Consider the following 144179-nt stretch of genomic DNA (forward strand, 5'->3'; position numbering starts at 1 on the left):
CAGGACTCTGAGAAAAGTCCTAGACTGGGCTGCGACAGCTTGTCAATGGTAGTGGTGAGCAAGTATGCTAAAGCATGCCAGCCATAAAGAATGTGCTTTGAGAAGGTAGAATAATAAAGACATTGGGGTGCTGAGCATCCTGGAAAGCCCTGCTGAGCCACAGAAATGGCAATGCCCAGACTTTGAATATGTGACCCAGTTGTTTTCAATGGTTTCAGGCAGCCACCCTGGTGCCCAACAGCTTCCATTCCCGATGTCAATGCACAGCGAAGTTTAATATTGACAGAGTTGATGACTGCCAAGGAACCCTAATGGTTGCAAGATACTCCTCTCATTCACATGCACTAAGCATGCCTTTTAAATGAAAACATCCCAGGAAACTTTTCTGGCAAGCACTGAAGCTTCCGCTCTTCTTGTTTCCGACCACATAGGGCTCATGGGTGTTCATTCACGTTGGGATTCTCTTTCAGTGTTTCCCAGATCACAAACCCACGCCCAAATCAAGGGGCCTACTTAATGTTTAAATAAAACTATCTGCTTCAATGAAAAGATGTCACCTGTTTTTCTTTCTTTACTACAATGTTATTTACATGGAATGTGAGTTTTATGTTCAAGTGAGAGTTATACAGATGCAGAGATGAATTAATTGAAAGTCTCTTATAAATCTGAATTTAATAACCACTAATATTATTGATATAAGAACATTTTGGTAATGTCATTTCATTTGCTTTTTCAAATCGTTTTGACAGAGATGAGTAATGTCAAGAGAATATAATTAGCTTAAATCCTTTCAGAGTTTATTTACTATTTAATTCTTTCTTAAGATTGTATATACTCACAATAAGTTAATAAAATTTTTTAAGCTGAATGGAATGTACCTTCAATTTAGCACACCATTTTCTTTTCATCATTCATCACTATCCTGCTGCATTATCGAGACAAGTTGAAAGTCCCTACCTTCCACTGTGTTAAATACAGATTAATGTTGCGATGTCAGGTAAAGAGTTAAAGATGACAGCTTTGAATATCAGCAAGGACAGCTATTCAGGAGCAGGGGAAAAATTCCTGTGACATCTAAAATGCTAAAAAAAGTGTTCAAGAATCAAAAAGAAACCAATATAAACAAAACAGGTTGGCAACTTTGACACATTCATAATATTAGACTCCATTTAATTTTATTGGCTTCTTGTTTAATAATTAACTGCATCTGTGTTTGGGAGAAAGAGATGGCAGGTGTACTGAAAAGCTGTTAAAGAAAGAGGATCTTATTCCCCAGAAAAATTCATGGGCAGGTACGGCAATAGATTTCCACAGGCCGAGGGTTTTCAGATTCAGCCCTTTCACATTTCACTGTCACTGCTTCTAGCTGAGAGCATTTACTTGGCATACATTTATGCCTATGGGTATGTCTTCAGGGAAAGTTTTATTTATCCTCAGAAAAGGTTTACATTTTTTTTTTGTAAAATCATAATGGATAAGGTTATATATTGCTGAAGTTGGCTGATTCTGGGGATCACTATAGATGACAAAGATCATGATCCAACAGGGTCTGTATCTTATCTATGTCAGATAAATATAACTGAAATGACTCTTATAAGGGTAGAATTTTGCTCCAAAGCAGAAATTCAATACTAAAAGACCCAAAGTGTCAGAGTAAGATGGTAGCTGACTGAAGGGAAAAAAGATAACCCTAAGCCCAATTCACATTAATCAATATATCATTAGTTCCTCTTAACAAAGCTGTCGCCCTGCTAGAAATCTCTTTCATGAAAAGGCCCTGTCTTTCTGAACCTTCCATTTATCTCCTGGGCTGTATTCATAAAGAAGGAACACATTTTTCATTATGACTGAAGGAAAACAAAGTGGTGTCCTTCATCTGCTATAGTGGGGGGCTTCCTGTGAAACTAAGGCAAAAGATTAACTGGCCGTAGGACCCCTCCTAAGAGAACTCATAACATAGTCATGCCCTATCCGGTTTGGCTCAGTGGACAGAGCGTCAGCTTGTGGACTGAAAGGTCCCAAGTTCGATTCCAGTCAAGGGCATGTACCTTGGTTGCAGGCACATCCCCAGTGTGGGGTGTACAGGAGGCAGCTGATCGATGTTTCTCTCTCATCAATGTTTCTCACTCTCTATCCCTCACCCTTCCTCTCTGTAAAAATTCAATAAAATATATTTTTTTAAAAAGTCATGAACCCCAACAAATAGGCAAAAAATTGAGAAAATCCCTGAAAACAAAAATAAAAGCAGATAACTTACTTGCTAAAGTCTCAGGCAGGGGTAGGATAGCAGTTTGTACTACTTGCACCTTCAATGGAGATAGATTCATTAATCCATTTTTAAATCTAACTCACTTGTCCAGTTCTGAAGGACATGGACCAAACATGTTGCCTACCTGCTAAAGGAGGGAAATACAGTACTGATAGCTGACTTCTAGTTCCTAACCAAGGTCACCACTGCTCAAGAAGAAGACTGCTATTCCTCAACTCCATGCAATTTATATTCTGAATCAGCCAGGTTCTGAGCCATTCCTCCTTCACATTGTTTTCATTAACCCTGCTCTTCCTATAGCCATTTAGAAACTACAACAGAATTTGAAGATTGGAAAAGCACAGCAGAACAGTGTTCTGAAGTCATGAATATAAAGCTAACTGCTGAATATTCTGTTGCTCATTTAGACCAATGCTTCTCAAATTATCTTTTGTAAAGGACCAGTTTATTCACTTTTTGAAATTTCCAATCTGTTGTATATAAACTTTTTTAAAAATCACAATAAATGACCCATCATATAAAATATAAGATTTTTAACTATTAGATTCAATAGACATAAAATTACCCTATTATTTTATTTAAAAAAAAAGTTTCCAAAGCTTTATGTTCAATTTCTTTACTTATTTTTTGTGGACCAGTAGCAAATGTTTTGCATACTCGCACCAGTCTGTGAATCACACTTGGAGAAGCACTGGGTTAGAGCATTCACTACTGAGCCCAGAAAAGTCCATGTCAACCCAGCTTTTTGAAATAAAGTGACTGGTTGACAGGTGATATAAGCGAAATTTGGTAATTACCAAGAAATTTGATGTCAGAAATCCACCAAAACTCTTCAGATAATTACCAAGAAATTTGATGTCAGAAGACCACCAAAAACAAAACAAAACAAAAAACAAACAAAAAACACCCCACAATTTTAGAATCAAGAACAGACACAAAAAAGAATATGAGATGTAAACAGAAATTCAGCAATCCCACTTAGTAGAAAAGAATGAAATCTTTTGATTTATTATCCATTAAAGTTAGTAAAAAAAAGAATGACATTGACAGGAATATCATTTCTGTTGTACTGAGGATAAACTTGAATGTAATTCCAAAGGAAATAACAAAGAGGTGAAAATGAGGGAGGAGGAAGATGTAGAGAACAGGAAACTCAGATCCAGTCTAAGATTTCCAGATTTCCTTAAGGAAACAATAAAACAGAAGCTTATAGATCCAAAGGGCTCACTAGGTTTCAGTAAGTTTTCAGAGTAAGTAGTCAATAAATATTGGATTAATCCATAAATGATTGGCAAGAGAACAATTCTACTAGTGACTTAGTTTAATCAAGTTCAAGCAACAATTTAGAAATTCTCTGTATTGAATTAAAATAAAAGCAAAAAGGTAAATAACATCTAGTAGTGTACTTGATGCACATCCTTTTCCCTCACTTACTGTTAGTGTGTGTGGGGGGGAGAAGGGGGTGACCTCAGGAAGAGAAATATGTAAACACATACAGGCTCAATAGGAATAGCCCTCATGTGATACCAAAGTACACAATGTCCACTAGCTGTGTCATTTTGTTTTGTTTAACCATTTTGTTACTTCCAGTGGCTGAAATCAGTGTGTAAGTCAATAGAGAAAAACTCTAGGATTTCATCAAGGAGCAGCTTAAGAGCATCCATGTGAGCATTTTTAGATAAATTTGAGATAACCTGTGGAAGAAGGACTAATGGAGTTTCTTGCGGGTGTGTTCTTTACCTCTGTAAGAGCTGTTCTTTGGCACTGTCACTGGAGATAAGAGAGAGAGAGAAATATATTAACCCTTTGCGGTCGTATTAAATTTGGACATGGGTGTCGTACTGGTCAGAATTAATTTCCATTGAAAGAGCAGTGATACATAACATGCAAGATTATGAAGGATAAACAAGATTTATTAATTCTTTTTTGGAACTACGTTGCTACTAGTAGAATCACTACAAACGTTATCACTTTCTACGTCAGAGTCAGTATTCAAGGTGCCAGAATAAAACTCTTCATCGTTACTTTCAGATTCGCAGTACACTTCTTTCGGTAACTTTCTTTTTGCCATTTTGGAGTATTATTTTGAAATATCTTAACAAGCGAGAATGCCTAATTACAGTTAAACATAATTTGTAAAGCTTTATTTGAAATTCTGCGAAGTATCTCCGAAGCTTGTCGATTTCTTCACTCTCAAAAGGCGATTGACTCGCCATGGTGTTTTGCATGGTGAGTGTGGAACGACCGCGTTTGTTTATATTGAGTTTCGGTATCTCCGATTTGTCGGGGCAATGTTTTGGTTCGTGACAAGGTCGCTTAGACACTTAAGAGCTTTCAGAGAAATTATGAACTGGTACATGAATGAATACAGTTAAGATTCGTACGGTTCCTTGCTGTGGTGGCTGAGAGCAGACATAGGACCGGAACGGTAAAAAAGCTTTGGTGGCTGAGAGTAGACAAATGACCGCAAAGGGTTAACACATCTGTTTGTCCCTGTGGGCCATCCTCCCTGTCACTGACATACTCAGGCCCTAGTTTCCCCCAGTTTTTACATGGTTTTTATTTATTACTGTGATTTCTCTAAACGCTATCCATCGAGTTATACTTTAAGAAAGGTGTTTCTGATGGCTGTCACCCAGTATGGGACATTCCTCTAGCTATTCTTTTTCATAAAAAGTACACATTATAAGAAAAAAAGTAAAAACAAACAAAGAAAATAAAACTAAAGCATGTTTATAGGAGGTCATTACATGGGCTTTTTTGGAAAAGTGTGCGTGTGTGTGTTCACGGCGTGGGTAATACCGAATTGCCCATCGAATATTGCTCCCTGGGACTAATAACATACCAACCTGGGAAAGTCGGAATAAGGGCAAACCTGTGGACTGACAATGATGTTTTCTGCATGGAGATAACTGGCCCATGACTTTTACTTCATCACCACTGTTTTTGGTCCCTTGTACCTTGCATTGTGAGTATGGTAAAAAAGAGAGAAGATAGTAGACGGTCTAAATGGGAAGAAGAAATTTGTGGGAAGAAAACATTTTAAAGATACAAAATTAGGAGTGAAGCAATTTCTAGAAATGTATTTCCATTTACATAAGACTATTTGTTTTAAAAAGGAAAAAAGTGAAACTCAAACAAAATGTTTGAGTGAGAGTAAATCATGATGAAATGAGATTCACTGAAAAAAAAAAAAAGAGAGACTAAGAGCTATTCAAAATAAGTTATAGGGATGGGGTGAAGGGATCCCAAGTTTTAGCAGTATCTAATATCATCCTTTGATAAATAGTCTAAAATTAAGATCTTTGTGGAAAAATCTAAAGAAATTTAGCCATTTGGGTTCTAAATGTTAACTATGATGAAAGGTCAAAACAAAAATATCTAATATAAATAGAATTACAAAGTCTCCATGAGAAATGATAAAAGCTAGATCAAAATGCTCTTTTGCAAAAATTGGGAAATTATCAAAAATATGAAATAACTAAAAATGTTAAGATTAATAGTAGCAGAAAATGCAAGACAACAATAAATAGAGGAAATAAAAATGAGCAAAGATAAACTCGTGCAAATGAAAGAATTTACCTATCTGACAAACAGTGCTGGGAGAAGGCAGATGTTTAAAGAACAGGAAAACAAAGACTTCTGTATTGGTCATGTATTTGCAACTAATTGAATCATTTGGAATAAAAGTAAGAAAATGACAAATGCAAATATCTAAAGTTTGCTAGTATCTAGAGGAAAAGAAAGTTAACATTATCAATAAAAATACTTAAAACAACATATTATAAAAATTGTTTGATAAGATTTGATTGCGTAAAACATACATGAAGAAATTTAAAGACGTTCATGCTCTGAGCCAAAGACAGCTTTAGAAAACTTTCAATGTTCCTTCCACAACAAAAACCATTCATTGTACATAACTATATTAATGAGGAGTCAATCTCTTTTAAAGGGTATTTGATGTCTAAGTAAGCATCTTATTCACTACCTTAAAAAGCATGTTATTCACTACCTTAAAAGGTAAAACCTTTACCATTAGAGATTATAGGATCAAGTTCCAAAGAGAAGAACTTAATAAGTAGCAGGAAGTCCTTTCATTGTTAAACTGAATAGCAGAAGAAAGTGTCTGAGTACACTACCAGTCCAACTACTTTAAAGTCAGGTTTTCCTGCCCTTTTTTTTTTTTTTTTTTTTTTTTTTTTGCTGCTACGTATAAGGATGTTAAATACACAATAGACCCCAACCAATTAACATATCAAAATGACTGGAAACAAATGCTTAACCAATGAAATCAAATAAAACCATTACTTTGTGGTCTAACCAACCATTTGATGCTCATCTTATAAACTAGTAACCTAAATAATAATGTTTAAGATTCTTTTATTAAATAATAAAAACAAATAACATTATGTTGAGAAAAAATGGAGAATGAAGCCATTTGTGTGCTCAGTTTAAAACAAACAAATAAATAAATATAAGCAACCATGTATAAAATTTAGAAAAGGAGATGAGAAGAGGGGAAACAGTAAGATGTCAGGAATTTAATATAACCTAGCCTAAACTTTAAGAATATCTGAAAGATAAGTGATGATGACAGTGAGGGGATGATGATAATAATCATGAATTCAAATAGAGAAAGATAAGGTTTTAAAGGGGAATCATATTTAAATAGCTGTCTTCGAGTAACCATCATCCTCAACTCTAATTCACACACTATAAGAAAATTAAAATGACTCCATGATGAAGACAAAAGTTAAGACTATATCTTTAGTACCAAGTAGATTTCAATGGCTTTAAGTAATTTGAGTGAGTTGCAGCTGCAGAAATTTTTAAAAATAGTGTATTGTTGTCAATAGAAAGGCAGTTCATAACTTACAGAGCAAGTATATCAAAAGAAAGGTTAGTTTATAGAATACAGAATAAAAAGGCAGTAGACAAGAGGAGAAAAATTAATCTAATGAACAGGAAAGACCTACATTTGTATGGGCAGAGACTAAAGAGGTAAGAGATACAAATACATATAGTGTCAAATGAATAACCCTTAAGAAAAGCAAACATATTTAAAAATTCATAGATATTTAAAAATTTTCAAACATTTTCACATCAAAGCCTAAAAGAAGGTTCATAAATTTAAGAGATCAAACTAAAAAGATATAATACATGTAAAAAAAAAAAGACCTAGTGGATGTTATATGATTACTGATATTAAAATATCCTATATAATAAAAGCCTAATATGCTAAGTGTCCAGTTGTCCATTCAACCAATGAAAGTGTAATATGCTAATGATAAGCTAAGGCTGCTCAACTGCTCACTATGACATGCACTGACCACCAAGGGGTAGACAGTCATCCAGTCGACCAGTTGCTACAATGTCCACTGACCACAAGGGAGCCGACGCTCCGACCTGTAAGTTAGCTTGCTGCTGGGGCCTGGCTGATTGAGACTGAGCGAGATGTGCTGGACATGCTCCGGAGCCCTTCCATGGTCCCTTCCTGGCTGGCCAACCTCCCGCGTCCCAATCATGCACCAGTGGGGTCCCTTGGCCTGGCCTGTGCCCTCTCGCAGTCCAGGACCCCTCAGGGGATGTTGGAGAGCTGGTTTCAGCCCAATCTCACAGACCAGGCTGAGGGACCTCACTGGTGCACGAATTCATGCACCGGGCCTCTAGTTAATTATAAGCCCTTGGAAAAAACCATGTTTTCTTATATTTTCACAAGTAGCTTTCATATTGAATAGGTGGTACAGTTGTGACAAAGTTAAATATAAGTAAGCAAAATTTTATGATAGACAAAAGTGACATTATTTGGCAAAATGAGACTCTGTGGAGCAAAAATGGAAGAGTTTAAAAAAAAAATTATGCTCTGAGCCACACTTCAAGGAGTGGCAGGTTTAGTTACTTATTTATTTAAATATTGAAAGAAATATTATGATTTTACTTTCTAGATAAGCATCAAATATCTGCAGTCCAGTTGTAAGATCTTTTTCCATACCTATATTAATAGTCTTCTGTTCTTCCCATGACTTAAATTTTGCAATCTCTGGAAAAGATTGGATAAAGCCAGGACTTAAATTTTGAGATTATCCATGGGATCTACAAAAGAAACAATACTAAACTGAGCAGGAGACAGGACAAAGTTAATCAGAATTCATACAAAAAGAATAAAATGTTTAAATCTCAGAAAATTTTATGTCTTTTTATAACTTTATATATTTTGAGTTATGATTCCATAGGGCCACTGAATTTAACATTTTGATAAAAGTCCGGCACCCATCTGTCTCCCTATAAAAAAGTTGTTTCTGGTGAGGTCACTTTGGGCTTTTGCTCTAAATAGCCATGAGTGAATTAAAGAGGCGGTCGCTTAATCCAGAGTTCAGGGCAAAGCAATCAAACTAATTGATAGAGAAAGCTACAGGGGTGCAAAATTAGACTAATAGAATAGTGAGATTAGGATTAAAGGATAAACGAGAGAGGGAAAAAAACTAAACAAAACAAGTAGGACCCAGAGGAGAGATTCCAAAGGAACAGTGGTGAATAATAGATAACTTGCTCGGGCAGGCATCTGGATACTTTAATTTCCTTGCAGTTCATACAATCCTTGTAGCTAATCCCCTGTGATCACTTTAACCACTGCTAATTAAGCCATCCTGCATCCTCAGTCAGCTTTAATATTCAGTGGAATATAGATGCCTATAGAGATATTCTTCTCTGTGATAACAACAATTCAGAAGTAATCCTACATTTCTCACTTCTAAGTAAACTTAAACTGAAGTTCAACACTAGTACAGAGCATTCATACCACCATGCAGAGTAGGCCAAACTGGACCCTCCCAACCATGAGAAGGCACTGATATTCTCCAAAGATCAGCTCAGCTCCAAAACATTGAGTTCTAGTCAATTCAAGCAATGGGACAGATGAGCTACAGCTCAACTGAGAATCCAGACAAATCTGAAAATGCTAAGAAACATGGCAACTACAGGGTAATTCCTTTGCTAAAATCCCATTTGAATGGAATTTTTAATTGTCTTTCTGTGGACTATTTCAAAATCATCCAACACTTCTAATCTATTGCATCTTAGAAAGTGCCTCTAACATCTTCACCCATTACCAGGCCAGCCTAATTTTCAGCTCAGATAATTTTATTTAATAATAATTAATATTTATAGCATTTGGGTGCCTATTAAAAGACTTCTAAACCTTAGTGTTTATCATCTACAAATAACAAACAATTTCTTTTGTTATGAAAGCTATGCTTAAGCACTGCCTTGCAACTGCAGAGTTGGGAAACAAATTCTTATTCACTAATTCTTATTTAGAAGAACATTTATCCTCTAAATAAAATTGCAAAATATGCTTTGGGGGGCTCTAGTGTATTTAAATGGAAGAGCAGAAGTGGATTTATTGTAAGTATATCCTCTTTGTACCTTTAGCACTTGGTTCAGAGTCTGGAATATAGAAAGAGTGTGATATGGTACCTTTCTCAGATAATTTCCTATATATATTTAACATTACTGTTTTGAAATATTAAAATATTATTATAATGAAAAAAATTTATAGTTCTATTCTAGCTATAAACATCATACAAGAGGAAATAATTCCTAAAAAGAATATAATAGGACTAGAGGTCCAGGGCACGAAATTTATGCACAGGGGAGAGGGGTTCCCTCAGCCCAGCCTGCATCCTCTCACAATCTGGGACCCCTTGGAGGATGTCAGGCCTACACCAGCAGTCAGACATCCCTCTTGCAATCTGGGATGCTGCATGTACCAGTGACCATACTTTTCATACAGGTGAAAAGCATCTTGCTGTTGCAATGGGCAGCTACATTTTTTTGCCCTGATTATAAAAAGTAGCACATGACATGATCCTTCTGAGGCAGTAGTACCATTTTCCCCATCTTATGGGTGGAAAAACTGAAGCAGAGAGAAGTTAAGTAACTGGCTTTGTCACACAGTTATAAGTGTCAGAATCAGGCTGACCACAAAATGTGCAAGCCAGAGTCCATGCATGTCATCACCGCATCATCCTGTTTTTTTTCAGTTTTAGAGTAGCCTTGCCAGGTTTGAATTTTTAAATCTAAGAGACTATTCCCAATATACAGGGTAGGGTCCCTAGGCCTGGCCAGTGATCAGGGCCAATCTGTGGGGCAACCGGCAGGCAGGGCAATTGGGGGGCCCCTGCTGGCACCCACATTGGTTTGCAGCCTGGCACCACCTGCTGGCTAGTCCTGGCCCCCAATCGCCGCTGCCAGTCGCCTCCTAGTGGTCAGTGCATGTCATAGCAACGGGTCGTTTCACCCGTCGGTCAATTTGCATATTAGGGTTTTATTATATAGATAGCTATACCATGTAACTTTCTATTCTTGTACAGAGAGATCATGAAATGGCTTAACTGTATTAAACATGGTTTAAATTTCTAATATATAATGTGTTATATATTTTTAATTATAAAAGATGTATCCTCGATACATGAATCTTAGAAATGTACAGAAAAGTACAAAGAGAAGAAAACCCCTTATGACCTCACCATCCAGAGAGAACTACATTACCAGCTGAATGTGTACGTTAAGGTTTTCATTCTACAATTATATTACGTGTCTATTTAAAATGCTATCAATAATGGAAAATAACATCTTCAGGTTTTTTTCCTCATCACTGCAATCTTCTAACTGGTATGAGGCAGACAGAGAGCTGGGAGGTGGTAGCACTTAATGAATAAAGCAAGTCACAAGCTTTGGCATCAGCTAGACTAGAGTCACACTCTAGATCTGTCACTTTACTGTTGGTTTGCTCTGAGTAGATCAGTTAAGTCTCCCTGTCCTCATCTTTCCACAAAGATGATAAACCTACATGATAGGATAGCTATAAGGATTCAATGAAATGGAGTATATAATAGGGCTGCAAGCTGTGCCAGGCACATAGTAAGTCATGAAAAACCCATGACTCAGCCAACCTTAACTCCCTCTCCTGTTCTTCCTAGACTAGTACCACTGAAGAGAAGATGGTGATCCAGCATTAGGCAAAGACCTTCAGTCCCAAAGATTTTAAATTGAAGCGCACATCTAGGAGGCTAGGAATAGATTGGGATGGATATGAGGAAGCAGGGCCCAAGGTGCAATTGGGAAGCCCTCTCATAATAATTTTTTGCTTGTGTACTCCTCCAAAAACATAGAGCATCTTAATAATAAGTGAATGAAGATCTATTAAATTGTGAACTTTTACATAATTAGCCTCTAGCATCCCACCTGTGCTCAGAGAAGATAAAAGTCTGCTGTACTCTACGCAGCATTCAGTACATGCTATGGCTTAAATTCCATCCCTGAAAAGGCTAACTTTAAAAAAGAAATGGAAATTAAACATTGGTGTCTGAGCACACAGTGGAACAAATTCCTCACTTCCTCTGCTGCTTTACAAAACTCATCTGGGACTAGAGCTCAAACTTCACACCGGATTAGGCCTTTAGCCTGAAAGGACAAGGTGAGAACTTGGCCCATTAAACATAATGGAGTAAGTCAAGTAGCCAAGAGTTCTGTAGAAACCCCAAGCATCTCCAGAATGTTTTTAGATTTTTTTCATTAAAGGCTTTTGAGGTTTGATTCCGAAGCAGGGCTCTGAGCTGTGAGTTCATGCTGTCACATTAGGAAAACGGCAGGCGAATGCCATTCTGTGCAAACAAAGCCTTCCTGCTTCCCATTAGGGCTCAGTGGCGCCTGTTCTCACATTTCTATGGTTAACCTTGGGTTAAAGAACATTAGGATAATAATGGCATAAACTTTTCACAGTTCATGTAAAACTTTATAAGGGTTGGTTCTTTGTAGAGGAGAGTGCATTAATCTATAAAACAAGCATGCTGTTTAGTTTAGCTATTTGGCCATGTGTTTTCAGGGTCACTATTCCAGCAAAATGTAGGGAATTTCAATGTGTGTTGTTTTAATAAAGTGAGAGAATGCAAACCTTTACAGTTCACTAGAATAAACTGCATGACTTACATTCCATGTATTAAAAGCGATTATTATGCTGTTGCCAGACAGTATGGGGTATATTACCAGAGCTACCATCATTAGGCATGTCTCAGCATAGCTCTTAAAGGATCCAGATGGTGGTTTTCAACTTCATCTCCATGGTGTCCCCTCAGAAGTATGTGTTATAGTCGGTCCCCTTCTCCCTTCAAAGTTTTACAGAGCAGAGCCAACAGGACAAGGGTCTTCCTGCTGTTACTGGTAGGCTGGAACTGCACTAGCCATTACCCGCAGCAACCATCAAAATGACCTGTGCCAGAGAATGCTCCTTATCCACAAGGCAAATTTATGGCCCCAGGGCAACAACTGGTACTTAATGGAATTTCGCAGCCCAAGACAGACCTTCCTCTTTTTTTTTAATTACACTTTTATCTTGCAAATGTATTTTGTCATTGCAATGAAAATGGAGGTGGGGGAAAGGAATTATGATTTGATTTTTCATAAAAATTATTTCTAATCCGGTTTCATTACAATAAACAAAAGAATACTCAAGAAGCATAAGAATGATAAAATGAAGTAAATCAACTGTAGATCAAACTCTAGTTATCTTCAGGGATAGAGTTAAGCTGGGAACATCACCTGTGTATCAAAAAAAAATAGGGGTTTTATACATTAAGTATAACTTCCTAAGTGGAATAACATGGTACAATGGTTGCAGCTTGCTGAAAATCATGGTGGAATCTGTCTGTTATGCTGTGATGCTTTAACTGTTTATATACTTAACTTTACATTAAGAGTCTATATAAGTTTGAGCATTGCACAGTTTTAGTATTGACTTCTCTAATAATTTAAATGTGCTCACTCAACATAAATTTCTGTCAGTGAACCCATAGAATATTTCATTAGAGTTTTAAAAATATGACATTGTTGAATTAACAATATCTATCAAAATTTAAAATGCACATCCTTTAACTCCAAATTTCTCTTCTAATAATTCATCCTATAAGTGTGCTTTCACTTGTACAGATAAATAGCTAGGAATAAAAGATGGTGGTTCTATTCTTAATTTTTTTAAGGAAAGTTCATATGGTAGTTCTACTTTTATTTTTTTAAAGAGTTTTCATACTGGTTTTGATTGTGACTGTACCAGTTTACATTCCCATTCCTATTCATTTTGACAAGTGTCTGACATGTATCCACCATTACTTTTCACCAGGTCTATTCATTTTTTAACCCACTGTCACTATCTAATCAGGACTGACCTTGAAGCAAAAGACTAAAGTGGGTAAGATATTAAATATATTTTTCTCCTCACTTTCTGCCTGAAGCTTCACAGCCACAAGCTCTGCAGTCATAGGTAACATCAATTTTGATTCATGAACAAAAGGAAATTTGTCAGTTATAGCATCCTTATATGTCTCTCTTCTAAGGCTGGTCTGCATTAGAAACTGTAGTCTGGAGAGTTGACCATGGAAGCCCAAAGACATGAACTTTTTATGCCATACTTATAGTATCTGAATTTAAAGACAGGCAGGACCCAGCAATGAAGGCTCAACTACAATAAGACTATATGTACAGCCTACACAGGCATACCTAGAGTGCCCAAGAGAACCCAAAGAGGCCCACACCAAGACACATCATAATGAAAATGTCAAAGATTAAAGGCAAAGAGAGAATCTTAAAAGCAGCAAGAGAAAAGCAGTAAGAAGAAAAAAAAAGATCACAAGTGTGAACAATAAAAAGGCAACAAATATATATTTGTCAACAATTGAACCTAAAAATCAAAATAAACAAACACTGAATCTAAAGAACAAAATAATCTCATGCATAAAATAGCACCAGAGGCATGAAAACATGGAACAGATTGAGGAATCTCAAAGGGAAGGGGGTTGAGGGGAGTAGAAAGAAATTAATCAATGATCTTATATGCATACTAGCAGCCCAGTGCACAAAAATTCATGCACTCAGGAGGGTCCCTCAGCCTGGCATGTGCCCTCCTGTAGTCCGGGACCCCTCAGGAGATGTCCAACTGCAAGCTTAGGCCCACTTCCTGGGGGATCGGGCCTACACTGGCAGTCAGACATCCCTTTGGCAGCCTGAGAGCCCTTGGGGGATGTCCTACTGATGGCTTAGGCCCACTCCTCTGGGGATCAGGTCTAAGCTGGCAGTTAGACATCCCTCCGGCAGCCTGAGAGCCCTTGGGGGATGTCCTACTGATGGCTTAGGCCCGTGTAGGCCTAAGCCATCAGTCGGACATCCTTAGCACTGCCAAGGAGGCGGGAGAGGATTCCAGCACCCCTGCTGCGCTTGGAGCCCTCAGCCCAGCTTGTGGCTGAGCGGACCTCCCCTGTGGGAGTGCACTGACCACCGGGTAGCAGCTCCTGCATTGAGCGTCTGCCCCTGGTGGTCAGTGTGCATCACAGTGACCAGTCGTTCCCATTCATTCCCCAGTTAGAGTCAATTTGCATATTACCCTTTCATTATATAGGGTATGCATTACCTATGGACACAGATAATAGGGTGGTGAAGACTTGGGGTGGGGCAGGAACCGGGTAGACAAGGGCAATGAGGTAAAAAGGGGGACAGCTGTAAATATAAATATTAATAATATAAATATCATTACTATTCTCAATGATAAAGATTTAAAAAAATAAAATAAAGGCAGGCAGGCCCTTGGATTCAGATTTGCAAAGTACAGCACTTTATCTATGAGCACACACCAGTTGTAAACTGTCTATTTCAGATGTTGACTCTTCTAAAAATAGGTTTAAAAAACACATAGAATCACTTTTCCATCAATAGAGATTTATCTGGGTTCCAGTTGCATTTTCATCCACCAGTTTTCATTTATGGGGTTAGTCTATTGTGTGACAATGGAAGGGTTATGTTTTCTTTAACCATTTATTGTCTGATCATATTTAAATGTTATGTTAAAATAAGATAAATTATAAACTCAAAACATGTGGCATGGTATATAGTTATATATGCTTCAGGTTTACCAAACACATATGTGTCAGGTAAAAAGAGATAGATAGATAGATAGATAGATAGATAGATAGATAGATAGATAGATGATGGATGATAGGTGATAGGTAGATAGATAAACAAATTTTATCCTTTACCTAAAAATAATATAAAACCCACCCTGCATTATAATTGAAAAAAATTCTAATTCCTAAAGTGAACCAGGTTTAGTATTTTTAAAACAAAAATAGGACAAAAGAAAAATTAAACTTTGACCTGAGTTACACCCCAGTCATCAGGTTAAGGCAAAAAATATGGTACACAGTAGAATATATATCGTAGTCTTCGATAAAAATAAAATCTTGACTCAACACCTGTGATTTAAACACAATGACTTTTTATAATATAATTCATATGATTCAACATTCTCTACAAGCTTAGAATGTTGTCAAGATGTACCACCTTTTGCCATTAAAATTTTAATTTGACAGCCTACTGGGTTAAGCTATACATTTTTTGAAGGATGCTATTTAAGAAAAATGGCTAATTCTTGTTTGGCTAATCAAACAGTGGGAAGTACTGTAATGGATAATTGGGTTACCCAGTTCATCATTATAATTTGACATTTACAAAGATCTTTATATTTTCTAAATGTTCTACAACCATTTTTCTTGGATCCATCAATATTACCTTGAGAGGTAAATTAATTCTTCAATTCTCTTTTTACAAAGGAGCACAGAGAAGCAAAGTGAGATCCAGCAAGTCAGATGCAAAACTACGATAAGAAATTCTTGCCCTAGCAAGCCTAAGCCACTGCTTTTTATCCCTAGAGGAACCTTAAACCTTTCTATTTAAAAATTTCCAAAGAGAATTAAGCTGTCAAAGACAAATTAACACCCAAGGCCCCTCACATTTCTAGTCCAGGTGGCCCAATTACAGACCTAACCTAAAGTAAGTTCAGAGATAAAATAATGCGGCACGTTGCAGTTACTGTAGCCTTAACAAGCCTGTACTTGAAAACTACAATGTTTAAAACTAACATGCCTTTACTCGTGTACAATTTTCTTTCCTACCTCCCCCGCATCATTCTTCTTCTGCTCTCACTAGAACAATAGAATTACTGTGCAGGTCCCGTTTGCAACACCCCAGGAAGTTCTCTGGGTCTGCCCCAATATTACAAAGAAGAACTGAAAACCATAAAAATAGCACATAAATGTGGCAAATAATAAGGCCATTATCTGGCAGTTCATGGAGAAACTTGATCAAAGCAAAATTTACATATCTTGACCCAAATGCCCCTATGTACTTTCCTTTCTTTCTCTTCATTTCTTGGCTCCACACCACCCCATAACCGTCACCACCTCCCACCACCCCTGCCCACAATGGACTTGCACACAGAGCTACCTTTCAGGGTGGCAGTGTACTCTTTGTGCTACCCTGTAAAGAAGCCACTTCAGCTCAGGCGGTAAGGATGTCAATGTACTAAATGCTCATTTTTTAAGTCCAGCTGGATGATAATAGAGTTTTTCAGCTTTGAAATGATCCTAAAAGAATTCAGATGCTTAAAGTAGAATACTTGAACTTTTTAGGAACTTCAGTTGGACTAAAGGAACAATTTATTGAGGGATAATTGCCTTGCAAAGCATCTAGATTCAGATGATCTGGATCAAATCCCAACCCCACAAAATTAACTTGGTCAATGTGGAGGATTAGACTTCATGGCTATAATATGCATGATGAGGAACTTTAAACCAAATTAATTAAAAGAGCAGACTCAATTTCTTAATCCTGCCATAAATACTTCTATTCTTGGTGGGTGGCATTTTATGTGAAGAGTTCAGAGAGTTAACAAGGCCTATTGGGGGCAAGAATAGATAAAATTATTTAAGAAAAATAAAAAATAAATTTATCATCCTTAGAAACACCTATTCCTTCAAGTACAGGATTAGAAATTTGTTTCCATATAAAATAAATCTACTTAAAAATATAGTTTATATGTTTTAAATTCCACTAAATAAAGTGGTTCAGTAAGCTATGGTGATATTTGGCAGTACATATTTGTGTGTGTATGCACAATCTGTTAGAGTTAGCTCTTAGGAAATGAACAATAGATAGATGCCCAAAAAGTAGAAGCCAAAACCAAAACAAACAAAATAAGTGATTGCGCATGATGAGATTTGAGAAAAACACTTTCTTAAAGTTTCACATATTCTCTGTTTCTGAAAAATAATAATTATGGCTATAACATCGACACTGTAGGTATCCTACACGTGTTTGTAAAATAAAGTTACATATATAAATGTAATGTATTGTCACCTAAAATAAACAGAAATAGTCATAATTAACTGTGAAACATAACATTGTTGTGAACAAGAGTCCCAGATGTCAAACCAAGAGTTTCATTCATTCTTTATCTATCTGTTCATTCATACCTGGCATTGTAGTTTAATAATTATTTCTTACCATTTTTATTGATAATTAACAATAGAATTTAAAAGAAATAATAATCATTTTGATATCTAATTGCTCTGATTTTGTTATTCATATCTTAAGGATCACATAAATTTTATTTTATAGTTCAGTTCTCCATTAAAAAATAAATAAAAACTACAGCTTTCAGAACTGTGGTACATTTCCTTGCTCACTAAACTGATTAGAAATTGTTCTATTCCATCTCTCCCTATCATTTTGAAATCAATGAATTATCCATGAACCGTGTTTGAGTGGTAAAGTTGTGTTCAGGAGTGGAGAGACACTCAGCTCCCAGTCAGGCAATGAAGCTTGTATTTTATGGAGGAAAGATTGATTTTTACTAGCCTTTCCTAAGTACATTAACAGTATAAGTTATACTTTTAAGGCATCTATAAATTATAAAATGATGTAGATACAACAGTGTGTGTCTATACCTATATGCCTAAAAGTCCTAAGAACATACTGATACTCTCTATCCCTACAGAAAAGCCAAAAGGATGCCCTTGATATTCATTTTAACTTCTCCAGATTTACCTATACTACAAATCAGGAATGAAAATCAATGGCTATTTATTTTATATGCACAAAGCAGCATGCAATTACTAGGGTAATATAAAATGATTATTGATTTGTCATTTTCTCTCTTTTTTACTGTATGTTCTTTTGAAATCACTTACATAATATATCAAAGAAATGAGAAACTAGTAACTGTATAAACATTTAGAATTAAATGTTCCTAAAGTGTAACACTGATACACAGAAACTGGTGTATTTACAGTGAATTCTACCACAAATTCTACTGGGTCTCTTTACCAGTACACACCCCACACCAAGAGGGTGACTCCAGTTCCAGATCCCAGCTGTCATGCAAGCCATAGCTTCAGATATGAAAGGAATAAAATATTCTATATTCTAATTTCTCCCAGAGCATTCCTTACTATATCACATCCAGCACTTCCACAAGCTCTAAACTGCACTGCTGTTATTGCCAATGATGCTGCATTGTTCATTTTGAAACAGTTTTTGCCACACTTTCTTTAATATATAAAAATAACACTCAAGTCATAAAAGTCCATAATCACAGAACGATAGTGTTGAAAGAGACCTTAGAAAACATTATGTCTAAAGTGATGTTACTCCATCATTTTCCCCATATCACTCCCCAAGGAGATGTTTTAGGCACTTATTTCCAAGTTTCCCCATTATGAAATTTTAATATCATAGGTATTCTGTATATCAGTTTATGTGTTTTATGTATCTCCATGATTTATAAATAAAAGAGTAGGATTATTGTCCCTTAAAAACAATTTTTCTCCCTTGAGGCACTATCACCTTTGTGTTGAATGTATTTTTCAGTGAAGAAAATGTGATCGAAATAGAGCTAGTAAAATGAAAATAATATACTCCTACCACATTTGTATTAATAGTCAATTAAAGTGAGACAAAAGTTGTACTACCTACCTTTGATCACCATTAAAGAGATACTGAAATACTTTAACGCTGGAAGAGAATCTAAGAAAAAATGATACTACTGTACTATTAATTATATATCCCTATCTAATGTTTCCCTTTAGTTCTCTTGCATTAATCATATGGACACCATTCCCTTTTGTCATGCTGGTAACACTAAAAGAACATGAAACCTCTTTTTCTCAAAACAATTATGACTTCTTTTCCATTCAATTTTCCCCTCTATTTATCACAAAAGCACCCTTTCATGGCATATTCCATTAATTAAAAATCAGCTTAAAAATGCTTGAAAACAGTATAAAATATGTGCACACATGTAAAATATATACATAAATACATGCACACATATCATTGTAGAGAAAAGAGCACACATGACACCATACGTTCTGCACTGCTGAGAACCTGAGCTCACTGTGTGATATGACAGATTGTACAGGTCATTCATGATGACATTAAACATTTCAGTTTGCATCTAATCATGACAAATTTTAGACTAATGCAGCTCCTTTCAGTGCAGCATAAATCACTGCATGGAAATAAACCACTTAATATTACAATATTTGACAACATAACAGTGAATAGCTCAGAAGCATAATCAATAAAAATAGATCCAGACTGGGGCAAAAGCTAATCAAGTAGATTCAGAAGAAGGTGACTGACTCAACTCCTTTCCAATTAATCAAATGAATCATTCAAAACCTTATGGAAATAATGGCTAAGGAGAACCTCAGAAATTCTTACTAGACAAAGTGGTTTTCTATGATGTATTGGTCTTTGTTGTTCATGAAAAAGGACAATCTTAGCAGGACTGAATTTCATGGTTCAAGTTGTGTAGCTTGCATCATAGTGAGTGTGTGAGTGAGTGTGTGTGTGTGTGTGTGTGTGTGTGTGTGTGTGTGTGTGTGTTTTCAAGAATGTGGAGCTAGAACAGGATTTGGGTCTTGTCCTGGTTTTAATCCTTACTGCTTCTCTTTTGCAGTAAGAGAAACTTTTCAGAATTGGGAAAGTTCCTTAATTTCTCAGAGTCACTCTTGTCTTAGGCATAGGTGAAATGATCATCAGGAGTTATGCTAGGCTGCTAGGTATTTACAAAAGTAAGGAGGTACAATGCCATCATTATTGATATCCAGTAGTCAATGTTTCTAATCCAAATACATATCAAGCAAGATTTTGTTTTGCATTCACTTTCAATAGAACAATCTACTTATATAAAAACCATGGGTGGTGTTCATCACGACCACAACCACCGCGACGAAACCGAAGGAATTCAGTCCTGCAGGGGTTGTCTTGGCAATGGCTGTGACCTCTCCCAAGCTGTTTCCTGGAGCTATTTCCTGTAAGGGCAGGGTTTGAGGCAGGAACCCACCCTGGGAGCGAGGAGGCATATCTTTCTAAAGTGTGCGGGGGTGGCTGAAAGGCTTAGAAAAGACAGACAAGAGAATGAAAGCCAGGTCTTGGTGGGACGCTGCTTCTCTGAGGGACAGCGACCACACCCACAGCCATGCCTTTATTTTTTAGCAGATGCTACCAGGCAAAGTAAGGTTGTGACCAAGATGTTTAGAACATTCTCCTGGGTTTAAGTCCTACTCAACTACATGCACCTGAACTCTATCAAGCCTACATCAATCAGGCATGTGGGGCCATGTGTTCGGACCATATGTTCAAGCTTACAACTACAGCTGTTGCCTATAATTGTGCTGGGAGGGCCCTGCCCTCCAAGCTGGGACTTGCAAGTGGCAATGAGAGGACTGTGCCCTCTCATCAGTCCAAGGCTTGAACCTGTCCAAAACACTGTAGAGGCTCCCCACAATAAAGTTTTAATTCTGTTTCTTTGTTACTGATGTTGTGGCCCCACCCCATAACAAAGAAACAATTTCCAGAGGATGAGGCCCGAGAATCAGGATTTTAAAAAGACTCCCAGGTGATTCTAATGTGCAGCCAAGGTTGAGAACCACTGCTATAGATAATTTTAAAAATATATCTAAACGTGCAATTCTTTGTCCAAAAAATGAGTATGTTCAAAAATTAAATGAAGAAAATTTGGATATACTCGATGGAGATTTTCACACATATTTGAGTGATGATTCCATTGATTCCACAGATGATACTAAAAAGGAAAATTTTCCCATCAAATTTCTTAATAGTATTACTCCTTCGGGAATGCCGTGTCATAAATTAAAATTGAAAGTGGGTGCAATCATCATGCTATTGAGAAATCTCAATAGTAAATGGGGTCTTTGTAATGGTACCAGATTTATTATCAAAAGATTACGACCTAACATTATGGAAGCTGAACTATTAACAGGATCTGCAGAGGAAGAAGAGGCTGTTCTGATTCCAAGAATTAATTTGTCCCCATATGACACTGGCCTCCCATTTAAATTGATTTGACGATGGTTTCCCGTGATGCCAGCATTTATAATGACTATTGATAAATCACAAGGACAAACTGAACTCGTTTTGCACATGGTCAGTTATATGTTGCTTTCTTTTGAGTTTGAAGAGCATGTGCTGTTACAGTTAAAGTTCTAAGTACTTCATCACAAGGGAAAATTAGTCAAGCACTCTGAAAGTGTTTTCACTCTTTATGTGGTGTACAGGGAGATATTAGATTAAGTTTAATCACTTTATCAGTATTGTTTGCATCACTGTTGTTTTTATATCATGTTTTTGTTGTTTTCATATCATGTTTTTGTCATTTTTATATCACACCTCTGTTGTTATATCCTTTTGTTACTGTTTATTTATTAATAAATTTATACATTATTTTCATATACATTTTACTAATTTCCTTTCATCTCTCACACTTCTATTATAGAGAAAGGGCAAATAGCAATATTAAAATATCTCCGCTAATTAATTTCCTTTTAAAAAAATATATATATTATTGATTTTTTATAGAGAGGAAGGGAGAGGGATAGAGAGTTAGAAACATCGATGAGAGAAACATTGATCACCTGCCTCCTGCACATTCCCCACTGGGGATGTGCCCGCAACCAAGGTACATGCCCTTGACCAGAATTGAACCTGGGACCCTTGAGTCCGCAGGTGGATGCTCTATCCACTGAGCCAAACCAGTTAGGGCAATTAATTCCCTTTTAATGTGCACGGATTTTGTGCACTGGGCTATTAGTATTAAATAATTAACAAAATATGATTCTGGGAGCATCGCCATAAACCTTAATGTCTTGATGACTGGTGCTATAATTTGCAGACACTGAATAGTCACTTCCATAAAACGAATTCTTAGACCCTGTCTCTTCCCTGCTCCTTAGCACAGTTGTCAGGCTTTCCCTTATATATTCTGGGCCTCAGAGTCTTGTTATGCTTCACTGAGAAATCATTGAGTGTTCTACCTGGTTCCAAACACTGAGACGGGGCAAGTGAGTGTAATAAGGAACTGACCATTAGAGGTTCAAGCTAGTGAAAGGACACTGTATACAGTGGGATAGGGACAAGTGTAATTTCCATTTTAAAAAAAAATGAGAAATAGGGTTTATACAACCCAGCATGTGTTGGTATACTTGTGATTTCTGTTAAATGTTAGATATGGATTGTTCTTATTTCCCTAGTTCCATGAAAGAGGATGTGTCTGAAATTGGTACAACAGACTTGAAGTTTAAGTAAAGAAGTACAGCATATTCACCATCTGCTCAGTGAAGCTGCCCCAGATACTCCTGTGGCCAGAACTAGCAAGCACAGAAGAAATGCTATCCCTTTAAAAAAAAAATTAAGTTGCTTGGAGTTACAGTGGTTAATGAAATGATATAGGTTTAAAGTGTACAATTCTATGATACATCATCTGTATATTGCTTTGTGTGCCTGCCATCCAAAGTCAAATCTTCCATTACCATATATTCGATTCCCTTTATATTTTACTACCCCACCATCCCTTCCTTCTGGTAACCACCATACTGTTGTCTGTGTCTATGAGGTTTTATTTGTTTGTTTTATTAATTTGCTGCTTTTAGTTTTATATCCCACATGATTGGAAAAAGATTATGGTTCTTAAATTTTTTTGTCTTACTTACTTCACTTAGCATGATATTCTCAAGATCTATCCATGTTGTCACAAATGGCAGTATTTCATCCTTTCTTATGGCTGATTAGTATTCCACTGTGTATATGTACCATATCTTCTGTGTCCAATCATCTAACAAAGGATACTTTGGTTGTTTCCATGTCTTGGCTATCATAAATAATGCTGCAGTGAACACAGGGACGCATATATCTTTGCAAATAAATGTTTTCCAATTTTTTGGGTAGATACCCAGAGGAGAGGTTGCTGTGTCTTATGTTAACTCTACTTTAAATTTTTGAGAAACCTCCATAGTCTTTTCCATAGTGGTTGGGCCAGTTTACCAGCAGTGACTGAGGGTTCCTTTTTCTCTACAACTTCTTCAACAATTATTACCTGTCTTGTTGATAATAGCCATTCTAACAGGTGTGAGGCAGTATATCATTGTATTTTCAGTATGCATTTTCCTAGTAGCTAGTCAAGTCAAACATCTTTTCATATATCTGTTGACCATTTGTATATCTTCTTGTCTCCGTTCTGATCCTCTGACCATTTATCATTGGATTATTTGAGTTATATCAGTTCTTTATCTATTTTTAATATTAACCTAATTTTGGGAGGGAGAAGCAGTTTCCTTTGTTGTGTAGAAGCTTTTGAGTTTGATATACTTTCAATCATTTGTTTTTGCCTTTACTTCCCTTGCCTTTGGGTCAAATTCATAAAAAGCTCTCCAAGACCAAGACCCATAAGTTTAGTCTATGTAATTTATAGTTTCGGGCCTTATATTTAGGTCAATGATCCATTTTGAGAGAATTTTTTGTATGTGGGGACACACAGAAGATTAGTTCCATATCCCTTTCAAACTTCCTTAGAACTCATGTCACATTCCACCATGTGCTAAAGCTCTTGTGGGTATATCTGACATCTCTCTCCACGCCCCCCACTACACTGGAAGCTCCTTGAGATTAGAGTTCACATGAATCATTTTCTGTCCTGAAAATGACAGAAATGACTGAAGTGTATGGTGGACACTCAACAGATGTTTGCTAAGTTAAAATGAACACGGAGAAGACACACAGTGAAGTTAAAATATTCATGCTTTTTTTAGCATTAACCCTCTGTGAACATATGACATCATTTTTACATTTATAATATATCTTTAACATTTCTTTATGCACTGGTATAAAATATAGTCTAAGTTCAAAAAAAAAGAAAATGAGGAAAAATAGAGGGCTTTAAAATATGGTTCTAACTAAAAAGGAAATAAAACAGTAAATTATTAGAAAGCCCATTAGAATTTATCACGATAAACTCTACTCCTAATCTTGACCTCTGCCGCCCATCTGTAATGTTACTGATCTCTGAGCAGCTTGTTTTGACACATGCTTCTAAAGATTAAATTAGACTTAACAAGGGAGTGTCTACTTTTTAAGATGACAAACTACACACCTGCTCTTTGAGGTGAGTTCAAAGAGAGATTCTGATGAAAATATGAACACAATTATTATTTGCCTTCTCTTTTTGCTGACCAAGACTTTCTACCTCATCCAAATTTGGTTCAATGTTCATTTCGCTTTTAGTTTATATATTAATTACTGTTCATTTATTTCTTACTTTTTCACTTGTTGTAATTTCTTAATTGCTAGTAGGCAAAGGACTTCTGTGTCACCAAGTGTGTTTCACATTGAGAAGCTAAAGGTGAGGAGGTCCCATCCCTGTAAGTAATGCTGTTCTTCACTTGTCAACGAGCTTCTGATCAATACACTTAAGAGTTATTTCTCATGACTCTGAGCAGAACTGAAAGTTGGAAGCTCTGTTGGCTAAGAGCACCCAGCATTAGTTCGTGTACTGTAAACACAGTCTGTCCAGTTGTCTCATGCTTCAGCAGTTTACAGGGAGTACAGATGATTAGAATAGAGTCAGGCTCCATTTCTGCTTATGCTTCTGTCATGGTTTGTTGCTATTGATTTTTTAGAAGGCACAGATACTGTGTCTGTCCACCCAAGGGATGGTTTAGTCCAGGGGTTGGCAAACTTTTTTGACTTGAGGGCCACAATGGGTTCTTAAACTGGACCGGAGGGCCAGAACAAAAGCATGGATGGAGTGTTTGTGTGAACTAATATAAATTCAAAGTAAACATCATTACATAAAAGGGTACGGTCTTTATTTATTTATTTATTTTTTAGTTTTATTCATTTCAAATGGGCCGGATCCAGCCCGCGGGCCGTAGTTTGCCCACGGCTGGTTTTGTCGCATGGTTGAGCTCTATAAAGAAATAGTCTTGTTTGACCAATTTTTATTTAAAGTATGTTTTATATAACATTAATGATACCCCACATAATTTTATTTGGTAGATGATAAACAATGTTATCATCTATGTTTAGTGTTGTTGTTATGCACTCATTTTAATGTGTATTAAAATATATATAAGCAAGCACATTAGACCCATGATTTCTTATGTTATTGCTCAAGATAAGGCAAATAATAATATTTAGAAATGGAAAAACTATGTCTGTTATGCAAAAATAACAAATTTTAAACACTACTTTTACCAAAATTTGATTCCTTAAGGATAGAAAGTAGATAAGCCACTTAGATTGAGTAGTTTATCATTTTAACCTATCATTCTGTTTTCTGATATAATAAATCAAAGTATCACAGGACATTCAGCTCTAGATCAAGGTAAGTTCATATGAAATCTTCAGAAAAGTTTCAAGGTGTTAATCAGCTGAAGTGACTTGTGGATTTAAATTCAGCAAAAGGTCAAATCGTTTCCCCTAAAACATATGGCATGCAATAAAAAATAAATGTGACATAGTTAACCTATATCCAGCTGTAAATTTTATTCCCAGGCCACAGCAGCTTACAGAAGTAAAATAGTCTTAGTCTAGTTTGACAAAAAATATGAATACAGTTCCAGGAGCATTTTTCTAAATCTGACTCAAATGAGTGGGTATATTCCTGAACAAGTAACTATATTATAATTTCTAAGGCCTCATCATCTATTTATTTTTCTTCTCCAATGGCTTTCTGCTGCCCTTGAATAAAGCTGACCTCCATTCAATGGAATATAAAGTTCTTCATGATCTAGCCTCTGCCTGTGTTCCAAGTTCATCCTTGTCCATCTTCTTCCTTTTTCACTGTAACTTGGATACCTGATCTTTTTGCAATTCTGGACTAAAAGAGCTCTTTCCCAGGATCTTTTTCACATACTATTCCCTCTGCCAGAAACATGATTTTCCCAACTCTTTGCATATAATTTCCTTCTCATCTGGAGTATCAGCTTAAAGTCACCTTCTCAAAGAGCCTTTTATACCATGCTATGCCAGAGGATTCCTTTATTCTGTATCACCTTCTCTCTGCATTTTGTTCATTCCTTTCCTAAGAAATAGTAAATGGCTATTATTTCTTTAATTGCTTTGTGTATGTGTGTATTTCACTCTCTTTGCCTGGAATGGAAAGTCCATTAGGACAGGAACTGTTACTGTCTTGTTCATCAGTTTTTTCCTTTAGCAGTGCACACAGTAGGTCCTTATTAAATATTTTTGAATAGTTTAATGAGATCATATCTTACTAGTGATTCTTTTAATTAATTTGAATATTCCAATCATTACCAAAATTCTCTGAAAAAATTCAGTTTTCATCATAAAATAGTTAAAAATAGAACAAGTTAAGCCAGTGATGGTGAACCTTTTGAGCTCAGCGTGTCAGCATTTTGATAAACCCTAACTTAATTCTGGTGCCGTGTCACATATAGAATTTTTTTGATATTTGCAACCATAGTAAAACAAAGACATATTTTTGATATTTATTTTATATATTTAAATGTCATTTAACTAAGAAAAATCAACCAAAAAAGTGAGTTCGCGTGTTACCTCTGACACACACGTCATAGATTTGCCATCACTGAGTTAAGCTTTGACTCTTTTAAAATGACTTCCATAAAACTAAACTCGAGGTATGATTTTCAGCACTTGGGTTCTATACCTTAGTATTGCTTTGGAAAAGTATGATGAATCTCTCACTTAAAAACGAAGTCATAACAATTTAAAACCCTAAACTCCAGGTGTTAGGAGCCATCCTGCTCTTTATAGTCTTAGCAGTGCAGTTCTTCCTTCTGCAATATGTTCTTTGATTAATTTTCCAACCAGTAACTAATCAGTTCTTTCTTCAGTTTTCTTTGTTGAAATCTATTTTTCTCTTTGACATTTAAGTTTTTCTATCTGCCTCGTGTCATTTTTCTATTATTTTGTCTTTCATTTTTCCCAAATAAGTGAGTCTTGAAGACTACCTTTTACCCTTATCTTCCACCACATATGAAGGAAAATGTGTAATATTTCAACCTGCTTGTTACATTCATCTTTAAGTTACAATTATGTGTTCTGAATTACAAGTTGTGCATTTTTAGATGAAAATGTTTTTTCTTCACAAAGCTATACGATATAGCATTTTAACTATGCAGTGTTGAATACACAACTCTACACATGTGATAAAATTACAAAGAATTGCCGAAACCGGTTTGGCTCAGTGGATAGAGCGTCGGCCTGCGGACTGAAAGGTCCCAGGTTCGATTCTGGTCAAGGGCATGTACCTGGGTTGCGGGCATATCCCCAGTAGGAGATGTGCAGGAGGCAGCTGATCGATGTTTCTCTCTCATTGATGTTTCTAACTCTTTGTCTCTCTCCCTTCCTCTCTGTAAAAAATCAATAAAATATATTTTTAAAAAAATTACAGAGAATTAAACACATACAGACTCATATAAAGTAAAATGGTGGAATCTGAATTTGTTTTATTTGCATGTATTATATCTATGTTGATATCATGATTGTGAAATAACACCAAAGTTTAACAAAATATTTTCACTGGAGTAAACCCAGTGAGCTATGTATGACAACTCTGTGTTTTTTCTTACAACTGTGTGTGAACCTATAATTACCTCAATAAAAATATTTAGTTAAAAAATAAAAACAGCCCTAGCCGATTTAGCTCAATGGATAGAGTGTTGGCTTGTGGACTGAAGGGTCCTGGTTTGATTCCAGTAAAGGGCACATGCATGGGTTATAGGCTCAATCCCCAGTAGGGGGCGTGCTGGAGGCAGAGGATCAATGATTCTCTCTCATCATTGATGTTTCTATTTCTCTCTCCCTCCCCCTTCTCTGAAATCAATAAAAATATATTTTTTAAAAAAATAAAAATAAATAAAAAATAAAAACAGAAAGCTACAACAAAAACATTCAGAAGCAAGAAAAATATCATGAAATTACAAATGTGATATCAAAATTTAAAACAAACAAACAAAAAAATCAAAAGAAAAGTTGAAGTTAAAAAATAGGGGGGGAAATAAAAGGATTAACAGTCTGTCCAAGAGGTCAAACATTAAAATAAAGTGAGTGCAGAAAAGAGTGAACAGAAAAAAACAAGGGAGGAAATTATTAGAAATAAAACAGCAACAAAGGCCTCAGTTTCCAGAATAAATGTGATACATAAATTCACAGAACAATGAGTAAAAACTACCAGTGTTTTCAGAAACACTAAGAATAAAGCCAGAATTCTACAAGTTTACTGTGAGAAAAATTAGGTCACATATAAGAGACTAGGAATCAAAACACCCTAATTCTCATCCAGAAGTGAAAAAACAATTAATAGCTACAAAATTCCAAGAGGAAATGACCTTTAGTCTAGAATACTATATCTAGCTAGACAATTAAGTAGAAGTAGAATACTATATCTAGCTAGACAATTTGCAATAAAGGCAAATTTAGACATTTGAGGTCTCAAAAAGTTTAACCTGTAGTGCGACTTATTTTTAGGAAACTACCAGAGAATGTGCTCTACTGAAACAGGCAATAAACAAAAAGTAGTCAAAAGATCCAAAAAATAGGACCCATTACAAAAAAAAAAAAAAATGGGGGAGGAAGTAAAGGGGTAAAGGGAAATCACAGGATGCTCAGAGCCCATGGAAGAGGAAAGATTCCAGACCAGACTAGAGCAGGAAAATGAAAGACTCTGGAAAAAAAACTCTCCAAGACCAAAAAAAAAAAGTGAACTGAGTTTAACTGATGTGTTTGACCAGTGAGAAGCTTATTGCTCTAACAGCATTCAGGGGTTAATCAGTGATTAAGTAAAGATAGGTATAAGCAAATGATGACTAATACATTCTGGTATATGACTGAGTATCTTATATCATAAAAGGGTAATATGCAAATTGACCCTGACAGCAGAACGACCAGGAATGACCTGTCGCTATGACGTGCACTGACCACCAGGGGGCAGACGCTCAACGCAGGAGCTTCCCCCTGATGGTCAGTGCATTCCAACAGGAGGAGTTCTGCTCAGACACAAGCCAGGCTGACAGCTGTGAGTGCAGTGGCGGTGGGGGCAGCCTCTCCCACCTCCTAGGCAGCACTAGGATGTCCAACTGCAGCTTAGGCCCGCTCCATGGGCCTGTTAGACATCCCCCAAGGGCTCCCAGGCTGCCAGAGGGATGTGTGACTGCCAGCTTAGGCTTGATCCCCCGAGGAGCAGGCCTAAGCTGGCAGGTGGACATCCCCTGCGGGGTCCTTGACTGTCAGAGGGTGCAGGCTGGACTGAGGGAATCCCCCGATTACATGAATTTTCATGCATCGGGCCTCTAGTTGACTAATATAGATGAAATCATAATAATGTAATCCCTGCATGTTATCTAAACAAAACAAACAAAACACCTATCTGTATTGGGAGGTTAGAGGGAGGGAAAGTGTGAGAAGGTGAGAGTATGGGGGTAGGGGTGCAGGTCATGGTAATAATGCCGAAACCGCATCTTTCAAATTTAATAATCAGCAGAAAATAGCTGCAACTAACAAATGTTTAAACAGCAGTATAAATATGTTTTCATGTTTTAAATGTGGATATAAATAGGATAAACAGCTGGAAGTGTTAGAAATGAAGGCCTCTGGGATACAATTTGGAGTGAGGCGGGGTGGAGTAGAGACTACTATTTTTAATTATCAGCCCTTTAATATCATCTAAATTAGTAACCATTTCTATGTCTTGCTTTAATATCAAAATGAGTTAAAAATAAACATAAAGCAATAAATTTTTAAATTTACAAAACAAAAGAAAACTACCCCTATAATCCTCCAACTGGGAGGGCACCACAGCTAAAATATAGGTCTATTTTCTAAAATGATGGAGTAAATCTAGAAAAAGGAAATAGCTGATTCAAACAAACACAAAACATTCAATTATAGAATCTAAAATCCTCCTTTGGAAAACAGTTGTAATTTTCAAGGGTTCTTATGAAAACACTAACATTACCATTGACATTGCCATTGACACTGGGGAAATCTTAGCAGAAATGGAATTGAGTAGCTTGGAAAGGAATCACCACAGCTGTCTCTGCCTATATGTATCCAAATTTGACCATTAAACATGAGAAAAACAGAGGACTCACTAATTGAGAATGATAATCAACAATCTACCTTAGGGTCACATTTGTGGAAGTTAATTCAGTTAGATTAAGCCTCCAAACCATCAGTGGTAAGCTTGAAGCAATATTTCACATGCCTGCTCTTTCTCGCTAATGGATTAGCTTATGATTTATGCTCTTTACTCTTTTCAATTCAAAAATGTTGCATATATAGATCTATAACCAGTTACTTTTACATCGTAACTTTACAATGTTCCAATTTACTGCGAAATTACTGTACGCTAATATACCATCTACACAAATAACAGGTCTAGCTATGGAAATCTAATCCTATTTTGCAAGTCATTTATAAAGATACTGGCTGCACTTTTGTTCAGATGATCATTGATTTAAAGTGCAGTTAAAATATCCCATTCATTTTCCTTTAACGGAATTTTGTCACATCCTTGCCATTAGTTAAAGAATAACCTAACTTCTCTGCTAGCCTTGGGTTTAAGATGTTAATTTCCACACTTAATGTTCCCATCAATGACCCTTAATGTGGAAACTATTTTATCCCTAACAGTGCAGGTATTTCCATTTAGGAAAGGCAACTTTATTAAGGACTTTTGGGCTCTGAGACCATTTCTAAAAATCTCCCATAGTCTTCAGAGTGAAATGTGGTTTTAGCAATACAAACTCAACAGAATGTGGAAAAATTAAGAGTAGCAACATTTCTCTACTTGTTAGATTTGTGTTTGATTGATGCCTGAGGCTATTGTATGAATTTCCATAATTTATGCAAACAATGCTAAGTAAATCACACAACAAAAACAATCATATTAATGATACCATAAATTATCTTGAACACTGGGGACTTGACACCAAATTTTTTTTCATAACTAGAGATACTGCATTTGCACAGTTACAGATAAGTATATAAGCATACATAGATTAATACTTTCTATTCTTAGAAATATACTGTATCACCCCAGAATTTATATCTTTTGATAAAATTGTAAACTATTGGCCTCATGAGATTGACAATAGGGACTGGGATTGGGAAGTTGGTAAGTATATCTACCCACAAACTATTCCACTTAGCAGAGACATGGTATAAAAATTGCACCTAGAAGGACATTAATCAGAAAGAAGAATTTTATCACTACAAAATTCCTATATATACAATACTGGGTGGCACAAAAGTAGGTTTACAGTTGTTCCTATGGAAAACAATATAATTAATAAATAAAAGTACAAGAATAAACTTTGTGCTTCGCATAATCACAGCTGTAAACCTACTTTTGCCCCTATCTGTATTTGTATTAGTGTCTATCATAAACCAATTTTTATCACAATTTTTTGTTAATCCTCACCTGACAATATTCTCTGCATTGATTTTTTAGAGAGTGGAGGGAGGGAGGGAAGAAGCATAGAGGAAGAGAGAGAAGGGAAGAAACATTAACTGGTTGCCTTCTGCACATGCCCAGACCTGGCCTGGGATTGAACCTGGAACCCAGTTATGTGCCCTTGACTGGGAATCGAACGTGTGACCCTTCAGTGTGCGGGCTGATGCACTAACCACAATCAACACCAACCAGGCATTGATCACAATTTGAATATATAAGATTCTTCCCAGTTTGAGAGGTCTAGATGTAACATTTCAAGTTTGTGGTCTGGGATATTTGCAGCACACAGGGGATCATATAATGTCTATATTCACCTTTTTGCCCTTGTAGTGCCATCTGTGTTTTTCCTAGCCAAAAACACAGATGCTACTACAAGGCTGAAGCAAAGAATATTTCCACTCAAGGGCTCTTGACTATTAAAGTCCACAAACAACCTTCACAGAGGTTTCTCATACACCCTGCAAGCGTAGTCAAGAAATATACTCTCTGGTCTTTTCTGATGTTTTTGTTCATTCTCAAAAAAATTTAATTGGCTTAAAACTGCCATGTTTATAACGATAAATGTCTCTCTTCTTGGCTCCAGACCAACATAATGAGCTGCTGATTCAATACTCACTTCAAACTCAACATACCCCTCAAATTAACTCATGAGATAGCTCACCAATCCTGACCATCTCCCTGTGTCCACCATCTTGGTAAATGACAGCCTCTGAAGTGCAAACCTGGGAGCCATTGTGATTTCTTCATTTTCCAAAACACCCATATCTAATTAAATCCATGTACTACGCCATGTTCTTGCTCATTACCCAAGTCCAGGTCACCTCTCTGCCTCAGGTGGAAAACTGCAATAGGCTTCTAACTATACCTTTTTCTTGAAAGCCTTCAATGGTTTCTCATTGTTGCTAAGAAAAAGTTCTAAACACTAATAAAAACTAATAGCCTTGCTGTTGCAAAGGTAATGCTGTCTTCTTTTTTTACAGCCAAGTAGTATTCCACTGTGTAAATATACCACAGTTTGTTTGTTTGCTTTTTCCATATATTCATCTACTGATGGGAGTGGGGGGGGGGGTGCTGGGTGGGAAAAAAACAGTGAAGAGATTGAGCAAAAACTATATACATATATATGTATGTGTTTTTTTACATATATATGGTGATAGCTAGAGGGAAAGAGAGGTGGGGGGATGTGGAAGAGGGCAAGGGGGCATACATGGGGATCGAAGGAGACTTTACTTTGGGCAATGGGCACAAGATGCAGTATGAAGATGATGTTTGTTGTGTTGTGCCCTTGAAACCTGTATCGTTTTGCTAACCAATGTCACTCCAATAAACTCAATAAAAACAAACAACTAATAGACTTTGTGTGATCTGGCCCTTGCCTACCTCTCCAGTCTCATTTTGTACCACTCAACTGGTTCTATTCCAGTCTCAGGATCCTCCTTTCTATTCTTGTATTGTGTCAAGCTTACCCTGTCCACAGGCTGACGCTTTGCCCCAAATGTTATAGTGAACCTCTCTCCCTCCCTCCCCTAACTTGTGAGTTAGTCTTATACATTCTTAAGTGCCCATTAAACCAAATGCCATTGCCATGTCCCCTCAGACAAGACATACCTCCCATGTTTATGCTCTGAGACACTCTACTCTCCCTTCTCAGAGACTCTACTTAATTGAAGTTTTGCATTTGTCTAAGAGGGCTTTGTCTTCTGTTAGATCATTTCTATAAAGGACTGGAGAGTAAATAAATTGGGCTTTTTACTGAACATACAGCCTCTGTTACAACTGTTCAGCTTTGTCCTTGTAGTGAGAAAGCATCCATAAGTGATAGGTAAACAAATGGGAGTGGTTGTACTGCACAATCATTTTGGCCATAGTTTGCCCATCCTTTCATTAAATGGTATAAACTCCAAGCAGGCACTGGGCATGCTTTGCATTGTTCACTGCTATATCTCAGTACCCATTTCAATCCCTGGCATACAATAAGCATTTAGTATGTATTTATTGAATGAATAAAATTTTAAATTAACATTAATCAGTTATGAGGGTATAAGTATAATTGCACTTATGCTTTTATTCTACAAGGTGAGAATTAAAGAGTCATTTTAATATTGTAATAACTACATATGCTGTGTGATGATTACTAGACTTATTGAGTTGATCACTTCATAAATTATATAATAATCCCTATGTTGTACACCAGAGACATACATATAATATTGTATGACAATTATAAATGAAAAAGGGAAGAAAATTCCGATATATGCTACAACAAAATGCATGAACCTTGATGACACTAAGCCAAGGGAAATGAACCATTCACAAAAGGACACATCCTGAATAATCTCACTTATTTGGCATCCCTAACACAGTTATATTCACAGGAATGGACAGGAGAATGGCGGTTGCCAGAAGATGGGAGGGGAAGCGAATGGGAAGTTAGCATTTCAGTTTTGCAAGATGAAAAGAATGCTGGAGATGGATGGTAGAGATAGCTGTACATCAGTGTGTGACAAGCAACTTCTTTTATGCACACTGGCTAAAGTCAACCTCTCCCAACATTTTTTTGCATTTCAAGATAGAAATAAACTTTGTGTTAGACCCCTACTGGCTGAAGGAGAAGATATTTGAGAGCAAAGAACTTCCTTAGGTTCTTCTGTTCTGCAGGTATGTTTTGGATGCCTCTTTGGTGGCTGATATTTAGGTGTTATTTTAGGAGGGGGGTGGGAACCTTGTCATTATATTTTAAATTACTTATGCCAAACTGGATATGGAAATAGAAGCCTTACTAAAATTCTAGTATAATTGCTGAAGATCTCTCTCTCTATCTCTGGAATTTAGGATAAAAACCTAATTAAGAAAAACTTATAAATAGTGTATAGTTATAAGTGTAACATACAGCCACAAGAACACTAGGGATAGATGTTTTTCATAAACGTGTGGCAGGAAAAGCTCTAAAAAATACCCTTAAAGGCCACAAACAAAAAGACTGATGACTCAACTAAATAAAACTTCTAAATTTCTGAAGAATAAATCTACTTTTGCCCAAGCCTGTACGAAGTATATGTTTATATGGTATGTTTATAAATTAATTAAAATGATTAATGTCCTAGCAGTTTTCCTCAATGGTTAGAACGTTTGCCTGTGGACTGAAGGGTTGTGGGTTCAATTCTAGTCAAAGGCACATACCTTGGTTGCAGGCTCCATCCCCAGCCCTGGTCAGTCGGGGCTCATGCAGGAGTTAACCAATCTGTGTGTCTCTATCACATTGATGTTTCTCTTTCTGTCTATCCCATTCCCTTCCGTTCTCTCTCTCTTAAAAAAAAAGGGGGGGGGGAAATATCCTCAGGTGAGGATTTTAAAAAAATGATTTGGTAATATATATACATATATTAGTAATTGTTGTCTCTAAGGAGTTAAGTTATGAGGCTATGAAGAGAATTTAATTTTATGTCACATACTCTTGTGTTTTTTAAATATATTTTTATCAATTGCAGAGAGGAAGAAAAGAGAGAGATAGAAACATCAAGGACGAGAGAGAATCATTCAGCCCCCTCCTATATGCCCCCTACTGGGGATTGAGCCTGCAACCCAGGCATGTGCCCTTGACCAGAATAGAACCTGGGGCCCTTCTGTCCAAAGGCTGATGCTCTATCCACTGAGCCAAATCAGCTAGGGCTCATACACCTATTTTCTCAGACCTTTTATATCAAGCCTTTTATACTTTTAACTTTTCAAGTATATCTCCATTTTTAAAAATATTGTTAGCAAGAGAGGACAAAAGGCAGATGACCTAAATGAGAAACTGAATCCAGGAACTATTAAAAGCTCACTTATCATTCTCACTTCATGGATGTCACCTAAATATCAGAATCTATTTCCCCTATGTCTTCTCATTAACATCCAACAAGCCTTTGTTTCCTGAGACTCCTGAATGATCTCCCTTTGTTTCTCACTACCTGTCAATCTCCCACCCTCTCTCCCTGTGCTGAGAAGAGCTGTCATCAGCACAGCAGGACAGCAGCTGCACAGTGATTCAGACAGAAACAAACAGAGCTCCCCCCCGCCCCCCCTCCAGGTAGCAAACACCAGGGGCATGTCCTCTGTGCCCAGGAGGGAGTGGCTACGCCTCCTGCAGTGTAGAAGTACTCAGGCAGGAGGGATGGATGGGCCTGTCCATAGTTCTCTGTCCACTTAAAGTTAGGCTGGATTCCTTGGAACAATGAGGTCATATAGTCTTTGCAAGGTAAATTCTAATCATTTCTGAGCACACATGACATATCCCTTATATCATCTAATAAATAGGGGGGGAAAATGGACTATATCTTTTGGTGGTGTCTTTTTTTCTTAGAGGCTCATTTTTTTGGTTTATGTTATATTTCTAACCCCTCTTCCTATACTATATGCTATAGTTAGGCTTTTCTTGCAAAATTATAGCCTGAAAGTTGCTTACAAATGTATTTCTATTCTTTTCACTTCAGAGAAACAATCCTTTGAGAGTAAGCTAAAGAGTTATGTTTTTAGCTTTCACTGCACTTTAGTATAGAAGTCTGACATAAACCCTTCAGTCAGATATGCAGAAACACAAGGTATAATGAGCCTTGGGAAATTTGGCTACTGTTATGAGATTAGAGAGAGCTACCCTTCACAGGCAATTTTTTAAAACTGGCTGGCTATAATTTGGGCACAGCAAGCATACTTCAAAGTAAATATATGTATAAAAATACACCAGGATACAATTACACACTTTCAGATTAATGAAAACGTAGACAGGGACGGCTCTAATTACATTTCAACCTACACATTTCTGTAAATCCCAACCCAATTATATTTACTTTACTCCTCAGAGAAAGCAGGTCAATACGCACACTTCCTAGAGATGGCATTAGCATTAGATAATGTTAGGATCCCGTGGGTTAGTACATTCCCTTGTCTGCAGAATACTTACTGTGTTTGGCTTAGTTTTAAGAGATTTTGCAACACTTATTTGCCCTATCTTTGGTAACTCTTAGTAAAATAAAATAAACTCAGAAGATTTAAAGTTCTGCTAAGAGGAGGCCGACAATCTCAACTCAAAGGAAAAGAGAGATAATTTAAAACATACATGCAAACCGAAAGTAGTGAAAAAGTAACAAATGTCTTCCATGCATATGGGATAAATCATTCAATAGTGAGGATGATTCTTAAGAACAGCAAGAAAAGCCTGGGACATGTGTGGAGCACTGTGCTTGTGCAATCAATAATGACAATATTGACCTAGCCTCCCAACTGTTTCTTTCTTCTACATCTGCCCCAAACTTTAGTCTCATTCTAAACACAGCAATAGAGCAATCCTATTAAAACACAAGAACCATATCAGTTCCCCTACTCAAAAATGTCCAGTACCTGCTTTTCTCATTCAAACATGTAATAATCTGTTCCCATTTGTCCATCTTGCCCCATCTAGTACTCCTCTTCCTCTGGCTCAAGCTGCTCCATCAGCAACACTGGTCTCCTTGCTATTCCAAGAATTCATTAGGTACATTTCCAGTTTCATGCTTTGCACATATTTCCTTTCGTTGGACCAATTTCCCTACTTGCACCCTCATATGCACGCATGAGCACGCGCGCACACACACACAGCTTGTACCCTTACCAGCTTTAAGTCTTTCTTCTGATAGCACCTTTTCAATGAGTACTTCCTTCTTCCCCCTCTAACTCAGTGTACCTTCTTCCATTCCTGCTTTAGGCTTGTCCACAGCGCTTACTAGGCATATGGTAAACCATGTATGTCTACTCATCTATTTATTTTATCCTTCCTTCCATTTGAAGTAAGTTCCCTGAGGGTGAGATCTCATCCATTATGTTTAGTCTTGGGCATCTAGCACACAGTAGATACTCAATAAATATTTGTTAAAGAAATGAGTAAATGTTTGCTGAATTAATTAACTAATGAAGAACAAATGATGAGTCAACCATGAAGAAATGTGATTTGTGAATTGGATTTCATGAGTATAACTATGAGGCAACGATCCATTTGGGTGCCTATTGGCTCCATGTTAATTTAAGAGAAGGCGAGGTTCCCTGGAACAGCAGGTCACACAGGAAAGATGAAAGAAGAGCAGAGATCATCTAGGGCAGTGGTCGGAAAACTCATTAGTCAACAGAGCCAAATATCAAAGTACAACGATTGAAATTTCTTTTGAGAGCCAAATTTTTTAAACTTAAACTATATAGGTAGGTACATTGTTATTAACTTAATTAAGGTACTCCTAAGCTGGCCTTTGCTAAAAACATCCTCAATCTGATTCAGGTACCTACGCTGAGGTCTACCCCTCCCAACTCTCCCATCCACACTCGTCTTGTATACTTGTTCCGTCTCTCTCCTTTCGTTCATCCTCTCTAGATGTACAAACCATCTCAACATACCTTTCTCAATCCTCGACACTACATCTTCTTTCACTCCACAACATTCCCTAAAATTAACTTAATAAACTTTACTTAAAGTTTTTTTTTAATATATTTTATTGATTTTCTACAGAGAGGAAGGGAGAGAGATAGAGAGTTAGAAACATCGATGAGAGAGAAACATCGATCAGCTGCCTCCTGCACATCTCCCACCGGGGATGTGCCTGCAACCCAGGTACATGCCCTTGACCGAAATCGAACCCGGGACCCTTCAGTCCGCAGGCCAACGCTCTATCCACTGAGCCAAACCGGTTCCGGCTAAAGTTTTAAGTCTTACTTAAACTATAGGTACGTTGACTAAAACTTGATATCATACTTAATAACAATATTATTTATGGATAAAATTAAATACCTGTAGGATTTGCAGCTGGTTGGAAAAACACAGGTAACTATGCTTCGAGTAGGTACTTTTGTCACCCGCACGCTATTTGTGGATGCGACTAGCACTGACCACTGCACAATGAGACTGCTGACTGACTGGCTCACTCAACTCGTGCATGAATCACGCGCGCCTCCCCTGTGCTGCTTATCCCGCGGCCCGACCGACCGACACCCCCCAGTTCTTCTAACGCCACTTCTTCAAAATAGATTCGTCCAGGCTAAAAACCGACTTCTGCACATGGGCCACGAAGTTTCAATTGCACTGTACGTGCGCACCCGCACGTGGTCTTTTGTGGAAGAGCCACACTCAAGGGGCCAAAGAGCCACATGTGACTCTCGCGAGCCGTGGTTTGCCAACCACTGATCTAGGGGATACTCACCAGACTAAATGGATTTTCAAAGCAGACAAATCTAATCTAATATGTATTTTTAAAGCCTGAAATGTATTTACTCAAGAATAACAATATCTGAAAATACTCAGCTTGAAAATATTGCGCTGAAAATTCTCAAGCTATCTTCAATGCCACTCTCTCTACCCCACTCCCAGTCTGCCAACAAATCCAACTACTTCGTCCCAACTCTACCATTATCCCACCATCCAGCCCACTATCATCTCCAGCTAAGATCTGCCTTAGCCTCCTAAATATAGTCTCTTCTTCGACATTTCCATATATCTATCTATCTATCTATCTATCTATCTATCTATCTCCTATCTAAAAAAACAGAAACATGGTAACTAGCCATATGTCCGCTATCCTTCCCATTGGCTAATCAGGGTGATATGCAAATTAACTGCCAGCCAAGATGGCGGCCGGCAGCCAGGCAGCTTGAAACTAACATGAGGCTTGCTTGCTTCAGTGATGGAGGACTCCAACATTCCCCGCCTGCCGCTGCCGGCCTCAGAGCTTGCAGTTTGAAACATTGTTACAAATATAGAAGCTAAACAAAACCCCAGAAACCTTTCAGCCAGCCGGGATCTCAGAGCTGGAGTTGATAGAGTGTTTCGATTATAGAACCCAAACAAACCAGATACCTGTTTTCAGCAGCGGAGGCCTAAGAGCTGGAGCCAAGCCTCAGAGCTAAAGCTGGCACAGAATAAAAAAAAAAAAGAAAAAAAGGAGCAGTTGGGAGCTTCAGTCACCCGCCAGCCTGAAAACAGCCCTCAGCCCCTCACCCAGACTGGCCAGGCACCCCCGTGGGGACCCCCACCCTGAAGGGTGTGTGACCAGCTGCAAACAGCCATCATCCCCTCACCCAGGCTGGCCAGGCACCCCAGTGGGGACTCCCACCCTGATCTAGGACACCCTTGAGGGCAAACCAGCCGGCCCCCAACCATGCACCAGGCCTCTATCCTATATAGTAAAAGAGTAATATGCCTCCCAGCACCGGGATCAGCAGAGCTGCGAGGCCTCCCAGCACCGGGATCAGTGTGACAGGGGGCAGCGCCCAAACCCCCTGATCGCCCTGCGGCTCTGTGTGTGACAGGGGGCGGGGCCACAACCTCCCTATCCGCCCTGCTCTGTTCATAACAGGGGAAGGCGCCCCAACCTCCTGATCAACCCTGCTCTGTGCCTGATAGGAGGGAGTTCCCCACCCCCCTGATTGCCCTGCAGCTCTGTGTGTGACAGGGTGCGGCGCCCCAACGACCCCCCAACGGGCCCTGCTCTGTGTGTGATGGGGTAGAGCCATAACCTCCCCATTGGCCCTGCCCTGAGTGTGACAGTGGCGGTGCCCCAACCCCCTGATCGGCCCTGCTCTGTGGGTGATAGAAGGTGGTGCCCCAACCCCCTGATCCGCCCTGCTCTGTGTGTGACAGGGGGCGGTGCCCCAACTCCCCTATCAGACCTACTCTATGAGTGACAGGGGGGAGCTCTTCAACCACCTGATGGGCCCTTCTCTGTGCATGACAGGGGGGAGCTCCCCAACCCCCTGATGGGCCCTGCTCTGTGTGTGACAAGGGGGAGCTCCCCAACCCCCTGATTGACCCTGCTCTGTGCGTGACAGGGTACGGAGCCCCAACCCCCCTGGTGGGCCCTGCTCTATGAGTGACAGGGGGCAGCGCCCCAAACCCCTGATTGGCCCTGCTCTGTGCATGACAGGGGGTGGCGCCGCAACCTCCCCATTGACCCTGCCTTGATTGTGACAGGGGGCGGTGCCCCAACCCCCCATTCGGCCCTACCCTGAGCGTGACTGAGGGTGGCATCGCAACTTCCCAATCGGCCCTGCTCTGTGCATGACAGGGGGCGGCACCCCAACTCCCCAATCGGCCCTGCTCTGAGCCCGACCAGGGGCTGTACCTAGGGATTGGGCCTGCCCTCTGCCACCCGGGAGCAGGCCTAAGCCAGCAGGTCGTTATCTCCCGAGGGGTCCCAGACTGCATGAGGGCACAGGCCGGGCTGAGGGACCCCCCTCCCCCCCGAGTGCACAAATTTTTGTGCACCAGGCCTCTAGTGTATATATATACACACAGTGTGTATATATATATGTGTCTATATATATGTGTCTATATATATGTGTCTATATATATGTATGTATATATATGCATGTATATATATGTGTGTGTGTGTGTGTGTGTGTGTGTGTGTGTATATATATATATATATATATATATATATATATATTTAAATGAAATATCCTTGCTGACTCAGCATCCAGGGTGATCACACTTAGAACAGAATCCGAAGGCCTTACCACATCCAGAAAGGCCTAGGTAGCGCAGAGTTTGGCTACACCTCTGACCTCTAACCCTTCCGCTCCCTCATGGTGATTCTGTTCTTCTTATTGTTCAGCACACCAAGCAAACTCATGCCTCAACCTGTTTTCATTCCCGGTTCTCTCTCACTGGAGCATTAATCCTCCACTTATACACGCGGTTCACATCCTTACCTTATTCATCACCTCATTCATGTTTTTGTTCAAATATCACCTCCTCAGAGAAATCTTCCCTGACCACCCAGTGTAAAACTATAGACCCTGTCATGCTTTCTGTGCTTTCATATTTAATTTTTATTTAAAGTCCTCCTCATTTCCTAACATTATATTGTAGATACTTTTATTTATATACTTTTATTGCTGGTATAGTTATACCAGGTTCAGAGTAGATGCTCAAAAGATATTTGTGAAAGGCATGAGTATAGAATGTAATGCATGGAGACACTGCAAGCTGAAGTTCATTTTAGTCATTATTCATAGCTAGGAATGCATTTTAAAAAACGGATTTATAGGTTTTCAGAGCCCAACATGCTCATAATTAAGAGACATTTTCCACATTTTTAAGTTTATGATCACTTCCTGCTCTAGAGGAAACACTCAGAATCAGTATAAAGACTGTTAGACTTTTCAATGCTGCATGGTAACTGAAAGTCCATATAGTAACACATCTTCCTTCTCCTCAGTCCTAGTTTATTCTGCATAAAATTGACTCAGTCAACACAAGCAACCAGGACAAGGCAAAACACCTTAATTTCCAAATTACACAGTTTTTCTCTTCTCAATTATATTTTAAAACGAACATGTTTGTAATCTCAACTGCATCACTGTGTTTTTAGAAAAATGTTCATTTCCTAAAAGACAGAAATATTCAGGAGGAAATCAGGCATTTAAACCCCAAAATCTGCTTATAAGAAGCATTTTCTAATCCTCTGTAATTTATAGAAAATGCTCATCTAATCTCCTACTATATTATGATTCTTTATAGTTAGGTAATAAAAAAGGAATTAAGTTGCATGTTTTCCATACTAATTTGGATCTACTTAAGAACAGGAACCAGAGAAATAGAATACTATACATACCTAATGTGTGTTCCTTTTTCTTAAATTGCTGTTTTGCTATATTCTAACTTTTACAACAACAAAATAAATCTGTATATTCTTCCTCCCAAATATGAATAAGAAGTTTTGTGGAAGTACTTAAAGAAACTTCTGTGACTGTAAAATATCAAGATCTCATAAAGCATGCTGCTAAAGCAGAGACAGGAATATCTGAGTATGTTGGAACTAAGGTAGAATTTAAAATACCCAGACTCCTCAATCCTTATGCAACCTCTCTAATCAGTGGGTGCTGCTTCTACTCTCCTATCACAAGTAGAATTTCTAATATATTTTTTTCAACTGTAAAAGACCAAAGACATCATGTAGCTGGCTAGAGTTATGCTTGCATGAACTTTAACTGATAAACACCTACATTGTAAGTGACCTCCATGTTTATTTTACGTGAAATTATTAATGATGTTTTTATGAGTCCTGTTTAAAATAAATTTCAAGGTATTATCTGGATATTAAAACATTTCCTACTCTAGTTCTTTTTCTGTTTTTAATATAATATTCTTAGTATCCTGTCAAAATAACAAGGTCTCTCATTATTCAATTTTTACAATAGTACTTCTAATAAACAGTAACAAACAACATAAAATCTATAAGGCAAACATCCATTCATTTGCCTTTACTATGTCAGAGTATTCTTAGAAAAATCATACTTTAAAAGACAACATTTTGACTCTAAACTTAGAAACTGTGATGAATTTACAGATAGGCTGACATTACTTATACAGAGAGCCTGGAGGTTTCCAGAATACCACTGGTGACTGTATTTTCCAAAAATTCACAGGCACTCACGACATGCCAAGACCAGCTGTAGGCATCAAGTCTACACCACTGGATGAGCTGAAATGGCCTCTGCCCAAGGATTTCTGGTCAGCACTGTCTGACTTCTCCTCATTATAATAATGTGTACACACACACACACACACACACACACACACACACACACACACGCACATCCATGAAGGTGCTGTTTTGTTTTTAAATCTTTTCCAAAGAAAAGAATTGGGCAGTTTCAAAGTCACTGCCACTACTTAGAAAAGCAGAGGTCATGAATGTTTCATTGATATATCTCAGATGTTATCCCTTATGAATAAAGGGTTTCTATGCAACTTGATTGTGAAAAGAATCTGCCTACGGGAATTCAGAGAAAAAAAGAAAACTATTTTAAGTGGGTGTTTCCGGCATGAAAAACGGATTATGATGATGCATTGTCAATTTCAAACTGCAGTTTTTGAAAAAGTCATGACCACAACCACAGCAATGAAAATACCATCAGTAATTCACTCTTCCTACACCACAAAACTTGGCTTGGAATAGTACATACTTATGGCTACATCTACATTGCTGATTAATTTTTTGAATGCAGGAAATGTGCAATCATGACATTTAAAGAAATGAACACTGATGAATATTGCCTCAAATTAGAGAAAAGAATAAGAGCACATTTCATTATGTTACCATACATATACAAAAACAGGGTTTGTCTGAATGATCTGTTAAAGGGTTTTGAAATTTTATTCATTTCTTGATATACATTCACAACTGCCGTTGACATCAATCATTGACATAATGAGAATTATTCAAGTGTATTGAGAAAGAGTAGGTCTTTTGTGTTTATGCTCATACATGGAAATAATAAATTGGCATAGTCTCAAAGAAGCCCATTAGATTGTTTCAGTATTGAATTGGCACTGTTAAAGTCACTGGCACACACTGACAGGAGGTAGAGAGAGAAATACAGCTGACAGGGAGAAGGTTCAAGGCATTAAGTAGCCCAAGGTGCATTTCCATAAATTCTCCCTATTTTCCTTAACCATCCAGGACAGGAACTGGCTTCTTAATTTCCCCTTCTTACTAAATAGGAATTATATGGTCACTATGTGGAGAAAGGAAAAACCACAGGACAGTCCCAGCAGCTCTTCCCTGGTTGCCTAGCAACAAACTGCAGCAGGAAGGACTGCCAATGGTGTCAACTTCCCACAGGTCTCCAGGTGCTGGCAGCACAGTCCACCTGCACCCTGCAAGGGGTCTGTCTCAGCATATAAGGCCATTCTCATGCTTGCAAAGCCCTTCCCCTTTGCCAGCCCTGTAAGGAGACGGAGTATAATGAGAGGAGGATGCATTTGGAAATAGGCCTAAGTGTTCCTTTCCATGAGATAGAGAGACTGGGAGACGTATGCACTCCTCACCCTCCACATTTGACTACAGCTGGCATCATGCAACATTGGACATCGTTTGACACTTGCCCAAGCCTTCCACCAACACTCCTTTACTCAGAATCTTTTTTCAGAGAACAGTTCTTTTTTTTCTCTCAGTGATCATTTACTAAGTTCACTGAATGAAATTTTGTCTATACATGGTAAAGAGAATTTTCAGTGAAAAAATAATTATACCAACTTGGTTTTACATATCCTGGGAAATCCCAGATTCTTTCACCAAGATGTGGGCTGCAAGCAGAAGCAAGGAGAAGAGAAATGGAGGTTAGGCATAGTGAACAGACATATAAACAGCTAAATCTTTGATGTTACATATGATTTAACTGTTTTGGCTTTCAGCATCTTCATGGTGCAAATAAAAACAAAGTCTGACTGCCAGGCAAGGTGTTTGAGAGAATGTGGGACAGAGAACGTTATCGGTCATACTTCTGAGATAAATACAGCTGTTTCAGATAAATATATCCAAGCACTTTAGAAAAAATGGATCTGGTCCCATATTCAGAGCAAAGATAAAATACCAGTCAGAATTTCAGGTTTTCTACTTAATTACTCCACATCAAAACAAGCAGCTAATCTTTGGTTAAGCAGAGTTCACCTGGGCAGGATATGACGCTGATGCTCAGGCTGCCTGTCTGAGAGCACCACGGCCGCAGCTCTAATCTAAAGACATTCAGTATAATCATGTGTTGCAGGGTGCCTGCTGGGACAGATGACTGATGACCCCTCAGCTTCCCTTTTAAATCACAGCATTTCACAGACGAGTCTGCTGGCAGCGTGCGCTGTTAGATGGAGTTCTCCACTAGAACTACCTGCCACAATTCACAAGAAGTGCAGAGAAAAGTGTTGCACGTCAGAAAGCAGGGTGAAACTGATGGAAGTGTGTGAAAACTTGCCAGACTTCACAAATTTACATTATATTAATATTAATAGCTACAAATTTAAATCGGAAGGTCTAAATAGCCATATGATTATTTGCGCATTTGGATTTCCTCCCTTCCTCATTGCATGCCCAAAACATTAGAAAGTCTCTGATGAAGACATTTCTAGTGTCAAAACTTTGAGATCAATGATTGCTGCTTTTGGCTCCAAGTTGTAGTGATAAACAGTGATGCCCAATCCTCTCAGCCATCTAGGACTTTTCCAGTATCATGTCTAATGATCAAGAGAACTTATTTATTCATGCCCTGGCCAGGGGGCTCAGTTGTTTAAAGTGTCATCGTGTGCACCAAAAGATTGCAAGGTTTCAGGTTCGAATCCCAGTCAGGCAGGCACACACCTGGTTTTTGGGTTCCATCCCCAGTAGGTTGGGGCACGTGTTGGAGGCAACCTCAATTGATGTTTCTCTCACATCGATGTTTCTCTCACATCGATGTTTCTTTCTTTCTCTCTCTCTCTCTCTCTCTCTCTCTCTCTCTCTCTCTCTCTCTCTCTCTCTCTCTTCCGCCTCTCTCTCTCCCTCTAAAAATCAATAAACATATCTTCAGGTAAGGATTAAAAAACAAGACTTTATTATTCATATTTATTGATATTGTCAGGTGTCCAGGATACAGAAGTGAATAATACACTTGAGATATTTACTCATGTGAGCTTAAAATCTAAGGGGGAGAAAATAAAAGCAAGCACTCAAGCAATTTTGGTGTTATTGGGCAATTCACTTTGCTTCAGTAAGACTCAGTTTCCTCATTCTTATAACTTTAGAATTTTTTTAAATAAAAGCTATCATTAGTTGGGAAAATATACACTATATCAAAATTTTTAATACAGGTACTTCAAAGAGCTAAATGTAAAAAGAAAAGATGATAAAACTTTTAAAATAAACCTGAGAATATAACTTTGTGCTTAGCAAAATTTCTTTAAATAAGAGTAGATACTTATAAGCTAAAAAAGAAAATAAGACATATTGACTCTCCACATATGGCCACAGACCCCATGAGCAAAGTAAAAAAATAAAAGAGAGATTAGAAAAAAAATTTCAAAACATACACTATCTGGAATATGCAAGAAAGCTCTAAGATGAATATACTACCCATTATAAAAATGGACAAAGACTATGAAAAGGTGTTTCACGTATCAGAAAATGTAAAAGAATCACAATCTCAATAATAGTCAGAACATTACACAAATTATAAAAACAATAAAGTACCAAACTTCTGTCCAATAATTGAAGAAAATCTTTAAAGAATGACAGTATATAGGACTATTAAAGGATTAGGAAAATATTTCCTCTTGTACACTGTTAGTAAGGCTTAAATTATGACACATTTTTGGAAAAAAGTAATCTGGAAATATTTGTTAAATTTTAAAATTGTATACCCTTTGACTCCAAATTCATGCTCTGGGAATATATCCATCTGAGGTAAGGGTATAAGTACTTCAAGAGATATGTATATGGATTTATAGTATCATTAGTCATAATAGTAAAAAGAAACAAACAAACAAAAAAACAAATAAAAAACCCTGGGGTCAGCCCAAAGTACCCATTTATGTTTTGATCAATTATATTACATCCATCCAATAGAATTCTCTATGAGCTCTTAAAAAAATAATATATATTTGTATATGTTAACTTAGAAAGATTATATTATTGTTGTAAAAATGAAGTTACTAAGAGTATATATATTTGATGACAATATTATTTTTAACTATAGGTATAAATGTGTTTTATATTTATAAGCAAAGAATATAATGGAAATTTTGGGATTTGTATAAATCAGTTCCTTAGGAATTCCCTTAGAAGGCTAGGTTTAAAGGAATGAGATGAGAATGTACCTGGTTACATCAGACACTTCAATACTATTTGAATTTTTGCTGCAAGTGTGTAAGACTTAAAAACTCAATTAAATAAAACACACATAATGTGGTAAGGACTTGAGCAGAGCTATGTACAGGGTGTTAATGAAGAACAGAGGAGGGGGCAATTCGCTTTTCCATAGAGAGGTTAGTCTTTGAGCTGAAGCTTGAGAAAACTATAGGAATGTAATTTCATTGGTTTATGATTTTGGAGACCTGGGATATAGGCCTGATCCTCTCCTAAACTCCAGAGATGCTCTTTGGTAGACTGATTCTACTTTCTAAATATTTCTCAAATATACTCCCTTCTGCAATACCAATAGCTTTTAAGACTATATATGTACTCAAATTCACTCATAATAAGAAAAATCAAATTAAAATTATGTCATACATCCAATTCTGATTATAAAAGTGTGATCATCAAAAAGTCTAATATAAAGTTTAATTAAGAGATGAGAAAAAACGCTCTTTCATCTCCTATAGGTGGGAGCACATATTGATATAAATTGTATGGAGGGCTATTTGGCAAAAGCTGTGAAATTTAATATGTTATTCCACATTGTATCCCACAAGTATACTCACATAGGTACACAAATGCATACATTCTGTGAGAAATAATGCAAATATCTGTGGGAATAAGTTAATCATGTTTATAACAGAATCCTGGCTAATCTTAAAAGGAAGAATAAGGCAGATGCATATGTACTTAAATAAATTATTTACCAGATATACCATATAAAAAGCAGACAGCATTATTTTAATTTTTAAATATATGTGCATATCTATCTATATATACTTATATAAACATGCAAATACATACATATGACACATACATAAACATTTGTAGATGCATAGACTCTCCCCCTAAATGGACTCATTAGTTGTTAAGAGAAGGAAACTTCATGCCCTGGGTGGAGTCCCTTGCCCATAAACAGCAAATGCAGTTTCAGCCCCTCCCATACATGTGGCCTTAAACCAGTCAGTCTGGAATTTCCTGATCAACACCAGTGAGGTAATTTGCTGGATAAGACCCCTGCTGCCCTTCCCCCCAAGAAAGGTACCCTTGCCTAAAGCAATCCTTTCATTCTTTTGCTAACAATTTCTTGTTTCTCCCACTTTCTTCCTATAAAGATCTTCCATTATGTACAACTTCTCAGAGTACCTATTTACTAGATGGGATGCTGCATGAATCACTCAATAAAGCCAATCTACTTGGTTGAATTTTTCTTCTTTAACACTGCTTAAAGACAGATAGTTTCCCATTACTGCAAAGAAAAATATTTAGATTCTTTAGGAAAAAAAATCTGAATTCTCTGCTACATTATGCACATCTCCTTATGTCTGCTAGCTGATAAATATTAAATTAAGACACCACTCAACATTCAGATTTAGGGAGCTTCAGATATAATTCACTATGTTGGAACATAAATATACCAAGCTCTCCAAGACCTCTGCTGCCAGGACAGATTTGCAACCTCTGATTTATTCTATTCTTTATTCATCCACCTTCTACCACGTCCACTCTTGATGACTAGACTTATGCAAGGTCGGTGTATAAACCCCATATAAAATCACACCCTGATTAACACCCACAATCACTATCATGATGTCTATATTATTTTCTTACTACTACTTATACATATTGGAAGTTACGTTGTTTGTTTATTGTCTTCATTGGCCATTAGAATGCGTGTTGTATAAGGACAAGGACTGTATCTGTCCTGTTTGGTGGTGTATCCCCAGTGCTTAGAATGGTGTCTAGCATATAGCAGATGTTCCTTATATCTTTATTGAATGAATGAAGAGGAACAGACCCTTTCAAAAAAATAGATAAAATAATGTGAGCAATATAAAAAATAAAAGCAGGAAACAATGAAACCTGGAATGAGGTCTTTAGTGGCTAATGTTGTACCCATCCAGACTGCTCTCACAAGGCCAGTGTACCCATTCCTCAGCTGCTATAAATGTTGGTTGCTCACAACTCCCCCTTATCCAGAGATGAACCCTGACTAAATGGGCGCTACTTCCCCCAGTCAAGGCAGCGCACAGCCAGCCTGTGGCCCTTTTGCTCCACAAGGGATCTGACTAAAGCTAGAATCCAAATAAAAATACATGTGTTTAGTGCCTTGCCAAGCCCTATCCTACACTTCCCTCTCTTTGACATAAAGCAAATTACAGATGTCATATTATTTTATTATAAATATTTCTGTATGTAGCTTTAAATGTAAATGACTCTTTAAAAACTATTAAAAACAAAATTCAACTGAATATATTCTAAAAATCTTATTTGCTTTATTAGATTCATGAATCTGGCAGGATCCAAACTAGCAGGTGGAAAGGAACTCTTAGGAACTGTACAACATGAAAGAGTTTTATAGGTAGAAAGAAATAGGAACAAGGAAGTCATAAAAGGCAAAAAGATTGGTCACTGAAAAGTTAGTTTCCTTAGGGGTTGGCAGGGGTTAATCAAGCAGATCACCTACCCAGTGCTGATCATGTGATTTGATTGACTGGTTTAAGATTCCATTTCTGGGAAAGCTGAAGCTGTAATTAAATCTTGGTTTTGTGACATGGAGTTTAGCATCAGCTACTCCATATTGGGGCTGTTGTCTTGTTTTAAACAAAATATAACCACAATACTATTATCACTTCTAAAAAAGTACCCCAATACACTCTAATTTTCACAAAATATTCAGTATATACATTTTTTTGGCACCTTTGAAGTCTTCAGTTTCTTGCTTCATGGAAAGCAAGAAGGTACAAATCTGCTTGCTCATTTTTTGCAAACTCGAGTGACTATGTTCATTGTAACTGAGGACATGGCTTGGTGAGTTGACATAATTCTGCAGCATAAGTATTGACAATAAGGTGTTAATACAAATGTACCACTTTCACTACCACATCGGAGAGTGGGAAACAAGAGCAGTGTTCCAGGTCCTGCTCAGCTGGGCTTTTCAGGGAGTCCCTGAGAGATGGCATTTGAGAAGGAGCAGGGTTTTGTCTCCTTAAGGGGTGGGGTGATTTTGGGTGATAGTGATTATTTCATGCTGGTTAGTTTCAAGAAACAAGATTCAGGAAAAACCTTTGACCTTTCCCGTAACTGCCTAAAAGAATTTTAGAAGCTCTGCTCCAGGAAGTGAACTATGTTCATAACTAATTATAGGTTAATATGAACTAGGCCTGATAGACAGGAAGAAACCTAGCATGGCCCATTTTATCCAAGTCCTCTCTGTGACCCACTGTTTCAAGAGGGCCCAACAAACAACTGTTTACTACACTCTCACTAACTCTTTCCTGTGAATTGTCTTCCCACCTTTTGAAGTCCCAAACCACAATCTCCCTTTCTCCTGAACTCAAGATGGCTCAGGTGCCAGATTTTTTAAAGGACCCCATATGCACATGCATAATAAATTTGGTTATTTTCTCTTCTTAATATATCTCATGTCAATTTGATTTTAAGATCAGCCAGGAGAACTCAGATGGGTAGAAGGAAAATTACTTTTCTCCCCCATATATTCTAATTTCTCCATCCATTGATAATCACCATCAAGAGCTGATTACAACACATTAATGTGGTAATTACACATTTTTTTGTACTAAACATCCAATCTCACCACTTTATTATGTAATTACTGATTGATTGCTGGAAACTAAAGCTAATAAAAAAGTGCTAAGACTCCCTTCCCCATAGGAATAAAGTAATGACTCTGAATTATGCATAGTTTAAAAAAACAGATAAAAATATCTTATTTGCAATTTAATTATTCTACCATCCTTGAATTTCTATTTCATAATGGAGTAACAACCACCTTTATAATGAGCCGACCATACAATAGATAGTAACACAAATGTAGTCCATGCTCAAATCCTTACTCATGTATTTGTTTTAAAGGAGGGAATATTGATTCTATTAGTCCTCTGCATAAAATAATATATTAAGAAAGGTAAACCCATTCAATTCACCATGATTAATTATATGCCTCTATAATAGTAAGCAAGGTTACCTGAATGTCCTACTCTTCAAATTTTACTCTTGGCATCAAAGGGACTCAGCTTGAGACACAGCTAGAGATAATGGCCTTTTGAGTGAGGCAATTAGACAAACAACTAGAAATAAAAATAACAACTGGTGGTATTGGGAAAGGAGAGCCAGACTTGAAATTTCTTCTGCTCTTTGCTACTTACTGGTTCTGCAGTTTGAGCAAGTCTCTTCTCTGGAACTGACTCCTTGCCTATGAAATAACTGGTGCACTGGATTAGGTCATTTATAAGGACTCACGTAGTTAAGGAGTTTTATTTAGATTTGACTCTTTCTATGATCTCTATTTTTCCCTTATCATTTTCTTTCTAAATATCGTTAGATATTCCATCAGGAAAGCTGTTAGAATATCATCTTAAAACATATTTAGGACTAGCCAAAAAAAATTAAAAAGAGGATCAGGTTGACTCATCCACTGGATTAGAAAATTCATCTATTCTTCTAATTGAATATTTTTCATAAATAATCTTGTTTCATGTGACTTTTCCAATAACACAGTACAAAAACTACTGACATAAGCTCCAGGTGGGCAGAAGAAAAAAAAATTAATGCATTTTAAATGCCAACCCTTTTAAATGATCACTGTAAAAGCTCATCTCAGACAGCAAAATGATTCACTGAGATGCACAGATTTCCAACTAGGTGGAAATTTTTCCCAAAATTAATTTTTCTTCAAATCAAGTGATTGGTTTTGTTATTTTTGCTTATGTATTCTTTCATATACAAATAATCTTTTAATAAGAAAAAGTGCAATCCACCCCCAAATATGTTGAATAAAACACAGCCACACTGACTTTGAATTGTACTTACAAGGCAAATATAACAGTACATGGGTTCAAAGGAGACAGAGTTTGTAGTCATTTAGGTGAGAGGAGAGGGGGAAAGTAGAGTAGTGGTGCAGTCACTGTGGAAAACAGTATGGATTTGCTTCAAAAAAATTAAAAATGAAACTCCCATTTGACCCAGTAATCCCACTTCTAGGAATATATCCCAAAAAATCAGAAATACCAATCAGAAAGAATATATGCACCCCTATGTTCATAGACGCACAATTTACAATAGCTAAGATTTGGAAACAGCCTAAGTGCCATCAGCAGATGAGTGGATTAAAAACCTGTGGTACATCTACACAATGGAATACTAAGGTACTGTAAAAAGGAAAGATCTCTTACCATTCGCAACAGCATGATGGACCTGGAGAGCATTACGCTATGTGAAATATGCCAGTCAGAGAAAGATAAATATCACATGATCTCACTCATTTGTGGAAAATAATAATCAGCATAGACTGATAAACAAAAATAGATCCAGGAACACAGAAGCATAGAGCAGACCATCAAACCTCAGAGGGAAGGCAGGGGAGGAGGGGGGTGGTAAGAGATCAAAGGATTTATATGCATACATATAAGCATAACCAATGGACATAGACAGTATGGGGGTGAGAGCATGTGCTGCAGGGGCGGGGGACTGGGAGTGGCTAGGGAGAGGTCAATGGAGGAAAAATGAGACATATGTAACACTTTCAACAATAAAGAATTTTTTTAAAAAAGAAAAATCACAGAGAATATTGTGTTTGAGATTAGTCTTAGCAAACAAATAAAAAAGCAAAAAAATAAAATAAAAAAACAAAAAGCTATTCCAAAGAATCAACTCCAAGGAAAGGAGTGAACATTGAAATGAAAAGGTGGAAGAGAAAAATTACAGCCATCATGCTAGATATTATCAATAGACACACTTGTTTAATGTTAACAGCTATCTCAGTACAGTTATCATAATTTTAGAGATGTGGAAACAGGTTCAGAAAGTTCTTAATTTGCCCAAGGTACACACCTAATAAATAGCAGAACCAGCTTTCAAACTCTACTCTAAATGACTTCAAAAGCACATTAAACCAGGATATTAATTTGTTCAAAGAGCATTTGTTGAGCACTCAGTGGGTATCAAAGACAGTAGTTAACAGTACTGATGCAATGGGGGCTCTGGGACATAGTCATTGTCTCTAAGGAGCCTGTCAGGCTCTGGGGCTGGTCAGGAAGTGAGCTTTCCCGCTGACCTGCAATAATCTTGCCAGCCTCTTGCTTCAGTGCTCCATGCGGTGCCCTGAGAGCATCCTCACTGGGACCATTAAACTGCTGGTCCCTGTCCTCCACTGAATCTCTGAATCTGCTTTGGGACAAGTGTTATTCTGGTACAAGTAGAAGCCAGCTCAGGGCTGTCTGGAGAACACACACACACACATACACACACACACACACACACACACACACACACAGCTAAAAGAAGCTTCTATCTTGATGGGGCTGCCACTTTCCTTGAAGAAATACAGGCTCAAGTGTCTTGTTCCTTGAGTTTCATTCATAGACCCTGGGTTCCTTGGATATATGATCAGGAGCAGAAAGACCCTATTCTGTGCCTCTTTCCTTTTCCAAAAGGCGTCAAGGGTGCCCAGGAAGAACATGAATCCCCTTCTATCCCTTGCCTGGTAAAGTTCTTGCAGGAAAGGTTTAAGTAATAGCTCCTCATAACTTTCTTCTCTTTGACATTCTCTTTGTCTCTAACAATACATTCCTCCCCATCCTTCCCCCATCCCCACCCTCACCCTTCTTGACATGCTAACATATGAAGGAAACTGCTTTTATTCTCAGGAACACTAAACTAGAAATGTCATTTTGTTTTCTAATATTGCAAAGCTTAATCATCTCCTCTGATGTGAGGGAGCCTTTATAAGGCACATTGAAATTAGTGCATGCCCAGTCTGTCCACATATTAGCCATTTTCCTGGGCCTAATAGAACAAAGCTTATCCTATCTAATAATAGAAAAAGATTGAAATTAACCATACCTCCGCTACGCTTCCCATTGGCTAATCAGCGAGATATGCAAATTAACCACCAACAAAGATGGCGGCCGGCAGCCACCCAGCTGAAGCGAGCAGAGGGCTTGCTTGCTCCAGTGATGGAGGAAGCCAAGCTTCCTCCCTGCTGCGGCCGGGATCTGAGCTCCACTCTAAGCAACAAAGTTGCAATTATAGAAGCTAAACAAACCCCAGATACCTGCTTTCAGCAGGCCGTGGCCTCGGATCTGGAGTGGCAACAAAGTTTCAATTATAGAAGGTAAATAAAAGGAAATAAAAAGAAAAAAAGGAGAGACTGAGAGCTTCAGTTGTTGCGGGCTTGGCCAGCCTGAAAACCCTCAGCCCCTCATCCAGACTGGCCAGGCACCCCAGTAGGGACCCCTGACCTAAAGAGGGTGTGGCCAGCATGAAAACAGCCATCAGCCCCTCATCCAGGCTGGCCAGGCACCCCAGTCGGGCCCACCCTGAAGGGGGTGAGCCCAGCTGCAAACAGCCATCAGCCCCTCATCCAGGCTGGCCAGGCACCTCAGCGGGACCCCCATCCTGATCCAGACACCCTTCAGGGAAAATCAGCCGGCCCCCACCTGTGCACCAGGCCTCTTTCCTATATAGTAAAAGGGTAATATGCAAACTGACCCTAACAGCAGAAAGAATGGAAATGACTGGTCACTATGACACACACTGACCACCAGAGGCCAGACGCTCAATGCAGGAGCTGCCCTCTGGTGGTCAGTGAGCTCCCACATGGGGGAGCTCTGCTCAGCCACAAGCCAGGCTGATGGCTGCCAGTACAGCGGTGGTGGTGGTAGCCTCTCCTGCCTCCTCAGCAGCACTAAGGATGTCCGACTGCAGCTTAGGCCTGATCCCCGCTGGCAAGTGGACATCCCCCGAGGGCTGCCGGGCTGCCAGAGGGATGTCTGACTGCCAGCTTAGGCCAAATCCCTTGGGAGCAGGCCTAAGCCAGCAGGTGGTCATCCCCCGAGGGTCCCCAGACTGCAAGAGGGCACAGGCCTGGCTGAGGAACCTTCCCACCCACCAAGTGCACAAATTTTTGTGCACTGGGCCTCTAGTCCTATATAATAAAAGGCTAATATGCAAATAGAACGAATGGTGGAACAACCGGAACAACAGAACAACCATTCGCTGTGATGTGCGCTGACCACGAGGGGGCATGTGCAGAACATGGTGGGCGTTGGCCATGGCAGAATGGTGGAGCAGGTGAGCAGGTGCACCAGACCAAGGCAGGGCACCGGTCACTGTCATCGGAGCAAGCCTCTGGTGGTTACTGAAAATTCTTTGCTCCCTCGTGCTGTGGTCCTGCCCAGCACTCGCCCTGTTGCCAGTGCCAGCCCGCCGCTTGCACCTGCTGCTGGTGCTGGCCCTATTTGCACCCACAGCCAGTGCTGGAGCCACCGCTCACACCTGCTGCCGGTGCCCAGCGCTGGTCCTGATCACTCAGTGCCATCAGCAGGTGCGAGCAGCAGCTGCTGGCTCTGATAGCCCCTGAGGGTTTCTCCACCTCCCCCTGCTCCTGAAGGACATTCAGGGCAGCAGCTGCCACTCACACCCACTGACAGCACTGGCCCCTCTCACAACCGCTGCTAGCGCTGGCCCCAATCGCTCCGTGCTGTCAACGGGTGCGAGTGGGGTTGGTGCCATCAACACGTGGGAGCAGCGGTGGTGGGAGTGGGCTGCCAGCAGGTAGGGGACCAGGGCTGCGGTGGGAGTGGCTGGGCGGGGATGCAGAGGATGGGCCAAGACTGCCCCTGTCCCTCACAGCCCCAGTTCCTTTCAAGGTGCATGAATTCGTGCACTGAGCCCCTCGTCTGTATATAGGCTTTGAGCACTGAGCAGAAGGGATGTCCAGGTCTCAGGCTAGTAACATGGGGAGGCACTTCCAGTTTTAGATGACTATTAGCAAGGGTAATTTCTACAGAATACTCCCCTGTAGTGCAATTACCAACTGGATACAAAACCTAATTGTCCCATATCATCTTTAACTGGATTTTGGAAAAAGAAATGCCTCAGGTAGAGACTTTGGGGAAAAAAGAACATAAACTGAATATTTAACAAAAGATACATGCACATTTTAAATCTGTCATTATCGCAAATTACTGTTTATGTTCTTATGTTCTTTTTTTAGGGAAATGGGAGAGACATTTAATATTGCTTTTAGGATACAAGTGTGAATGTTGGGAGGGATGGAAATGGGAATAGAGATGGCCTATACCCTAAAAAAAGAATTTTTTTAATTTTCCTTTTCATTTCTCGGATGAAGCTTAGGTCATTTTTTAAAAATTCTATAAATACATTTCTTTCTGATTAATTCATTAATAGATATTGGAACATAGGAAAAAAATCAAAGTTACAATCTCCTTAGCAACTGCCTAAAATATCTTTAAGATTATTAGCTTTAAATGTTGCAATGCCGTGCTTATTTGGCTTCTAATTTTGCATATATTCCAAATGACAAATTCAGAGCTATTAAACCCTTAATTCGTGTGTCTCTCAGAAATCTATTCTTTTCTCAAAATGAAGTGGGACCCAATAGCTAGAAAACACACTGGTTGCTTTATCTCAAACAAACATAGTTAGAATATTAGAAATGACGAAGAAGTAACGTTTTCTGGAAGAGGTTAACATTTTCTTACCAACGAGCATAATTGCTTTGGAAAACCTTTCAACTGAACAATGGTTTGCATTATATTCAGTCTTCAGTTTTCCCCCAAATCCTCTTTTGTAGGCATTTCCTAGCTCTCTCAACATTACTTGACAGTTTTGTTATTTTAGTCTGATTTTCGGCAATTTTATTTCTCTGCCGTCTGGAGGATTTTATTATTTGCCATATTCTCTCTTTCAGATTGGGGTTTTTATTCTGGCTTTAGTTTGCTGGGGTGTTGGCAGGCTACTGCTATAAAATACAAGAGGTTTGGAAGCTATGCAGATGGCAAATGTAGTTTTGTGTGCTTTCATTCATGATGGGCTTCCGTCTTTTTAAAACAGGCAGGAAAGCTGCCAACTCTCATTTCCTGTGCCCACTTCTGACATATTTAAACAAGACTGCTGTGGTGACTTGCAGAACTGAACGTTTTCTAGCTTGGGTAGGCTCTGGTGGTTGGAATTTAAAACAAAAAATGTTCTGCTGATACTCAGCATTAATCTTGTTACAACTGTTGTCTATCTTGGTATGTTTTGATGAATCTGTTCACCTCTGCAGTTACTATCTCCTTGCTTTTGGAAGAATTAAACAATGGCCTAATATTTCCTTTTGTTTTATAGTGTTTGTTTTGCTCTGAGCCAGTATATATAATAACAATGAAATCCTTTTATTTCCAAGGAACATCTTGCCAAACATTTCCATTAAAATAGTAAGACCTGCTCTCTCAATTGAAGTTTAATGACCTTATCTCCAGAAATGGCACCTCAAAAAAAGAGAATGCATTCATTTCAGCAGTTAGATGTGAGAGTTTAAACTTAGAGAAAATACTTCTGAAAAGAAAAGGGAGAACAATTTTGCCAAATCATGAATCAGATATTCAGGACCCTCTCCAAGGGTGTTAAAAGTGTAGTCTCAGGGAAACAGGGAAATATCGTTAGGAATTAAGGAAAGTACACATTTCCATCATGTAACTACTGCAGTATGAGAACTAGAAATAAAGCCCTGCCAGCGCTTCATTTCCCTTGACTACACCTGTTTTCTCCACCAGAAAAACTGGGGAAAACATAAGTATAATTAATTTTTGTACAAGAATGTATAAGCATTCAGCACAAGAAAAACAGACCTTCACAAATACAGCTTCATATTGTCTGTCACACTATACAGTAGTGATGGTGAACCTTTTGAGCTCGGCGTGTCAGCATTTTGAAAAACCCCAACTTAACTCTCGTGCCGTGTTACATATAGAAATTTTTTGATATTTGCAACCATAGTAAAACAAAGACTTATATTTTTGATATTTATTTTATATATTTAAATGCCATTTAACAAAGAAAAATCAACCCAAAAAAATGAGTTCGCGTGTCACCTCTGAAACGCGTGTCATAGGTTTGCCATCACTGCTATACAGTGTCTATCGATTCATGGATTCGGCTATGAAAAAGCACACAATGCTGCCCCTGGTTACACACATATGACAAATAAGCCACTGGTCTGATTCTGATTATGCTCTCATTCAAGAGAAATCTGAATTCAGTGGAAATTATGAATGTATAATTAATGTAATTAATGGAGTCCTAACCAGGAAACACAAAAACATGCATTCCAAGAGATTTCCAATACTTCACCCAGAAACTGGGCAAGACAATTCTCCATCATGGCGGACGGTCTTTATAGCAAGACATTTGTTTCCTTGCCTAGCCAGTTTGGCTCAGTGGGTAGAGTGTTGGCCTGCAGACTGAAGGGTCTCAGGTTCGATTCCAGTCAAGGGCCCATGCCTGGGTTGCAGGCTGGATCCCCAATAGGGGGTGTGCAGGAGGCAGCCAATCAATGATTCGCTCTCGTCATTGATGTTTCTATCTCTCTCTCCCTCTCCCTTCCTCTCTGAAATCAATAAAACTATTTTTTTTTAAAAAAGACATTTGTTTCCCTGGTCTTGCCTACAAAATGACAGTAGCACCCCCTCTCAGTCAGTGTCAGACAAAAAAACACCACCACCTGCTCCCAAATGCCCCTTGGGTGGCAAGGTAGCATGCCCATTTGAGAACACGGCACACAATGCTGGCTTGGAGGTTCTAACCTAGGACTCCAAAGCCACAAAGGTAGGTCTGTTACACATTAAAAGAGCCAAACCACAGGGTCTGTGCGTGCTCCACATAGGTTGTTTTCCTTTTGCATGAACTGATATTTTACATAATTAAACATTCCGACATATTTAATTTAATCAAAATAATAAAGTGGATAATGCAGACACAAATTTAAGGTAAAAAAATGTCAGCATTTTTTCCTCAAATTCAGATGCTTTCCAATGATTAGATAACTTGTGTCTACTTGTAATTAATTGTCTATGCAGCCAATTGAAATTTAAATAAGGCTATTTTACTACAAGGGCTAAAGCTTACCTGACCCTAAGATCTCTTTATATATAAATTAGAATTTATGACTAGATGTCTCATATATAATGGGATAAATATGCTATTCAGGATATTCAAATGGAAATATCTTTGGCCTCTTTTAAAGTTATTTGATATATAGAAAAGAAAAAATAATCACAAAGCAAGAATGGGTTTCTTAAATGATGTATATTTTTCAATAAAAACCAAGATCGATATTCGTTGGCTCCATATTAATCAATGTGCACATTCCAAGTTAGAAAGTTTAGCTCAGTTGCCAATATAACTAAGGAAATTTGCCTCTAATATCATGTTTTATTAAATGCTTTAGTGAAAATGATTTTTTTTTCTCTAAAACATTCCTGACAGACACCAAAATAGACTTTTATATATTCCATTTCTTGGATAAGAAAACACAGCATTATAAAAATGACAACTTTCTCTAAGTTACTTTATAAATTTAATACAATCCCAATAAAAATACCATAAGAATTGTTTCTAGAGTTATACAAGTTCATTTTAAAGTTCATTTGGAAAAGTAACCAAACAATAATAGCCAGAGAAACCCTAAGAAGTGGGAGTAAATGTCTTCCAGATATTAAAATATATTATAAGGCTTCTATAATTAAACCATATGATATTGGCACATGAATGGCCAGACTTAGCAGTGGAACAGTGAGTAGAAAACCCAGAAATGGATTCTAGTGCATAAGGAAGTTTAGAATCCAATAAGCACAGCATGTCTTGTTGGTGTTGAGAAAGTGCACAGTCATATGGAATAGCATAAATCTGGATCATTCCTGGCATCATACATCAGGATAAATTTCAAGTATATCAGAGACTGAAATGTAAACAATATAACCAGACATATACTAGAATAAAATCGGTAAATTCCTTTATATACCACACGAGAGAACACATTTTTAATTATGATTCAACATCTAAAAGCAACACAAATAAATAAAATAAAAGGAACACAAAGGCAGGGATTAGTAAATTTATGTACATTTTTTAAAATGGTTATACCGCAAACACACACCATAAGAAGAATAAAAAGACAAATTGTGGACTAGAAAACAAAATACCAATATTTCTCAGATAAATGTTTAATATCCTAGAAAATACAAAGAGCATTTAATATTGGAGAAGAAAAAGACCAATAGCCCCACAGAGAACTTTTATATATATAAAAAAAGATGAATATATAAAGATGCTCATCCTCATTCATAATAAAAATGCAAATTAAACCTAAATTTTCAGATATTATTATTTTCAGATATTATTCCTCACCAGTCTGTCTGGCAAGCATCTAAATTCTGCAAACATACTCCCTGGTTGTCCTGCAAGTATTCGGACACCCTGCTGGTAAGAATGCATAATGAGACGACCCAAGGTCCTATGATGTCTACAAAATTATTTACATAATTACCCTTATCTCAGCAATCCCACTACTAGGAACCCTCTCAAAAATATTTTGACAGCAGTACAAATGTCATATACAAAGATTAGTCAATGTAACAGTGTTTGCAATAAGGACATACTGGGGAAAAATCAATGCCCATAATTAGGGATCTGCTTGAATAAACTTCGGTGGAGTACTCTAAAGCTACAAAAAAGAAAAAATGATGACAACTGTTAGGTGAAAAAAACCAATGTGCAAAATAGTTCTTATAGTGCCGTGGTCAGCAAACTGCGGCTCACGAGCCACATGCGGCTCTTTGGCCCCTTGAGTGTGGCTCTTCCACAAAATACCACGTGCGGGTGCGCACGTACAGTGTGATTGAAACTTCGTGGCCCATGCGCAGAAGTCGGTTTTTGGCCTGGGCGAGTCTATTTTGAAGAAGTACTGTTGATATTTGGCTCTGTTGACTAATGAGTTTGCTGACCACTGTTAAAGTGCATTACTGTCGGTATAAGAAAGAGGGGATAGAAATGTGTGCATGTGTACATGTGTTTGTGTGTACGTATGCTGACCTGTGTGAGCACTAATTCACACCCACACATATATGCATGTATATATGTATTAATTTTCTACATATGTATTAATATATATTTATTATTTCTAAAAAAGTTTGAACCAAAACTATCAAAAGTTATTAGTGTAAGAGGAGGCAGGGGTAGGGATAAAACTTTGCTTCTGTTTGAGTTTTTACTTTGGAGCAACGTAAATGTTTTACATAACTAAAAAATAAAAAAGTTAAATAACTAAAAAGTACCCCTGCATTTTGAAAAAAAAAAAATTGAAGCAAATGAACCTAACTGTATGTTAAATTGGTGGAATAACTGTTTAAGAAATCATGTTGAAATATTAAAAATAAAACAGTATTTTCATTATAGAGTCCTTGTGAGATATATCTTAAGGACAAAAGAACCAGAGAAAAATTTTAAATTGTACTCAGTGTTCTTATTATTAGCAGAAATGCTGGCACTGTTATTTGAAACTATGATTATATTGTAGGATAAAAGAACTAATTATATTAATGCCACTAGAAACTAAGATTTTCAGGCTAAAGAAAAGAGATCTGAATATAAAATCAAAGAAGTTATCCTAAAATTTGAATTACTCATATTTCTATGAAGTAATGAAATATTTGCTCTAGATACAGTTTGAAGTTTCAAGGTCATATCCACTGAATAGGTCTAAAAGAAATGATAATTCAGTAGCAATGGGCAAACTTAGAGTTCTCATTTTAGAACTGAACTGTCACTTTCTGCTTAAAGAATAAAAGGTTCTTAGGGGAAAATGGGCAATTCCGCGTGTGACAATATTCAAAAAGAGCCTGGAATATCTTGTACCAAAACACAAGAAATATTATCTATAATAATGGAAGCATAATATGCTAATTAGACTGGACGACCTTCCAGATGAAGCCGGGGCTGCAAGGGAAGCCCAGGTCCTGGGTGCCAGAGGGAAGTCGGTGCCGGCAGCCTGGGGAAGGAAGGCCTACTCTTGCATGAATTTCATGCATCGGGCCTCCAGTAGTCATATAAAAAAAGATACAAGAGTCAACAAGCTCCTACTAGCCAAAAATGGAATAATTTGAGCATCAGAAAGAATAATGTTTGCAACTGATTAGAGCATATAAAATATTATTTTAAATCAATGGTCAACTTTAACATTACTAAAATATGAACTCATTATTCTGAAAATTAATAGGTGAAAACATATAATCAAATCTTTATTCTTCCATCTTTATACAAACTTTATTTTGAGGTAATAATATTACATGAAGGGAAGTTATTCCTTATAGAAGAACTTCAGCTGTAAATGCAGAAGAAAAAATAAAATTTAAAACCACTATAGTGTAACCTCTACAGAAAAAAGGGATCTTGGCAATAATTATTGTTGTGTGAAAGACCCTATAACAGACACGGGGCTGAGGAAACAAAGGCCCCTGATGTCCCTTTAACAGCATTAGAAGCAGGGGTCCCCTCAGTGTGATTCAATAGAAAGTTCATGGCACCTCCTACAGCACTTTTTGAAGTTTAGTTAAAAAAAAAAAAACAGAACCTGAATCACATTAATATTTTAGATTGACACTTTACAGGAAATATGGGTAATGTATGAAAAAGATATACAAATAAGTGCTGCCAAAAAGAAACAACCAGCCAAATTCAGAATGTGAAAAATTCTTCCAGACCTGGTTGCTTTTCCAACAAATAAACGGTACAGAGGAAAAAAGGTGAGAGGAAACTGCCAGAGAGAAAAAGACAATATTATAAACGTCAAACAAGTGCCACGTATGAACCTTGTTTAGATTTTGATTTAAACAAATTGTAAGGAGACACGTTTTAGATGACTGGGCAAATTGAACATGGACTGGTTATTAGATGGTATTGTTAATATCATTAGTTAAGATACTAATATTTACAAATAAAGTTATTAGCCATTGAAAATATAGTCTGATGAATTTATGGTATCTGGAATTTGTTTTTAAAATAATTTAGAAAAAGGTAGGAAGACAGATGAAAAGTTTACAAAATGTTAATCATTGTTGAAGTTGATGGTATGTACATGATAATTTATTATGCTCTTTATTTTCTTCTTTTAAAAACCAAAATAAAAAATATTTTTTTAAATCTAGTTGCCAGAAGCCGGTCCATCCTTGCTGCTTGACACAGTTGCTGCAGGGAAGAAACATCTGCACAGCAGAATGAGACCAGTATTGTATACATTTCTATTTTGTTTATAAAATGTAGCATTTATTCTTTGGTCAGACCTAGTGCATCTATAGGCAGAATCTTCCACATGTTCTGTTCATAAACTGTCTTACTATATCAAGTAACATTATAGAAGAATTTTCTATATTTTCCTTGCAATGAAAAATATAACAAAATTCTGCCGGTGAAGGACCCTCTGCTTTTAGTTATTTTAATTAGCATATTAGACCGAGGTGGGGAGAGAGAGAGAGAAACATCAATAGGTTGCACCCTACGCTCCCTAATGGGGATTGAACCTGCAACCTCCTTTTGGTGCATCTCAGTGATTCCCAACCTGAAGATCCTGAACCTCTAGTAGATGACAGTGCAAACCGTGAACCCCTAAAATAAACATGCATATAGCCTAATATAGCATTATGTTTAAAGCCCACTGAGGTGCCTTTATGACTGATAAAATAAAAATCTCAAGGAATAGTTCAAGTACGACTCCTCTTATGTAAGGATGGGGGTGGGGGATGTTTGTTTTGTTTTATTTACATTAACAATGTCTTAATCCTTGATAATATAGAGGAACTCTGACTACCTGGTTCTGAGATTTTGGGGCATTTTAGGAACAGCAGCGATTTTTGGTGTCTTTGAGGAGAATAATGCCCAAAGGATCCCTATGTAAAGGATCCCTTGAAGATTCCTCATGAGTGCCCTTCATCCTCCCTAAGACTAACTCCTCCCCACAAAACAACAAGAGGCTGAGTAACCCTGAGTCTTTGAGAGATATCACAAGAATGCAGCCCCCTGGAGTGATGCAACATAGTGAGTGCGCACATGGAAACTTTTGTTCCTAAGGTTACAAAATGCAAGAATATTATCACTTGTATATCACAGTTATGTCAAGTTTTAGCATAATGTAGAACGTGCAAACCAACACTATAGGCAATACTGATAGCTAAGAGAGTACAGAAGTGTGCCTTCTTAGGACATAAACTGAATCCTTACCAGATTTTACCTAAATCCAGTGTCTGAAGTGAGTTAGAGGAATGGAACTGAGGGAAGGAAATAAGCTGGAGCCACATGAACTCCACATGTTGGTGACTTGACTGCTTGTTTACTTATTTTTTTACTAGAGGCCCTGTGCACAACATTCCTGCACTGGGAGTTGCGGGAGACGGGGGGGTCCCTCCGCCCAGCCTGCACCCTCTTGCAGTTCCGCAGTCCGGGACCCCTCGGGGGGATGTCCACTGAGTTCACCAGCCATGAGCCTGGCTTCTGACTGAGCGGTGCTCCCCCTGTAGGAGTGCACTGTCCATCAAGGAGCAGCTCCTGCATTGAGCATCTGCCCCCTGATGGTCAGTGCATGTCATAGCGACCAGTCCTTCCACAGTTAGGTCAATTTGCATATTAGAGTTTTATTATATACTAGAGGCCTGGTGCATAAAAATTCACTGGAGGGGACGGTCCCTCAGCCTGGCTTTCCCCTCTCACAGTCTGGAAGCCCTCAGGGGTGAGAGGCAATCTGGTGATCAAGGGAAGGCAATGCCCCACACACCTCTGCTGCAGCCATTGCAGGCAGTGCAAGCCTCAGCCGGCCCTGGTTACCTGCGCCTCGGGCGGCCCTGGGCGGCTTGGGGGTTGAAGGGCCTGGGGGACTCCGGAGGAGGGCACACGGGGTGGGCCCAGCCTTGCCACCCACCTGCTACCCCGGTGGGGCTGAGAAGACTGGGCACTGCCATCTTGTGGCTGTGGGCCCCGCCATCTTTGAGGGCAGGACAGTCAATTAGCATATCCCCTCCTTATTGGCTGAGGGTGCCGCCATCTTTGAGGGAAGGGCAATCAATTAGCATATTCCCTCCTTATTGGCTATGGGTGCTGCCATCTTTGAGGGAAGGGCAGTCAATTAGTATATTCCATCCTTATTGGCTGTGGGTGCCACCATCTTTGTGATGGCATGAAGGCCAATTAGCATATTCCCTCTTTATTAGATAGGACTAGAGGCCCAGTGCATGAAATTCATGCACAGGACTGGGGGGTGTCTCTCAGCCCAGCCTTCACTCTCTCTAATCAGGGATCCCTCTCGCAATCCAGGACCGCTGGCTCCTAACCACTCACCTGCTTGCCTGCCTGATTGCCCCTAACCACTCTGCCTGTCGGCCTGCTCACCCCCAACTGCCCCCCCTGCTGGCCTGCTCACCCCCAAATGGCCCTCCCTGCTGGCCTGCTCTTCCCCAACCTCCCTCCCCTCCTGGCCTGATCGCCCCTAACCACCTCTGCCTGGGCCCCGCCACCATAGCTATGTCCGGAAGGACATCCAGAAGGTCTCCCGGTCTAATTAGCATATTACCCTTTCATTAGTGTAGACTAGAGGCCTGATGCATGAAATTCATACAAGGGGCTCTGCCCTCACAGCCCCAACTGCCTCAGCCCACCCTCGCAGCCCTGGCTTCCTCCGGAAGGTCCTCCAGAAGGATGTCCCGAAGGTCACTCAGCTGTTCGGTCTAATTAGCATATTAGCTCTTTACTATATAGGACTAGTAGGACATATTTTTAAATGCTTTTTAAAATCCTCATCTGAGGATATGCTCTGATAGATTTTTTGGTTTGTTTTAGAAAGACAGAGGTGGGGAGAGAGCGAGAGAAACATCAATAGGTTGCACCCTACACTCCCTGATGGGGATTGAACCTGCAACCTCCTTTTGCATGGAACAAGACTCCAACCAACTGTGCCACCCAGCCAGGGGCCAGGGCTTGACTGTGTATTTATTATTGTTGATTATATTTAGGACTGATGAAACCCTGATTAGTTTTTCTAGATGCTTCTTAACTTTTTGCAGCTATCTACTGTAAATCATTTATACTGTCTTTAAGAACAAAGTACATTTCACTTAAAAATAGTTTTTCCTTTGATATCTTCTTTGGAATGTGCTCATTTTCTTAAAATTAGCATTGCCAGGTGTGATTATAATCATATAAAGGCATATTGCTTTACAAAATAAAATGCTAGATTCTTTTTCTTATTCCTTTATTTTTATGAAATATTAAATCAAACACTGTGTGTGGGTGATGTGTGCATTTAACAGGGAAGCTATAATTAATTAACTACAACTTCCTCTCTCCTTAGGCGAAGATAACTTGAGGTCCTAAACTTTCAATACCAAAGGCACCACTGCAATCATAGAAAAATATGTGAGATAAGAGTAAGATAAAGGGATTAAGTTTATCACTGTTTCAAAGAAAACTTAAATTTGAATATTGGGAATACAACAGAAACCTATAATTCTCTCCCTGACTCTCTGTTTGTTACATGGTTTTTCTAAATTCTTTGCCTGGGTCTCTGTTTATGCTTATTTTTCTTTGAGGTAGAAAAATGTAAAGAAATTCATACTAGAAAATATTTCTATATGTGAAAGTCCATGTATTCCTATAGATGAATGTCACCTATGAAGAACCAATTACTCTACCTTTAATTTTGCCTGTAGCCAAAGAAATACTTAATATTTAGGATTTATAGCTAATGTAGTTTAAAATAAGAGATAGAGGGGAACTTTTTATAGAGAAAGAACCAATGATGGACTCAGTACCAAGTCCACTGATTTCACTTGTAATGACCAGGCCTCTGGGTCACTTTTATAAATCTGATCACTATAAATCCAGAGGTAAAATGAATGGAGTGATAAAAAGAGTAACATAAACCCAAGATTAAAGTGACTACCTAAGAGACTGGTTAAAATGGATTAGTTCCCTTGCAGCAGTCATTGATGACATTTTAAAGAACAAATAGACCAATATGGAATGACATAAAGCAAGAAGAGGCTGTCTGCTAGAGGTGACACTTAGGACAGGTTTTATTACGGCTTTGCTTCTGTCTCAAAAGCACAAACTCTCTGTTCATACCCATTTGTGTTATAACTGATTAACGCAATAAATCAGGTTCCATTGAAGTTCACTTTGGTTTCTTCTTTTGTAAAGTAGAAAAATGAAAAGGCAATTCTCTTTGTCTATAAAACTAATAGGCCTTATTATTTTGAAAAATAAAAACTCACTGAAAGTAAAGTTCTGTGGGATGTCTAAAACTATCAAATAAAACTTAATTATGACTTTAGAAATAAAACTATCCCATAGGAATCGTTACCTTTTTCATTCAGTCATTCAGAATTTATGGTTAAAAATTAAACAATCTTATTTTATTAATTACTAGAGGCCTGGTGCATGAAATTCATGCACAGATAGGGTCCCTAGGCCTGGCCGACGATTAGGGCCAATCAGGTTCTCCGCCTCTTCCTTCCCTTGCTCCCTAAGTGCCCCACCGCTAGTCGCCTGCCATGTTCCACACCACTCCCTGATGGTCAGTGCACATCATAGCAAGCGATTGAACTCCTGGTCTCCCGGTTGAACTCCCAGGGGGACAATTTACATATTAGCCTTTTATTATATACGAAGAATTTTCCCCTCAAAATTAAAGCATAAAAAACTCCCGTTTGATTATACTGTGGTAGTGAGTGCATAACTAACGGGGCTAGATACAGAATAGGTATTGGGTAAATAGCTATGAACTGGCTAGTTGATACACTGAAACTTTCATTCACAATGGAAACTATGTCCCTTAGTACTCTTTCCCTACCCTGCTATCTACAACATGATCTGTGGATATTTTACTCATCTCAGCTAACAGATATGTGGACATGCTAACAAATAAAATTCTTGTTCCAGGGCCTTTAAGCCAATATGGAAAATTTCAGAAAAAGCATGCTGTGTTTGAGCCCCTTCACCGTATCTTGATGAAGCTATGTGTATATTAGAAAGTTTGAAGAACAGTGCTGGGAATGCTCAAAAGATGGCTAGCCATATTTATGTCATTACTAGTTCTAGTAAGACCAGTCTCTCCTTCTTTAAAAGATGCATGTCTTGCCCTAACTGGTTTGGCTCAGTAGATAGAGCATCAGCCTGCGGACTGAAGGGTCCCAGGTTCGATTCCGGTCAAGGGCATGTACCTTGGTTGTGGGCACATCCCCAGTAGGAGGTGTGCAGGAGGCAGCTGATTGATGTTTCTCTCTCATCGATGTTTCTAACTCTCTATTCCTTTCCCTTCCTTTTTGTGAAAAATCAATAAAATATATTTTTTTAAAAAAAGATGCATGTATCACTGAAGAGCATTCTTTACCCTAAGTAGTATTTAAAGACATAGACAAGTTATGCACAAAGGAATATTCAAAAACTAAACATAAAAATTGGATATGCCATTTTTGGTCATGATGCAACACAGGTGGCCACAGGGATTAAGCATGTAATATCCTATAAAATAAAGAGCTAATATGGTAACTAGACTGAACAGCCCAACGACCTTCCGGACAAAGCTGGGACTACGAGGGCCGGCTGAGGCTGTAGGGCCAAGCCCCTTGCGTGAATTTCATGCATTGGGCCCCCAGTAGGTGAATAAAACAATATGTTCCAGTTGTAAGAAAAACAGCAGAATAAAGGCTACTAAAAAGGATAAAGAGATTTTGACCTCAGTGTGAGAAAAACAGTGGGGAGTCATGGGAAATGTAGCCATCCTCACACTGTGAGTCTTGGCTCCAACAGAGAATGGCCATGATAGAGCTTCTTAAAGATAGAGACCTATATTTTGTTTGAAATCTCTCCATCTTCAAACATTATCACCAATTCAAGGAAAGTTTAGGCCACCCTGACAGTCAAACAAAGACATATTTCTTTTACAGCCACTTCAACTTTTGCTCTAGATCTTTTGAAATGCTTTGCATTTTAGATACCAGCTTCTGAAAAAATATCAGAAGTAAATGGTACCTGCTCCACCTTTGGCTGATCATATAATTAGGACAATAGTTGTTACATATAAAATAATCTTTAGATTTCAAATAGTTCCTGATAGAGGCTATTAATGAAGTTTTGAAGGTAATTCCAACAGACTCCAGGTGATCCAAATTGCCATTTGCCTCATATCAATGTGGCCTTGTCTTAAAGTCCTTCCTACACTACTTTATGTCTATGGTTTCTCACTAGAGGTCACACAACTAATAAAACAGAATCTAAGGCCAACTAATTCTAAGGAGATGAAGGAACTTTAGAAGTTATCTGATCCAATACCATACCTCTCTTTTACACTGGAAGAAACGGAAGGTCACCAAATCAAACCTTTGACGAATCCAAGGTCTCAAAAGTAGAAGGTCATTTCCCTTCACTTCAAGTGACTACCAAACATGGATCTCTTGTCAGCGTTGGCAACCCTTATTTGCTACTTTATTACCTATGATGGTGTGACCTTGTAACCATGTCGTCACTACCTGGAAGAGTGGGGTGTCCATTATTAAGAAGTCCTTGCAATTAAACAACCAACCATATATGGAATTTTGCCCTGTTCAGCAAACTGAGCTCTTCTGAGGAGCTTAACAAATGTATACCCCTATCTCTCACCTCTTCTTCTCTACTGTATTTCAATATATGATCCAAACAGTGTTTTAATTTTCTTTCCAGAATGAAGCTCCTCTCTCATCTCCCTCCCCCACCCCCTAGCTCCACCCCCTATATGGGGCCCTCTCACTCCTAAGCCTGTCCCAGAGGGTCCTACTCCTTTTTTCTTATGGTTTCAGTGCAGATTGCCATTCAGGCTGGGTTTTCACCAGTGAAACTGACAGGAGTTGGGGCTATTCCAGAATTTATACATAGAAGGTATTTAGGAGCAGTATTCTGTTAAGTGGGGGTGGTATGGGAGGTGGAAGCTAATAGACATATTAAAGCTTCATTTATTAAAAACAAGCATTTTATTAACAAACAGGATTTTTTTGCCTATTGTGAGTGGGCATCGATGGGTACTATGAGGGGAGGATTACTAAAACTTGCGCTCACCTGCTTTTGGTGCTGCTATTAGAGATGGGGGTGATCCACCACTAAGGTCCCACCCACAGGAGAAGGAAATGAAGAAAAATGGCCTTTCAGACCTAACCTCAAAGTGAAACAGCTATGAGAGGAACTCATTTTTCTCTTTTTAATATTGTCGATCACCTTCCTCGATACTTTAGTATGTCATGCTAAAGTCTATATTTTACTCTAGCAAAAGCCCCTTGACATGTACTATGGCCCCAGGAGAAAGGCGGAGAAGTGTCTTGCCCTAGAAGAAAGGAATGGAGAGAAAAAGATGTGTTTCATCACAATAGAAACAACCCATTGACCATACAATGTGGGGAAAACACCATAGGTCCATGGCTCCCTGAAAAGTTTTTTCTCTCGTCAAATGGTAACAGAAGTACATCTGCAAATAAATTGCCAAGTTGCTGTTGGCTTAAGGCAGAGGGAGTGGAGGGGAGTGAATCAAAAAGATTGTCTCCTCAAAATGCTTTTATTGTCTTAAGAGTCAGGGTAATATCTAGCTCTGTTCAGCAAACTGAGCTCTTCTGAGGATCTTAACAAATTTATACCCCCATCTCTCACCTCTTCCTCTCTTCTGTATTTCATAGGCAGCTTGGTTAACTGACTGCAATACTACAAATAGACTCTGTCACTTCAGAAATAAGGTTGTCCTTTTAGAGGCAGATTGATGAACTTGGTGCCAAGGTGCCAAGGTTTTAGAACATGACTAGGGCAAATGCTATCCCCCATAAATCCTATATTGACAAATGTCCTATCCAATCCAGATGATTCTGTTTGTCAAATTGCCTTTATCAAGGCATAACTGCAAGGCACAGGACACAGAAAACAAAACCATTGGCAAGTTCTGGGAAATGAGTTAGTGAACCCATTGTTTAAAGAGGAAAATGTAAATGAACAATTTAGTATTATAAAATATCATAAGAAGAATCTCTTAATTGTATCTCACCCTTAAAAATATGTCAATAAGCAAAACAGGCTGCCAATTATAATTGAAAGGTGGATTCTGATGCCAAAGATATTATTACAATATTTTAAGTTTTAAAATTGATGAGACAATATCTCTGGATTTTCACAGACTATTATTATTGGATGCAAACAGCTAAGGAGATGTGATATAGTTCAGTCATTGACATTTTCTTGCTATCATATCAAAATATCTTCATAATATAGAGTTCAGGAAGAGATGCTTATCTGAGTTATGCCTTCCATAGAAAAGAATAGGTAATGGGAGGTAAGCCCAACACATCCTAACTACATAGATGTTAAGGTTTTGCTAAATATTTGAAAAATAAATTCAGATTGAGGGGGAGAACCTTCTAAGCATAAACTAATGCACTATAAACAAGTACCTAAGAAAATAATCATTGAACTATTCATGTCATAGAACCCAGAAAATCCCCAACTTATCATTGATCATTTAAATATGCTCAGTTTAAACTCTTTTGAAAATACCACTTATGTTTGGGTAGCTATCATTTTTCAGAAGTTCATACTCGCCTTGTACCATTCCTGTTCCCATGAATAGATTAAACTGAAAATGCTTTTAAGTAACAGTCCCCTCAAACTTCTGTAGAAATGCAGAGGCAAATGTCAGAGGCATTGAAATCCTAGAATGTGAGATCCTATGGCTGAATGAATCCAGAAGAGAAAAGCCCAAGGCTGGACTTCTCCCTCCCCTGACACTTCATTAGGAGCCTAAACACTTTTTTCTTAGAAGAAATATATGACTCCTTAACATGACTTTATACAAGGAGCAGAAACTCCCTGCTCAGGCTTCTACCACAAAATCGAACTTTGGTCCCAGATCTATTCACAAAAACATACTTTCACCGATGCCTTGGACTTTATGTGCACACAAACTTTAACCTCTCAGTGATTTCCAAACTTCATTTGCCTGTCTGCCCACTTGACACCATCCTTTGAATATTTAATAAGTGTCACTATCTTAATACTGTGTCCTGACCTGCTCTTTCTGAATTCTCATCACTTACTGTCATATGGGGCATCGCCTCCCATCTGGCTGTTCAAACGAGGAACCCAGGAGTGTCTGCCTTGATTTCTCATTTAATATCATTCCCTACCTCCACTCCAGCAGCAGCAGAAAATGCATACCAAACCCTTAAGTTTAATTTCCCCTATGATTGTGAATACATACCATAGGAGAGTCTACCATTATCTCTTGCCTAGATTCCCTAATCTTTTTTTCCAGAGTTATATTTTTAAATGCAAATCAGCTTCTGCTACTACTCGGCTCTAATTTTTCCAGTTGTTTCCAATTACATTTCAACTACTATTTACTCCGTAGGCTTCAGTTTTCTCCTCTGTAAAATGAGACCAGTAGTGATAATACTGCCTCCTACAGTCACTATGAAGATCAAATGACTAAATATATGTAAAGCTGTTGAAACAGTTCTTGATGAGAGAAATGTCATAACAGCAGAGTGGTCATTTACAACTAAAATGTAAAGCCCTTACCAAGTCTGACCCGTATGCCTCCTCCCAGCCTTCATCGCATACCATTGTCCTGTTCTCTATGGGGCTGGTCTCCTTTGTCTTCCTCAGACACATTAGGCTCATTTCCTTCTAGAGCAGTGATGGCGAACCTTTTGAGCTCGGCGTGTCAGCATTTTGAAAAACCCTAACTTAACTCTGGTGCCGTGTCACATATAGAAATTTTTTGATATTTGCAACCATAGTAAAACTAAGATTTATATTTTTGATATTTATTTTATATATTTAAAAATGCCATTTAACAAAGAAAAATCAACCAAAAAAATGAGTTTGTGTGTCACCTCTGACACGCGTGTCATAGGTTTGCCATCACTGTTCTAGAGGCTTTGACCTCTGTCCTTCCTGTAAGAATCAGCCGCCAGCCCTCTCTGAACTTGTTCCTTTTTATCATCCAAGTCTCAGATCCTGTGCCACTTCTTAATGAGACTTTCATTAGCACTCTTTGCAGTGACTACCACATCACCCTTCATAGTACTTATTAATTTCTAAATTTCTTGTTTATGTAGTTGTAAACTCCTTTGTCATCTCTGTCTTCATTTAACTCTATGACATCAGAGCACATTGTTGTTACTTGCTATCTGACTTTGGACAGGTATTTAACCTCTTTGAGTCACAATTTCCTCACAGAAAATTATGTAAATTAATACCTTCATCATAGAATTATGAGAGTTAAGGTAGTACATTCATGTCTAGCACCTAATAGTGCCTGGAAAATAAGTGATCATCATACATCAGCTTCTTCTTTAAAAGAAAAACTAAATAAAATGTGTTGTATAAAGCAAATCTGTATCTGAGAAGAGAAATTTATTAGGAGTAGAAATTACTGGGGCATTGGCATGGTACGCAGAGGAAGTTGCTCTGAGAGCACCTTGCACATGTTGGGCAAGGAACAGGACCAACTGTCAGAAACCTGAGAATTTCTGAGTCTATGTTGTAGACTATGATTTGTAACTAGTAGGAGACATAAAACTTTGGTCTCAGAAAAAAACATGATAGGGCTTCCTTGCCTTTCTACTTCCTTGTAGCCTGCCCAGCTGGACCGGATGGCTGGAGAAAGACAGAAAGACCTCTGGTTACTAATGTCAGTAATCTTGATACAAAACTCCCAAGATGAGTTTCCAAGGTCTCCCAATGATGGGCCTCACGATGTACCCTAGCATCTGCTTTTACTTAGTAAATTGAGTGTTTCCTCCCACCCACCTAGACTAACCTAACTAAATGTAAGTTGGCAAAGAAGTGGGGTTCCTCCTTTTGGAGGGTTTCTTGTAGCACAGTCAATAGCAACTTTCTTCTTTGAACTGAGGCTTGAGGTGTCTCATTTCTTCTGCTAATACTCTCTCTCTAAGTTGTCAATAAATCTTATCACAGCTAACACAGCATGTCATTAGTGTGGGACATCATGCATCTTGCATGAAGCCCAAGAAACATTTACCACTTTTTCTATATAGAGTTTTGACACAACTAGCAAAACCATCAATCCATTTACGCCTGAGATACAGCCAACATCACAGAAAACAAATGGCAATATACAGAGGTTGTTCATTTTAGTATAAGCTTGTTCTTTTTGTGTGTGACATCTCATTTTAATTATAGAAGACATAATTAATAAATTTGCAATCCCCGTTACCCTCAATCTGTCCATGGTATAATTTTACCCTTTGACTTATGTCTAAATGACAGAGCAACTTTAGTGAGGAACAGCTCTGGATTGAGAGGTAAACACATTCATCTTCCCATTAGTTCTGATGAAATCTATCCACAGACAGGTTATGTGCCAGGACACTGATATATGCCATGAGGATGAACTGCTATGAACTCCATTTCAGCAAAGTCTTCCAGATGGAAAATAAATTAGAAAGCTTCCTCCGGAGAAAATGAACAGGAAAGATTTGAGTCTTGGTTTAGGAGCTTTGCCTAGAGTTAGTTCCTCTTGGGGAAATTCAGTGAATGTGTTCGTAGCAATTCTAGGAAGCCTTGAGATCTTTCAAGACAAACATTATGGCCTTATGTAAATTTAAGTAAACTTTCTTGGGGGATAGATCCCAGGGAAGTAAATTTGAAAACAAATTTTAAGAGTTCACTGCAACTTGACTCTTTAAAGAATAAAATATGCATATTTACTCTTGCTTGGCTTTAGATGAAATCTAACTGGGAATATAGAAGCTGTGTAAAGTAAAATGTAGGAAAAAATGGAAATTATCTTCAACTTTTAGAAATACATAAAAGTAGCTATATCATGCAAGATGTTCCCAGAAACATAGAAAAGTATGTATTCGAATAAGATCTGTGTTCTCCAAGCAGGGTCTTGAGACATGATCCAGATCAACTGTTACCCACAAACAAGGGACTCTCAAGACTATCGTTCTAAATGAGCGCTTCCTAAATGAGTCAATGCTAACAACTGCTAACTTCAGATAATGGCAGTCATTTCTTAGTTAGCAGAAGTACACCACAGTACCCAGCTTTACATTAGGCTGATAGCAAACACTACTTTTTCACACATACTCTCATGTGCTACTTGACTCATACAGATTCACATTAGGAGCCCATGAATCAATGATCTACATTTCCATTTGGCAAGGTAATGAAATAATCTATCCTCAGAAATAAGTTATCAATGGCTCTGCATTAATGACATTTTTCATACTGACTGCAGCATAAATTCAGTGCATAATTAAAGCATAAACAGAGATTGAAATGGCAAAAGAATTTATAATTAAAATATAATAAAGGGAAAAGATAGTGTAGACATATTTTTCCTTATTTCTATTACTAAGTATAACTTAATATCGTGGACATTATATATAAAACAAAGAAAAGAAAGATTCTGAAATATGGAGACAAGGAGGTATGGACTGCCTAGGGACCTCAGAGCCCAGGAATCAACACAGTAGTGAGTTCCTTGGTTTGTTTTGTTTTTGCCTCATGTATCCCAGATATGGAGTCAAAGAAGCTATTAAATCAGAAATGCGAGCAAGTATATACAAATAGCAGCCTACCCTTTATAGCCAAATAATAAAGAAAAGGATAGCTTAGCAAGATAGAATCCTTTAGACCAGTGGTTGGCAAACTGCGGCTTGGCAAACTGCGGCTCGCGAGCCACATGCGGCTCTTTGGCCCCTTCAGTGTGGCTCTTCCACAAAATACCGACTTCTGTGCACGGGCCACGAAGTTTCAATCGCACTGTACGTGCACGCCCGCACGTGGTATTTTGTGAAAGAGCCACAGTGAAGGGGCCAAAGAGCCGCATGTGGCTCACGAGCCACGGTTCGCCGACCATGGCTTTAGACAATAGCCACTCTACTCCAGCCAAACACCACAGGAAAAAAATTCAGCCCCACCTGGACACATGCCAGCCTACACTGAGTACAGTTCCTACCCTTCCACCAGAGTCAGGCTACAATGAGGTACTGTAATCCCCTGCTGGGGTCGTGTCAGAGAAGACTGAGGAAGGAGCTGGGACTTTCATCACCAGTGGGAGGTACCCAGCTCCTCCCCACCAGTGTTAGTGCTCAATAGATACCATATATGGAGCCCGGACTTCTACCCCTATCTGGTAGTAATGAGAAGCCCCCCCAAAAAAAAACTCTTGGTGTCAAAAGAGGCCAAATGGTGAACCTGGACTTTTATTCTAACTTGATAAGCATGAGATGGCACACTTCCATGTCATCGATGTGGTGTCGAGGAGGCCAGTGAGCAGAAGATTTAACTGGCCCTAAGTTTCTAGCAACCGCACTTTTATACCTGAGTTTGAAAATTATCATTCATTTCTCAAATATTCTTCTTCATTTAAATCAATATAATCTATAATTTTGTATCACTGTTATTAAATTATCCCTCATAGAATGCACAGATAAAAAAAGCATCTTACTTTTTTTTTTCTGACAATGAAAGTAAAATAAAACTGAGGTATAGGGGTGCTGAGGGAATTACTTGCAGTTGAATGGAAAGTCAGCTAGGAACCTGAGCCTCAATTTTATACATGTATTTTTATTAATTTAGTCATTCTTTATTTACTGTGCCCTATGGTTCTATGAAAAAAAGTACCAAGAAATAAAAGGCTCCACTTTCAAAGAACTCATAAGTTAGTGGAAGAGAAAAAATGTATAAATATGATAAATCAATATAATTTTATATTGAAGTGTTTTACTCAATTCTTAGACCACAAACTCCTATGCTTATAGATTCCTTTCTTATTTTAAGTATAATTAGTGTTTTTTATTATTGAAAACTTCTGCCTCTATCATACATTTTATCTCAGTCTATGAGCCATTTCCTCTCATTTCTTGTTTGTCTATACCCCATACTAAAACACTGTGGTCACTCAATACTACCCCCAATTCTCTTGCTTTCCTTTTTGTCCTATCGATTAATTGATTGATTCATTCATTCATTCAATCAATCAAACAATCAACAAATATATATTAAACATCTACATTTATAGGCACTGTCTTACTCGCTGGGGGTAGAGCAGTGAAGCAAATCAACTGTCCTGAAGCTTATGTGGCTGAGAATTAAGCCATCATTTTACCTTCTCCCTTGACACTCTGACTTAACACTACCAAGGGGAAAAATGTCACACAATAGGATGTATTGATGTAATTACAAATACATCATCTTCTCCTCTTTCAGTCTTTAAACTTAACTAATGAGCTATTTGTGACTCTCCCTCTGTACCCTTAACCCAGTGTTTCCCCTTATCCTCAAATCATCTACTCCCTAATCCCCCACCACTTGCCAATGGCCTTGCCTCTTCCTTCACTAAAAAAAGCAACTTCATCATGTGAGAAGTTCCTCAGTTGCTGCTTCTTCACCCTGAATTCATCGTCTCTATTGCTCTCTGATAGTTGAATTCCTCCACTGTGTTTCATAACTTGCCCACTCAAGTTTCCCTAAAGATGTTGTCCTATTAACTAATCATCATGTCTTTCTTGTGCATTCAACCTCTATGATGAGTCTTTCTCCTTTGCCTTCTAGCTAGAAAAAAAAAAGAAATATAAAACTCTCTTCTTTGATTTCTTCCTAAGTTACTATTCTATGTCCTCCATTTCCCTTAAAAAAAAAAAAAAAAAAAACAGTAAATGGAACCCGACCTATGTACCAGGAGGTCACAGTTTGATTTCCAGCCAGGACACATGCCAGGGCTGTGGGCTCTATCCCAGTGCGGGTGTTCAGGAGGCAGCCAATCAATGATTCTCTTTCACCATTGATGTTTCCATCTCTCTCTCCCTCTCCCTTCCTCTCTGAAATCAATAAAAATATATTTAAAAAAATAAAACAGTAAATTGAGTGACCCTCAATGAAGAGAAACTTTAAAATGTCCAGTGTAATGCCCTGTATTCTAGGAGATCTCATGAGTGATAGTTAGGTCAGAAAAGCTCGCTGTGAAGACAATCTATATTGGAATACTATTCATAGATCTTAGAGTGCTGACAAGTTGTCTGCACTCATTAAAGGCAGGGGCAGCATTTCATAACCATTTGCCAAAGTTTGGAAGCCCACCATAAGACATACATGGGGAGCTTGGCAACAGTCACAGGAACACACAGAGTTTGGGGGGAAAAGACTTTTGACACCAGGAGAGAGCTTAGGAGAGGCCTCTGGACCAAGATGGTTTGTGTCTCTATTTGGCAAACAAGACAAAGCTGGCTAGCCCTTCTTCACCAACTCCGTTCTCAATCTGCCCTCTTTTCAAAGAGAACAAGTTTCTCCCTAAGGGTCACCTTGCTTTGGGTTCCCAGAAAACTCTGCTTCTAATCTGAACATCTGAGCATCATAACACCCCAGCACTTCAATGAAAGTACAAACTAGAAGGAGGAATTATCTGCTGGAGAAACAATAGAGTCCCCTCCACAGAAAAATAAAATAAAGTGAAAAATATAACAAATCAGTATTTGTTCTTGACAATAACTACAAGATCCAGAGAAGCAATGGCTATAAAAAGTTCTAACCTTTTCCCCAACAACTGCAATATCATTTCCATTATTTCTCTAGGTTCCCATTCTGAATTCAAAGTAATTTATCTGAAGTTCAGACACTGTCACTGTGATTTAGTTTCAGTTTTATGGCAACTGCAGGTCTCTAATAAGTATGCTCCTTTCATTGATTTTGTTCTCCTTCAGCTGCTACTGTAAATGTAATTGAAATTTTTTTTCTCTTGACCTCACTTTTTTTTTAACTGACAAGAGAGCAATCAGTATAGTATCCTATCAGTATCATATACCGCATTAATAAGAAATAGTTTCTTCTGGACATGGACCTTCTTATCATTTCCATTTAACAAGTTATATGTTTAAAAAGCCCAAATACCCCCACCCCATTACATTTATTTTTGAGTACCCATTAGTTTCAGGAGTTAGGGTGGAAGGATCCTTTTAAATTCGGGGGGGGGGGGTTGTGAGAGGGAGGTGGTTAGGGAATTGTACATGAAATAGATGTAGTAAGCTATTAGTTAGGCAACAGTTTTCACTTTTTTGAAGTTACTCTTCGGTGTTGAGGTTTTTCTCTGTTAATAGGCTAATACAGTGGTCGGCAAACTCATTAGTCAACAGAGCCAAATATCAACAGTACAACGATTGAAATTTCTTTTGAGAGCCAAATTTTTTAAACTTAAACTATATAGGTAGGTACATTGTTATTAACTTAATTAGGGTCCTCCTAAGCTGGCCTTTGCTAAAAACATCCTCAATCTGATTGAGGTACCTTCGCTGAGGTTGACCCCTCCCAACTCTCCCATCCACACTTGTCTTGTATACTTGTTCCGTCTATCTCCTTTCATTCATCCTCTCTATATGTCCAAACCATCGCAGCATACCTTTCTCAATCCTCGACACTACATCTTCTTTCACTCCACAACGTTCCCTAAAATTAACTTAATAAACTTTACTTAAAGTTTTAAGTCTTAGTTAAACTATAGGTACGTTGACTAAAACTTGATATCATACTTAATAACGATATTATTTATGGATAAAATTAAATACCTGTAGGATTTGCAGCTGGTTGGAAAAATACAGGTAACTTTATGCTTCGAGTAGGTACTTTTGTCACCCGCACAAGATTTGCAGACGCAACTGGCACTAACCACTGCACAATGAGACTGCTGACTGACTGGCTCACTCAACTCCCTCATGAATTGCACGTGCCTCCCCGGCACTGCGTCTCCCATCACCCGACCGACCGACACCCCCCACTTCTTCTAATACCACTTCTTCAAAATCGACCCGCCCAGGCTGAAAAAACGACTTCTGCGCATGGGCCACGAAGTTTCAATCGCACTGTACGTGCACGCCCGCACGTGGTATTTTGTGGAAGAGCCACACTCAAGGGGCCAAAGAGCTGCATGTGGCTCGCAAGCCGTGTTTGCTGGCCACTGAGCTAATACATTCATATAAGGCTGGCCTGCTTCCTATCCAACAGTTCATTTGAGACATTGTAAGTGAAAGAAGCCAAATACAGTGCCATGCTCAGGCAAACACAAGTACCTCCTAAGGAGAAAAGTGGTTAATCTTGACATAGAGAGACTGACAGGCCTGTCCGTCATGAGTCAAAGACCAGATATCTACTGTCTCTCATGCATAATCTTTGGAAACACAGACTAAATGTGACATACTGAGGGGCCAGCCACATTTCACGCATTTCCTTTTTTCTTTTTTACCTGAACTTTCCACCCTGATTTTTTTCTTTTTTCCACCCCTTCAATATACACTGTTTTCTCATATGTATTTGGTTAGTTTTTGGATGACACTACTCTGTCTTACTTATCTATTCAAGTGTATTCTTTTACTTTTAAAATATACTTTAGAATGGTAAATTAGATGCTTTTTCATTTGTCTTATTCAAAAATATTTTAGGTTTGCTTATACATTACTCATCCAAACAAGTGTTGTAAAAATGTTATAAAATGCCATAGAGCTCCTCCTTAGGATTTTCAAATGAATTTATTTCTACAAATATCAATCTACAATTTATTTGGGCATTTATTTATATCATAAAACAATTTTGGTTACTCTATTTTATCAAACCTAGCACATCATCAATAGTAAAATGTCATTATTTTATATGCAATTTAGAAAGAACTACTGGTAATTATAATAAGATACTATGAATTATGACATATATTTTACCAGTAACTTCAAAGATGATACAATTTGAAACTAAGTACATCATAAAAACAAAAGATGGTAACCCTTATCTTTGCAGTGGTGCCTGACTAATCCATCAATAATTTTGTCACATATTCAGTGGCTTGTTTGTCTAAATTAGGTATTACTAGCCATTTAATTGGAGAACCACAGATACAGAAATATGGACAAATTCTAATCACACAGCTCAATGGATTATCACAAAGGGAACACACCCATTTAAACAAAACAAGGCTTAGAATATTACCAGCGCCCCAGCAATTCCTCTTGTGCTTCCTCTTTGTTGCCATTCTCCCCCACCCCCAGGGAAAATCCCTATGAACAGCATGGATTAGTTTTGCTAGTTTTTGACCTTTATATTAATGGAACTTGGGATGGTGTACAATTATACACTGTGGACTCTTTGGTGTCTGGCTTTGTTTTCTTAGCATTCCATTTGTGAGATTCACGCATTGTTTCAGCTATAGAGCTTCATTCTCATTACTATGTGGTGTTCCATGGTATAAAAATAACATTTATTCATCCCACTATTCCTGGGCATTTGGGTAATTTTTATTTTCACATACTTCATTTTTATAGCAAGCACTAGCCTTCCTTGAATATGACAATTCTAGAAATAACAAATGACCACCTAATTATGTATGTAGGAAATAAAACACATAAAAATATTTTAACACAGATGAACTAATTTCATTCTAAAGTTTCCTTTTGATAGGTAGCAATGATATTTTTGAAATATATTTTTCCAGGATCGGGAAGAGAATACAAGCAAAGCCATAGATTAGTCTGGGGTTTAGAACCAAGAATTGAGAGAGGCTTTGTTTTAAATATTGCACAAAATCAGAGAGATGGCTCACTTTAGAAATCAAGTGTTGCCATCTTTGACTGGTTTTTCTCTGTTGAGTTTCTCTCATTTATTTCCCCCCCCCATTTTCTCCTTTATTTTTCCAATAATACTCTCATCTGAAAAGTGTCCTCAAATTCTTTAATCCAGTGGTAAAATGTCCCCCAAGATTTAAAAATGTAAACCTTAAAAGATATGATTTGATAGGTTAAGAAACAGCAGGGATCATATTTTGACAACAGCACTTATGTTTATCATTTCACTAGAGGCCTGGTACATGAAAATTCATGCACTCTGTCGGGGGGAAGGGGGTTCCTCAGCCCGGCCTGTGCCCTCTCGCAGTCCAGGACCCCTCGGAGGATGTCCACCTGCCGGCTTAGGCCTGCTCCCTGGGGGATCAGGCCTAAGCTGGTAGTCAGACATCTCTCTGGCAGCCAGGGAGCTTTTGGGGGATGTCCGACTGATGGCTTAGGCCCGCTCACCATTGGGAGCAGGCCTAAGCTTCAGTCAGACATCTTTAGTGCTGCTGAGGAGGCGGGAGAGACTCCTGCTACCGCCGCTGTGCTCGCAGCCGTCATCCCAGTTTGTGGCTGAGAGGAGCTCACCCTGTGGGAGCACAATGACGACCAGGGAGCAGCTCCTGCATTGAGGATTTGCCCCCTGGTGGTCAGTGTGCATCATAGCAACCAATTGTTCCTGGTTGTTCTGCTGTTAGGGTCAATTTGCATATTACCATTTTATTATATAGGATAAATAGTCACTCACATGATAAAACTGAAGTAGAAAATCAGTGAAAATGGTACCTTACTAAATTTTCCAATCTTTAGAAATACCTGAGGGTCTATGTTCATTTCTAAAATATTAGTTTTTTGATTAGGGGATCACAAGACAGTATTTTTAAATAAAAGAAGACTGCAAGCGGTGAATTCTTCAAAAGCCATCCTCCAAACACAGTCTCCTTCCTGTGAACTTTGCTGTGTCCTCAGGGAAGATAAGGGCAGCAGGCACCTGCTTTCATGCCTTCAGTCACAGATGCTCAGAAAGACCTGTAGGTGCACAGAGCTACGGAGATAGCTTGGGCTTTTAATTCAGCAGGCATCAGCATGGACAACTTAGCTTCTCTAAGTTTCCATTTTCTCATCGAGAAGAGGGGAACAGTTATGCCTATCTCACAGGACTATGGTAAAGAGTAAATAAAATGATACATGGAAAACATCCCAAGCAATGCACACAGCTTTCCTTTCCTTCCATCTGCCATTAGATCTGTATGTTTAAAACCTACCTATCAGCATAACTCTTTTGCTAAATATCTCACACAGAACTATAAACAAACTAGTTAAAAGCAAAGAACAGTTGGAATTTGTATCTAAATTGTTCCTCCAGAGGTCATGGGGGAGGGGGGAGATGGCCAACTTGTTTGCCACTGAGCAAGATGCTCTTCATCTGCATCAGAAAGACTGTGGGTCTTCTTTCCCACAAGGTTCTTTGATCTTAGCCAAACGGCCGAGAAGCGATTTTCCCACAAGATTCTTTGGAGGAAAAAACCTCTCAGGTTCATTTGACAGCTGAATCCCGGTATCTGCTAACCATTACAGGCAAGAGCTGCATCTTATAGTTGCATCCAAGTTACTCTTAATATTGAAAAGAAGCCCCTTTCTTCTTCCCTTGAAGGGAAACAGAAAGCAGCTATTCACTGGCACACGTACATTATTTATTGCAAGCTTGTTATGTCTCCCAATCACCTTAGAATCTTCTCCTGAGATTCAATAATCAGAGCTTCTTTAGGCTGTCGTTAAAGATCTATTTATTCAAACTTTTATCATTTTCATTCTTTGAGAGACTTCACCTCTCCATATCTTACTTCATATACTTTAAATTTGGAAGAAATATTCCTCTCCAAAGAGAGAAACTCTGCCCTAGAAAACAAAGGCAGCCAAACATCTATAAGCAAAACTGAATTTGGTGTGGGAGTGGGGGTGGGGATGAAGCCTAATGGGACGACAGAGAGAGATGTGATTTAAAAGCTGTTCCTAGACACAAACACTTAATTTGTTAACCTAGGCAGCCCATTTGTACTATGTGTCACCAATAAAGTTATAAAAATTGAAGCTGAAATCAATCTATTTCCTCTCAGCTCTGTGGCTGTCCCTTTCTAATCTTGTATAAACAGTACTTTGATTCAGAGCTCCTGTTATTCACATTGTCGGCATCCTAGAACACACACTGCTTAGAGCAAATGTTACAGTTTTTCAGGGTCAAACTTTAGTGAGGCAGTCACTAAAGATGAGATTAATGAAAGATGGAAAGAGACTGCATATACTGAGCACCTCCTATGTGTCAGGGCCTCGTTTAGACTTGTTATCTCACTGTGCACATACACACACACACACACCAAGAGCTCAATTTAAACAAACCAGCTGGCTCAGTGAAGTGTTAAGCAATATCCCCTAGGTCACACAGCCACTAAGAGCCACTTGTTTTATCTAGAAAACAAGTTACCAGTTTGTGTCTCTGAGAATCCCCACACCCATTCCGGACAACCAGTCTGAAAGCCACAGCATTCCCAACACATGGAAAGAAGGGAGGCCTATTTTCAGGACAGAAGTCCCTGCATCAAGCTGAGAATTTCTGTCAGCGGACATATAGAGCTGTAACCAGCTCCCTGTCCTCATGCCCCAGCAGCCACATGCCACCTGCTGACAGCCTGGGAAAAACCAGTCCCCATGGGACTTTAAAAAGCGCTGAGGCTCCATAAATGGCTCTGCTCTGCCCTCATCCTGGGCCGAATGAGTATGTCCCAGAGACCTAGACAGTAGCTACCATTCCGTTAATGTGGCTTCCATTGTGGTAATCTCATGTAGTCATATTTGATATCTATAATATTAATAAAATGCCAAATATTACAAAGGGGATGAAATGAAGTAATGTTCTTTTTAATTCAAAAACCTTATTATACATCTATGCTTTACAATCATGTGTCTAAAACAAATGGACACATCAGTTAATTTCCTGCACTAAAGTAGTACATAAATTAAATTAGAATCTCAATCATTAAGGAATAATGACATCATAGTTATGGATTTAGTCATTATATTTACTCAAAACTGGTCTTTTCCTTGGGGAAATAGCACTAGATTAAACTATGACTATGACATAGCTAATAGCAATTAATGTATAAGGTCAATGACCAAATCAGTTTTAGCTCAATTATGAGTATTTCCTGGTTACTAGTTTGATTTTGACCTTGTTAATATAGATGTCAGAGGGCACGGCGGTAAACCAAGTCTATTTAAAACAGCTCTTCATGCCCAAATGGCCCTTCACTGTGAAACGTATGAAAAGCAGTAAATTGTATATTCTGACAACTCCTGCTGGTTTCCTTCTGCATTGGTTTTGTTTTAATCAAAGTTGCCATAGTCTGTATAGCTGTGTCCCCTCAAGATTCATATATTGAAATTCTAACTCCCAATTAGATGGTATTAGGAGATGAGGCCCTTGGGTGGTACTTAGGTCATGAGGGTGGAGCCCTCACGAATCAGATTCATGTCCTTATAACAGAGACTCCACAGAGCTACCCAACCCCTTCCATCATGGGACAATCCTAGGAGAAGTCTGACACCCTGCAGAGGGCTCTCCTCAGACCCCCCTGGCACCCTGATCCAGCCTCCAGAACCATGAGAAATAAATTTGTTATTTATAAACTACCCAATCTATAGAATTTTGTTATAATGGACTGAGAGAGAAGTCACTGATTTAAACTGTCAGAGACTGAGCTGAAAGAGAAGGGAGAGTAGAGTGTAAGGTTCAGTTTTCAGTGGTAGCACAAGCTCACAAGTGAATAAAATAGCCTTTAACTTAAGGGGATAATGTGAAGACATCTCAGGAATCAATAATGGCAGTGTTACAAAGAGGAAAAATAAGGTATTACATTACTCTGGGACTTTCTTGTCCCAGAGCAAAATGTTAATGAGGGCTGAGCAGGGGGAGAGAGTTCAGTTAGCCCAGGGCTGTCACATACTCCTGCTGGATGAGCAGGAGAGCTACGGGGGAACACTGGAAATGTGAGGACAGGATCACATAAAGAAATGGGAACAATGTCCTTCCCAAATGAAGATGGTGAACTGACTCTCAATTATTTCAAATAAAACCATGAATAGCTCTCATTCATGTGGCTCTTTGCAGTTGAACACACACACACACACACACACACACACACACACACACACTCACTCCTGTGAAATCAGTGAATGAGTGTGTTATCATCCCCATTTTCCAGATGAGGAGGCGTTATTTATTTAATTTCTAATACTTATCGGAAGACATGGTTAGAGAAAGGAAGGGAGAGAGAGAAACATCGATGTGAAAGAGAAACACCCATCAGTTGCCTCGTGCACATACTTTGACCGGGGATTGAACCTGCAACCCAGGTATGTGTCCTGACCTGGAATCGCACTGGCAACTTTTAGGTGCAGAGGACAATGCTCAACCAACTGGGCTACCCCCCATCTGAGTGAGGAGCCCAGTTATTGATGGTTAACTCATTTGCCCACGGTAGCCCAGTCAGTAATAACTGGAATTCTTGATCTAAGCCCTGGCCTTCTGTTTTCCGTTACAGCACATTAGTCTCCATTAGCAGCTGTTTGGGTAGCAAAGAGAGCTTGACGTTTCTGCCTGTCCCCTTCTAAGGGGCAAGGATTCCTTTGCTGGACCATATCCAAGATGTTCCTTTATAATATGAATAATGTCGGGGGGGGGGGGTGAGACAAACTTAAAACTGAGAGGCTAAATGATCTACATGACAAAAGCCAAGGTGAGGTGGAAAATAGGAACTCTACTGCTCAGTATAGAAGGAAATATGAAGGCCATAAATATTTCCCCTGGATACTAGCCTGGCTGAAAGGATGTTTGAAATTAAGAGAATCACCTTTAGGGATGTTAAAAAGCTGTGCTGAACATTAACGTATTAACCTGAATCTTTAAAATTTTGCTGCTATAGTTTTGGATAGGTATACACACATACAGTGTCCCAAAAAAAATGTATACACACAGTTTGAATAATTATAAAGGCAGTGTTTATTAAAATACATTTCATTTTCAAAATTGAGCCATCAGCTGTTAAAGTGCATATACATTTTGGGAGGGACACCCTATTTGACTACTGTTACTTTGGCTCCATGCTAAGATTGGGCCACATGGGTAATGGGGTTTATATAGGTTTTATCTGTGTTATGTTCATTGCTATAGTTTAGCAGTTATGGTAAAAGCCAAAACTGGATAATTGTGCATAAACAGTTAAAAATTGTGCAAATACATAGTGAGCCCAACTCGCCAGTCTTTTCTTCACTCTCTACCTTCAGACAAAACAAATGACCTTTTGTTACTGGAAAGCACTCCAGACTTTGTACCTTTGCTCTAGTACTCCTTCAGGAATGGCTTCCTGTGCTTTTCCAGATGGGAATCATGCATCTTAATTTGTCATTAATCTTCTTTGAACAAGAACTTTCATCCATTCATGTGCGCATTTCACTCAAATTCATTGCATTGTGGGGTGACATAAACTAAGAGATAGGGAGATTAAAAGAGAGTTTTCTACCTATTTAAAGAGATATTACATGAAATTGGAGGGTAGGAAAGAGCCAAATCTATCTCAAAGTAACCTACATAAAATAGAAAACTTAAGACCCTTTGGATATGTGAATCTTCTTTAGGTGTTTTGATCACTTCCACTAAACATAAGGCAGCTGGAGAGATGATGCAAGGGCTCATTAGCAGATTGTCAAAGTAGAATCACTTCTAGTTCCTGCCATTTGGAAATCAAGCAGGGGGATTGGGAAGATTGCCCGGTACGCAGCAAGAAGACATTTCTACCTCAAAACCATGAAATGAATTTGAATATTACAAATGTAATTACAGTCTCCATTTCCGAGTCACCTCCTGACCATGGACATGGAAAGAACTGGCCTTATCCATGACTTTAATAAGAAAAGGTCTTAATAATGGTCAGCCAATTGGTGACCTTTCCTAAGTATGTTTCCTAACTTTACACCAGGCCAAGAACTGAGTTACTTAAGGTGGCAGGCCGAAAAGGTGATTCTCTCTGACAAAGAAAAGCACGAACGGCGTAGTCACTTACCAGTGACGACAGGAAGGTGCCACTCTCTTGTTCCCCCATGAGTTCAGTGAAACCTGGCCCAGTGCCGTGCCATCCGCCTGGCTTGATTTTCTTCTTGTCTAGTATGTTAGATTCTATAAACTACTAAGCTGAAAACCAAGGTAACAGGCTCCTTCCTATGATGCTTTGAATATGGAGCCACCTGTAAGATCCCAGAAGAAAGACAAGCGTCCTTCTGGATAACAGTTGAAAAATGATATGCACTGGAGTACCTTAAAAATAAACCAGTATACAAAGGATATGAGTACAGAATCTAGAAGTTTCTGAAGAATGAATAAGCACTCTGGTGAAGGAAAACCAAACCTCTATAAATACTACTTGTTACAGGAAAGGAATAATATAAATCTTGAATAAATTTGGACTTAAGACTGTTTTTAACATGGTTAACGATCTTTACTTCAATTAAAATGTAGTTGCTATTTTATTTGGTATATTAGGAGTTTAAACTGACTAATTTAGAAAAAGTGCAGATACATTACAGATTTTATTTACTTTTTTACCTTTGTGCTCTGTCATCTGCTTCTCCATTACACTGTTTCAGTGGTGGCTAATATCTGTTCTCCATCCCCATTCAGTTTCTGGGCTCTTAAGTGGAGCAAAACTGACTTATGTGAAGTTCAATGTTTTCTCTTTTCTCTGCCCAACCTTTAGTAGCCAGTCAGTTCAAGGCAGAAAAGGCAAAGAAAATGCATCAACCAAATTTTTTATCCCTGAAGATTTAAACAAGAATTATAGTTTTCATCAGCAACTGCTTTCTTTTTAACTAGGTATCTAGATATTTTAAAAAGAGGAATAAAATATAACCACATAAAAATGCCCCCATTTAAATCTGTTATAAGTGATTTGGAATTATATAGCAAATAATTTTTAATCCTCACCAAAGGATATGTTTTCATTAATGTTAGAGAGAGGAGAAACATCTATTGGTTGCCTTCCATACACACCCCAACCAGGAACTGAACTCACAACCTAGGTGAGTGCCCTGAGTGGAGATCAAACCCACATCTTTTGGTGTACGGATGATGCTCCAACCAAATGAACCTCCCAGCCAGGGTTGGCATATAATTTTTATGTTATTATGTGCATGAGAAGTGTGGGAAACTGTTTATTGCCTTCACTATCTGATAAGCATAGACAGAGCACTTCCCGGAACACCCCCCCACCCCCCAAGGCTGGGTGCCTTTGAAGCCCTAGCAAAGCCCGGAGCTAGCCGAGCCACCTGTTTGTCCAGACAGTGGTAGCTGAAACTACTCCCCCATTTATTATTATGTAAATCCTTGCTGATGGGCTAGTCTGCTTGTTACTAGGGGGTCACCTGCCTAGGGCTATGCTATGGGTGCATCCCAGATGAATAAAAGCTTGGTGAGGCCTGAGCACAGAGAGAAGAGAAGTCCTTCGGGACTTGCCGCCTGGTCCCCCAATATTGCAAAATTATCTCGTGTCTTTTTCTCTCATTTGCTGTGCGGCTCCTCTTTCAGATACCGAACCCTACTCCACGCGAGTCGTGGAAGGAAACACTCAACAAGAAGAGACAAATAAAGATATATTTCAAATTATCAATAGTATTATTTCTTCATGGTAGGTTAAGACTTCGACATATTTATAATGAGCATGTATGATTTTAAAGTCATGGGGGAAAGCAGTAAGGCCTTCCCCCTTGTTAAAGCATAATGTACTCGCCGAAACCGGTTTGGCTCAGTGGATAGAGCGTCGGCTTGTGGACTGAAAGGTCCCAGGTTCGATTCCGGTCAAGGGCATGTACCTGGGTTGCGGGCACATCCCCAGTGGGAGATGTGCAGGAGGCAGCTGATCGATGTTTCTCTCTCATCGATGTTTCCAACTCTCTATCCTTCTCCCTTCCTCTCTGTAAAAACTCAATAAAATATATATATATATATATATATATATATATATATATATAAAAAGCATAATGTACTTCCGCAAAACACTTGCACAGATTTTGTCTTTTATGCAACAGCTCCAATAAGTAAGAACTAAAACTTAACTTGATTCCAAAAAGTGTATGTACTTTTTTTGTACTAGCATTTATGGCAAAATCTACTTGAAGGAGAAAAAGCAGTTCAATTTTGCCTTTGGGAAAAAAAAGCAGTTTTCTCCACAGACAAAATTAGTGTAATAAATGTCAAATGTTTTAACAGATGAGTAGAGTGTTCATGATTTAAAAAAAAAAGATCCCAAAGTCATTTTTAAAGTTACTTTTAGAATCATGGTGTATGTAACAGACAGTTGAAGAGGTTTTACTCAAGTATAATCTAACACATGTAATCAATCTTTTGCAGGAAAAATAAAATTGACCTAGAATCACAGATATAAAATATGTAATTATTTTCTTGATACTAAATTATACAATGATTAGCTCTCATCCTTAACCTGGATAAACACTCAATAAAATGATGCCACAGTAGTTTAAGTTTCAGATTGTCTTCAAAGCTTTAAATCAAGGCTAATGTACTTTGAAGTTGAAATTATTCTAATTATCCCTGGAATGTACAGGTCTCCAAATTCATCACAAGAAAAAACACAATCTCAATAAATTTCAAGAAATGTTTACTTTGCTAATTGCCACCCTGTTTTAAATCTTAAGATTTGGAGACACAGAGTCTGAGAAACAATTTTGCTGGCCTTAGTTAGGCCAATTGAATTTACATTGATGGTATTGAAAGCTCTAAGCAATTATTTCAGATTCTTAGCAGACAATAAAAGTCCCCTCTGGTTAGTACAGATATAATCTTTTTAATGAAATGTTCATGTAAAACAAGCCCAAGACAAGAATCCCCATAAAGACATCTCTTTCTGGGTTCCTAATTCCAGAGCCACAAAGACACATTTACAAAAGATCTGATTAGAAAAAACTGAGAAATCATAAACCCAGCAGTTTTTTCTGTTGCACATTGAGCATAATTTCACTTGGCATCACATGTTTATGTTCCAGAAGCATTATGTGTGGAAGAAGGTGGATAGGAGAAGAAGTTGGAGCAAAATAGTAGCAATAATAGCTCAGACATTTTAAATATTAGGCACCTTATATGTATTATATAATTAAACCTTCACCACCGCTTTCTGAAGTAAATACAATTACCGTAGTTATCATTACAACTTTACCAATGAAGAAACTGAGACAGAGGAGGACAAGTGATGAGCTCAGGTCATACACGTAGTAGCTGGCAAGGCACAATCCAAACCCAAATCTGACTAATGCCAAAGTGGAAGCTCTTACTGTATTAACTACTTCCATTGTTTTTTCAAAGTAGTCTACACAATGTTACTATTTTTCTGTTAAAAAAAAATTTAGAGATTTTGGATTTTGTTGTCCTAAGTCAACTCTGAATAAGGTCTGTGCGTAGAGTTACCTACATGTCCATGAAACCTGAATCTCCTACTCTCAGATCTCTGGAGAAAGGAATTATGGTATAATTTCCATCAGATGTATGCTATCAGATGCCTTGTACCCCGGGCTGCTCTTAAAACTGCTAGAACCATTCTGAAATACTGAGCCTTGTCATGGATCTTGCACAATCTCTCTTTGCTATAGATGAGGAAAGAGGGGTCAGTGATTCATTCAATGTCACACAGGGAGTTTGTTATATTACTAGGGCTAGCACTCAGGTCTCCTACCTGCCAGGCCAGTCTCTCTACTATGTCTTTTACCTCCCTCCCATTTGAAATTTGATGAGCTGTGTATGGGTGCTCCACTTGATTCTGTGGCATATTCTTTGATCCAAACAATGCTGATAAACAATGAGTCCATATTTTAAAAATAAAGATAGTTCATATAACACTATATATTTCCAGCTTCTCTTGAAAAGAAAGAAGAGGAGGAAAAGGAGGAGACCTGGAAGACTTGACTGAGCATTTCTGTGCAGCAACAATTTGAAGGACAATGAGTATGACGTCTGCAATTTACAGGAGCTGGAGTCACTTTGCATCTGCATCGGAAGTGTTTGCTCTTCCCTTCTTGGTTAGCTTATGAATATTGTGGTGCTCATTCATCCTCTCCATTAAGTATTTTCAGTTTTCTTCCCAGGGACAATATAGCATCATACTTCCCTATACCCTTGAGGTGATATGTGGCCATGAATGCACATTGGCCAAGGAAATGTGAGCATAAATGGCATGTGGCACTCTTGGGAAGAAGTCTTGGTGCCAGGGTGAGACTCACCACTTCTTTTTGCCCTTTGCTATGGGGAATTACTGCTTGCTCTATGAGCCTGGATCCAAGAGTAAGGATGATGCTAAGCAGAGCCCACATCGGGCCTCAGTGGGTATTTCGCATGAGATAGAAATAAACCTGTGTGTTCAGTTATTGAGGTGTAGGAGCTGTTTGTTACCCATATAATCCAGTCTGTATTGATTATCACCACCACACTAAGAGTGGCAAATGGTGCCACCTTTACAAAGCGAGCCACCTGATGCCTATGAAATTTGCTTAATGATTCAGGTCAGATGGCCTTTATCTTGAAAAAGGAAAAGGGAGAGGAATGGGAAAGGGAAGAAAAATAAGAGCAGGAAGAGATAAAGGAAGAAGGAAGAGGAGAAGGGGAAGAGAGGGGAAGGGGAAATAGAGTGGGAAGAAGACAAAAAGCAGTGGCTATTGCTGACATTGCAGTCTGCTTATCACAGAATCCTTCCAGGTGTACTGGAATCTTCATAGAAACCATAGGATAACACAACCTGAGCTTATGTATCCAGGGTAAGTTGTTATCATGCAAACATTAGAGAATTAGACTAGGAGAAACCATGAAGTCCACTGTCTTATTTTAGGCAGGGAGAAAGTGCAGCCAGGTCTTCAGGGCTGTCAAGCAGAATTTTCTGCGATGATGGAAATGTTATTCGGCACTGTTAAATATAGTAGCCATTAGTTACACGTGGCTAATGAGTACTTGTTATTAATGCAACAGAGAAACTGGATTTTTAATTTTATTTCATTTTAATTAGCAAAAATTTAAATATTCACATTACTAGTGTCTAGTATTTTGGACAACACAAGTTTAAATGGTCTTTCAAAGTAATAAAAGTAGTTAGTATAAAGTCAAGATTCAAAAGCAGTTCCCTAAACCTCAGTTTAGAGTATTTTCCAAGCTCCTGAAAAATATGGATCCAATGGGCTCTTATCCTGATACAGATGTGGATTTGCTTTATAGTACTGCTGCTTCATACATGAACTGTCCTAAAGCACTGTGCTAGTACCCAAAGTAGCTTTCTAGTCCAACATTTTCTATGTAGTCACTCAAGTATGTGGCTCTAAACCTGTCTGCACCTGATTATACGGGACTTGATCTTTTAACAATGACTAACTCTATCCCACTGTATGCCTCAAGCATAAATTGGGTAGGCAGCTTTGTGTCAAAACATGACTTCAGAAATTCTCTAAATTGCTTATTTATCCTCCTTTACATCAACACAGGTTATAAATATTCTTTCCATTTTCTCACTTGCAAGCCTTGCAAACCTTGATAAAATGAGAAATAAGGTAAAAAATACAGAAACTATTCTATAGGAGCCTTGGCCAGGTGGCTCAGTTGGTTGGAGCATCACCCCATGCACCAAATGACTGTGGATTCGATTTCTGGTCAGGGCATGTATGGGAGGCAGCCAATTGATGTTTCTCTCTCACATTACTTTTTTTTTCTCTCTCTCTCTCTCCTTCCACTTCTCTTTCTAAAATCAGTGAACATATCCTTGGGTAATTTTATTTTCCTTTGGAAAGCTAGTAAATAGAATTACAGTAATACCAGTTTATTGCAGAGTTACAGCTCATTTCTTCCTGTGATCTCACATTGAAAAGAGAAGAGATGCCCTAGCTCAGTGGTAGGCAAATCGGGGCTCACAAGCCACATGCAGCTCTTAGGCCCCTTGAGTGTGGCTCTTCCACAAAATACCACGTGCGGGCACGCATGTACAGTGTGATTGAAACTTCGTGGCCCATGCACAGAAGTTGGTTTTTGGCCTGGGCGAGTCTATTTTGAAGAAGTGGCGTTAGAAGAAGTGGGGGGTGTCGGTAGGTTGGGCGATGGGAGACACGGCGCAGGCGGGCCGCGGGATACGCAGCGAAGGGGAGGTACATTCGCTGAGGTCAACCCCTTCCAACTCTCCCATCCACACTCGTCTATCTGAAACAAGCATACAAGACGAGTGTGGATGGGAGAGTTGGAAGGGGTCGACCGCAGGGAACGTACCTCAATCAGATTGAGGACGTTTTTAGCCAAGGCCAGCTTAGGAGTACCCTAATTAAGTTAATAACAATGTACCTACCTATATAGTTTAAGTTTAAAAAATTTGGCTCTCAAAAGAAATTTCAATCGTTGTACTGTTGATATTTGGCTCTGTTGACTAATGAGTTTGCCGACCACTGCCCTAGCAGGTTTGGCTCAGTGGATAGAGCATCGGCCTGTGGACTGAAGGGTCCAGGGTTCAATTTCAGTCAAGGGCACATGCCTGGGTTGCGGGCTCGATCCCCAGTGGGGGGCATGCAGGAGGCAACCAATCAATGGTTCTTTCTCATCATTAATGTTTCTGTCTATCTCTCCTTCTACCTTCCTCTCTAAAATCAATAAAAATATTTTTTTAAAAAGAAAAGATATAGCCGAAACCGGTTTGGCTCAGTGGATAGAGCATCGGCCTGCGGACTGAAAGGTCCCAGGTTCGATTCCGGTCAAGGGCATGTACCTGGGTTGCGGGCATATCCCCTGTAGGAGATGTGCAGGAGGCAGCTGATCGATGTTTCTCTCTCATCGATGTTTCTAACTCTCTGTCTCTCTCCCTTCCTCTCTGTAAAAAATCAATAAAATATATTAAAAAAAAAAAAAAAAGAAAAGATATAAAACATAATCCTAGGGTTACCATTAGTGGAAGAATATACTCATTATTGAGCACTTACTATATGCACAAGATCTTTGCATATATTTGGTTGCAATACTTCTAAGAGGTACTAGTAGATTTTGTTTATATTTCCATTTTATTGACTTCCAAGATCACATATCAGTAAATGATGAATCTTCATTCAAAATCAGGCAAGGTATCCATGACGTAATTTCCTTGGTAAAACAGGCAATGTAAAAATTATAAAGAACTAAGAACCTGGAAAATGGATTTCTATTCTGGAATTCACTTCACAAACTGAACAAAAATTCAGCTCCTCCAACCATATTCCTATATAATAATACATTTAAAAAATTGTTCAAAAGGCTAACAATCAAAATTGAGGGTGAAATAAGGAGCTTCACAGACAAAAAAGGACTAAGGGAGTTTATTACCACCAAACCAGCAATGCAAGAAATGCTAAAGGGTCTGCTGTAAAAAGAAGAAATAGGAAGCGAAGAAGGAACACAGGTAAAGAATAAAAATGGCGACGAACAAGTACCTATCAATAATAACTTTAAATGTAAATGGATTAAATGCCCCAATCAAAAGACATAGGGTAGCTGAGTGGATAAGAAAACATGACCCACATATCTGCTGTCTACAGGAAACCCACCTCAGAAAAAAGGACTCACACAGACTGATAGTGAAGGGATAGAAAAAAGGTTTTTCAGGCAAATGAAATTAAAAACCAAAAAAAAGGGGTAGCAATACTTATATCTGACAAATTAGACCTCAAAGTGAAGGACATAACAAGAGATAAGGAAGGCCACTTCATAATAATAAAGGGAGCAATCCAACAAGAAGAAATAACTCTGGTAAACATATATGCACCCAATACAGGAGCACCCAAATACATAAAAAAACTTCTGGAGGATATCAAGGGAGAGATTGACAGCAATACAGTCATAGTAGGGGACTTTAATACCCCACTATCACCATCGGACAAATCCTCTAAACAAAAACTCAGCAAAGAAACATCAATCCTAAATGACTCACAAGATCAGATGGAATTAACTGACATCTTCAAACATTTCACCCCTAAGCCACAGAATATACATTCTTCTCAAGTGCACATGGGTCATTTTCAAAGATAGACCATATATTGGGTCACAGGCAAAGTCTCTTCAAACTCAAGAAAATAGAAATCACATTAAGCATCTTCTCAGATCACAATTGCATAAACCTAGAAATCAACTACAATAAAAACAATAAAAAAAATCAAACACCTGGAGGCTAAATAGCATGCTATTAAACAATGACTGGGTTACCAGAAAGATCAAAGAAGAAATAAAAAGTATCATGGCAACAAACGACAATGAAAATACAACAATCCAAAATCTATGGGACACAGTGAAAGTAGTCTTGAGAGGGAAGTTCATAGCTCTACAAGCCTACCACAAAAAAACAAGAAACAATGGTAGTAAATTACCTACCCTACAACTCAAAAGTTAGAAAGAGAGCAACAGAAAAAGCCCAGCGTAAGCAGAAGGAAGGAAATAATAAAGATCAGAGCAGAGATAAACGACATAGAGACCAAAAAAAACAATACAAAATATCAACAAAACCAAGAGCTGGTTCGTTGAAAGGATAAACAAGATAGATGAACCTCTAGCCAGGCTCACCAAGAAGCAAATAGAGAGGACCCAAATAAACAAAATCAGAAATGAAAGAGGTGAAATAACAACTGATCTCACAGAAATACAAACGATTATGAAAAAATACTATGAACAACTCTATTCCAACGAAAAGGACAACCTAGACAAAATGGACATATTCTTAGAAAAATTTAAGCTCCCAAAACTCAACCAAGAAGAATCTATAAACCTGAATAGGCCGATAACTACTGAAGAAATTGAAGAAGTGATCAAAAATCTTCCAGCAAACAAAAGCCCTGGTCCGGATGGCTTTACAGGGGAGTTCTACTAAGCATTCAAAGAAGAACTAAAGCCTATACTACTCAGACTATTCCAAAAAATTCAAGAGGAAGGCACACTTCCAAACTCTTTCTATGAAGTAAGCATTACCCTAATTCCAAAACCAGATAAAGACACCACAAAAAAAGAAAACTACAGGCAAATATCCTTGATGAACATAGATGCTAAAATCCTCAACAAAATTTTCTAGCAAATCGGATTCAGCAATACATTAGAAAGATCATACACCATGACCAAGTGGGATTTATTCTAGGGATGCAAGGATGGTACAATATCTGCAAATCAATAAATGTGATATATCACATAAACACACTGAGAGACAAAAATCACATAATCATATCACTGATGCAGAAAAAGCATTTGACAAAATCCAACACCCTTTCTTGATAAAAACTCTCAGCAAGGTAGGAATAGAAGGATCATACCTCAACATAATAAAAGCCCTATATGACAAACCTAAAGCCAACATCATACTCAATGGGCAAAAACTAAAACCATTTCCCCTAAGAACAGGAACAAGACAAGGATGCCCACTTTCACCACTCCTGTTTGACATAGTACTAGAAGTACTAGCCATAGCAATCAGACAAGAAGAAGAAATAAAAGGCATCCAAATTGGAAAAGAAGTAAAACTATCCTTATTTGCAGATGGCATGATATTATACGTAGAAAACCGCAAAGACTCCATCAAAAAACTACTAGACCTAATAAGTGAATTTGGCAATGTAGCAGGATACAAAATTAACGCCCAGAAATCTATGGCCTTTTTATACACCAATAATGAACTCACAGAAAGAGAAATGAAAAAAAATAATCCCATTTACCATTGCACCAAAAAAATTAAGATACCTAGGAATAACCTTAACCAAGGATGTAAAAGACTGGTAGTCAGAAAACTACAAGACATTGAAAAAAGAGATAGAGGAAGACATAAACAAATGGAAGAACATCCCATGTTCATGGATTGGTAGAATCAACATCGTTAAAATGTCCATACTACCCAAAGCAATCTACAGATTCAGTGCAATCCCCATTAAAATGCCAATGGTATATTTCAAAGATCTAGAACAAACTCTCCAAAAATTCATCTGGAATAAAAAAAAAGACCCAAATAGCCACAGCTGTCTTGAGAAAGAAGAACAAAGTTGGAGGGATCACAATACCAGACATCAAACTATATTACCAAACCACGGTTCTCAAAACTGCCTGGTACTAGCACAAGAACAGACATATAGACCAATGGAACAGAATGCAGTGGTTCTCAACCTTCTGGCCCTTTAAATACAGTTCCTCACGTTGTGACCCAACCATAAAATTATTTTTGTTGCTACTTCATAACTGTAATGTTGCTACTGTTATGAATTGTAATGTAAATATCTGATATGCAGGATGGTCTTAGGCGACCCCTGTGAAAGGGTCGTTCAACCGCCAAAGGGGTCGCGACCCACAGGGTGAGAACCGCTGGAATAGAGGATCCAGAAATTGACCCAAGCCATCATACTCAATTAATATTTGACAAAGGAGGCAAGAGCATACAATGGAGTGAAAACATCCTCTTTAATAAATGGTGCTGGGAAATTTGGTCAGATACATGCAAAAAAATAAAACTAGATCAACAACTTACACCATACACAAAAACAAACTAAAATGGCTAAAGGACTTGAATGTTAAGATGGGAAACCATAAAAACCCTACAAGACTCCATAAGCAGCAAAATTGCAGACATATGTCGTAGCAATATCTTTACAGACACAAATCCTAGGGCAAGAGAGACTAAAGAGGAAATAAAAAAAATGGAACTACATCAAAATAAAAAGCTTCTGCACAGCAAAAGAAACCATCAACAAAACAATAAGAAAGCACACTGCTGGGGAGAACATATTTGCCAAAGTTATCACCGATAAGGGTTTAATTTCCAACATTTACAGGGAACTTGTACAACTTAAAAAAAGGAAGATAAACAACCCAATCAAAAAATGGGCAAAGGACCTAAATAGACACTTTTCGAAAGAGGATATTCAGAGAGCCAAGAGACACATAAAAACATGCTCAAAGTCACTAATCATCTGAGAGATGCAAATCAAAACAACAATGAGGTACCACCTCACACCTGTCAGAATGGCTATCATCAACAAATCAACAAATGACAAGTGCTGGAGAGGACGTGGAGAAAAAGGAACCACCTTCACTGCTGGTGGGAATGCAGACTGGTGCAGCCATTGTGGAAAACAGTATGGCGTTTCCTCAAAAATTTAAAAACGGAACTGCCATTTGACCCAGTAATACCACTTCTAGGAATATATCCCAAGAAAACAGAAACCAATCAGAAAGGATATATGCACCCCTATGTTCACCCCTATGTTTTTTTTTTTTAATTTGGATGATCAGACATAGTATAAAATAAGGATTATTTTATTTTCAGATAAAATCAGCTTTAAAAAGTTAGTGAACAGCAAATTTGAAAGTAGCACAATAAAACCACACTTCTAGAAATGAAACTGTATACTTGAAAGCAAAATACTGATATATGTGTAAAAGAATAGCCTAGACATGGACAAAAAAAAATTATTCATTGAAATATAACTGAAGAAATTAGCATAAATATAGCATAGAAAACAAAGAAGTACCATCATGAAAGTGAATTTACAATAGCTAAGATTTGGAAACAGCCTAAATACCCATCAACAGATGAGTGGATTAGAAAACTATGGTACATCTACACAATGGAATACTGCGCTGCTATAAAAAAGGAGGAATTCTTACCATTTTCAGCAGCACAGATGGCACTGGAGAGCATTATGCTAAGTGAAATAAGCCAGGCAGTGAAAAAAGAAACCACATGATCTCACTCATTTATGGATAATAAAGAACATTATAACCTAATGAACAAAAAGATAGATACAGAGGCAGAGAAACATTGAACAGAGTGTCAAATTACAGCGGGAAGGTTGGGGAGTGTTGGGAGGGGTAAGAGATCAATCGAAGGACCTGTATGCATGCATATAAGCATAACCAATGGACACAAGACACTGCATGGGGGGGAGGGGAAAGGGGAAGCTGGGGGAAGGTCAATGGGGAAAAAAAAAGGACATATATGTACTACTACCTGTAATACTTTAAACAAGAAAAGAAAATTTTAAAAAAAGAAGTAAAAAATAATAATAACATAAATAAATAAAAAGTTGTTCAAGATGTTCTCTAAGTCACCTGAAATACTATAAAAACCATGGATTTCAGATTTCAGGCCAAGCTAAGGTCTTGTTTAGATTATAGGCATGTTTCTGAATGTGGATCTTTTGGCTATATAATGTGATTTGTAAAATGGTGCAAACATTGCCATTTTATAGACTTGTTGTAAGGATAAAATAAAATAAACCACTAAAGTACTTGGCATGATGCTGCTACCACTATAAAGGCTTAGAAATTATCATTTTCCTTCTCCCTTTCACAAATAACATCCCAATAAACTAAGTCAAACTGCCCACATAAACCATTCCTTACCTTTCAGCAAACACTAATTAACTAGAAACACTATTTGTGATTCATTTGTGATCAGGCCATGGTATACAATGACTTGCCATTATCGGTTCTTTTAATGTAACAAATGTTATACTGTATAAGCGCATAAATCTTAAGGTATATCCATATCTAAGAAGGATAGAAACCTGTGTGCTGAATAGCAATGAGGTCTTCATACCTAACTTAAGAGTGTAATATCTGTAAAGCAGACTAGCGATGAAACAAATACATCAGTTTTAAGCATACCATATAAAAAATGGACATTATAAATTACAAATGATTTTTAAACATTAAAAGATTTGGGGATCAAGCTATGCTTAAGAAATAAAGTAAAATAATGTACGAGCACTCAGTTGATGGTGCATTTCAAGTCAAAAAGAGAGGATTTTATTCATTAATGTTGTTGAAACACAATGAGTAGCCATTTATGAACTATACAGGTTGGGGCAAATGTAGGCTTACAGTTATTCCTATGGGAAATAATAAATAATATAAGAATAAACTCTGTGTTTCACATACAACTGTATACCTACTTTTCCCCCACTCTATGTATGTCTGTATCATAAGTCATTACAAGGAAAAATATATAGACAGATAGATATATATGCTTATATATCTGTAAAAAATGAAATTCAATCTCTAGTAAGTGTACTTAAGAGTTTTTGAAAAAGGGGACTTCTAGGGGGGAATATAACGTAAAATGCAGTAGGGAAAAAACAAACAAAAAGTTGGTCCTAACCAGTTTGGCTCAGTGGATAGAGCCTGTGGACTGAAGGGTCCCAGGTTCGATTCCAGTCAAGGGCATGTACCTTGGTTGCAGGCACATCCCCAGTAGGGGGTGTGCAGGAGGCAGCTGATGGATGTTTCTCTCTCATCGATGTTTCTAACTCTCTATCCCTCTCCCTTCCCCTCTGTAAAAAAATCAATAAAATATATATTTTTTAAAAAACAAAGTTGACTATAAACCTCTTCTTAAAAATTCCAACCTGAACAAAATTTTAGTCGATATTTTATATAAATTATCATTTGATACTAAAATTTATATAAGAATGCAAAAGTCCTGGAATAACCAAAGCAATTTTTAAAAAGAACAAAGTTGGAGAACTTATCCTGCCTGACTTCAGGACTTAGTATAAGCTACAACAATTAAGAAAATTTGGCATTGGCAAGGGATAGACATTGAGATCGTTGAAACACAATAGAGAGTCTAGAAATTGGCCCACACATACATGGTAAATGGATTTTTTTACAAAGATGGCAAGGAATATCAATGGTAAGAAAAAGTCCTTTAACAAATGATGCTGAATCAACTCAGTATCTGACATTGACCCTTGTCTCATACCATATACTAAATATGCACCTGAAATGGGGCATCAAACTACATGTCAACAGTATTCTGAAGTATATCACTCCCAGCTTGCACAGATGGGTACTGAGTACTTTCCACCAGTTCTCCATGTCTGAGGCATCAGAGAACCCTCAAATCAGGAAGTAAAAGTTATCACACCCCCTTCCCACAAGCTGGAATGAGAAATAAATTAAGAAGCTTTAAAGAGGTATGTAAGAAGCATCTACTACTTCACTTGATCCTCACAGCAAACTCATAAGTTAGATACTATTATTACTCCCATCTCACAAGTGCATCAAGGAGATAGACTGAACACAGGCTACATGACTGCTGACAAGGAGAGCCAAATTCTGAAGGCAGGTCAATTCGACTGTAAGTAAGCCCTCTTTAACCACCACACCACACTGTTTCCCCAGCACTATCAGGTTCTAAACAGATAAAAGCAGTGAACTTGTCAGTTTATGAAATAGCTTTCCTTGATAGCAGATACATTTGCTATCCTTTCTCCAAACCAGAAAAAATGACTAATCCCAGTGTATGCTTAGCAGGGTATCTGACTACTCACAAGCACAGCATCTGAACTGCTAGGCACTGCAGTCATTTTCTTAGCACTAGTCCAACCAGAGGTCACTGTCAGAGCATATGCAAAAGCTGCTCTAATTCTGAGAAGATGAATAATACATTTCCTCTTACTTTTTGTTCCACCTGCGTTTCATTTGGGGAACATTAAAAGGGCATTTGAACTAGGACCTGCAGCATTAATTGCTGCTAGTGAGCTTGATAAATCCAATAGAAAGAGCAAAATAAACAAGGAATTGTTCGATTACAATTCTATTTCTCAAAAAGTATTGGCTACAAGTACCTTTGTTACTTTTGGTATGAGTTCTATGAAGCACTTGATGACTATTGATGAACAGATGCAGCCCAGTGGGTGTCACTTCTCACTTCTTTCAAAGATTCAGCGGGAGACACAGACTTACTGTTTTTCTCATCACTGAATAAAGCAGTACCATCAGATGCTCAGGATATTCTGAAGCAGTCTCATGGTTGGTCAAAATTCTCCAAAAGTAGTACCTAAAAAGCTTTAAGAATTCTCTTCTTTGAATAGTATTTGGCTATTAAAATGGCACAAGAAGGAACGGTCATTGGGTAGTGTTTATACAGTCACTCTCCTGGAAAGGGATGGTTTGGCTTTTGAGAAGCCACTGGATGAGTGAAATCACATAATGCACCAACAGCTCTGTCTGCAGAGATAATGCAATGGAGAGGATGTGATTCAAGTGGCCTGATGGGATCAGTAACCCATGAAACACCCTGTGCAACTGAAGGCTGTCACTGCTCTGGCCTATCACTGAATCCAGTTCTCCTTTTTGCTTGTCCTGCCTCTGATGCGTATTGAGACTTATGCCAGCTTTACTCATTGTGGTCTAAAGTCATGTTGCAATGTCAGGAATGATGGATGCCACTCAGAGGAGCAACTATGGCCTAATTTGGCCCAGAAACCTATAGAGATACCTTTTGTAAAGGTTGCCATTCACCTTCTCCTCTCCCTTAAGAAATTATGTACTTAAATATTAGAGCTCAACATGGAATTAAATATAATCTAGCCAGAACTTCCCAAATGTTCTTTATTCATGATTTCTGCCATAGCTGTATCCCATCAGTACTATTTACTAAACATTTTTCTTACTTTTTTCACTTACCATGATCAGTCAGAAAATTGTTTTATACTGTCATTATATTTATTATAATACACATTGAAATAAATGCATAGTAAATAATGTCTCACATGCCATCTACATCATTTTAACTGCCATCATTGTGTACAGATTTCACCTTTGTAAATGCTAATATCCTCAAATACTCCTTTTTACACGGAGAAACTGATGAAGTAAGTAGATTTCCCAGTGCCAAGGATGCAGTTCATGGCATGACTGGGACTTACACTCCGATCGCTTGCCTTACAGTGCAGGCTGTTTCCTTTGCATCGTGCTGGCTCAACAGCATGAAGGAAGGTCATGATGAATGGGGTGACTTTAAAAACTTATTGCACTTCTTGGTTACATGTGGTGATTAAGAGTCTATACAGGTGTCTAAGCAAAAACAATGTGAGTCCACAGCCTGCCCATCCACCCTCCTCAAAACCTTCCTCCCCCATGCTTAATGATTTTAGCAGATATGCTTCTCCTGCCCTGTGGTTTCTATCCTCCCTTGTCACACTCATCAGTACATGTCCATTCATTCTATCTCTGTCAGTAGTAATGACCTCTTCAGAAGTTGGAGCAAAGGCCAAGATGTTGCACTTTGTCTGCAAATAATCATCTCTGTACCGAGCATTGATGAAGGGCTTTATTTACAGTGTGCTTAAAGCACTTTCCAGAGCTTTATCATTTTTTAATCCTACAATACCCCTGTATGGTACATACTTAAGCCACCCAGGATGTTTTTCTAGGATTGCATGCTGTGATCAACATAGGAATCTGCCAATTTTTACTAATGAGAAGAAAGTAAGAAAAGATAATTTTTTCTAAAGTTATTTTTAAAAAATCACAATATATCCATTAATATATCCCCCTGGACCACACATTTGTATTGCTAACATGAGTGATGTGAGTGCATTCATGCCATGCTAAGAAATGATCCCTGCTTTAAAAAAAATGTTCCATTTTATCCATTATCTTAAGTGATGTGCTTGTGAAAGCTGTCAGTGAAGTCAGCTCAGCATTCCAGACCTCACGGAACAGAATAAAAAGTGACATCCTCTTGATTAGAATTAATTTGTTTGCCATGGAAGAACATGCAATATCCATCTCCCTAATAGTTCTTAAGTCCTTGGAATAATGGATAAGACAGCAGAAGTAAATAAACAAGGCTCCCAGGAGGGGACAATATTTTTTTCAGCTATAGTCAGAATAGCCCTGGAGAAAAACAACTTCTAAACATGTACCAGGCAGACAGACAGACAATATAGGTGGTCAAAGGCACCACCTTCAGTAATCTGATTAGTAATGCTGTCAGCCCAGGATATGGCATTCAATAAGCTAATGTGTACAGGACACACACTCACCCCAGCTCCCAATGGGTGGGCTTCTTTGAGTAAATCTCTAAAAAAAAAAAAAAAAACACTACATTTGAAAGTTCACCCACTTTTAAAGGTCACTAGTAAATTACAACTGCAGCGTGCCATGTGGAAGCTTAATGACCTTAAGAGTTACTATGCCTCTCTAATTGCCATCTTAATCACATGGAATGGCTTATTCACCTTAACCTGACCTATCACTACTTGCCTGTTAATCTGTCCCACCACAAATTATTATTTGGGAGAAGAAATTCTTAATGGTTCACAAATGGTTATGTAAGAATATACAGTAAATTCTTTGCCTCTGTCTACAAGTTCACTCGCAATGCACAACATATCAGCTCTGGCCTCCTGCCACCTCTCTTCACTCCACTCTCCTTCCACATCCTTGGCTTCCCTTCCCAGATGCTGCAGCACTGTGACTACCCATTTTAAGGTGATTGTAAGTAAAATACAGAAAACAAACCCTTCTGGAAAATGCCTCTTTCCAAGTCACAAACTGATAAAAGAAATGTGTTAACACATATGACAAAAAGATGTGTTGATATTATTAATTTATAGAGAGGCCTTAAAATCAGTAAGAATAAACAAACACCCTGTGGGAACGATGACAGAATCAGACAGTGCTCATAAGGATGCAAAAAACTTTCAACACCTGAAGTAATCAAATGTACAAACTGAAAAATGAAATAGCATTTTCTGTTTATTAATTGCCTAGTATTTTTAAAATAGGAATTCTTAGCATTGGCTTTGGTATAAGGAAACAGAAATTCTAATAATATGTTTGTGGGAATAAAAATTGGTATGTCCTTCATGGCAACTGGGCAATATATAGAAGAATCATTATAATGAACAACTTGGGTGTTACAGTACTTCCACTTTTAAATATTATCCTGAGGAGAGAGCAGCGATTGAACAAAACCAATTTTAAAAGGGTTATTTCTATTTCAGCATTTTTATTATGCTATACATGTGGAAACAATCTAAATGTCTATAATTAATGAAATGATTTAAATAATGCTATATCAATATAGAAGGTGAGAAAGCAATTAAAAATAGTATACCAGAAGTGTATTTATTACCATATAGAAATGGAAGAAAAAGTCAACATATTATAATCTATATATTTCTATAATTTAGGCTATAAGAGTTTTCACTTTGTACTTTTTGCACAAATTCCAAATTTCTATAATAAACATGTATAGTTTTCATAATGAGATTCATATGAAGGGTTTACCTCAAGCTAATCGTAAGTACTAAGTACATGGAAAGTAAGCCCACAAATGTTAACCTGACATAACAAAGCTGACTGCCCAACGCTAATTGTTCTCTAATGTTGCTGTGTATGTTTTCCAGAGTATGGGAATCATCTCTTTTGACAATTCTGACACAGAATTCTTTCATCTTCATAAGCCAATCAACAGGACAACAGATATACTAGTAGGTATCCTTCTACACAAAAAGTCCATGGCCTGAACACCAGACCCCACTCCAGTCTTAAACTCTTCTGTGGGGCCACACATAATCCCGAGGCAATGATTCAGATGTTATGTCCTTAATGGATGAGCACTAGGAGACCCTGCACTCAATTTCCTTGTGCCATTTCTCCATTAAAACCATGCTCTGGGTAGTTTTATAAAGGGCTCTAGAGAATTGGTCAATTCATTGAATTTGCTCTGCTGCATTAAAACAGCAGCCCATTGGGCTCGACTTATATTTCATTCCAGAAATCAACAGAGCACTCCATTTAATGCAAAAGAAATTCAGCCATCCTACTTTTGTATAAGACTTAGAGTCAGTGGTCAGTTTAAATTTTACCCACAAGTTTATGGAGATTTCTCTGGGACCATCTAGTCCAGCGGTTCTCAACCTGTGGGTCGTGACTCCTTCGGGGGTCGAACGACCCTTTCACAGGGGTCGCCTAAGACCATAGGGAAAACACATATATAATTACATATTGTCTTTGTGATTAATCACTATGCTTTAATTATGTTCAATTTGTAACAATGAAAATACATTCTGCATATCAGATATTTACATTACGATTCATAATAGTAGCAAAATTACAGTTATGAAGTAGCAACGAAAATAATTTTATGGTTGGGGGTCACCATAACATGAGGAACTGTATTAAAGGGTCGCGGCATTAGGAAGGTTGAGAACCACTGCTCTAGTCTTTGGGCACTGAGGGCACTGATCAAGACGGTGCCACAGACAGAAAAGAAAGAAAACTTGTCATAGGTCTTTCTTTCCTTCCTGGAAAGGCAAGTATATGTATTTCTGAAGACTGAAATACAAATAAATACTTTAGCTATTTTTTCTTCTTTCTTCAAAATGACTAGACTTAAAATTTCCCATATGTGATGACTTAATAAAAAGTTAGAGATATAAGTAGAAGCTTAACCAATGTCTTTAATATTAGTAGGGCTTTATTTTTTTAAGCTTAAACCTCATTAGGTAAGTGAATGATTTGTTTGATGCCAATGATGTTATTTGCCTAGAACAGAAATTTTCAACCAGTATGCCTTGGTAGGCATATACAGTAAATTCTGATGTGCTGTGGCAGGCACATTGGTGTGCCACAAGAATGTTTAAAACATGCAATACCTGACTATTTAGTCAGGGGCACTGACCTCTTTTCCCTTAGATTGTCAAATTTAAAAAATGACAACAGCCAACACAACAATAGCCACCCGGCGTGAATGAATAAAAATTATACCTATTTTGGGGGTCAGATGGTCAAAAAAAATTTGGTGTGCGCAGAGCTTTAATAATTAGTTTATGTGTACCCTGAGATGAAAGAAGATTGAAAATCACTGATATTAAAATATGAAAGGCATCAGTTGCGCCTGGAAGAAGGTATGGTGCCTTCGTAAGTGTAGCTGTAAGTGATCGGCCATATATACATGCTGAAATGTCAGTGTCTTCTTAAAGTAACACTCTTGATAACATTCATACTCTCCAAGCATGTCTCAAAATTCCTCTTCAATACTAGTCTGGTTTAGAAAAGAAGACCAATGTGAAGGAAAATTGAGGCCTGAAACCAATGAAAAAATATCTCAAGAAATCGGCTAGTTCTCAAATAGCGTATGCTTTCATTTCAACTAGTCCTGATCTTGGCTTTGACATTGGGATGCTTTTTTAATGATGAAGGCTTATATACTTGCATAGCAACAAAGCCCCAGATACACATTCATTAGGCTATCAATTTTCTAGTTTGCAGTCAGGCAAGTTGCTCTCAACCTTCCATCTTTAGTTCAGGGGAAATGGCCAAGATCAATTTTACAGGTAAAACAAAGTCAGCTTTCACCACAATGTAACTATTTATAAACAGCATGCCCAGCCTTGAAATAGAAAGTACTTTCTTCTTACTCAAAAGGTCAGAGACATCTGGCCTCAATCCTGTTTTATGTTCTGTTGGCCATAAAACATTTTCTATCTTCGAAAACTAAAATGTTGAGCACAAGTTAGGAAAATTGCCAATCTTTCCTAGTTAACTGAGTTTCAATGTATTCCTAATATTTGTTCTCTTATAATTTAATAGCAGTCTAACAATATCCAACTTCCTTTTAGCATTTTGCATCAAAGTATAATAAAAAGATATGGTAAAGGGGCATTTTGCAGGGGATAAAAACTTTATGAGCATAAAGTCTCTAGTTGAATGCTTGTGGATGCTTATTTAGCTGTTTTTCTTCATTAAATATGAATTATAGCTCTTTAAATGCTGATTTGGAAATCAGGAAGGTTTAGTTTTACTCTACTGCTTTATATCCAGAGGCAACATAAATCTATTTAAAAGCTGATTTAAGAAAGCAACTCAGGGAAGCAAATTGCTAGTGATTTGATCCCTTGAATTTCTCATGCTTCATAATCAGAATCAGGTTGTACTGAGTACCAAAAATGTTTATTTGAATGTGATTGAAAAAGACAATTATTTCCTAAAGGGCATAGAATGGGTAGTGGTGGCATTCAAGGGACTAAACTAAACACATGTGAAGTATTTGGAAATCAAACAATGCCCCATCAAGGACAGATAGGGTAATAGGAAAGCCTAATTAGACACAATCCACCTGAAGGCAGGTTTTTAAAAGCATCCATATGCTGGCTTCTTTGTTGGAATATGTTGATAGCTAATAAAATGACAACCCTAAATGCCAACATACACTTGAATTGTAATTTTAATAGTGAAAGCAAACCATGTCTTTGTTAATATAGCATTAAATAAATACTTCAGAATAGGACAAAAGTTTATCATCACATACTAGATTTAGCAATGTGGTGTCTTTAGATCAAGGTTAGCCTACCTCACCAAGCCATGTTTCCAAATCTTCCATAGGCCAAAGTAAAGACACTAGGTACAGACATCACTTTATTTCGAGACCACCTCACAACGACATATTATCCAACGTGACATCAAGAACTGGTGGAATTAAAAAGCATTGTGTGTGACAGTGCTGTTTTAATAGTTTTCTCACTCTAAATGAAGTGACACAAACTGATTTACTTCCTATTTGGCAGGAAAAGAAAAACTGACTTTCCACATACAATATGCTAACAAGCAATATTTCTCCCTGTTCCCTCACTACAAGCTGAAATAACTCACACAAGAAAAAAAAAGATAAATTTTAATCTATTCTTTTTTATTTTCTTTGCATGATAAGAGACAGACTCTAGTCCTCAAATTCCTTCTTTTGCTATAATAACAACATGTCCACTTGTTGAACTAATGACCCTGTAAATTTCCATTATTTAGAACAAGTACATTTTATTACAGCAATTTCTGATTGCTTTTTGTTTGGCTTACACATAAGTTTCCTTTGCCAATCCACAATAGCATAGGTAGATGCCAGGTACATCTTTCTGGAAATAAACAAGAGATAAATAAGGCACATTTTCAGAGCCTTCCATTTTTAACTAGCACATGAGGGTCAATCATTCACAGCTAAATCCATTTTGTGCTGCTTTAATTTTTTTAACTTCAAAGGGAAAGAGAAATTAAATTATACAGCTGCTCATTCATCAAAGAGCTGAACTTCTTAGAAATGGCCAAAGTGTTCAGAAGTCAATCTGAAAAAAAAAACTGTTTGTAAGAAAAATATGCAAACTTATGAACCCAATTTTATAGCTGGAAACTATGGTAATTTTACAATGAAATTAATGTCTGTACATAAAAGATTCTGCTGAATAGGGAGTCATTCAATTGGTGAGGTATGATGGTTACAGAAGTTATTTCAGGAAAAAAAATAAATTTCTCTTTTCTGTTTAATATAAACTTTCTTATTGTGTTTGAAAACTAAACTGATTTGCATATCAAAACTAGAGACATTGTACTGACTAAATTACTATTAACTTTAAGAACAGACAAACCGACTTTGAAGTAATGCAGTAATAGATACAAAAATAAATGAGTTGTAAGCCACTACTTAATAAATCACTGAAAAAGAAATAATTATAAATAATTATTATAATCTCTAAATATTTATGGGATGATAATTATTCAGGTAAACTAAAAACAGTTCTTTGACTGGAAAAGACATTCCCTAACTCCTCCCGAAAAGAGTGGTTTTATGGAGAACCAAAGCTAAAAGAAATACTTAAGGATTTTCTTCACAGACTAAAGTAATTTGCTTGACTCCATTAACAGTAGTAAGGTATTTTTCACAACCAATTATTCATAGGTACAGCCAATAGGTTGCTGAGTAAGAGGGAGAGACACAGAGACAGAGAAAATAATCTCAGGCCAATCATTTAGTGCACTACTCTAAATTGTGGAGGAAATGTCAACTGCAATTGAAAAAGAAAAAAAATAAATTGTGGGGGGAAGTTGTTATTTTCCTTTTCAGATAACTCTCCACCTTCCTTCAGATTAGCATAAATGTCTTCTGAACAAGTTCCCATTCCACCTACTACATTTTGTGTCTCGTGATACTCAGTCTCCCTATTTTTGTTGAGACATCTCTACTCATCCCACTGTTGATTCTGATTATAGACCTAAGAGCTTTATTTGACTTAATTATATTCCCACCTCACTCCACAAAGAACTTGAGGTGGTTATGAAAGTTTACTATAACCTGGTATTTCCTCAATTTTAAAAATAGTCAACTTAGTCTGAAATATGTGTATTACTATACATGGATTATGTATACATAGTACATGGTACATATGTCCTAATACTTTTTTGGCAGTTAACTGAAGCCAGAAAGGAGAAAACATTTGGGCGGAAGTGAGTATAGAATTAGAAAACAACCAGGCACAATGTGATATGGACAGTGAATCAAGTATAGTGCTGAATGTCACTTCCTTCTGCTGCCTTTTCAAATCCTTCCACATGAAGGATATTAACAAGAGAGTGTTAAGATCAAATAGAGAAACAGAACAACACTGTTAAGGACAGAACCTAAGATAGAAGCAATAAAGGCACAGCCAACCCCTATCATCACTGTCATATCTCATGATATCTATGAGTCATTTTGATAAATAAAGAAAGCTCACTAGACCTATTTTGTTTATTTCTTCTTGAATTTTTCTGGTCACATTAATGCATTTTGCATTATGAGAGTGAATTGAAAAGAAACACATTTTATAGCAAAGAGTTTTGCTTTATTTCTGGATCTACCATTTTTTAAAACTGATTCACAACACCCTCAAATTTAACAAGTTTCTTGAATAGCTACTATATACTATGTAGTAAGGTCCCTTATAGAGTACAGAGTTTCAACAAACTTAGTATTTAATTTAGATGGGACACTACAAAAAGATAACACTTGTTTTGGTTTTGTGTGGCAGTTCTTAGGGCCACTGACTAAACATTCCCCTGATCTTTCTTAAGATATGCAACAGGATTGCACTCAGAAGTTGGGCTCTGACCAGTGAAATGTTCATAGAAGTAATATGACTTTCATCCAGGTAGAAGTTTTAACACCATTCTGTGATTTACTACCTTCTCTTGCACCTGCCTTAGAGCTTTTGCATGTAAGCAATGAGGTGAATCCTCTGTTTCACAGTTTGTGTCCATGATTAAACATGAGAAACAGAAGCTCCAACTAATCTATGATGGGCATATAAGGTGAATGAGACATAAACTTTTGTTGCTATAATTCAAAAAAGAGAAAAAAATCCATGGAAAGGTATGCATTTGGAAGGCATATGAGAAAGACAAAGAAGCCATTAATAAAGATATAGGAAAACCAGCCCGGCCAGTGTGGTTTAGTGATTGTGTATCAACCTGCAAACCAGGAGGTCATGGTTCAATTCCCAGTCAGGGCATATGCCCAGTTTGATCTCCAGTGTGGGGCATGCAGGAGGCAGTGGATCAATGATTCCCTCTCATCACTGATGTTTCTCTCTCTCTCTCCCACTTCCTTCCTCTCTGAAAACAATAAAAATATATATTTGTTAAAAAGATATAGAAAAAAATAGTATCATGAAAGGCATAAAGGAAGATTTTCTAAAAGAAGGAAGCTTCAACCATCCCAGAGCTACTGATAGAGAGGGATGAGGAAGAGGAGGTAGGTGAGAATGAAGACTAAAACAAACGAGAAAGTTGTGCCTAACAGCTCATCTATGACCAATGAGAGAGAAGACTGTGTGGCAGGGGAACGAACCCCACTGTCAGCATGTAGCAAGTCAATAAAGGGGAGATGGGAAATCAAGGAGGACCAGGACATAGGGACTATTCTGCCAGAGAATTTGTGACTAAGAGATGCAATAAAAATAATTTGAGAGTAAAAGAAAGCCTCTTTTATTTGCTATGTTTATAAAATAAAGAAAACTATAAGCATATTTTAAAGTAGGAGAGATACTATAGACTGATTGCTTTATTAAAGGTATAAAATAAGAAGAGAAGAGATAAATGTCCCAGAGATTTGAAAGGATATATAAAGTTAAGGAAAAGGTTGCAGCATTCACCTCGGATGATAGGTGAGGTATGAGGGAGAAGGAAATCTTTGAGGGAAGTCAACCCAGATGATTTTATCTTCTCATTAAAGTAGAAAGAGTTTTCAAAAAAGGCAGGAGGGAATGGGCTTGAATAAGAAGGTTTACAAGAGCCATTTCATGGAATGTAATGACATCAGTAGTGGGAAGGAGATAACATAAACACATAGTCAACAAATGATCCTTTACTCAGTGCCCTCCCTGGTCAGCCCCAGTGATGAATCTGTTATAAATATAAACTGAAGTACCATCCAGAATGTATTCATTGCTTCATTTCTTAGCTCTCCAGTAAGGATTCTTGGTGTCTAGACACCTCATTCACAATTAACATTTGTACTGCATTTGGCAAATTTTAATTCTTAAGAAAATGTTAATTAAATGGTTTTGTGCAGTTGAATAAAGGGAGACTGCCTTACTTTAGTCAAGTTTTCATAGATAATAAGTCACACCACTAAGAAATGGAACTCGGTCTTTACCCTCCAAGTCCTGAATATGAAGCAATATTTCTCCGAAATAAACACCAGGACTAATGGGTGACTATGGATGATTTATAATGTAAAAGAGATCATAAACCCCTTTTGGAAAATTTATATAATAATTCAGGATGAAAACTCCTTTTGCACTGAGGATCTGTGTGAGTCAGAATGGCGTGGGGCCAGGGTCTGCCTTAGACCTGTCATATCTCTTGGGGTACCCTAGTGCAGACCTAAAATCCTTGATCTAATTGAAATGAAATTGAAGTGACTTTTGTGATGAAGCCACGGTAGGATGGCACTGGGGAAATGTGAACTTTTCTAACCCCTTCTTAGTTCTTAGTTGATGAAGTCTAATGAAAACTAGTCCAACAAAGAATAAAGAAGAAATAAAACACAATACCCAATAGAAAAAGAAGGAAAAAATCCCTTCCCACCCAACACTCCAGTCTGTTTCAGTTATTAGGATTATGAAGAAAAATGAAATCTCTTGGAGCCCAATGTAAAATGTGTGCCAGACTTGTTTATCCCTTTGTAGCTATATCAGGCACTGCTCAGAAGAGGCAAGCAAAACAGCATTTTGGAGTTTATGAGGAAAAATCATTCTCTAATTTTCTCGGAATTCAAATGAAAGCTGTGGTTTGAAGCCACTGAAACAGAATTAAATGTGAAGTTTAGAAGGGATTAATTTCATAAATTTCTTAAGTTGTTCATGGAACCATCTGGCAGTTTTGGAGATAACCATTAAAGTCTATACAAAAAAATTTCTTTCTGTAAGATTAGAATGACTGAATATTATAACAGCAGGAGAATAGAAACTAATGCATATTTTATTATTGAAAACAAATGCCCTGGACTTTAAAGTCATGTGAGATTTCTGCTTACTTCTAAAGGAAAACAACTAATGGGATGCACACGTTCGAGAGCCTCAGATGTACCATTTCATTTTATCTTCACGGAGGGTTGCAAAGAAATTTTCACTTGTCCTTTTCTGAGGAGAAACTTTGGCCCAAAGAAGTTAGGTGATGCTCAGTGTACTATTGTACACGTGAAATTTGACTAGGATCATTCTTGCTCAAACCTTATATTACACCAAACCATGCTGCCTCTTATAGCAATCAATACAATTTATCGGGTAGGTGTAGCTGAGGACCAGGGATTTCATTGTAATTACCTACTCAGGTATTTCTGGCCAATCTGAGAGTCAGTTATTTGACAAGTGCTTTTATGAAAGTTCTCCCATTAGTTTCTCAATTCAGTCCTGACTAAACTTCATTATCATTATTTTATGGAAAATAATAAATTCCATTTCAAGATAATATGACTCTTAGAAAAAAGCAATCCTCCTTAAACTTGGATATTCATCAGATTCTCCTTAGAAGCCAGGAAAATTTGCAGATACCTGGGCCAAAAAAAAAGACTCTCTGAGACCGGGACCATGTATCTGTATTTTAATAAAGTCCCCAAGAGTTTCTGATGATTCTTAAAATTTATGATCTACAAGAACAAGATAATCTCAAAATATAATAGTGGTGAAACAACCTACTCAAGCTAGAATGCCAGAAACTGAGTACCACCCCCTCATGTAAGTTATTTAATTTCCTAATAAATCAGTTTTTTGCTGTATAATGGGAGTAATAGATAACACTTATGGTATAAGATTCTTATGAGGACCAATTAATTCATATATTCTGAGAAGAGTATCTGGCACATCCTAGATGCCCCATAAATGATAGCAGTTGTTCATCTAATACCTCATTTAAGGAGGCACAGCTAGACGGCTTTGTGTGCTTCCAGAGTCAGGTTCTCTGCCTCTCTTTCAAAGCAAAGCCACTTCCCACAGATGTCCACCAGGACTCAAGACAGGAATAGGGCTTTGAATGAACTTAGCTACGCACAGAGGGACATCCTGTTATCTGCTACTGCGGATGACATGACCCAACCCTCATTTTTCTTGTGCCGACCCCTTTACACCTTCATCTCAGCTTTTCAGTAAAAGACTACTCTAACATCTCAGCCAATTTCTTAGACAGCTGATTCACAACACAGCTCTAGCAAGCAATGTCAATATTTTCTTTACACAGCTATCATTTAAAATGGCAATGTGGCATATTTGTCATATCATAGGCATTTCTTTAAAACATTTCTATAAAATGTACAAATGGTGGTATTGGGAACCACTCTTCAGCAGTGTTGCCCTGGAAACTAGGGAGAACACAGTTTAAACAATTTTTGACAAAGATCACACATGCAGTAGGCAGCATCACTGAGAACCCTGCACCCTGCTGGTTGGAAACATCATAACTTCTTAGGTGAAATCTGAAACTGGCCTCCATGCATAGAGGCAAAGAGAGACCAGAGTAATGAGTAGACCACCCCAGAGTGGCAGGTGGCCATTTTAATAAGCAGGGGAACTTACTTATGAGGTTTACCTTGAGCACTGAGATGAGTAGATCTCCACCCGTGCCTACCAGAAACTTAAAAGTTTATATAAAAAATAAAAATGACCTGTTAGGGTGCATTGGGGTGTAAAAAGATGAAATAAATAACTTATATGCATATATGCATAACCCATGGACACAGACAATAATGCAGTGAAGGCCTGGGGGGGGGGGGGAAGAGAGGGCAGGATGGGTAGAGGGAGTCAATGGGGAAAAAGAAGGGAACACCTGTAATACTTCCACGAATAAAGATAAACTTCTAAAAGTCTATCAAAAAATAAGTTTATACAGAAGTTTATATGGAAATTAACTAGGTTCCAAAATGTATACCATCCACGTGGTCTCCACAACACATTGCTCTCTCAAGGCTTTGTCCTTGAAAATGGCTGCTAGTATGGGAATAGCAGGTGGAACACACATTCCAAAGACAGGGGAGGGGGAAAGGAGCCTACACTTGCCCAGATCTAGCTCACAATTCAATTGGCAGTATGTCCTCTTAATGACCTACCCCCAACAAGCCCATATGCTATACTTGGCCCAGTTCAGCACCAATACCCTCAGCTGTTCAGAGAAATTCTCCATAATATTCTACCAACCTGTCCTTCTCCGCATCCTTACCTCCATCTCTGTCCTGTACAGACCGTGCCCTGGCTACCAAAGTTCTGCAGCTTTCGTATTTGTTATGAAATTAGACAACAAATTGATGAGTGGCTACAACAGTCTTTCCAAATTACTTCCGTTCCTTTTTTCCAAGCTTATCGCCTCTCCACAGCCATTCTCAGATCAGTCACTCTCAGATTCCTGAAATCTGCAAAATGCAGCCTTAATTCTAAAACCATTTTGTCTCTCCTCTTCCTGCATTATCTAACTGGAACTACTCCTAACCCCCACATTGAGCTTTGATCTGTATTGTTAACTCCTATTCTTCAAGATATTTCTAAGAGCCCTTAACAACTAACTATGGAGACAAAGGAGAGGGTCTCTATAGTCCTTGTGGTGTTGAATCATGAATTTGTTTTGAATGAAAATACAAATGAACAATTCCTTTTGGCTTTCTGTAAGATTTTCCTAATATAAACCAAGAAATACTTTGGGTTTTCTTAAACAAATGATATTTAGGCCATACCAGAGTCACTGACTAGCACATGGAAAATTCTACACTACTCACAGAGTGTGGCTACTAATTATCACTACATTTACTTATCACAATTGAGTTAAGCACTCATACATTCAATAAACACCTATTAAGTGCCTTCTGTATGTCAGGCACTATTCTTGATGTGAGAGTACCACCCTGAACAATAGACATATACTCTGCTCACATGTGGTATATATTTTGGTGGGGAAAAAAACCCAAAATAAAAAGAAAACAAGTAAATAAAAATATAATTCCTATTATTTATTAGTGATATAGAGAAAATAAAGCAAAATAATATGAGAATGAAGATAAGAGGCTACTTTAAAATGGATAGATAGGAAGGCTCATCTCAGAAAGTACTATTTGAGCTGAGGCTTGAATTATGAAAAAATCACCAAATCAAAGACTTTTGCTCAGGGCTGGGGGAGGGGGAGGGTGTATTTCAGTGAGAGAAAAAATAAAATCTGAGGTAGAAACAAATTTAAATTCTTGGGAGAAAAAGATAGGAAACCAGGATAGCCAGATGATAATGAGCAGTCCTTGTAGTTTAGCAAAACAATGTTAAATTCTATGGAGTTTAAAGTAAAAATAATCAGACTGAGATTTTTTTTAAAAAAATGTTAGCTCTATCTATATATGTGGGAAATTGACAATACAGATATGAGAATGGAAGCATAGAGGTGACTACTGAAGTTGTTTACGAACAAGTACTAGTACATTTTCTCTACACTATCAACAAAAGACAAAATAAAAACAGAATATGATTTGCAGTAGTAGATGTTGCTATGGCACCCACTTATTTCGCCCATTACTTAAATGTAAAGGACATTCTGTATAAGAGTTCTCAAAAGTCCTCATCTTTTGCCAACAATTTTCCCCCCAATCTTTTCAAAGAGAAACAATTGGATTTACTAGCTCAAACAGTTTGCACTTGTAAGTGGCATCAATTCCCCAGATGGAAATCAGCCAACCCTGGAACTTGGGAACCTCCTAGTATTTTTATCATCTCATTAGACTCAGTATACCTGCTATTTTCATCAAGTAATTATTTCAGGAAAGAGACAGTCATTACCTTGTTTCGCCTGCACAGGGCACTGAGTGACAGCTGGAATGGAATAATGAGCAAATTCCTTAGGAGTGCTCAGGTTTTAAAGCTGTGCCCATTTCATAATAGGCATGAGTAAATTATTTTTCTTTGAAAAAAGTTCCCTTTCCTGGCAATAATTACTTATTTCTGAACTTTCATCAGTTTACCAGCATTTTAACTAAATGACAGTACAAAATTATAAGTATCATTAATGACTTCACATAGGATAAACATATCAACTAATTAACATTGTGTGGTAAATAATGAGGGTTAATAATATGAGGGCTGCTCGGTCCGTGTAGCTCAGTGGTTGAGCGTTGACCTACGAACCAGGAGATCATGGTTAGATTCCCAGTCAGGGCACATGCCAGGGTTGCGGACTCGATCCCCAGTGTGGGCTGTGCAGGAAGCAGCCAATCAATGATTCTCATCATTAGTGCTTCTATCTTCCTTTCCCTCTCCCTTCCTCTCTGAAATCAATAAAAATATATTGAAATAATAATAATAATAATTTAAATAATAATAATAATAAGAGGGCTAAAAGTAATGGTAGGTAAACTTTAGGGTTCTCTTCTGCCTACTTACTATGTCTTACTACTTACTAGCCAGAGAGAGGAAGTAATTAGCATTTTTCATTACTTTATCAACATGCAGTTAATATTGATAGCACAGAGAGTTCTAAAGAAGATGATAAAGAAATGGTGCATAAATTTAAACCAAAATTTATACCAAAATATGCTGCCTGCTTAATTAAAATGAAAGTAAATTAGATGTTTGTGAAAGAAGCTAAATGGCACAGCAAAATGAGGTGAAGGCAGCAAAGGTACTTGAATATTAATAAGAGTTTTAGATTATTTGTTTACCAGCTTAAAAGATTCATTTATGCCTGAAGGTAAAAAATATTTTAAGTAATAAGATAATTGTCTAGAATTGAGAATAAACTATTGCAGAATTCCTAACAGGGAAGTAAAGTAATCTTTCCCAAAAATGAAGAAAAATTTATTAGTGAGAGAATTTCAGAATGTCATGTGAATGTTGAAAATTTTGTTGTTTTATATTCAATTATTCACATTTTTTATGGTAAAAGATCCAACAAAAATCATTGGAACTGGTTAGGCATAAACTATAAACAATTATACTATTTATTATTTGTCACAGACTATAGGAAGAACAACTAACTAGAGGCAGAGGAATCCCAGAAACATATTTACAAATATACTTGATAAAACTTTAAAAATACTTTCAAGTTAAGAATATAAATTATAAATTCAAGATATTGTGAAACATCAATATATACAATTTGAAGCATTTGCTATATTGGGAGATAAATTAACAGTATCTCTCATGAAATAGCCAATCAGTCTTCCTTTAGTTCACTTATACCTGGGTTAAGGGATCAATATAGAACAGGCATGATCCTGGAGACTGAGAACACAAAAAGGAATGACTTAACACAATACTTTATTTTAAATTACCACTTTTACTATTGGAAGCATTCATTTATGTTAGACTATCATTCCCCTAATGAAATTTCACTGATGTTGTATAAATAAATATAGATTTTTAAAAAAAGAATGAGATGAGAAATTTCTCATAAAGGATCTTTCTATGGTAGTTATCCTTAACTATATATACCAACAAATCAGGAAGTGTGATACCTCCAACTTATTTTTTCTCAAGACTCCTTTGGCTATTGGTGATTCCATATAATTTTTAGGATTATTTGTTCTAGTTCTGAGAAAAATTTCATTGGTATTTTTGTAAGGGTTGCATTGAATCTGTTGATTGCTTTGGGTAGTATGGTCATTTTAATAATATTAAGCCTTCTAATCCATGAGTACAATACATCCATCCTTTTTTTGGTGTCCTCTTACATTTCTTTCTTCAATCTATATATATATAAAAGGCTAATATGTAAAGTGTCCCCTCGGCAGTTTGACCGGGAGACCGGGAGTTTGATAGCTCACTATGACGTGCACTGAACACCAGGGAGTGGTGTGGGATGAAGGAAGGCCCCGGCCGGCAGCCGGCAACTGAGAAAGGTAAAGGAAGGCCCCGGCCGGCAGCCGGCAACTGAGAAAGGTAAAGGAAGGCCCCGGCCGGCAGCCGGCAACTGAGAAAGGTAAAGGAAGACCCCGGCCGGCAGCCAGAGGCCCTGATTGGCCCTGATCACTGGCCAGGCCTAGGGACGCTACCCATGCACGAATTTCTGCAACAGGCCTCTAGTATCTTATAATTTTCAGAATACAGTTCTTTATCACTGTGGTTAAATTTATTCCTAGATATTTTATTTTTGGGGGGTACAATTGTAAACGAAATTGTTTTCTTAATTTCTCCTCCTGATCATTTGTTAATATACATAAATACAATGGGTTTCTGTATATTAATTTTAGACAATCTAGAAGAAATGGGTAAATTTCTAGAAACATACACCTTCTAAGACTAAACCAGGAAGAAAGAGTGAATCTGAACAGATAAATTTCTAGCAATTAAATTGAAGCAGTGATTAAAAAAGCAAAATCTCCCAATAAACAAAACCCCAGGACCAGAGAGCTTTACATGTGAATTGTACCAAACATTTAAAGAACTAATACCTATCCTCAAATCATTCCAAAAACGGAAGAGGAAGGAATGCTTCCAAAATTATTCTACAAGGTCAGCACCCCAGGTACCAAAACTAGACAAACACACCACAACAAAAGAGAATTAAAGGCCAATATCCCTAATGAACATAGATGCAAAAGTTTTCAACAAAACACTAGAAAACTAGTTCAGTAGTACTTTAAGAGGATTATACACCATGATCAAGTGGGGCTTATGCCAGGGAAGCAAGCATAGTTCAAGAGCCACAGAATAATTAATGTGATTCATCACATCAACAAAACCAAGGAGAAAAATTTTATGATCATTGCAATAGATGGGGAAAAAAGCAGTTGACAAAATTCAATATCCAACTCTCAACAAAGAGGGTATAGAAGAAACTTTCACAACATGATAAACACTATATATGACAAGACCACAGCTAACATCATATTCAATGGTAAAAAGCTGAAAGCTTTCCCTCCAAGATTAGGAACAAGAAAAGGATGCCCACTCTCACCACTATTATTCAATACAGTATTGAAAGTTCTAGCCACAGCAATCAGACAAGAAATAAAAGGCATCCAAACTAGAAAGGAAGAAGTAAACCTGTCACTGTCTGTAGATGACATGATACTACATATATATAAAACCCTAAGGAATAACCAAAAATTAATAGAATTAATAAATTCAGTAAAGTATGCTACCATTTGGTATTCTTAAAAAGCAAATAAAATACATATTGCAACCATCAAAGGAGACTAGCAAGAAGAGTGGGTGTTATAGGAGCAAAACCAAGAACATGTGTTACCCTGGAAGCTAAGTAAGGAAAGTGTATGAAAGAGGAATGATCAGTTGTGCCAAATGCTGCTGTTAAGTCAAGTAAAAGAGGACTGAGAATTATTGGACTTTTTCATTATGTGATCTCTGGTGATATTTACAGAAGTAATTTTTCTGGAATGTTGGGACTGGGAGTTTAACTACAATAGACTGAAGGGAGGAATGGAGGAGCAGAATTGTAGACATGTATAGATACCCTGCTCAAGGAATTCTGCTTTAGAGGGGAGTAAAGAAATAGAATATTAACTAGAGAAGAAAATAAAGATATTTTTACATTAATAAATTATAGGATTGGTATATTTTTATAGGAATGATCCCATAGAGAGGAATTTATGACATAGTAGAGTGAGAGAATTGTTGGTGCTGCGTTCTTAAGATGAGATGAAATAGATTTTGAGAACAAATTTAAGGGGCATACTTTACAACGAAACTTAGTTAATCTTAAAAAAAGTGAGAAGGCAGTGCATGGTACTGGGCTGTTGTAGAATAACCTTTCTGATTATTTCAATAATCAGGAAAGTAGGAACTAAGGACATCATTTGAAAAATAGGAATCTAGAACATCATCTGAAAAGGGGATAGAATTTGGAGGTTTGAGAAGAAAGGAGAAGGTATAAAATGGTGATAGAGAGTGGGAAAAGTGCTAGAACACAGACATGTTATCATTCCTATAACCCTCACATAATCCATTTTGAAATTCGACTCTTGGTTTATGATATGCAATTATTTCCAATGAAATTCTGCCATGCAAAAGAAACAAAGAAGAAATGAGCATGCAGATATTATAATAAAAGAATTGTTCCTTTTAACAACAGTCACTCTCAATTTCTAGAAGGAAAAATCTATATTATCCTTCTCTTCATTTAGAACAGAGTAATATTTACTGGTTTTTTTCCCCTAAAGGTAACTCTGTACATTTCTTTTCCATGCTCCCAATCTTATTTTTGCCTTCAAAGATGTTATCAGAAGTCTCAATAACTTTTTTCTTTGTTGTACACCAAGAAGAAATCACAGAATAATAGTCCCATCACATAAATACACCTCATAGTGTATAATCTTGTTCCTTTTCATAGTTACTATGACCACGGATTTAAGTTACATATAATATGGCTGGAGCTCACATATACCCACCTATAGAGTAAACACAGCTTGTATCTCCCCAAGGGGGTATCTGACTCAGATTAATGAAGCTATGTCCACACAATGCCAATATGTTATCAGACTTATCTTATTGGACTTAAGAAAACATTTTAACACATTATATTTCATAAAGTTATGATCTTCATGTCAGATAGGTAAATAAATGAAAATTTCTTACATTCTAGAATTTCAATTCAATCCTTTTGAAGTTTTTATGTTGGCTTTGTTTTCTCTCTTCATCCTAGACAAGTGGTCGGCAAACTCATTCGTCCACAGAGCCAAATATCAACAGTACAACGAATGAAATTTCTTTTGAGAGCCAAATTTTTTAAACTTAAACTATATAGGTAGGTACATTGTTATTCACTTAATTAGGGTACTCCTAAGGCTTAAGAAGAGCCAAACTCAAGGGGCCAAAGAGCCACATGTGGCTCTCGAGCCGCAGTTTGCTGACCACGGTCCTAGACAATCCCTCATGCCCCTATGTGTTTATGGCACAAATCTATTTGTATGTAATGTCTCCCTCTGCTCCACTATAAAACTGCATATGTTAGATGTATTCAGGAGGGATCTTTGTGAACTGGACTATAACTGAAATGAACATTCACGCTGAGCCCATTATAAAAAAGAAGTCATTGTTTAAAAGGAAATAATTATCACTAGATTGCATTTTATCCTTAACCTAGAAAATCTTAAAACTGAAAACAGTGTTTTGGTCTTGAAGTCTCTTGAAATGGAAAACTATTTTTTTGTTCATTCTTTTTAAAGCACAGATATCATCCAGTTCTCACATGTGACTATGACTTAACCTACCTAAAATCAAAACATTATAAAGTAAACTAATGTTTAAGAAAATCAAACTGGTCTTTCTTTTTCTGCCTAAAGGAAGATGGGTCCTTCATGACAAGGCTAAGAACTGGGGAGAGTGAGAAGTGCATTTAGAAAAACAAGCACCATGGTGGGCCTTCACAACACTGTTATTATGCTGCTGATCAGGTTGTAAACTAATTTCAAGTGCAACATGTAGGTTTGGGATTTATGCCTTGTGCAAAACATAATCAACTTTCATTACTTCCATGAGTCATAGCATTTTAATCTGTTCTAATTAGATGTAATTACTAGTCTTTCTCACAGCAGGATAGCATAGAAGCCTCTATCTATATAAAAGCCTAAGCGACCATTGCAACCAAACAGACGACCGAGCAGCAGGCTGTGTGGGGCAACCCAGCCAGCAGGGTGGTTAGTGAGGGGCGACCAAACAACCGAGCAGCAGGCTATGTGGGAAGACCAGGCCAGCAGGGGTTTAGTGAAGGGCGACTAAACGACCAAGCAGCAGGCTGTGTGGGTCAACCCAGCCAGCAGGGGAGTTAGTGAGGGGCGACCAAACAACCAAGCAGCAGGCTATGTGGGAAGACCAGGCCAGCAGGGGTTTAGTGAAGGGCGACTAAACGACCAAGCAGCAGGCTGTGTGGGGTGACCCAGCCAGCAGGGGCGTTAGTGAGGGGCAACCAAATGACCGAGCAGCAGGCTATGTGGGAAGACCAGGCCAGCAGGGGGGGGCAGTTGGGGGCAACCAGACCGGCAGGGGGGGGGGATAGTTGGGGGTGATCAGGCTGGCAGGCAGAGGCAGTTAAGGGTGATCAGGCTGGCAGGGGGCAGTTAGGGGCGACCAGGACAGCGGGGGGTAGGGCAGTGAGGGGCGATCAGACTGGCAGGCAGAGGAAGTTAGGGGTGATCAAGCCTGCGGGGGGGGGGGGACAGTTAGGGGTAATCAGGCAGGCAGGTGAGTGGTTAGGAGCCAGTGGTCCAGGATTGTGAGAGGGATGTCCGACTGCTGGTTTGACCTGATCCCTGGGATCAGGCCTAAACCAGCAGTTGGACATCCCCTGAGGGGTCCTGGATTGGAGAGGGTGCTGGCTGGGCTGAGGGGACCCTCCTCCCCAATGCACAAATTTCGTGCACCAGGCCTCTAGTAAGAAATATAAGATGCCATGTATATAAGTGGGGAAATTACAAAAAGGAAAAATACAGGCATTGTTAGTAAATAAGAGTTTTTGTTCTCAGATGGTACTGGCCATTCCCTCAGTGGGAAAAATGGACACTGACAAAGCACTGTAGGCAATTATTATCTTTTTGTAATATTTCTTTGTAACAAGTAGATCAAGGTCCAAGGACAGAAATTTCTTCATGGGAAGAATAAAATTTTAATATCAGAGTTTGTGTATTTTAAATAGGGTAATGTAGCTGATCAGAATAAATTGTATTTTAAATACTATGAATAATGTACTTTTTCAACAAATCAACTTCTATAACTTCCATATTTACGCTCTGGTAAACCAAAGCCAGATTTTTATATAGAAACAAACAAAAATCATTCAAACCTAAAAGGATCAAAGATGCATGTTTCTATGTGCAATATTAAGAGCTATTCCCATGAAGACCCATCGCAGAAGCAGAAATGTACATGAAAGTTTAGATGAGTTTATTCTGGGTGCAAGAATATTTATCAAAATATTTGTTATGTAAGGAAATGCTTTACACATTTTCTTTTGCATGTGAGTTCTTCAGTGAGTATTTTTTTTCCAGTATAGACTTGATAAAATCAGTTGTTAAATAATTAACTGGTGAAATTAGTTTCAAACAACACAAATTTAACAAGCCATTTTACAATTATACAGTCTACTTGTCATATAAAAAACATAATTCTTTCGGGGAAAACAATCTGTTTTGGAAACATGGATTAACTACTTAAGCTGTCTACATAGATCAAATCAACTGGTTAAGTACTCATTTTAATTCTCTTCTTCACCTTGTGTTATTCAGAGAGGTGAAAAAGTCAATAAAGCAAAATAGTGAGTTTTACTAATTAAAAATTATAAAGATTCACCATTTAGATGTTCAGTTTTATGTTATATCAGTCTACAAGACATGAGATAGGAAGTTTTATACAAATATATTACACAACATAAGAAAACCCCCCAGGTCACTATTCTATTTCCAAATTTATGGTGCCAAACCCAGATAAATTCTGGACAAGCAATATAGAGTACTTGGATTACCAAAGTTTTCCTAATTGGCAATTCATAACTCCCAGCTGCTCTGAACAAAACCTATTGCCCACTGAAATGCTGACATTTTTCTGCCTCATTAAAATCTGCAATAGTCTGTGTGAATATATTGTTCAATTAGGCATTATTTCTGGAGATATAAAAGAGGTGATAAATGATTAAGACACCAAATATAATTTGTAGTGTCGAAGAAAGGCTATTTACCCACCTATATATTTAGACAATATTGAACTAATATCTTGTTGGGCAGGAAGAGGGCTTCATCCCATGGAAGATATTACATTTTGTATCTTTCAGATCTCCCATGAACTCATTATTCTTTCTAATATACTTTCATAATTACTACTGTATTTTAAAAAATTTTTATAACAAAGTTAAGAAATCTTCTCACAAGTCCCTTGGTAAAATTTCAGTGAATAAGATATAGTTTTAATTGGGAAAATTTTTTATAATGATGAGCCTTTATTGCATCTTTTGTGGATCCACAGTGTGGATCTCAGTGTATAAGATCACTATATGGAATTGTACAGAAGATATGAATCACTAGTAAGTAATTTCTAGACTTTTGGTCTATGCCATAAAATTTAATAGAAAACAAAACAACAACAAAAAAAGAATTACAATTCATGATCTGACCCATGGAATTGCAATCTGTTTTTCTCTATTAAAAACAACTATTTTATCACATCAATGTTAATAAAATCAACATAAATGAACTGCATTTTGTACAGAAGTATCTGCTTTCACTTGCCACAAACCCACAGCCCATGGCATGACACACACTGTACAAAGGTGGAATATGTCCAAATACTTAAGGTTTGTCCATGGTAGGTTTTCTTCTGATGAGTAAAAATTTCCAATTTTGATAATGCCATAGGACACAGGGAACCCTACTCTCTTCCATATTTACATAGAATACTCAGCACAGTTATGAACATTCCCTACAGCTTTCAAGAATATTTCACTAATTCTCATTTTAATAGCAACAGTATCCATTGTCATTTTCATAGTCATGTGTGATTTGTCACTTTTCTTTTTTACATAGTGTTCTGGGGGCCTTTTATCTACCCCCTTTGGGCAAGAGTTAAAGTAAGACTCTGGAAACATGGAACATAGATTATAACACAGCAAACAATAAAAGTCTGAATTGCTGAATTTAAGTTGTCTCTTCTTAAGTTTAGTTCTAATAAAGTCGAATAAGCTATAAAGGCTACCTCTCCCATCAGCATCTTTTTCAGCACGTATAACAGGAAATTACAATATTTCTTAAAACACTGCAATACATATTATTACATTGACATTTAAAACTCAATGTTTGCTAAAACTTTTAAATAGAACCAATTCATTTCAGAAAAATATTTGTAAATTACCTCATCCTAATGTCAACCAGCATATTGTGACTCCATATGGATATATTCAGATATTCAAACATGAGGTTAATTTTATATGTAGCTCTAGAAAACCACTTAGTGATTTTTAGCCCAGATCACTTCTCACACATTTTTATTATCTGTATTTAAGGATCTAAGGTCACTGACTATCAAAGTTGGTGCCCACTAACTGCACTATGTTACCTTGTTATTTAACCTAGAAATCCTTTTCTCTTTCCATTTGCCCACATTGCAATGCAATGGGATGTAGAGCATATTAAACTAAATAGTACAATGACAGCTCCAAAAAAGTCAGACCCAGGTTTTTAATAGGAAATTCTCTCTCTAGGCGTCCCTGGATGCCCCGACCAGTAGAGAAGCTGTTTCCAGCGAGTTATACCTTACATTCAGGTAGCCATATTCTGGGATGCCCTCACCACTCTACAAACGTCTCTGGCATCTTCAAAAAATGTACAGCTTTGCTGATGGAAAACTGGCATATTTACTATACATATTTAAAGACTATAGTTTGATTATTTTTAACATATGGATACACTCAGGAGAGTATCATATTTAAGATGATGAACATATTTATCACCCCAAGTTTCCTTGTACCCCTTTGTTATCCATCTCCCGAATCTTCTCATGATTCCTCCCCCGAGGAAACCAATAATCTGCGTTATGTCATATAGATTTTCATTCTTTAAAATTTTAATAAATGGAACCATATAATATGTACTCATTTTTGTAGAGGGGCATCTGGCTTCTCTCACACAGCATAATTCTTCTGAGATCCATCCATGGTATTGTGTGTTGTAAAAGTTCATTTTTTAAATCATTGATTAGATGTCCATTATATGTATACACCACAAAGCATTTATCCATTCACCTCTTAATGGATATTTGAGTTGTTTCCAGTTTTTAGCTACTACAAATAGAGCTGCTATGAACATTTATATAAATCTTTCTGTAGACAAATGCTTTCATTTCTGTTGGGTAAACGCTTTGGAGTAGAATGTCTGGTCATTTGAGAGGCATCTGTTTTGCTTGGGAAGAAATTGGCAAACTGCTTTCAAAAGTGGTTTACCATTTTACATTCCCACCAGGTTATATGAGAGTTCCAGTTCTTTCAAGTCCTTGCCTACTCTTGAAATAATTAGTGTTTTATTATTAGTGATTCTAGAGGCTATGTATGAGTAGCTTTTTATGGTTTTAATTTAAATTTCTATAAAGGACTATTGATATTGAGCAACTTGTAAAGTACTAATATGATATTCATCTATCTTCTTTAGTGAAATGTCTGTTCAAGTCTTTGGCCATTTTAAAAATGGGTTGTCTTATTAATGTTGAGTTGTAAGAGTTCCAGACATAGTATAAATATAAAACCTTAGTCAAATATATATTTTGAAAACATTTTTTCTCAGTCAATGACAGGCCTTTTCATTTCTGTAACAATATCTTTTAAAGAGCAAACATTTCAATTTCGGTGAAGTACTATTTAATAATTTTTTTTCTATAGTTCATGCATTCTGTGTCCAGTTTAATATATCTTAGCCAAACCCAAACCACTTTCTCTTTCTGCTGGTTAATGTCAGCATGTAATATATAAATTCCTATTTTACTTTTAACCTTTTTGTGCCTTTCTACTTAAATGCTTGTCTTGAAGGCAGTTTATAGTGGGGATTTACTTTCAAATCTAACATATGCCTCTCTGCATGTTAACTGGAGTGTCAAGCCACATGATGCAGTTATTGATATGGTTGTGTTGAACTCTACTATCTTGCTGATTGTTTTCTATTTGCTCCACTTACGTTTTGTTCCATTTTTCTCTCCTTGCCACCTTCTCTTGAATGAAGTATTTTTTGTAATTCCATTTTATCTCCGTTATTTAACTACAAGCTTTATGAACTGGTTTTTGTATGTTTGTTTGCTTTTGACTTTTAGTGGTTGCATTGGAAATTTTAGGATACCTCTTTAACTTATCTTAGTGTACCTTCTATTAATGTTAACCCACTGTACATACAATAAAAGAGCCTTCCTATGCTATACTTAGATCTCCCCTCTCACAGTCTTTGTTCTATTGTAACCATTCAGTGTACTTCTACATATATTATAAATTCCACAATTCAGTCTTGTTAGCTTTAAACACTTGATTCTATTTAAAGAGATTTTTCAGATAAAAGAAAAACACAGGACGTTTATATCATTTTATCATTTCCAGTGCTCTTCCTCCCTTTTTGTCTACTCAGATTTGTATCTGGTAACATTTTTCTTCCCTCCAAAGAACTCCCTTTATCATTTCTCGGAGTACAAGTCTGCTAGTGATGAATTCTTTCAGCATCTGTATGTCTAAAAGAGCTTTATCTTCCTTTTGAAAGGTATTTTCACTGAACAAGAATTTTATGTTGACAGGCTTTTGTTTCTTTCAATACTTTGAAGATGTTGCTCCACTTTTTTCTGGCTTCCATTACTGCTGAGAAAAAGTCTGCTCTTATTCTTATTTTTGAGTCTCTAGAAAATATATCTTTTATTGAGAGCTTTTAAGATTTTTTCCTTATCAATGTTTACAAACAATTTCATTAGGCTTTTCATGGTGCAGTTTTATTTATTTTTTGTGTTCAGACCTTGTAGAATTTCTCGGACTTCAGAGTTTATCATTTTTATCAAATTTGGAAAAATCCTGGCCACTATTTTTCAATTAATATACTTCATTTTTTGGAGAAGTTTTAGGTTCACAGCAAAATGTAGGGGGAAGCACAGAAACTTCCCGTATACCCCTGTACCCACACATGCACAACTTCCCCATTCTTGACATCCTACACCAGAGTGGTACATGTGTTACAATCAGAGAATCTACACTGACATATCGCTATCATCCAAAGTCCATAGTCTACTTTAGAGTTCATGCTTTCACATACCATAGGTTTTGACAAACGTATAATGACATGCATCCACCCCTGTAGTACCATCAGAAAAGTTTCACTGCCCTAAACATCCTCTGTGCATTACCTATTCATCTCTCCCTCCCCCAATCTCTGGCAACTACTAATCCTTTCACTGACTCCATAGTTTTGCTTTTTCCAGAATGTCATACAGTTTGAATTACACCACATACAGCCTTTTCAGATTTGCTTCTTTCCCTTAGTAACATGCACTTAAGCTTCCTCTATGATTTTTCATTGGCTTGATAGCTCATTTGTTGCTAATGCTGAAGAATAGTCCACTGTCTGGATGTACCACAGTTTATTTATCTGCTCACCTACTGAAGAATATCTTAGTTGTTTCTAATTTGGAGCGATTATAAGTCAAGCTGCCATAAAAAATCCATGTGCAGGTTTTTGTGTAGAAACAAGTTTTCAATTAATTAGGGTAAATACCTAGAAGCGGAATTATTGGATCATATGGTAAGAGTATGTTTAGTTTTGTAAGAAACTGCCAAACTGTCTTTCAAAGTAACTGTACCAGTTTTCCTCCCCACCAACAATGAATGAGAGTTCCTGTTATCCCATATGCTTGTCAGTATTTGTTTGGTGTTGGTTCATGTTTTAGATTTTGGCTAATAGGTGTGTAGTGATACCTCATGGTTGTTTTAATTATCAATTCCACACTGACATGATGTTGAACATCTTTTCATATGCTTACTTGCCATCTACATATCTTCTTGGGTAAGGTGTCTGTTCAGATCTTTTGCCCATATTTGAATGAGGTTGTTCATTTTCTAATAGTTGAGTTTTAAGAGTTATTTATATTTGTTGAATAATGCTCATATATCAGATGCATCACTTGCAAATATTTTCGCCCAGTCTATTGTTTGTCTTCTCATTTTCTTGAGCCATACTTTTTCAAATAGTATCTCTGTTTTTCTCTTCTCTTATTTGAGGATTCCCTATTACACATATATTAGGACACCTGAAGTCACCCCAGAGCTAATGTGGGTCTTATTTTGGTGTGTGTGTGTGTGTGTGTGTGTGTGTGTGACACACACACACACACACACATATAAAGTTTGGATAACTTTTTCATAATCCTGGCCTCTGATTCACTTTTCTTTTATAATGTATAATTTGCAGTTAATCTGCGATTAATATGATCTAGTGTATTTTTCATCTCACACATTGTATTTTTTATCTCTAAAATTTAAGTAGGACCTTTTTTATATCCTCCATATATCTCCTTAATGTTCATTCTTGCCTCTACCTTCTTGAATATATGGAATCTATTGAAAATAACTCTTGATTTCCTTATCTATTAATTCTACCATCTGTGTCATTTCTGTCTCTTTCTATTGATTTATTTTTCTCCTCATTAAAGGTCGCATTTTCTTGCCACTTTGCCTGACAAGTAATTTTAGATGAGATGCCGACTTTGCGAGTTTTATCTTATTGAGTGTTGCATATTTGTACACTTTTAAAATATTCTTGAGCTTTGTTCTGAGGTGCAGTTAAGGTACCGATAAACAGTTTAAGCCTTTCCAGGCTTTATTTCAGGCTTTGTTCAGTGGAATCAGAATAGAATAGCTTGCAGTCTAGGATCAACTTAGCCCCACAACCAAGAGCCCTTCTGAATACTCCTGTACCTAACGGCCCCCCATTACATAGTTTCTCCATGCCGTGTAGAACACTTTCTTTCCCTGTACACATTTTGTGGATTGTTCTGTCTTCCCTTCCTAGTAGCTTTTCCACTGGCTTCAAAGAGTTTCCTCAGATGCATCACTTATCAGTGGGAACTTGAGGGGATCCCTAAGCAGATCTATAAAACCTCACCCACACACCCCACACACACAAGGCTCCCTCCACCCCGTATTTGTCCTCTGATGTGTGATGAGATGTGACTTCCTGTTAAAGCCTCACCCACACATAAAAATTACTCAAGTAGCATTTTATAGACTTCCTGTCTTACACTGAATATATAGGGCTTTATAAATGTGTGTGTGTGTGTGTGTGTGTGTGTGTTTGGGTGCACATGTGCATGCACACACATTTACACACATATAAACTGCTGCATTTTTTTCACTTAACTTTGTTTTGTAGCTATTTAAATAATTTTAAGTGCAACATTTATTAATGGGCATAAAATATATTTAAATATTTCTCAATAGTGAAATATTTCAGTCGTTTAAAGTTTTGAGCATCAAAACTAAATTTTTAACGTCAAATAAAATTTTCTATACATTTTGTTATGCTATCTGAATTCATATCTTTTCATTGCTATGCGTTTATTAAGTGCACAAGTGTGTTGTTTATACACCCTGCAGAGTTGAGAAAGAATCAGAGAGAGAGTGAGTGTATGTGTGTGTGTGTGTGTGTGTGTGTGTGTGTGTGTGTGTGTTACAATGGCCAGTTTGCTGTTACATGAATCAATGTGCATCTAAGAGTTTTAGGGCAATACTCTCTACTTAGCTGGCATAAGTTGTAGAGTTATAAAAGTCCCCACTCACTAAAATATCTACTCTTGATTGGTCTGTCAGAAATCTCATTTTCCTGTCACTCCTTAAAGACCTTTTAAAGGCACTGTGCATTTTAACTAGGCTATAATAGACTTTTACTTAAGAAAAGTAACATTATCAGAGATTAGTCTATCAAATTATTCCATTAGCACCAATTACAACTTGAAAGAATGCATGGTCCTGAGGGAATGAAACTTCAGATAGACAAACTTTGATTGCCAGCACAAAAGCTAAAATATATAGTGGTGCTGGCCAATATTAGGTGCAGACATATGGTAGGGTGCCAACCAGAGCACCAGTGAGAAACCTTAAGGGCAGATGTCAAAGTTGCTACATCACGTCCACAGTAATGTCAGAGGACTGTGTTCAAAGGTCATGAGGTACGTGTCTGTAGCTATGGAGACACATTTAAAGTTCTCCTGGCCAGAACAGGGATTGAGGTAGATAGGACAAAGGACTGTACCTTTGTTCTTTTCTAGAGCATCCTACAGTGCATCCACCCTAATGCTAAATAGCAAACTGTTAAGGTGTTTCTCAGTAGCCACAGAGCCAAGCAATTCTCAAGTGGTGTCAGAATATACCAAAAAATACGTAAGTGGATTTGGTAAACATATTAGCATCTTAAAGTTAGAGAAGGAAGATAGAGTTTCTTATGTATTACAAAATGAACTCTATTTTTATGTAAGCAAAGAGTAGCCAGAATTAGCAATACAATTTCAGAGTAACTTGCTCTCATAAATGATTATCGGATATTGTTATAATACTGAATGTACACTGAAACAGACAATGCATAAATAGCATTGTGTTTTTTTCTTTAATGAAGCTGGCATCAAACACTGATACACCCCACCCAGTCACAAAACCTTGAGATGATTTCCCTGTTCATTACAATATCCCATTGCAGAAAAAGCAACTTCCTCACCACTAAGGGTTTTCTTCTTTCCTCCTAAGTTCTTACAAAACTATTTAATATCCCCTGCTCGGCTGTTAAACTGCTAATTGCACACACAAAACTACCAAACTGGTGAATTTAACTGATATAATAATTAAATTTGAAAGGAGAGTTTGAACAAATTACCTGGCTATTTTGACATCTTATGGGCATAACCATGCTATGTTAACTCTACTATTCCATTTCTTACTAGGAGTAAAAAATGGACAAAATACAGAAAGGGGATGGGAATGGGAATAAAACATAATGCTGTTTCACCCTGACATCTTTTAAAATTTTCTAGCACTACTGTAAACATTTTGGTACAAAAGTTTTAAACTCTTGGCTATGTTTTATTAATAATGTTGAATTAATTAATGATTGTAGCATGGAGACCACACAGACATATTACAGGAACTGGCCAAACTTATTGGCTCCAGCCCTCACCAGCTGTGTGACCCTGACCAGGCACTTAAATTCCCTGTGCCTCAGTTTCCTGTTCAGTAAAATAGGCTGAAGGTTGTACCTACTCACAAGTTTTCTGTGAAGATTAAGTAATATATGTAATAATGAATAGAAACATAACACACTCATGGAAAGAGCTTTATAAATGTTAGGTACTGCTATTACTACTTCTAGCAGCATTATTGACTGAGTACTGGTAAAGTGATGTCAATGTGGGAGAACGAGAGAAACGTAATAAGTGGTCTCTGTTGCCAAGGACCTTCAGTATCATGAGGGAAAAAACCTCACTGAGGAAACAGTGAAAGCAAAGGTGCTATATTTTGTAATTCTAATTACTGGTTCAATAAAAACTCCAAGAAGGTCAGAATCAGCTTGGGCTGTGTCTGCTATAACAGAATTCTTGGAAAGACAGGCATACAATGAAGGCCTTGAAGAATGAGTAGGACTTTAAAAGTTGCTTAGGGTCGCTCCTGGACATGTGGTCCACAGATGTGTTTTGTTTGGCTTATACAGTATTTTAAAAACATTTTAATTACTTGCCTACATTTAAAATTAGATCATCATCCACCCTGCTTTACCCATTTAATTACCTGCCTGGTTCCTGTCATTATTTGAGTTTGCAACACCTAATCTATGCTCTTAACCCCCATTCTCATTGTCACTGGTAACTAAAAGCTTTGGTAAACATATTAGAATGATTAATTTTCTTCATTTAGTGTCACAAAATTCTGCTCCATGCATACTAACAAGAGTTTATAAACTTTTTAAAGTAGTCTTTCTTCCTAGAAACTGATTTCTAATCAGTCCAGTTTGGACTAGATTCAAGGAATAATTATTAAAAACATTATGGTTTCTTTAACTGTTAGGTTTCTATTGTTCCCTTTCTGGGGACTATGGGATTAGAGGTTAATGAACTATCTTTTAGAGGCAGACAAAGAATAGCACATTGCAGTGCACTGGAAGAATTTACCACAAACCATTGCAAAAACTGGTGACAAAACAAATCTTCCTCAGAGACTAACTCCTGATATGACCTTGGTAAAGCTGAAAGGACTGACCGTGTGCATTTGGAAAATGATAAGAGAAGCACCAAAGTTTATGTCTACAGACTATTCTAATCCCCTCCCGTTCATCCTGTTAGTGAAAGAAGGATCCCAGTCACTAAAAGGTTTGAGATGACCAAATGCACAGCACCCGACACTGGACAGGCAACATTGACACCAGTGTCTCAGTCACATATACGCACAGCCTGGGGGAGGAGGATACCACACATGCTGGGCAGGGCCATGTGGAGGCTGCCCTATGGGGCAGAGCGAACCAGCAGGGGCTGTGGGAGGCTCTCTCTGTAGTGGAAAGACAGTGAGGTGGCCCATGAGAGGAGAGGAGAGGAGAGGGGAGGGGAGGGGAGGGGAGGGGAGGGGAGGGGAGGGGAGAGGAGAGGAGAGGAGAGTGTTTGTGTATATGTATAGATATAAACTATTTATTCTGATATTTTGAAATCAGGTATGGAACAGTTTAAGTTTCCAACTAATGGTTTTCATGTACTGACTATATCTCTTTTAACATCAGGTGTTGGATTTTCAAATACACTTTTTTGATGAACTACATCATGATAGTTCTTTTCCCATTTAAAATACTATAATGCGAATGTATCCTTTCTAGAATTCTGTATCAAGTAAACTCAAACCATGCTTCTACATGCTGTCTCTTATGTTTTTCAATAAACTCCTATAGGCTATGCCGGATAAGTTCAAAGATACAGGTTCTATAGCCTAAGTCTCAATTCTCTATCTTTGTTCAATATTTTATGATTCCTTATAGCATTTCTTTCAACATCCTCTAGTTTTACTCCTTTAAAATTGCCTTTTCATGATCTACGGATGATTCACCTCACATTATGGCTCTCTGAGAAGTTGCCATTCTCCATGGAGAAGTAGCAGATGTCCATCATGCCAGCCCTAAGGGAAAGTGTAAAGGAACACAACACCAAGAGGTGGAAGAAAAAACGAACCTGGGCTTCAGAGAAGTTTGTAAGGACAGATTTGTACACTGGTCCTTTCTAAGCCGCATCAGGTCAGTGAGATCTCTTAAAAATAAATTAGGAACAAGTTTTTCTGACAAAGGTACTTCTGAAAGGCAAAGATAATATTGTTCAAAAGAAGAAATTTTATTCCAGGAAGATTCTGTGTGATTAAAACGTGAGTAATTAAAACTTGTGGTTTGCCCAAACCGGTTTGGCTCAGTGGATAGAGCGTCATCCTGCGGACTGAAGGGTCCCAGGTTCGATTCCAGTCAAGGGCATATATATACCTTGGTTGCAGGCACATCCCCAGTAGGGAGTGTGCAGGAGGCAGCTGATTGATGTTTCTCTCTCATCGATGTTTCTAACTCTCTATCCCCCTCCCTTCCTCTCTGTAAAAAATCAATAAAATATAAAAAAATAAAATAAAATGAAACTCGTGGTTATATCTTTTCTGAATTTTCCACCTGATGTTACAGTTCCTTCTGTCCTGTATTTGCTTCAGTCTTGATTACCTCAAATATGCATCTGCCTGGCACAGCATGTGCTATGTTTCCACCAAATGAGTTCTCATCTGAGATATAAAAATTTAGACATTGACTTCTCAAGAATTTTTAATTTCCATAGAATGTTTTGTAACTGGCACTTCTTAAAACTATTGGTTTCCACACTTCATAATCTATAATTAACATTTGTGGATATTTTAAGCAGCACAAATAGTGTTGAACTTCACAATAATAACAACAACAATAAATAAGCCTGTAATCTATAAGAAAACAGTCTAGGTACCTTATTCTTTTACACATAATTTTTGCCTAGATGTTATCTATTATAAGACTTTTCTCAGTGTCACAAATAATGAACACACTGACCCTTAAAGAAAAGTTCTTACTCAGATGACTGTCATTTCTCTACAAAAACCACAGGGCATTCACTGCAGGGCCAGTGCAGAAGCCTTTCTTTAAATAACTCTTAAAAATGCTGAATACAAATTTAATATCAACAAAAGGGTTTCTGACTTTCCTAATAGAGCTCTTAAGTTGATTGAAAATATGAGACTAAAGGACGGTAAATAACCTAATGGACAATATTTTTAAACAATGACGTAAGTTTGACCACCCATCCAGCCAATTCTTCCCAGGGCACTTTTTTGATCAGAGAACATCTAAAGCAAAATGAAACACACTGCTCTTAAGTTAAAGATTATTACAAACAACAGGTTCTATGCTAGATTTTCATCTAAAACATTATTATTTTGTCAGAATTAACAGCTTGAATTATTTAAAAAAATGTGTTCTTTAATCACATGAACATTGATAAATTTCTTAACCTCCTATCAGAAATCAGTCAATGATTTTTAAAATTATCTGTATTGGCCTTTCTTCCTTTAATATTCTTTCATTGACAACAAAATAAATAAGTTCTCTAACCAATAACATGTACCTGTGGATTGTTTAAAGCAGCACAAATAGTGTTGAACTTCACAATAATAATAACAATAAATGAGCATGTTCTCTGAGTGGTACATCACACTCACCGAAAATAACCAGATTCCAGGAAATACATTGTTGAACTTAAAACTAGGTAACAGAAACCTTCTCTACTAGTGTTTGTAATTTCATAAATAATTTGTCTAAAATATTTGATTTTATCATATCTATTTTTTTCCTATTTTCACACATCCAAGCAGTTAAAAAAACAATGGATCTTATATCTCATGCTTTTGTTTAGGAATACTCATAACAAATGAATGAAGGGTACACATTGTATAAATGCACCTGCTTCAAAATCTGCTTCCAGTCTGTCTTAGGCCAACAATATTTATAGCAACTAAGTTGATTATTATACCCTAAATTATAGGCATTGCAAAGCGTGGTTAATATTTGCACTTTCTGTGAACATAAATGAGCCAAGGGCGTGATTTTGTATCATAACTGTGAAATATATATGATCCTATAATTTATTAAATTATTATTTGAAGTTGCAAATTTTAAATTATTCATTGATTTTTATGAGAAGAATAGATAGACTTGTCTTAAAGAGATTAAAATATGCTATAAGAGTGCAAAATTAAGTTAGTGCGCTACTAATACAAGTATAGATATATGTCAATGGAAGAAAACAATGCATAAAATCAAGGAGGTATTAGAAGTTATTAGAATATTGGGAGATAACTTCAACAAAGTATCCTGGTAACGTTTCTGAACTATTTGAGAAAAAAATCCATTTTGTTCCTCAGTACATACTTTATATCTAAGAACAGAAATGGATTAAGATTTGCTATTAAAAAATTATAACAAATTAGAAGAAATATAAATACATATTTAGGTGATCGCAGGTGGAATAACCTTTCTAAGCAAATGCAGAATCCTCAAAAATACAGTAAAATAAAAAATTTAAAGTTGCCACAAATATAGTAGGAGAGGTTACTGCCTTTTATATATTTATTTTTTAAAAATTAGTCTACCTTTTCCATTCTAATGGGATAGGTTATTTGTACCAACTTTTTTCCTAAAGTCAACTAAAATACCTAAATAATGCATTTTTTACATACCTTAAAAGCTTCGAAGAGCTACCCAGATAGGTGAATCCAACCAAATTCTGGGGAGAACCACCAACCCAAAGGGGTAGGCAGAGTTCTAAGAGGACAAAAGAGCTTTAGCCCTGAGGGCATTTGCATAAATCTGCAAACTTTGGGCTAAAGATAGGCAGCATCAAGTTACAAGGGCAGAAATAATGGCTCAGAGTTTGCCCAAAGTGTTGATGTAAAAAAATATTCACCATGTTTAAGTTGGGACCCCCAAAGGCTGGAGACTCTGGATAAAATGGTCCAGGAGGAGAATAAACATAGACTCACTGTCAAGTTTGATAAATTAAGAAAGCATGTTATAAATTTAGGGTAACTGCTAAAGCAATAAAAACAGAGTGTATAATCCATGACTACACAGAAACAGAGTGAAACAATAAGTAGTCAAAGCAATCTACAAGCAGAAAAACAATGACATCACTATATACACACTACTGAAGAACACAAGAGGCCAGAATTAATGCATAATATATCCGTAATTACAGATAATATAAATGGCTTAAGTATTCCAGGTAGATAAATCTAATCTGTAAACTGGATAAAAATGGGTGTACCTATATTTATAATTATAAAAGGTTCAACTCATCTAGAAGATATACCAATTATAACTGTATTTATTCCCAATGGCAGAGACTCAAAATACATAAAAGTAAAATTATCAGACCTACAAAGAGAAATAGATGAATACATAATCACAGTGGAGATATTTAGCACATAAATTCTCAGTAACTTATAGGATATACAGAGGGAGAAAAAGTGAGGCTATAAGAGAAACAAAAATAAACATAATTGACCTACTGGATATATATACAAACTTTCAGAATAAACATTAATTATAAGCACATGTGAAAGTGTTTTAAATTAACAATTTACAATATTCAGTTATAAAGCAAAAGTCAACAAATTCCAAAGGAATGAAATTACACAGATAGCTGGAAAATCTCTACGTATTTGGAAATAAAGAAAACTTCTAATAATTCAAAAGTAAAGTTTAACAGGAAACAGAAAATAATTTAATCTGACTTTGGGGATGAAGATAAAGCAGTACTTAGAGACAGATCTGTGCATATATTAGAAACAAAGAAAGTCTGAAAATTAATGAGTTAAGTATTTATCTCAAACTAACTTCAAAGAACATAGAATAAAGAAAATACTGATCATAACAAAAGATAATAAACAAATATACAATAGAAGAGAATAAAAAGTGATTAATTAAAACTAATTATAATATAAATAAGTTTGGAGGGGCAAGTAATTATGAAAAAAAGGAGAAGAAACAGATCAATATGGGGGGGGGGAGAAGGGATTATCACCTTAACTATAGATATTAAAATAATATAGGCTATTTTCGCACTAGCTGGTTTGCTCAGTGGATAGAGCTTCTGCCTGCAGATGGAAGGGCCCCGGCGTTTGATTCCAGTGAAAAGCACATGCCCAGGTTGATCCCCAGGGGGATGTGCAGATCAATGATTCTCTCTCATCATTGATGTTTCTCTCTCTCCCTCTCCTTTCTTCTCTGAAATTAATAAAAATAGACTTTTAAAAAATAATAATAATATAGGATCTTTTAAACTTTATGATAATGAATTTGGAATTTTAAATAAAATAGAAAATTTTCTTTAGAAAACTCAAGAGGGAAAAAGAGAGATCTTGAATTATCCTGTAACCTTTAAAGAAATACAATCATCGGGGTTTTTTTATTTATTTGTTTGTTTATTTAATATATTTTTATATTTTATATCCCACTGGCGATTGAGCATATGCCCTGACCTGAAATCAAACCATGACCTCTGAGTTCATAGGTCGACACTGAGCCATGGCAACTTGGCTGTTTTGTTTTTAATACATCCTTTTTACAAAGAAATCTTTAGTTTTATATGGCTTCAGTGAAAATTCTTCCAAAAGTTAACAAATAAAAAAATTCCTTGTGTTACACTATATAAAAACAAAAGTGAGATAATACTCCTAACTGATTTTACAAGACCATCTTAACCTTGAAATCAAAATCCAACAAGAAAAAAATAAGAAAATAAAACTACTTTCCATTTTAATTTATAAACATACACGCAAAAAAATCTTAAAAACAAAATATAGCACATTAAACTCAGCAATGCAGAAAAAGCATATCATAAACAAATTGATTGTATGACAAAAAAGACACGGTATTTAAACATTAAAAAATCATTTAATAACTATTTGATTAAAGAGATAATTATGTTATCTTACTAGATGTATAAAGTGGCAAAATTGAAAATTATAATGAATATGCTATCAAAAGAAAAATCCTCTTATCAAACTAAAAATAGAGCCAATTCTTTAATCTAATAAAGGGTATCTATTTTTTTAATTATATATCAGATTAAATGATTAAATATTAGAAATATTTCTATTGTATGTACAAGATTAGTATATCATACGGGAAGTATAATCCAGTTCAATAGTAGAACTAAAGGAAATGAAAGGTTTAAGGATTAGATTAAAAGGAACAACAAATAGCCTTATTATTTTTGGTTGATGTGGTTGTATATGTTGAATTTCCAAAAATCTATAAATAAAATGTTTGACTTAAGAGTTTATTGATATTACTAGATTCAAAATAAATTAAAATTATTTTATTTCTGTATAAAAGTAGTAACCAAAGAAATATAAAGAGATTCCATTTATAATGGTATATATACTAGTAATAAATATAACAAAACATATGTAAGACCTTTACTAAGAAATTTATAAAAATTCACTGAGACACATTAAAGAAGACCTTCATAAATTGTAAGAGGTACTATATTTATAAATTGAAAGACTCACTATTTTAAAGATTTCAATTCTTCCCAAATCAATTTATAGTTTTGATTAATTCTCAACCAAATCCTAGACAATTATTACTTGCTGATATTGATGAACTAGTTTCTAAAATTTATATGAAATTGTAATGTCTTCAAGACACCCTTGAAGAAAAAGAAAAAGATGGAAATATTTGTAATATCACGACTTACTTAAAAGCCAAAATAATTAATACAATGGTTGTATTAGCAAAGGAATGCACAAAATAGAATGGATTGAATCTCAAAATAGACCCACACATATATGGATTCCTACAGAGGTAGAACTACCAGTTAGTAGGGGGAAAAAGAGTTTTCAATTAAATTATGATTCCTTAGCATGGTTTACACCATCTTGCACCCCCGCTACTCCTCCAAAGTCGTTTCCTACCATTATTCGCACCCCTCACTCCCCACCTGCTATGCTCTTGTTCTCACAATTGCTCAGATGCACTGGGCATGTGCTGCTTCAAACCCATTGTCTTACTGTTCTTCCTGCTGGCTGGCTCAGTCCACAGACATTCCCATGGCTTGTCCATTATACATTTATATCGTTAATATATCCTCCTTTCAAAGTGGTGTTATTTGACTAATCTTTCAAAAATAAGACATGTCCATTATTTTTTACCTCCTTGCTTCATTTTCCATTGCCATTCTATATTTTCTAGTCAAGATGAAGGAATTTTTTTGTCTGTACCAAGTTCCTGGTTTATCACCTGAGACATAATAGATTTTAATTAATATATGCTAGATGTATAAATAAAATGTATGAAAATGATAAATCTTACCAGTAGTCAAAGAAAACACTTCAAAGGAGATACCATTTGGGAACTACATCAAAGTAAAAAGCTCCTCAACAGAAAAACAAACAAACAAACAAACAAGCAAACAAAAAACCACCAACAAAACAAAGAGGCAACCAATTGAATGGGAGAAGATACTTGCAAATGATACCTCCAATAAGGAGCTAGAATCCAAAAATATACAGACCTCATACAACTTCAGCAAAAAATGAACAAATAATTTGATTTAAAAATGGACAGAGAACCTGAATCAATACTTTCCCAAATAAACATATAGATAGCTAACAGATATATGAAAAAAATGCTCAATATCACTAGCTATAAGGAAAATGTAAATCAAAACTATAATCACTCACACCCATTAGAATAGCTACTATTAATAAGATAAGAAATAAGAAGTGCTGGAGAGGATATGAAGGAAAGAGAACCCTCATAAAACTGCTGGTGGGGATGTAAATTGGTGCAGCCACTATGGAAAACATTATGAAGGCTCCTCAAATAATTGATAATAGAGCTGCCATATGACCCAGCAAACCCTCTTCTGGGTATTTACCGAAAAATTTGAAAACACTTTTGTAAAGATATATGTACTCCTATATTCACTGAAGCATTATTCAAAATATCTAAGACATGGAAACAACCTGAGTGCCCTTGGATGGATGACTGGATAAAGATGTGGTACACGTATGCAATGGAATATTGCTCAGCCATAAAAAAGATGAAATATTGCTATTTGCAACAACAAGAATGAGTGTATTATGCCAAGTGAAATAAGTCAGACAGAAAACAGGAACCACATGATTTCACTCATATCTGAAACATAAAATAAAAAACAACAAATGAACAAACAAACTCATAGATACAAACAACAGAATGGTGGTTTCCAGAGAGAAAGGGTGCTGAGTGGAGGATGAATAGGGTAAAGGGAATCGAGTATAAGGTGTTCAAAGGAGACTAGACTTTGGGTGGTGAGCACAAAATAAAGTATACAGACGTAGTATTATAAAATTGTATACCTGAAATCTGCATGTTAAAAAGTGATACCATTTTCTCCCTTAAATAACAAAGACTTTGAAATTTAAATACTCAACGTGGTTAAACAATGGAAGAGATAGGCCCTCTGTAAACACTAGAAAGACTTCTGGAGGGTAACCAACTTCGGGCCCCCTTCCTGCAGTCCCCTTGCTGCAGGAAGTTGCTCTATCCCCCAATAAACTGTTTCCACCAACCGTTTTTGTCTGTGAATTCATCCTTTGGTTTTGCGAGACAAAGAACTCTGATGGACACCACATTTTTGTTTCACTCTCCTCCTGGGAGCGTGGCCCTGCCTTTCCCTTCCCCCTCTGCCTCAGGCTTGTTACCATTAGCTTCCTCTCTCCCAAACTCCAAGGGCCCTTCCTTTGCCTCTATGGCTTCTTTCCTAAACCCATTTCTTCTAGAAATTACTTTTTTCTCCCTCTGTGATTTACCAAATAAATGTTCTCTTATTTAAAAAAAAAAAAAAGAAGAAGAAGAAGAAAGAAAAAAAGACTTCTGGAATTAAAATTGAATGATAAATCAAGAGCATTTAGAATAAATTTTATGACAATATTCAATATATAGAAAATAATTTTTTAAATGTAGTTATATAAACAATGACATTTATTGTAGCATTAAAGATAGAAATAGAAATAATGGACACAACAACAAGATAATAGCTAAGTAAATTTTATACCTTCCTATGATACAATATAATCATTTTAAATGATGTTTACAAATCATTTTAAATGATCTAATGTGGGAAAAGCATCTGATATAATATTAAGTAAATGTGTGGGATCTAAAAATTATTTGCATGGAAAGAACTAAGGTATACATTGAAAAATAGAGGAAGGAAATACACAAAAATAAAAATAGTAATTATGAATATGAATAATTTAATTTTAAATAATTATGAAACCTTAATAAAGTCCTTGATTAGCAGCATTCCCTTCACCAAGCCATCTTTTGGTTTTTCTGTGTGTTTATTCATAAACTGGTCAATCACATTTAAGTTGT

The sequence above is a fragment of the Myotis nattereri genome, assembly GCF_964212035.1.
Source record: "Myotis nattereri genome assembly, chromosome: 4".
Taxonomy (NCBI): domain Eukaryota; kingdom Metazoa; phylum Chordata; class Mammalia; order Chiroptera; family Vespertilionidae; genus Myotis; species Myotis nattereri.